At 40.8% G+C, this 144,179-nt stretch overlaps 7 protein-coding genes, 1 non-coding gene and 1 pseudogene across 11 annotated transcripts in view; 2 read left to right on the top strand and 7 right to left on the bottom strand.

Annotated features, from left to right (window-relative positions):
* The window catches only part of LOC141586364 (serine/threonine-protein kinase CTR1), a 9,340-nt gene extending 6,539 nt beyond the window's left edge, over nucleotides 1–2,801 (bottom strand). Inside the window, exons 1-2 of the mRNA XM_074407564.1 lie at nucleotides 2,297–2,801; nucleotides 339–1,252 (exon numbers count right to left, since the gene is read on the bottom strand). Of these exons, the coding sequence (XP_074263665.1) occupies nucleotides 339–1,151 (813 nt within the window). The 5' untranslated portion in view covers nucleotides 1,152–1,252; nucleotides 2,297–2,801. The remainder of the gene's footprint in view (nucleotides 1–338; nucleotides 1,253–2,296) is intronic.
* Nucleotides 2,802–36,854: 34,053 nt separating this feature from the next.
* On the top strand, nucleotides 36,855–40,608 carry LOC141586362 (GATA transcription factor 25). The gene is made up of 7 exons (XM_074407563.1): nucleotides 36,855–37,416; nucleotides 38,123–38,227; nucleotides 38,328–38,461; nucleotides 38,779–38,880; nucleotides 39,089–39,194; nucleotides 40,012–40,068; nucleotides 40,169–40,608. Exons 1-7 carry the CDS (start codon nucleotides 37,096–37,098, stop codon nucleotides 40,265–40,267), a joined length of 924 nt encoding a protein of 307 aa, XP_074263664.1. The 5' UTR covers nucleotides 36,855–37,095; the 3' UTR covers nucleotides 40,268–40,608.
* Nucleotides 40,609–42,143: 1,535 nt separating this feature from the next.
* LOC141586360 (E3 ubiquitin-protein ligase UPL2-like) lies at nucleotides 42,144–57,488 on the bottom strand (annotated as a pseudogene).
* Nucleotides 57,489–76,343: 18,855 nt separating this feature from the next.
* LOC141586361 (E3 ubiquitin-protein ligase UPL1-like) lies at nucleotides 76,344–91,261 on the bottom strand. Its single transcript, XM_074407562.1, has 17 exons — nucleotides 91,063–91,261; nucleotides 90,756–90,892; nucleotides 89,406–89,501; nucleotides 89,113–89,319; nucleotides 82,472–89,015; nucleotides 81,322–82,376; nucleotides 80,945–81,247; nucleotides 80,646–80,850; nucleotides 79,980–80,251; nucleotides 79,588–79,883; nucleotides 78,112–79,213; nucleotides 77,886–78,032; nucleotides 77,639–77,719; nucleotides 77,311–77,536; nucleotides 77,055–77,194; nucleotides 76,836–76,942; nucleotides 76,344–76,735 (listed from the first exon to the last, which is right to left on the bottom strand). The coding sequence occupies exons 2-17, from the start codon at nucleotides 90,852–90,854 to the stop codon at nucleotides 76,633–76,635; spliced, it is 10,983 nt and encodes a 3,660-aa protein (XP_074263663.1). The 5' UTR covers nucleotides 90,855–90,892; nucleotides 91,063–91,261; the 3' UTR covers nucleotides 76,344–76,632.
* Nucleotides 91,262–100,757: 9,496 nt separating this feature from the next.
* On the top strand, nucleotides 100,758–100,831 carry TRNAV-CAC (transfer RNA valine (anticodon CAC)). Its single transcript has one exon. It is a non-coding gene; the product is annotated as a tRNA-Val (tRNA).
* Nucleotides 100,832–102,340: 1,509 nt separating this feature from the next.
* LOC141586358 (uncharacterized) lies at nucleotides 102,341–108,426 on the bottom strand. Its single transcript, XM_074407559.1, has 15 exons — nucleotides 107,722–108,426; nucleotides 107,472–107,625; nucleotides 107,167–107,288; nucleotides 106,464–106,523; nucleotides 106,259–106,381; nucleotides 105,819–105,935; nucleotides 105,435–105,747; nucleotides 105,034–105,189; nucleotides 104,652–104,758; nucleotides 104,449–104,539; nucleotides 104,207–104,348; nucleotides 103,958–104,114; nucleotides 103,714–103,830; nucleotides 103,496–103,619; nucleotides 102,341–102,779 (listed from the first exon to the last, which is right to left on the bottom strand). The coding sequence occupies exons 1-15, from the start codon at nucleotides 108,384–108,386 to the stop codon at nucleotides 102,534–102,536; spliced, it is 2,694 nt and encodes an 897-aa protein (XP_074263660.1). The 5' UTR covers nucleotides 108,387–108,426; the 3' UTR covers nucleotides 102,341–102,533.
* Nucleotides 108,427–109,479: 1,053 nt separating this feature from the next.
* On the bottom strand, nucleotides 109,480–113,095 carry LOC141586356 (actin-7). Of its 2 annotated transcripts, none has more exons than XM_074407555.1 (5): nucleotides 112,961–113,095; nucleotides 111,114–111,184; nucleotides 110,623–111,016; nucleotides 109,918–110,531; nucleotides 109,480–109,829 (listed from the first exon to the last, which is right to left on the bottom strand). In XM_074407555.1, exons 2-5 carry the CDS (start codon nucleotides 111,171–111,173, stop codon nucleotides 109,764–109,766), a joined length of 1,134 nt encoding a protein of 377 aa, XP_074263656.1. In that variant the 5' UTR covers nucleotides 111,174–111,184; nucleotides 112,961–113,095; the 3' UTR covers nucleotides 109,480–109,763. The 2 variants fall into 2 exon arrangements, with proteins under 2 accessions (XP_074263656.1, XP_074263658.1); XM_074407557.1 differs by having other exon boundaries at nucleotides 111,114–112,395; nucleotides 112,516–113,059.
* A 3,949-nt stretch (nucleotides 113,096–117,044) lies between these two features.
* Nucleotides 117,045–120,533, bottom strand: LOC141586355 (actin-7-like). 3 transcript variants are annotated; one of them, XM_074407552.1, is made up of 5 exons: nucleotides 120,245–120,533; nucleotides 119,067–119,148; nucleotides 118,582–118,975; nucleotides 117,457–118,070; nucleotides 117,045–117,367 (listed from the first exon to the last, which is right to left on the bottom strand). In XM_074407552.1, exons 2-5 carry the CDS (start codon nucleotides 119,124–119,126, stop codon nucleotides 117,302–117,304), a joined length of 1,134 nt encoding a protein of 377 aa, XP_074263653.1. In that variant the 5' UTR covers nucleotides 119,127–119,148; nucleotides 120,245–120,533; the 3' UTR covers nucleotides 117,045–117,301. The 3 variants fall into 3 exon arrangements, with proteins under 3 accessions (XP_074263653.1, XP_074263655.1, XP_074263654.1); XM_074407554.1 differs by having other exon boundaries at nucleotides 119,067–119,137; nucleotides 120,245–120,270; XM_074407553.1 differs by lacking the exon at nucleotides 120,245–120,533 and adding an exon at nucleotides 120,094–120,235.
* Nucleotides 120,534–121,038: 505 nt separating this feature from the next.
* LOC141586353 (uncharacterized) lies at nucleotides 121,039–125,574 on the bottom strand. The gene is made up of 15 exons (XM_074407551.1): nucleotides 125,211–125,574; nucleotides 124,525–124,646; nucleotides 124,290–124,340; nucleotides 124,040–124,159; nucleotides 123,827–123,946; nucleotides 123,553–123,694; nucleotides 123,282–123,452; nucleotides 123,028–123,183; nucleotides 122,829–122,935; nucleotides 122,633–122,726; nucleotides 122,249–122,390; nucleotides 122,008–122,164; nucleotides 121,803–121,919; nucleotides 121,558–121,681; nucleotides 121,039–121,472 (listed from the first exon to the last, which is right to left on the bottom strand). The coding sequence occupies exons 1-15, from the start codon at nucleotides 125,364–125,366 to the stop codon at nucleotides 121,218–121,220; spliced, it is 2,034 nt and encodes a 677-aa protein (XP_074263652.1). The 5' UTR covers nucleotides 125,367–125,574; the 3' UTR covers nucleotides 121,039–121,217.
* Nucleotides 125,575–144,179: the final 18,605 nt, after the last annotated feature.

Genomic DNA, 144,179 nt, shown 5'->3' with positions numbered 1-144,179 from the left:
GGGAGAAAATAAACAATTAATTGATACGGAGGGAGTGGTACCCATCTTACTAAAATGGGGTACATTTAGCAGTGTAGAAAATGTACAAGTTCCTAGACATTCAAGTCCACAACACTACAACGGAATATATTCTCCCCGTCTCAGTCATTTGCTAACATATTATGGAGATGGAGAAAGGAGGGACCCAAAAGCGAATATACAGATTCCTAGACATTCAAGTTCATAACAGCCTACTACAACAGAATAAAGACGGAATATATTCCGTCTTCTCAATCATTTGTTTACCTTTAATTAAAACGTAAAAGAATGAACATATTTAGATGGAGAAAAGGAGGTACCCAAAAGCGATAGGAGACAGTGAGAGCATCAGAAGAGAAGGCATGGCCCTCAAGTCCACTCTCAAACAAAAGCATAGCAGGTTCATTCCTTAAATTAGCAAACCCACCAAGCCTCTTAGTCAATGTCAGCTGCAAATAATAACTCTCCCTCGCTTTCTGCGCTAACCCAGTCGACTCTTTCTCCGCCTTCTCCTCCTCCTCCTCCATAATAATCGAACTAGGAAATGTCGACCTGGATTCATGTACCTCACTCGAAAAGAAGCTCCCAGCTCCATAGCTACTCCCGCCGCAGCTAAGCTGTGAAGACACCTGCCTCCTCAACCCACTATTACTCTCTGGCAACAGTGGCAGTATCTCCTGCTCCTCCTCATAATTCAACTTTTCCGCCTTGTTGTCATCATCATCACTATCCTTACATTTGGTTTTGTTTTTATTTTTGTCAGCAGCTAGCCAGCCGTAAAAAGCAGCCAACTTCTTGTTATTAAATTTGATATTACTGCTGTTGCTGTTGTTGTGGTTATGGTTACGGTTATGGTTGCGACCTGTTATATCATCAAAGATATTGTTATTATTGTTGTTGTTGTTGTTACGGGTAGAAATACTCGTGAAATTGTCCAACAACAAATCCGTGCCCTCGTCGCAGTCCCTTTCAAAATAACAACTGCTAGCAACACTTTTGACATTGTTTCTCTTCTTCTCGTGATCATTTATAGTTGATAATGTGGGTGATGATGCAGTTGATGTCGCTGTCGATGGCGGTCCCCTATTATCAGGAAATTGCCGTGGGAAAAAGTACGTCCCCCTGTGAGGCATTTTTCTTTTCCTTCAAAAAGTAGATATATTCACGGAACAACACGGACGGAAAAAAATCGTTTCCTTCCGCTAGTTTTATCAAACACTTGCGTCCTTCGCACCTGCAAGAAGTCTCATTTCAGTTTTACGACAAAATTTGAACATTTCCTCGTAAAAAAGGTTACCACCAATTTGCCTTTCACAAATTCTCATTTGTGACGTATATATCCATCACAAGCTTGCGACGGGCCAAAAACAACCCACGTGGAGAGATAAGACAAAAGCAAATTGTCTAGTAAGTAGCATTCTCTTTTGTCTTATCTAGCCATCTAGTATTTGACCCGTCATAAACTTGTGACGTATATCCGTCACAAAGGAGACTTACTCTTTATCTTTAGAAACTGACAATTTTAGTCATATCTTTTCATTTTCCTATTTTCACCCCATTTGCTACTTGTTCCATTTTCCAATTTTCAACCCATTTGCTTTTTAAAGGTAACTTTGACTAGGTTAAAACTATTTATTTATAAAAGTAAAACATTTACAATTAATATCAAGACATCTTTCACGGAAAAAATGAAAAAAAAAAAATAGCATACAGACATCGAAAAATACGGTTAAAGTGGCGTCTTAAAGACCACAATAAAGCACATGGGTGAAAATAGGAAAATGGACGGAGTAATTTTTCACCATCAAATGATCATTTTTATTACTTAAAATGGTTATATTTTTCTCGTCTTAAGTTTTGACCGTCTAAAATGGAAATTTGCATTTGCAATTGCTCGTTACACAAATTAAAATGTCAAAAAATAATTAATTAATTAATGAAGCTAATAATAGAAAGCTATTGAAATGGCTATCAATTTGACTAGTACAGTAATCAAGTAAAGATTGAAATTATTATTCCGTATATAAATTGGGCGGGCATTCATTCTAGAAATTTAGCGTATACCAGTTAAGAGTAGATTTCTAACAAGTCCTCGGTTTCATTTGATTATATATTTAGAAAAACGTATACAATAAAAATATAAAATCGAAATTGGACGGGTACTCATTTTAGCAATTTAGCATATCTAATAAATACTACCTCCGTTTCATTTAATTATATATTTTAAAAAAATGTATACGAATACAATAAAATTGAGATGGAGAAAGTATTTACATACGGAAGCGGGGATCACGTCTTAGAAAGGATGGCACGAATCATGATGAAAAATCAACCAGGATCGAAAATAGACGGGTCATGAACGAGCAGAAGAGGAGACGTCGAGACGACTTTAGAGATCTAATTGGTTGGTATAACACCTTTTTTAGATATATATAAAAAGTAGTAAAGGTATGTTCACGTCTTTGATAAAATCGCCCGGATCATCTTGATTAACGAGAGTCTAATTTTGATTGTATTACGAGGACAAAGACGAGAACGAGGACGGGAACGACTCTTGGGGGAGAATAAGGGACGGGGGGTGTGACATGAAGATGCATAAACCACGGAAGAAAAAAAGGGAGGAAGGAAGGAAGGAGTAGGAGAGTAGAGAGAGTAGGGAGATGTGTATTGGTATGGTTGGATTGATGGAGAGAAATAAAGGTAGGAAGAGAGAGTGGGAGGATGAATGAATATATTTTAGAAATAATAATGGCGGTATTTCGTTATATAGATGACCCAGTCTCTATATTTGTTTATGTCCCTTGTTTTAGTATGGGGTACATCAATAACTCAATAAGACTTGTTCTTTTGGACTGAAACGAATTTGATCTGAATTGAACTGAACTTATAGGATCTGAACTGAACTGAACTGAATTTATAGGATCTAAATTGATCTGAATTTATAGGATCTGAATTGAACTGAACTTATAGGATCTGAACTGAACATATAAGATCTGAAGTGAACTGAAATTAAGTGACTTTAAGTCCAAAAGAACATGGCCTAAATCTATTTAAGTGGGTATTATTTGTTTTAAGTTTGAGCAGGTTAACTATTTTATGAGTTTAGATCTTTGGTCCTATTTTCGTGTTCCATTACCTTTTTATTTGACACATAACCCTTAACCGTAGAAAATTATTGTATAAATAGTACTTCCTCTCATCCAAACTAAAGGTAACACTTCTGCAATATATTGAAGTGTTACCTTTGATTTGGATGGGAGAGAGTATAAGATGACTATGTATCAAAAGATAAAGTTAGTGGGACACAAGATAAAACACAAATTGGGATAGAGGATCCGGATTGCTACTACAGTATATGGTAGTTATAAAGACAAAAAAAATTGCATTTTTTAGACAATTTATCATGTAATTTAATACAGTAAGTCTCATGAGATACCGTCTCTCACTATATTAGTGAGAGACAGGTAGGACAACTAATAAATAAACAAAAAACTAACTAAAAAATAAAAATAATAATTAAATATTATTTACTAACGTTAATAATATACCGTTTCTATTAAAAATTTGTAAATTTGATAGATATTTAACCTGTCTTAAATATAAGACGGATAATGTCGGTCTGATTGAGGATTGGTGGACGTCATGTGTTAAAGAGGGAGACAGCTTTCTCTTTAAACACTTAGGTGTAGTTCAAACGCAATATGCAGTTATATGATACAATCACAAACCCATACTACAATCTTTCCACAGATCCTTGTCAAATGTCAATGTTGTCATTGTCGATTAAAAGTATAAACCTACCATCAACTTCTTTCCGTGATAAATTTGTGATTTATGTTTACTCTCTTGTGATTTTTAACTTTTCCAACTTTAAACATGAGTTCTATTTTTTTATTCACAAAAACATCAAGCATGATTAATAAATGCTCCGTATTTTGACAATCAGTTTTAATTATATTAGCCATGAAATACTTCTACCCTTCTACCTAGATTCAATGCATGCGCAATTTGACTCAAGTTTCTAACTATAAAAGATCACGAGATACTACTAAAATTAGAACAAAAAACCTGAATTTTTCCAAGATTAAATGAAAATCGCAACAACCCTTTTTCATTCCGTGTAACACTTATATCATTGACTTGCAATCACTCCCCACTAAGAGTTCATCATGGCCGATTCGCTTAGCTTCACGTAACCCTTCAAACACCATTTCCGCTTTGGCATATCATGGTTTTTACTCTCTCCATTGTCTTCTTCCCATCCCTCACCGTACCATAACACTCGTGTTGTCCTAACAAACGGCTCCTACCTTAACCCACTCATCGTACCATAACACTCGTGATATTCCGACAAACGGTTCCTACCCCTTCCCCTCCCCCCCCCCCCCTCTCTTCTCTCTCTACCACCGTTCATTTACACTTGCATCCACATTAAGCTTCAATGAGCCTCATGTCGGTTTCTTCCACCCCGCTGCCTATATATGGCCTCTCCTTACTCCAGTTCAGTTTTGACACCTATCTTACTCCCTCATAAGTTCTTGTGCCTTCATGTGAAGATATCACATTTTGATCTCTCACATAAAAAAAAAAAAAAAAGAAAAAAGAAAAAAAAAAGGAGAGAGAAGTGTAATCTACTGTTAGAATATAAAACTGATCATTAAACTCCAATCATCACCTTAATCTTTTGGCTTATATGGTTTTGACATGGCATCAGAGCCAGTGTGACCAAATGGTCACGAGTTCAAATCTCATTACACCTCATTTCTAAAGTGAAATATTTAACACTAGGTATGAGGAGACGTGTGTTGCATCCACACTTCAAGCTCAATTCACATTCGCGTGTAAGAGCGTGTTAGAATATAAATCGCTCTTGAAACTCCAACCACGAGTTTAGGCTTTTGGTTTGATGGTTTCTTGACATCTAAGTTATAAGTCAATGAGCTATTACATTCATTGTCAATCGGTTTTGGACTGAAGCCTCCTAATATTTATGAAACAGACACTCTCTCTTTGATGGACGCGCACGCCCTTCTGCGAATCTAACACTTCATAATCACCTTCACGACCTGCACATTTTATCCTTCAAAAATACCTTATTTATCCCCCCGGTTAAACATCCCACAATAAACAATTCTCAATCATCTACCTTTATCTCCCTCTACACATCTTCCACCCACGCTCTTGTAATACTCCGTATTTATAAGTCTTGGGGTACTCTATCGAGTAGGCCTTACTCTGTCGAGTAAGGGTAAGTTGCGAAATAAAATAGTTTCTGACCTGTTGGGTACTCGATCGAGTAGTCAGGTACTCGATCGAGTAAGGGGGTACTCGATCGAGTACCTTGGGTACTCGATCGAGTGTCCTATTTTACGGGAGTTTTCTCGGGTTTTGTTAATTATGCGATTAAGGTATTTAAGTTTCGTCGTCATTGTTTTAAATCACTTTTACAAAACCTAAATCCCTGTTTAAGAGAGAAAGCAACTAGTTCATCTTCCTAATCGCATTCTTAGCAATTCCCTGAGTTCGACGGTCGATTCTTGTCGTTATTCGTATCGTTGAGTTCCTTGCGTCGAGGGTAAGATCTATGTACCCTTTTTATTGTTTTTCCCTTGATTTGGTTAAACCCTAATTTAGAGATTGGGGGTTTTTTGTGTAGTATGTGATGTGTAGCCTCTATGTGTTATATGATAGGAGGAGGGTTCGTAGAAGAGGCTTTTTGATACAAATTGTTGATACCGTCCGATCATTGTGCTTTCCGGGTAGGATTTCTACTCGCATTAGTCCCATAATGGGATATTGGTGATGTGTTGTATTTGGTTGTTTGATATAATGATTGTACTGTGTTTGTGGTTGTGATTGCTGTTGATGGTTCTCGAGATGCGTTCTCGGCTGAGTGGGGTCACTTGCGGGAGTGACTTCACGCCCTAGTTTCGCCCTTCGTGGAACCCGCCACGGAAGGGGATGTGCACATTAATGGACAGGGTTATCGCTCACTATGTGGAGCGGGGATTTGGTGGGTACGGCCGGTCCCCATCGCGGGGCTGGTCCAAAGGACGGTCGAGATTGAGATGATGGGAATTGGTTGGGCGTGTGTGCGTGTGTGTGACAGATTAAGTCATTGTCTGTTTGTCTTATTATTGTTATACATATTGATTGTGTGATTAGTACTGACCCCGGTGTTGTTTTGTAAACCTGCGGTGATCCATTCGGGGATGGTGAGCAGATATTGAGCGGTATTGAGATGAGTCTTGGGATAGCCGGGATGCCACGACATGATGATAGGAGTCTTCCGCTGTAGCCTTTAGTTTATTTACATTTCATTAGACATCATTTTGAAATCATGTATCGTACTTTTGGTTTGGTTTTGAGGATTGTATCTATTCACTAAATTATTTATATTAAACATTGTTTCTTTATTGTTGTTTGATTATCATTGCCTCGGGTAACCGAGATGGTAATGTCTTCATACCTGAGTGGTCCTGGTAAGGCACTTGGAGTATGGGGGTGTTACAAATGGTATCAGAGCGACGATCCTGAAACCTGTAACCAATGAACTTAATGAACATAGGGAGTCAATTAAAATGAACCCGGGGTAAAAGTTGTAGGAGCTAGTGCAAAGGCTTGGGAGACGTCCTAAAGTCGCAGGGGTCGCCCTACAACTTTGAACCGGTCACATGGGGGAAATGTTTGTCGAGTCGTATGTGTGTTTGGTTAACTCGTTTACGAATGTGATGGAATGTGTTAATTGTTGGATGTTGAAGTAGAAAGTTGAGCATGAGAAAGAAAATAGTGATATGAGGAAACTTGTTGATGAGATGATAACATGTTGGATGATTTACAATGTGGCATTTAATAACATGATGAAATGGTTTCGTAGATAGTAGAAAAGATGCGTAGAATGCTTATTATGATATAATGTGGTTTATAAAGTTTAGCATGTTAGCATATGACGTAACATGCGGGTAGCTTCTATGAATTAGTGTTACTCGATCGAGTGGGACCGACTCGATCGGGTGGGTTTTTGCGATTTTGAGTCCGAATCGAGTTTTGGGGCACTCGATCGAGTAACTAGGGGTACTCGATCGAGTAGGGGGTCACTCGATCGAGTAGCCTAGATACTCGATCGAGTAGGTAAGAGATCAGAAGGTCTGTTTGGGGTCTGAAGTTTGGGTACTCGATCGAGTACGTGGGGCACTCGATCGAGTAGCCCGTTACTCGATCGAGTGTGTTTGGGAACTCGATCGAGTGGGTTCTGGGCAGCGTGTTTTCGTGTTTTGAGGTTTAGTACGTGTGTTTATGTTTACCCTTTCTTGTATAGTTTCAAGATGCCGCCCAAGAGAACTGCTTTGTATGCAAGAGCTGAGCTTATGACCGTGGATGACATCGTTAAGATGTTAGAGCACCAGGATGCTCTTACTGAGACCCTAAAGAAAGTGAATGAGGACAAGAATAAGGATAAGGAGAAGGAGGTTGATCATTCTAAAATCAGCCTCTATATTGCGAGGTTTAACCCGAAAGAGTACAAGGGAGTTGGGGAGCCTAATCTGCTTGATAGTTGGCTGAGAGAGATGGAGAACATCTTAGACTTGGTTCATTGTCCTGATGAGATGAGAGTGGAACAGTGCGTTCTATTTGAGGGAAGCAAAGGGCAAGTGGTGGGATTCAGTGAAGGTGAGTGCTAAGGAAATATATACCAACCAAGGCTTACCTGTTATACCTTGGGAGGAGTTTCGTAGGGCTGTGAGAAAGGAGTTTGTACCGGAACATGTGAGGAGTAAGTTGAGAGAAGAGTTTGATGGTTTTAAGATGACTCGAGATGTCTCGTGGGCTGAGTACTACAGTCGTTCAATGAGAAGTCTAAGTATCTTGAGGACATGGGTTTGAGTGAGGAGAATTTGGCATTGAGGTTTAAGAGGGGGTTGACCACCAAGATTATGGATAAGTTACCCGTGGGGATCCTTACTGATGTTAAGGAAGCTTATAAGAGGGCTGGGAGAGCGGAGAGGTTGGTGGAGATGGCTCAGGAGAGGTCAGGTGGTGAGAAGAGGAAGTCCGAGAGCGAGGGTGGTGGCCAATCGAATCACAAGAAAGGCAACCACAATCGCCTAAAGGATTTTCTTCTGGTCCGGTTTAGTGTTGGGGCTTCCTTTGGGCGTGGCCGTGGAAGTGTGAGTAATAGTTGGGGAGTGACCTGCTATGGTTGTGGTGGTGTAGGCCACAAGAGACATGAGTGCACAAGTGCACCGGGATCCTTTCAGAGACCTGCACAGAGCTTCGCGAGCAACAGACCGGCTGGATCGTGGCCAAACCGGGGAAGTCGAGTTACAGTGGAGGCAACCGCAACGGCGGTAATTCTTATCAAAAAACACCGACGAACAACAACAACAATCAAGGGTCGGGTGCTAAGCCGACCGCATCACCAAGATCTTGTCCAGGGAGGTGGACAAGACCGATGGCAAGTTATTCATGATGGAGAAGAAGGCGGTGAGGAAGATGCGCACGTTATCACCTGTACATTCCTTGTTAATGGTATTCCTACCTTTATTTTGTTCGATTCGGGGGCTTCTCGACGTTTGTGTCTTCGAGTCACGTTAAACAGTTGGGTTTGAGAGTATATGAGTCTGTTAGTGAGCAAGTTTGCATACCTTCGGGTGAGTCCGTATCGTGTGGGAGATTGTTTAGAGATGTATCTTTGATAGTTGGGCAAGTTGATTTCCTTGTAGACTTGCTAGAGTTTCCTTTTAACGGTTTTGAGATGATAGTTGGGATGGATTGGTTAGGAAAGTATAAAGCTAAGATAGACTGTCATCAAAAGAAAGTGTCCTTGAGAGGTCCAAAGGGTGTTAGTGTGTCTTATCGTGGGTTTCTAGTCAAACCCAAAGTTAAGTTGATTGCAAATTGTTACCTTGAAGTCTTATCTGAGGAAGGGATGTCCTTTGATCCTGTGCCATGTGAGAGATGACCGGATAGAGATTCCGACAGTTGATGAGATACCAGTGGTGGGAGAGTTTGCAGATGTTTTTCCAGAGGAGATTCCGGGGTTGCCACCGAAGAGGGAGATAGATTTCACCGTTGAGTTGAAGCCAGGGACGGGGCCAATCTCTAAGGCACCGTACCGTATGGGTCCTAAGGAGATGGAGGAGCTTAGGAAGCAGTTGGATGATTTGATAGAGAAGGGATACATTAGACCAAGTGTATCGCCTTGGGGAGCACCAGTTCTTTTCGTGAAGAAGAAAGATGGGAGCTTGAGGCTGTGCATAGATTACAGGGAGCTGAACCGTGTGACTATAAAGAACAAGTATCCTTTGCCAAGGATAGATGACCTGTTTGATCAGTTGAGTGGTGCAACAGTCTTTTCTAAGATTGATTTGAGGTCGGGGTACCATCAGGTGAAGATTAGAGAGGTGGACATACCAAAGACAACTTTCACGTCGAGGTATGGCCATTACGAGTATGTGGTGATGCCGTTTGGGTTGTCTAACGCGCCGGCAGTGTTTATGGATTTGATGAATAGAATCTTCAGACAGTTCTTGGACCAGTTTGTAGTGGTGTTTATCGATGATATCTTAGTCTACTCTAAGACTAAGGAGGAGCATGAGGAGCATTTGAGGATCGTGTTGCAGACTTTGAGGGATCATGAGTTGTATGCTAAGCTGTCCAAGTGTGAGTTCTGGTTAGAGAAAGTTGCTTTTCTGGGGCATGTGATCTCTAAAGATGGGGTAGCTGTGGATCCGGCGAAGATTGAGGCAAAGACAAAGTGGGAAGCACCAAAGAATGTTCTTTGAGGTTAGGAGTTTCTTGGGTTTAGCCGGATACTACAGACGGTTCGTGAAAGATTTCTCCAAGATAGCTAGACCGATGACGGCGTTGATGAGGAAAGAGAACAGGTTTCGTTGGGATGAGAGTTGTGAGACGGCGTTCCAAACATTAAAGGAACGTTTGACCACGCTCTGTCCTAGCATTGCCTGAAGGGAGCGAGAATTTTGAGGTTTATACAGATGCCTCGAAGAATGGGCTGGGATGTGTGTTAATGCAGAATGGTAAAGTGATTGCCTATGCTTCTAGGCAATTGAAGCCTTATGAGGAGAATTACCCTACTCATGATCTGGAGTTGGGTGCAGTGGTGTTTGCTCTCAAGATTTGGAGACATTACCTTTATGGAGCAATCTTTAAGGTATTTTCTGATCACAAGAGTCTTAAGTACATCTTCACGCAGAAGGAGTTGAACATGAGACAGAGGAGGTGGATGGAGTTGATTGGCGATTACGACATGGAAATCATCTACCATGAAGGGAAGGCCAATGTTGTTGCTGATGCTTTGAGTAGGAAGAGTGTACATTCCTTGTGTACAGCTCTATCTTTGATGAGGCTGAGGGATGAGGTAGCGAGTTTTGGGATACATATGATGCAGAAAGGAGATGCCATGGGTGATATGACAGTACAACTTGAGTTTTATGATGATATTCGAGGTAAACAGGCTTTGGATCCTAAGATAGTTGAGTGGAGAGCTGGAGTAGAGAAAGGGACAGTGTCCCGCTTTTTTATTCATATAGATGGTAGTTTGAGGTTTGACGGTAGGTGGTGTGTTCCTAATGATGAGGAGTTGAAAAAGACGATCATGACAGAGGCGCATTGCACACCATATTCAGTTCATCCAGGTGGAGATAAGCTATACAAGGATTTGAAGAAAACGTTTTGGTGGCCTGGGATGAAGAAAGAGACAGCTGAGTTTGTGTCCCATTGTTTGACATGCCAGAGAGTTAAAGGGGAACAGAGACGACCACAAGGTAAGATTCAGTCTTTAGAGGTGCCTGAGTGGAAGTGGGAATCCATTTCCATGGATTTCATTGTGGGTTTGCCTAAGAGTCAACAAGGTAACAACATGATTTGGGTGATAGTGGATCGTCTGACCAAGTCAGCTCACTTTGTTCCAATGAAAGATACATGGACTAAGGCACAATTGGCTATGGCTTATCGAAAGAACGTGCTTAAGTTACATGGAGTCCCTAAGGACATAGTGTCTGACAGAGATGCGAGGTTTATATCGAGATTTTGGAAAGAGTTGCAGGAATCGTTGGGAACAACTTTGAAGATGAGTACAAAGATTTCATCCTGCGACAGACGGGCGGATCGAGAGAACAATCAAGACTCTTGAGGATATGTTGCGAGCTTGTGTGATGGATTTTGGTGGTAGCTGGGAGCAGAGGTTGGACTTGATAGAGTTTTCTTACAACAACAAACTATCACACCAAAAGATTGGTATGGCACCGTTTGAGGCTTTGTATGGGAGGAGATGTAGGAGTCCAATCTGTTGGGACGACATCTTTGAGGCAAAGTGGTTTTAGGACCAGAGATGGTGCATGAGATGGTGGAACAGATTAAGATGATCGGGAAAGGATGAGAGCACTCGGAGACAGCAAAAGAGTTATGCAGATCTACATCGCCGGGATATAGAGTTTCAAGTTGGGGAGAAAGTTCTTTTGAAAGTTTCTCCTATGCGCGGAGTTATGAGATTTGGGAAGAAAGGCAAGCTAAGTCAGAAGTTTATAGGGCCTTATGAGATCTTAGAGCGAGTTGGGGAAGTTACTTATCGTCTGGCTTTACCAGCTGCGTTAGAGAGAGTGCATAATGTGTTTCATGTATCGCAGCTGCGGAAGTATGTGAGTGACCCGTCACATGTGTTAGAGGCAGAGAGCTTAGAGCTAGATGAGTCCTTATCATATCTTGAGGTGCCTAAACAGATTCTAGACCGAAAGGTTAGAAAGACTAGGGGTGGTGAGACAGTTTTGCTCAAAATCCTTTGGTCTAACCACGAGACCGAGGAAGCTACATGGGAGCCAGAGGAAGCTATGAAAGAGCGTTACCCTTTTCTCTTTGATCAGGTATGTATGGTTACGGGGACGTAACCTTGTTTCTTTTAGGGGGGTAGGAGATGATCGCGAGCAGTTTTAAGAGTTTTATACACTTTTTATGTGTAGTGTCGGTATGTTTGTCGGGATGAGTTGGGTTAGTATCATGTTTTATGTTAAGTTTTGTTTGGCTTTTGAGTCGGGAATGTTGTGGGAGTACCTTTGTTAGTAGTGGTTTGAACTTCGGGGACGAAGTTCCTTTTAAGGAGGGAAGACTGTAATACTCCGTATTTATAAGTCTTGGGGTACTCTATCGAGTAGGCCTTACTCTCTCGAGTAAGGGTAAGTTGCGAAATAAAATAGTTTCGACTGTTGGGTACTCGATCGAGTAGTCAGGGTACTGATCGAGTAGGGGTACTCGATCGAGTACCTTGGGTACTCGATCGAGTGTCCGGTTTTACGGAGAGTTTTCTCGAGTTTTGTTAATTATGCGATTAAGGTATTTAAGTTTCGTCGTCATTGTTTTAAATCACTTTTACAAAACCTAAAACCTGTTTAAGAGAGAAAGCAACCAGTTCATCTTCCTAATCGCATTCTTAGCAATTCCGAGTTCGACGGTCGATTCTTGTCGTTATTCGTATCGTTGAGTTCCTTGCGTCGAGGGTAAGATCTATGTACCCTTTTTATTGTTTTTCCCTTGATTTGGTTAAACCCTAATTTAGAGATTGGGGGTTTTTGTGTGTAGTATGTGATGTGTAGCCTCTATGTGTTATATGATAGGAGGAGGGTTCGTAGAAGAGGCTTTTTGATACAAATTTGATACCGTACCGTCTGATTGTTGTGCTTTCCAGGTAGGATTTCCTACTCAGTATTAGTCCCATAATGGGATATTGGTGATGTGTTGTATTTGGTTGTTTGATATAATGATTGTACTGTGTTTGTGGTTGTGATTGTTGTTGATGGTTCTCGAGATGCGTTCTCGGCTGAGTGGGGTCACTTGCGGGAGTGACTTCACGCCCTAGTTTCGCCCTTCGTGGAACCCGCCACGGAAGGGGATGTGCACATTAATGGACAGGGTTATCGCTCACTATGTGGAGCGGGGATTTGGTGGGTACGGCTGCGGTCCCCCACTGGCGGGGTCTGTCCAAAGGACGATCGGGATTGAGATGATGGGAATTGGTTGGTCATGTGTGTGCGTGTGTGATGCTTTAAGCTGTCTGTTTGTCTTATTATTGTTATACATATTGATTGTGTGATTAGTACTGACCCCGGTGTTGTTTTGTAAACCTGCGGTGATCCATTCGGGGATGGTGAGCAGATATTGAGCAGGTATTGAGATGAGTACTGGGATAGCTGGGATGCCACGACATGATGATAGGAGTCTTCCGCTGTAGCCTTTAGTTTATTTACATTTCAGTTAGACAGTCAGTTTAAAATCATGTATCGTACTTTTGGTTTGGTTTTGAGGATTGTATCTATTCACTAAATTATTTATATTAAACATTGTTTCTTTATTGTTGTTTGATTATCATTGCCTCGGGTAACCGAGATGGTAATGTCTTCATACCTGAGTGGTCCTGGTAAGGCACTTGGAGTATGGGGGTGTTACAGCTCTACTCGCGCATATCCCATTATCGACCTCACCTTCAATCCTAACTCATCCCATATAATCATTATACCCACCCACAACCCATAACAGTATGGAGACAAGTCACCATCTCATTGTAACATACAGAAAATATAGCATCGATCGTATGCGCTTGTGCCCAACTTCTATTCGTAGTTTTATAACATCACTCAAAAAATATCTTAACTCGCGACAATGCTTGTAATTTTCATATCCGATTCCATAGCTATTTATCTCTCACCATCTTTGACTTTAACTCACCCATAGCTCCATTTCTCCAACTTATAAAACCTTGTAAGCTGATTTGACCAAAGACATACATCCATCCTTCTCCAAGTCCTAATAAAACACATTTTTGTGTTTCGAAGAACTAACATGCATACTTAAAACATGCTTCTACTCGAAAAGTAGGGAAAAAAATTACCTTACTAAAAAGAATAGTCTCACATCTGTTTGTCTTTAGCAAATTAGTCACAAGTATCTCAATTTCAATCATTATTCAGCCCCCATCTTAATGAGATGATATGATATTAACATTTGCGTGCTTGGAATCTACGGATCAAGCCATGCCCTCATGCTAAGCCCAATCCCCACTCTTCTTCGAACACCCTTCTCAACACCAACCTAGCCTCCCATATCCCCGCCAAGTGTGAACTATTATTAGAACCTAACTTTGCTCTCATAAAAAGTCCCGCAAGGAAAGTGCTTGCTTCCCAAAACTCGAACCTAGACTATCCCTATCCGTGATCATTTGCCAAACTTGTTTCTCTAATTAGAGTCCTGTTAAATTTATGATAATCCTGAAGCCAAATATCTCCCAAGCTTTTTCGACCTAGATAACTATTATAACATAGGCGATAAAAGATAATAGAAACGTTAAGAAAGCAACACACTGATTTACGTGGATTACTAACAGTGTGTTAATTACGTTCACAAAATATAATGTAGGAGAGTTTTATTGATATTGAGGAGATTACAACTTTTATATTTATATTCAAATTGTTATGGACTTATGGTATACATAACTCTTAAAGAGTACTATACTGTAACACCCCCTCATACCAAGGTGCCTTACCAGGACCACCCTACCATGAAAGTGTGTTACCATCTCGGTTGCCCGAGGTTAGTACATATCAAAAGCGTCTGAACTGAGCACATTTATTAAAGTACTGTAAAGTATAAAGTTTACAACATCCAAATCCAAATACTGGTTTAACAAAATACAACTCCAAAGTCTAACAATAAAAGAAATCCAACTAAGACTCAGACGGTGATGCTATGACTGGTGATGGCAATACTCCCAAGACATTCCCCAAGCTCACACTAGCAATACCTGTCAAGCCTGCTCACCATCCCCGAATGGATCACCGCAGATTCCACAAACAACAACGGGGTCAGTATTACTCAAATATTAAGACAAACAAACGGAGAAATCAACTGATCATCGCCAATTCCCAATCCTCCATTCTCACACAGTAACCGACTACACACTGAAGTGTGTAGCCCTGCCAGATTACCCATCGCAACAGGTAATCCTCGCCGCCAGTGGGTGACCGCAGCCGGTCCCACCTAGTCCAGCTCCTCAACGAGCGACAACAATCCTTGTCCCTTAATGTGCACATCCCCTCCCGTGGCGGGTTCCACGGAGGGCGAACTAGGGTGTGAAGCCACTCCCGCAAGTGACTCCACCACAATCACAATCACATGATATCACAGCCATCTCAATACCCTCACACTAACATCGTCACAACAATCTCCATACTCCGATGATCAACAGATAACAATAACCACAACAAACATGTCTAACAAAGAACAGTAAACTGAGTAGGAAACCCTACCTTAGAAATCAACAGTGGAATGAACTTGAACACTCAGAAAGGCTCCTCTACGAAGTCTTCTCCTATACCATAATCATATCACACAATTACACATTGGACAACCCCCATATTCCCAATTCCGTAAATGTACAGTAACCCCAACGAATACGAATAACTTAGAAATAGAACTTACCAATAGTAGGATGAGGAATTATACGCAAGGACTCCGAAGATTTCACAAACAACAAGGCTATGGGATGATTAGGGAGTGATTAGGGAGAGATTAGGGTTAACGTAGAAATGATGAAGTTGAAATGATGTTTTGAAAACTGACGCGGGATATAAAATAATCTTAAACACTCCCTAATCAAACCGTCAAAATAATACTCGCCAGACCGAATACTCGGTCGAGTAAAGTTATACTCGGCCGAGTATCCGCTACTCGGTCGAGTATTCACTATACTCGCCAAGTATTCATCGGCGAGAACCAAAACAACTCACAACAACAAAGACTACTCGGCCGAGTAGGCTCTACTCGGTCGAGTAGTCACCAAAGAAAATCCGTATTATTACAGTCTTCCCCCCTTAAAAAGAACTTCGTCCCGAAGTTCACACACTACTCTCAAAACAAGGCACAACACAACGCCACAAGACTATACCAACCACATAAAACAACACCAAAGAACTACACAAGTCACCACAAAATCACTACCCCGACTCAAAGCAAAACAACAAAATAAGACAAAACACGACCGCAACCATCTCCTACCCCCCTAAAAAGACAACGGTTACGTCCCCGTAACCAAACATACCTGATTAAAAATGTTAGGAAAACGTTCTCGCATAGCTTCCTCGGGTTCCCATGTGGCTTCATCCACGTTATGATTAGACCAAAGGACCTTGAGTAAGAGCGTCTCACCATTACGGGTCTTACGAACCTTGCGATCAAGAATCTCCTTAGGAATCTCGGCGTAGGACAAGGATTCATCAAGCTCGATGTTCTCCATTTCAAGGATATGCGACGGATCGCTCACATACTTCCGAAGTTGAGATACATGAAAAACATTGTGTACTCTATCCAAAGCCGGTGGTAACGCTAACCAGTAAGCTACCTCGCCAACACGGTCCAAAATCTCATAAGGACCTATAAACTTTTGGCTTAACTTACCCTTTTTCTCAAACCTCATAACACCTCGCATAGGTGACACTTTCAAAAGAACCTTGTCATCTACCGTAAACTCAATGTCCCTGCTGTGTAAGTCGGCGTAGCTCTTCTGACGATCTTGAGCTGCTCTCATCTTTTGCCGAATTAACTGGACTTGCTCAACCATATCTTGAACCAGCTGTGGCCCTAAAACCACCGTCTCAGAACTATCATCCCAACAAACTGGACTTCGGCATTTCCGGCCATACAAAGCTTCAAAAGGTGTTATCCCGATGCTTGTATGATAACTGTTATTGTATGAAAACTCGATCAGATCAAGCCTGTCTTCCCAATCGCCCCAAACTCCATAACACATGCCCTCAACATGTCCTCTAAGGTCTTGATGGTCCGTTCCGTCGACCATCGGTTGCTTGGATGAAAGGTCAGTACTTATCTTCAAAGTTGTACCCATCAACTCTTGCAGCTCTTGCCAAAACTTGGATATAAACCTCGCATCACGATCAGAAACGATATCTTTAGGTATACCATGTAACCGAACCACATGCCTCCTGTAACCCAATGCCAGCTGCATCTTAGACCAAGTATCTTTCATGGGAACGAAATGGGCTGACTTGGTTAACCGATCAACAATCACCCAAATCATGTTGTTACCTTGTTGTGACCTAGGCAACCCCACAATGAAGTCCATGGAGATCGACTGGAGATCGACTCCCACTTCCACTCGGGTACTTCCAAAGACTGAATCTTACCTTGTGGTCTCTTTTGTTCACCCTTGACCCTTTGACAGGTCAAACATCTGGCTACAAACTCAGCTACATCTCTCTTCATGTTTGGCCACCAAAAAGTCTTCTTAAGGTCTTTATAAAGCTTGTCACCACCCGGGTGAACTGAATATGGAGTGCAATGAGCCTCCGTCAGGATCACTCTCCGCAACTCTGCATCCTCAGGAACACACCATCTCTCATCAAAACGAACACTCTCATCTGAATGGATAGAAAACCTGGAAACCGTTCCACTCTCTACCTTTGACTTCCACTCCTGAATCTTAGGATCAAACTCTTGCTTACTCTTGATGTTCTCATACAACTCTGGCTCGATCGTCAAATCCCGATGGTATCCCCTCTCGAATCATAAAGATCCCCAACCTAGACATCTCATCCCTCAACTTCAAAGAAGGACATAGCTGTACATAGCGAATGAACGCTCTTCCTACTCAGTGCATCTGCAACAACATTAGCCTTACCCTCGTGATAGATGATCTCCATATCATAATCTCCAATCAGCTCCATCCACCGTCTCTGTCGCATGTTAAGCTCCTTCTGAGTGTAGATATACTTTAGACTCTTATGATCAGAGAACACCTTAAAAGTTGCTCCATAAAGGTAGTGCCTCCAAATCTTAAGAGTGAACACAATCGCACCTGACTCCGGATCATGAGTAGGGTAGTTCTCCTCATATTGCTTCAGCTGCCTCGAAGCATAAGCTATGACTTTCCCTTCCTGCATCAAAACACAACCAAGACCATTCTTTGAAGCGTCGGTATATACCTCAAAGTTCTCACAACCCTCTGGCAAGGCTAGGATAGGAGCTGTGGTCAAACGTTCCTTTAAGGTCTGAAACGCCTTCTCACAACTCTCATCTCAAACAAATCTGACTTCCTTCCTCATCAAAGATGTCATAGGCCGCGCTATGGTAGAGAAATCTTTCACAAATCTCCTGTAGTAGCCGGCCGGCAAGGCCTAAGAAACTCCGAATCTCAGCAACATTCTTCGGCGATTCCCACTTGGTGACGGCCTCAATCTTACTAGGATCCACAGATACCCCCTTCTTAGATATCACATGGCCCCGGAAAAGCCACTTCCTCTAACTGTAACTCGCACTTAGATAGCTTGGCATAAAGCTGATTTTCTCTCAAGGTCTGCAGGACTATCCTCAAGTGCTCCTCATGCTCTTCCTTAGTCTTAGAATAGACTAAGATATCGTCGATAAAAACAACCACAAACCTATCCAAGAACGGTGTAAAGATCGATTCATCAAATCCATAAAAGTGCTTTGGCGCATTGTCAACCCAAAAGGCATCACCACGTACTCGTAATGACCATATCGAGATCGAACGCTGTCTTAGGAATATCCTCATCCGCTATCCTCACCGGTGATATCCCGACCTAAGATCAATCTTGGAAAACACACCGCTCCACTAAGCGATCAAACAGTCGTCAATCCTAGGCAACGGATACTTGTTCTTCACTGTTACACGATTGAGCTCTCTGTAATCAATGCACAGTCTCATACTCCCATCTTTCTTCTTTACAAAAAGAACTGGAGCTCCCCACGACGATACACTAGGCCTGATGTAACCCTTGCCTAGCAACTCATGTATCTGCTTTTTCAACTCTGCCAACTCTTTAGGTGCCATACGGTAAGGTGCTTTAGATATGGGACTCGTTTCCGGCTTAAGCTCCACGCTGAAATCAACATCCCTCTTGGGAGGCAAACTCGGTATCTCCTCAGGAAAAACATCTTTGAACTCTCTCACCACAGATATCTCAGAAGCTGTCGGTGGCTCTACTCGGTGGTCTCTCACATGACAGAGAATCAAGGGACACTTCTTCCTCAAACATGACTTTAAAGTCATCACAGCTATGAACCTACACTTAGGCTTTACCACAAACCCTCTATAGGACACCCTAATACCCTTGGGACCCTTTAAGGACACCCTCTTTTGCCGACAATCTATTCTGGCATCATACTTACCCAGCCAATCCATCCCAACAATCACCACGGCATAGACTACGCTGGGGGCAAATTGATGGGGCATATTCTGCACCGCTGACCAAGTCAACACATTGAGCAAGGTCAAGGGTATTCACAGCAAAGTCAACGACTTAGACAGTCTAGCCGGTGAAGCCCATCGGCTGTCACCTGGGTCTCGGCCAGACAACTAGCCAGCCGGGACACAAATCCGCGTACTCATATCCAAGACCCTCGGCGAGCCTGCCACAGGTCCATCGGCCGAGGGTATAACAGTCTTTTCACCTGATAGCCACTTGGCCACTACGTGACAAAAGGCGAAAGCCTATAAATACTCCTCAATCTTCATTGAGGAAAGGATCCATAAATTGACCTAATAACCACTATTCATCTGGTAATATCTTGCTTATCTCTCTACAATACACTCTTAGCCAAGTTACAACAACTTCTCTCTAAGTTTACTGACTTGAGCGTCGGAGTGAGTACGCTCGGCCAAAGCCGAGCCCTCAGTTTGTTCATCGTTTCAGGAGACCGCAAGGAGGATTCAAGCAAGGACATCATTCTGTTAGCTACGAGTGGTAACAAACACCTGCTCTGGAATTAAACCCGGAACAATTGGCGCCGTCTGTGGGGATGGCAAACTAGAAGCTAGTCACATTCATTCCCAAACAACAAAAACAAAAACACAAAAAAAAACCCACCCAAAAGAGCTAAGATGTCGAAACAACAAGTAGTCGTGACCGACGAAACCGAGCTACACCAAGATGATACATTTCACCATTCGGAGTAGTGCACCCTCCACCGGCAGAGTAGTCCAACCGGAATTCGGAATGCCGATAATACCGGACACACCGCCGTCCGCCAACCAGGTCACCATCATGGGACAGGTGGTTGACGTAGCAAAATCCGAAGACACTCCTGGACCTGGTGGGAGTACACCACTCACATAGGCACGCCGACACGAGCGGCGGAAGCCGTCCCAGAGGCCGGGGCCCGAACGTGACTCCAAGAAACTTGAACGGAGCACTTTGGGAAGCGGACCCTACCAAGACGCCGGAGGAGCCCAAAGTGGTCGTGGTAAACGTAAGTCCTTCTCGTACTCGGGAGAGGACATCGCCGCCGCAACACCGACGAGGCACACCCCGGGGAACCAGCGGCTTGGGACTCGGAGAGCGGAGAAGAAGCCCAAGCCGGAGAAGAAGTCCTTCCCGCTACGAGGAGAGAAGCCGGACTAGGAACGCGAGGAGTCGGTCGCCGCGTGTCATCCGACACGTGGTCAAACAGCCCCTCAGTGATTATGTCCTAGACACCGCCGTGCCAACCAAGCTGAAGTTGCCGGCGTTCACATATAAAGGAGACAGCGACCCGACCGACCACGCCGAGGCTTTCGAGTCTTACATGTCGGTATGGGAGCAGCTGATGAGGTCTGGTGCCGAGTCTTCCCAACGACTCGCATGGGATGGCTCAAAACCGGTACAAGGGGCTTCCCGACGGTTCGGTATACTGTTTTGCCGACCTAAAGGACGCCTTCTTAGCCCAGTACTCTTGCAACAAAAGGACGGTCGTAGAGACGTCGGACCTCCTAACTATCAAGCAGGAGGAGGGCGAGTCTCTACGAAGCTATATGAAGAGGTTCGACGGCAAGGTCCAGCAGATTCGGGAAATCAATCCCGAATCGGCGCTTTCGACCGATGAAGGGCCTCCCAAAGGGAAACTTAAAAGACGAGCTCATCAAGCACGGGGGCCTGGGCCTAGACGCCGCGAGGAAGATGGCCGACCAGGCCATCAAGGTGGAAGATTACCACAAGACCTGGGTGGGCCCCAGCGAGGCCGAGCCCTCGAGAGAGAAAAAAAAAGCCGGGATGATAGCCGGATGAGAGGCGTCGTGACAACAACAGTCACGATCCGATGATAAACGTCGTGACAATAACAGTCACGGTCGATAGATCTGCCAAGAAACAGGCCTCGACGGGCGCGGCGCGATGATTCGGGAATGTTTTACCAAGGCATTACCATGACAAAACCCCTCTCAGTCGCATCGGCCGCCAAGGTCTTCGCCTAAGCGAAGCGAGGGGCCGGCTGGGAACGGCCTCCCAAGCCAAAAGGAGACGGTGACTCAAACCAAGATCTGCGAGTACCACGGTTGCGCCGGCCACCTCATCGACAATCGCTAGGCATCGAAGAATGCCATTGAAGAGCTAATCCGGAAGGGGAGCCTCGACAAGTATGTGGCCAAAGGCCGAAGACCGACGCCAATGCGGATAAGACATCCGTTTTTCAACGGATAGGAGTTATCAATGTAGTAATCGGAGGTAACGAGAACGGTGGGTCCGCTCATGGGCACAAACGGCACCCAACGAGCCGTATCGGCTATCAACTTTGTGCCCAACGCAGCGACCGCCGCCTCCAGCGTTCCCAATATGACTATTGGAGGGAAGGACTACGAGGGAGTCATCGCCCCTCACAAATGACCCACTCGTAGTCAACTTGGAAATATCCAACCACCTAGTGAAGAGATGTCGATGACACGGGCGCCTACACGAACATCATGTTCGGGGAGTGCTTCCGCCCTCGGCCTGAGAATCAAGGACTTGAGCCCTGCGCCCATCCACTATACAGACTTCTCCGGCCGGCCTGGTACCCCTGGGTTCAATCAAACTACCGGTGATGTTCGGCGAAGGGAATGCGGCCAAGAATGTCCTAGCCGAGTTCGTCGTCATCAACGGCTCATCCGCCTACAACGTCCTAATAGGCCGAGTTACTCGAGCGATGCCGACGCGGTGATGTCCATCCGAGCCCGACACTAATGTATGTCTCGACCGGGGAAGCGCATAAGCTCGTCTCCAAAGACGAGAAGGACGAGGTGGTCAACGTCCGGATATCTGCGCGGGATGCAACATGCAATCCTCAAAGTGGCGAAGCGATCGAGAGAAGGGAAAAGCTCATCCTCACAACCGAAGGGCGACCCTATGGATGCAACCGACGGCCGACGGGAAGAGGCAAAGCGCCTCTAGATAAGGCATTAGGAAACCGACAGACAGACCTTGTATAGCGCGGAGGTGCCCAAAATTTGTGGGCATCCCGACGCATGTTAATATCGAATGTAAAATCGACCAAGTCCCCCATGAAGATGTCCATTTTTCCCACAAATCACTCGGGTACGAGTAAAGAAGCGACGCCGTCTCATACTTGTCGATTAAACAAGAGCGGCGATCGTTAAAAACCGACGCTGCCTCTCATACTTCGTCGATTCGACAAGAGCGCGATCGTTAAAAAGCCGACGCCGTCTCATCTGTCGATTCGACAAGAGCGTGATCGTTAAAAAGCCGACGCCGTCTCATCTGTCGATTCGACAAGAGCGGCGTCGTTAAAGAAGCGACGCTCATCATACTGTCGATTCGACAAGAGCGGCGATCGTTAAAGAAGCCGACGCCGTCTCATCTGTCGATTCGACAAGAGCGGCGATCGTTAAAAGCCGAGCCGACGCTGTCTCATCTGTCGATTCGACAAGAGCGGCGATCGTTAAAAAGCCGACGCCGTCTCATCTGTCGATTCGACAAGAGCGGCAGCGTCGTTAATGAAGCCGACGCGTCTCATCTTGTCGATTCGACAAGAGCGGCAGTCGTTATTGAAGCCGACGCCGTCTCATACTGTCGATTCGACAAGAGCGGCAGTCGTTATTGAAGCCGACGCCGTCTCATACTGTCATAGACAAGAGCGGCGGTCCCCATGAAGAAATGTAGTGCTGTGGCAGTCACCCCAAATAGTAGACGCTTGGCGATCACTTAAAGTGGTAGACGCCAGTAACACGCTATCCAGGCGCCGACTCTTCTGCATACCGACAAGAGCGGCGGCGATCTCCATCGGCGCGAACACGCGGGCCGATCGCGGCCAGCGCAGTTGATAAACAAATCAAAATGCCTTAAAAGCGTTAAAAACAGTTGAGATGCACACTCTAAACTGCCTCGGCCAAACCAAGGCTCAAACAAAAAGAAACGCTCAATTAATAAACGTAAGAGGACAACTCAGACAAGAACGGGAAAAGACCTCGGCCAAGCCAGAGGCAAAGTGGAAACACTAAATACCGTTGAAACGCTCAAAAGAAATAAGGTAAAGACCTCGGCCATGCCGAAGGCAAAAGAAACGAACTCTTATTAATAATAACGGTTTACAAAGCGAAAAATGGAGATAACAAATTGTCCCGTTGGAATAAACCAAAACACAACCTACCAAAGGATACAAAATACAAGGAGAAAAGCAAAAGCTACAATTATGTCATTTGAGGCACCAAAGGATGACGGGGAGGAAGGGCTTAATGATCGGCCCCCGAACAGCTGAAGTAAATCTGCTGTAAACTTGTTCTCATCAAGCGCGCATGATGGTGGTGTGTGAGAGTCAAGCGGTCTGTCTGAAACTTGTTCTCATCAAGCGGACATGATGGTGTGTGAGGAGTGAAGCGGATCTGCAGTAAACTTGTTCTCATCGAGCAACCTATGCCTGTGCTTTGCTTACCATCGATGGCGGTAGCCGCATCTTCTTCAATAGGCAACCCAAAGCGGCTTTCCTAGCGGCCTCAGCTTTGGCCTCGGCGTCATCAGCCGCCCTCATTCTCTCAACTTCCTCCTTGGCCGCCTTAGCCCTCTCGGCAAGAGCTGCTTTCTCCGCGGCCGCCTCCTTCTCAATCTTCGCCCTCACCGCCTCCTTGGCCTTCTCCACCATGGCGTTCTCCTTAGCCTCGAGCTTGTCATCAAGCGACTTGTCATATCTACCCCACGGAAAGGAACCATCGAGAGGGAAAAGCTCCTCGATCACTTCCCTAGCAGCTCCTTCGGCCAAGTCCCGGGTTCAGCGCACGATTGGGGAGCATGACGGTTTGGAGCATCTCAATGTCCGCCTCCTTCTGCTTGATGATGGCCTCTTTGCCCCGAACCACCTCCGCTTTGGGCCTTAAACAGGCCCTCGGATTCGTTCCTCTGCTGTAGATAGAGGTCGGCACGCCCTTGAACATGGTTACACTTCTCCAAAGACTTCGCGGCCTCGGGCCGCAGCCTCGGCCTTGGCTTTCTCGGAAAGAACCTCTTTTTCGGCGTCCTCCCCCCGAGTTTTCTCTCGGCCAAGAGCGCCTTCTCAGCATCTCCCCTAAGCTTCCGCTCATTGAGGAGACCTAGCTTTGCCGACGCACCACCGCTTAGCGGCATTACGCTCATGAACAGCTCGAGCCACGGCCTTCTCCCCGCTCCGTGAGACGAGCAGGCGGTAACCACGTTCCACCTTGCAAGCTCCCTAATTAGCTTCGTGCCTTCCTCTATAAGCTGGGAGACGAAGCCTTCAGGATGAAGGGGACGGTGGTAACAATTTGACCCCAACTGCGGGCCGGGAGGAGGAAGCCTTCGGGATGAAGGGTTAACGGTGACGCCTTGATCACCCGACTGCGCAGAGGTCCCCTCCACCTGCGCCTTTGCCGAGAACGAGAGAGAGCCGGCTGCCGGGCTGGCCTACAAAAATTTAATAAAGACGTCGGTATCAACGTATATCGACATGTCGGAAGCTTTGTCATCGGGAGCACCCAATGACTCGGCTAAATTTAAGCCACGGAATGAATAGGTACCGTGCTTCGCCTTCTTGGCCGGAGGAGGCACTTCCTTGCCAACGGTAGAGGCTGCCTCCTTCCTCTTTCGGATAAGGGGAGATTCCTCCGCATCGGAGTCCCCCTCGGAAGGAATATCAACAACCTCCACCTTTTTAGAAGAGGGGGTGGGAGTTGGAGCCAACGTCGACGCCCTCGCCGCCGAAGACACTTTTTTTCGCGTCCGACGAACAACGCCGCCGATAACCTTCGCCTGAGCCTCCTCCACGCTCAAGCCCCTCAGCCGCTGCTCCATAAGATCACCCGGCGACCTCCTACGGTCGTGGGTTTGAGCCTTGGGATGCAAGTTGGCAACGGTCCCATCTTTGTGCAGCCCCCATCTCTGGAAGATCCTCGGACAAGCCCTTTCCAAAGTGGTCTCATAAAGAAACAAAGAAAGAGTTAAGTAGAGGAAATAAACCGGAATTCGAGGAGCAAGAGCATTAAGAGCGGCGATGGGCCTCACACCGACCCCACTCACCCTGTGCTAGGGCCGGTATGAGGCCGACATGGCAGAGCGGCTCATCCTGAAGGATGATCTGCGTCGGAGGAATCCATCTTTTCGGCACCCCACTCTTGTCCACCTCAAATAGCCTCATTGCCGACCTCTCTCATCGTCCCGGAGATAGACACTCGCTAGCATCCATTTTGAGCTTCTTCCGGAAACCCATCTATCGTGCTCCGCCTTTGAGTCTCACACCGCAAGTTAACTCGGTCTTTGAAAAAGCGTGGCAGCGGATAGTCATCCCAAGACCTTAACGTACACCCACTGGCCTTGCCATCCTTGCGAGAAGAAAGTTTGTTGACAGAGACATAACCCGCTCCATCTCCACACTTTGTACCATCCGACGCGCCGAAAATGGTTTGAGATGGTGAAGCCGGCGGAATAAATTCACCGTTGGGGCCTCTCCCTTGAAGAGACAGAGCTAGACAAAGCCGATTATGGTCCTCATAGCCAACGGGTGCAGTTGTGCAACGGCAACGTTCATAGCTCTAATAATGGCCATAACGTGCTCATTCAACGGAAACCGGAGCCCATACTCCAAATGCCGCATATACACGCCGGTGTGGCCCGGTGGAGGGCAACAGACGGCCTGACCCTCCTCAGGGATAACAATTTTGTATCCCCTACCGAAGAAAAAATGGCCCTCGAAAAATTCCTCGCTTTGAACAATCAAGGCGAGCTTATGAGCCCAAGCACGGTCAGAACGGACCTTACAGGCGTCGCCGTGATCCATAACATACTGCCTCCCTTCGTTAGGACGAGACCTTTCCTCTTCATCACCGAAATCATCACCAAAATCGCCATAGGAATCGTAGTCCTCTCATTCCTCAAGAATTTGAGGATCAACTTCAGAGAAGGAGACCTAGGGCCCCCGACGCGGGTTTACTAGGTCCAAAGATCGCAGAAGACATGTTCACAACAAACTACAAACGAAATAAAAGAAAATTTGTTTGATTACCTTGAAGAAATACACTCACGGATCGAAGACCGAAGATTGGAAGAAAAGAAAGCCCTTGAAAGTTTAAAGAGGAAGATTTTGGGGGAAAATTTTGAAAATTTGAGGAAATGAAAATAATGGCCAAAATCACGGAGTAACTACCCTATTTATAGGGAAAAGCCCATGAAGAAGGACCAATCGGGGCACGACCATGAAGTGTCAACCAATCGCAAGCGGACACGTGTCGGACATGCAACCACGGAATGTCAATCGTTGCAACGATTGAATGTCAATCAATGCTACGATTACCAAGCGTATTCAACACGCCCATTCACATCTCTTCGCCTGTTCATCTCCCTCAACAAAATCCTAGGCGCCTGCTCTCCATCGGCTACATGATCGACCAAGCCATGAAGCACGGGCCGGGGCAATCAAAAATGACCGGACTCTCACCCTGGTCTCGGCCAACGTCATATTATTTCCCACATCGGATACCCTTTACGCATCCATGTGGAAGGGGGATATATGGTACGGCCTAACAAGAACCACGCCGATGCTTGAAAGAAGCCGTTACCAAAAATTTTGCAAAAATACTTACGCAGAATATACGTTCACATACATCGAAGCCCATACCACGGCATAGACTACGCTGGGGCAAATTGATGGGGCATATTCTGCACCACCATGACCAAGTCAACACATTGAGCAAGGTCAAGGGTATTCACAAAGAAAGTCAACGACTTAGACAGTCTAGCCGGTGAAGCCCATCGGCTGTCACCTGGTCTCGGCCAGACAACTAGCCAACCGGGACACAAATCCGCGTACTCATATCCAAGACCCTCGGCGAGCCTCGCCACAGTCCATCGGCCGAGGGTATAACAGTCTTTTCACCTGATAGCCACTTGGCCACTACGTGACAAAAGGCGAAAGCCTATAAATACTCCTCAATCTTCATTGAGGAAAGGATCCATAAATTGACCTAATAACCACTATTCATCTGGTAATATCTTGCTTATCTCTCTACAATACACTCTTAGCCAAGTTACAACAACTTCTCTCTAAGTTTACTGACTTGAGCGTCGGAGTGAGTACGCTCGGCCAAAGCCGAGCCCTCAGTTTGTTCATCGTTTCAGGAGACCGCAAGGAGGATTCAAGCAAGGACATCATTCTGTTAGCTACGAGTGGTAACAAACACCTGCTCTGGAATTAAACCCGGAACACAAACAAAACAAAGGACGGTACATTATGAACAAGAAAGGTACCGGTAACTACATGAGCATCATCCTGTGCTTCCTGCTTGTCCATCATGAAAAGCTTTCCACTATTTTTCTGTCCTCCACCCTGAACTGAAGCATTAGAGGTACTTGGCTTGGCTACCGAATCCTGAGTGGTACTGTTGTTCTGGCGCTGATAAGATCCACCACCACCGCGGTTGTAACCGCCCTAGTTGCCCTGTCCACCTTTGTTGCCCCATGAACCTCCCGGTCGGTTACTAGCAAAACTCTGAGTCGGCCCTTGAGAAAAATTCCCTGACCGAGCTCCTGAACCAGTGTCGGGCCTGTAGCTCGTGCATTCCCGTCTTTTGTGGCCTATCCCGCCACAGTTGAAGCATGTAAGGTTAGAGTTGTCACTCACACTCCGACCTCCATTCTTTCCCCAGCCACGAGATCCTCCCGAAAAACCAGCTCCCCGGAAAAAGCCTTAGCATGGTCAAGTTCCCTTTCTTGTTGGCACTGATCGTTGTTTCCACCATCACCTTCCTCTTTTCAAAGCAGAGAGCCTCTCTCATCGATCTCTCTTGAGAGATCTACCATTCTCTCAAACTTGACCCGCTCTCGGTACACTTCCTTGAGGTCGTAGCAACCCCACTGGCATACGACTCACGATCTTAGCGATAAACCCCTCTCAAAACGGAGAGTCAAACCTCTCTGTCCTAGCTGCATGTCCTCAACATAACGAGATAGCTCCAAAAACCGATGATAGTAGTCAGTGACCGTCATCTCCTCAGTCATGATGAAGGAATCAAAGTCAGATCTCATCTTGTGTCGGATATGCCCCGGCACGAACTGCTCCCTCATAGCACTCTTCAACCCAGACCAAGGAATAGCTCCTTCTGCCTGGTAAAAAGTTCTAGCATCTTCCTTGACGTTTTGTCACCAAACTGCAACTTCACCTCTTAGGTAGTACACTACCTGCTCAACAATCATGTCTTCGGGGCACTTAACCATTTCCATGAGAGCTTCAATCTCACGGTGCCACTTCTCGAGTAGCTTTGGTTCACCTACCCCATCATATGTGGGAGGGTTAAAGCGAGCAATGATGATGCTGAGCTGAGTTACATCCATCGACTTATCGTTCCCCTTTCCCACATTTTTGAGAGCTTCAAGGAGAGCCTCTTGTTGCTCAATCATGCGAGCAACCTCATCAAGAGTTATCTCCGAAGCTTGGATCTGCGCGGGAGTTCTTTTGGGGGGCATACTAAGCTGACAAGAAACACGGAAACGTAAACACAAAAGCCTACAACTCAAAACGTAATAACCTTCCGCCAAAAGAACACTCGGCCGAGTATACAACCATACTCGGTCGAGTATCTTAAATACTCGGTCGAGTATTCGACTCCAGAAGCGAACGTCAAAAACTCAAAAACAACACTCGGTCGAGTAAAACAACACTCGGCCGAGTAGACCCTACTCGGTCGAGTATACTTTCTTACTCGGTCGAGTTATCACATACAATAGTCACTGCTACTCACTGCCAATCAATACTCGGTCGAGTGCTTGGTTACTCGGTCGAGTACCTGCCCTGCTCGGCCGAGTCACAGAATAGACGGGTATACAGTATAAAGTTCTCTATCATGCTCACTATTCCCGCAACGAACACATAACATCAAGGACTTTAATGCCACGTTATAATCACATCAGCATACAATTCAAATATCAAAAACTTTAATGCCACGTTATAATCATATCAGCATACAATTCATGCATATGCTAAATCCAACATGACAAACATTCACACACCCGTCACATCCTCCATTTCTCCCATCACCACACTTACAACTTTCAACACACACACTTTCAACTATCAACTATAACCAACATGCATCTTCACATACATGTACATACAAAACTTAACTCTCATCACACTTCCCATGTTACCGGCTCGAGTTAGTGAGGGCCAATTTGCGACTCCGGGACGTCTCCCGAGTCTTTGCGGTAGCTCCAAACAACTCTCCCCGGGTTCATTTTATTTAGACTCCCTAGGTTCATTAAATTCATTTGTTTAGGTGCCGGAATCTTCGGCTCTGATACCACTTTGTAACACCCCCTCATACCAAAGTGCCTTGCCAGGACCACCCTACCATGAAAGTGTGTTACCATCTCGGTTGTCCGAGGTTAGTACATATCAAAAGCATCTGAACTGAGCACATTTATTAAAGTACTGTAAAGTATAAAGTTTACAACATCCAAATCCAAATACTGGTTTAACAAAATACAACTCCAAAGTCTAACAATAAAAGAAATCCAACTAAGACTCAGACGGTGATGCTATGACTGGTGATGGCAATACTCCCAAGACAGTCCCCAAGCTCACACTAGCAATACCTATCAAGCCTGCTCATCATCCCCGAATGGATCACCGCAGATTCCACAAACAACAACGGGGTCAGTATTACTCAAATATTAAGACAAACAAACGGAGAAATCAACTGATCATCGCCAATTCCCAATCCTCCATTCTCACACAAGAATCGACTACACACCAAGTGTGTAGCCCTGCCAGATTACCCATCGCAACAGGTAATCCTCGCCGCCAGTGGGTGACCGCAGCCGACCCCACCTAGTCCAGCTCCTCAACGAGCGACAACAATCCCTGTCCCTTAATGTGCACATCCCCTCCCGTGGCGGGTTCCACGGAGGGCGAACTAGGGTGTGAAGCCACTCCCGCAAGTGACTCCACCACAATCACAATCACATGATATCACAGCCATCTCAATACCCTCACACCAACATCGTCACAACAATCTCCATACTCCGATGATCAACAGATAACAATAACCACAACAAACATGTCTTACAAAGAACAGTAAACTGAGTAGGAAACCCTACCTTAGAAATCAACAGTGGAATGAACTTGAACACTCATAAAGGCTCATCTACGAAGTCTTCTCCTATACCATAATCATATCACACAATTACACATTGCACAACCTCCATATTCCCAATTCCGTAAATGTACAGTAACCCCAACGAATACGAATAACTTAGAAATAGAACTTACCAACAGTAGGATGAGGAATTATACGCAAGGACTCCGAAAATTTCACAAACAACAAGGCTATGGGATGATTAGGGAGTGATTAGGGAGAGATTAGGGTTAACGTAGAAATGATGAAGTTGAAATGATGTTTTGAAAACTGACGCGGGATATAAAATAATCTTAAACACACCCTAATCAAACCGTCAAAATAATACTCGCCAGACCGAATACTCGGTCGAGTAAAGTTATACTCGGCCGAGTATCCGCTACTCGGTCGAGTATTCACTATACTCGGCCGAGTATTCATCGGCAGAACCAAAACAACTCACAACAACAGCACTACTCGACCGAGTAGGCTCTACTCGGTCGAGTAGTCACCAAAGAAAATCCGTAGTATTACATATACAAACTTTATTCAAACTACTAACAATTTGTATAGTACTCTTTAAGACCAATATAGAGAAATCTGGAAATATTAAGAGAACTCAAATCGTTCAAAGTGCTGACTAACAGATTCAAGTCACAAATACAACAATAACCTATCTTACACTATCCACGCAGGTCTTCCATTAGTATCATTCCCACACTCACCAGTTATTAAGGAATGATATAAGATTATACCATCTTATTCATATCTTTCATACTTTAGGAAATACTTTCTTTAAATTGCCTTATAGCTATTGTACATACGATTGCTTTCTTGTTTGTATTCTTTAGCTTAGATCTTTTCCTTCATATGTATATCTTGTAAATATTCTCTTGCAAGGTTTTAGGGTTAGCTAGCTTAGTATATAAACACATGTAATTGCTCCTGTTAATATTATTCAATAACATAACCTTTTCTCTATATCTTATATGGTATCAACCGTCTTCGATCCTACGCACAACCTCCTCAATCATGGCCAATCACGCTCTCATCCTTCCCAACACCGCTGAACCAGCCACCCCCATCATCTTTGTCAACCTCTCTCAATGCAAAACCCTTACCACCACCAACTACACTCAATGGGCCTTCCAAATTCAATCCTTCCTCGAAGGGTTAGAGTTGTTTCAATTTATCGATGGCTCTCATCCATGTCCTGCCAAGACCGTCACTGTTGACAACAAACCTACCCCTAACCCTGCCTACGCGTCTTGGACGAGACAAGACCGTCTCCTCCTTGCCTCACTTGTCGGCACTCTCGACAGCTCCATTGCCCCACTTGTGACTCAAGTCAAATCGTCACAAGCTGCGTGGGCTACCCTTGCCTCCACTTATGCCAACCCCTCTCGGGGTCACATTCTTCAAATACAAACCCGACTAGAATCCATCACCAAAACCCCGGACCAAACTATAACTGACTACATGCACAAAATCAAAACCTGTACTCTCGAACTAGCCAACCTCGGTAAGCCTATGGACCCCGAAGACATCATTGCCAAGGTCCTTCGTGGTCTTGACTCGACTCGTTACCGTGCTATCAAGGAAACAGTTGAAGCACGTGACACCCCAATTTCCTTCGATGCATTGCACGAGAAATTGATCAACTATGAACTTCAAAATCCCGAACACACCTCTCCTACTCCTCTCCCCACCACTGCCTTTGCTGCCAGTTTCGACCCAACCCACAACAGCGTTTTTCCTCTCGTCCCTTCACTCCCATCGCCTCCCCAACTGAACCATCACACCCTCCCAAAGACGCCACAGTCTGCCAATACTGTGGCTACAAAGGCCATACCTTCCTCACTTGTCGTAACTTCAGGAAAACGCATCCGAACTTTACCCTCCAACCTTACACTCGTCCTAACCGACCCTCCTCCTCCCGTCCTCAGGCCAACACTGCAACTGCCTCGGACTCTGCCCTAAACTCGTGGACAGTGGTGCCACTCACCATATCACCAACGACTTGTCCACGCTCTCTCTTCATGCTCCCTACGAAGGACCGGATGATGTTGTGATTGGTGACGGCTCCTCGCTCCCAATCTCCAATATAGGTTCCTTCGATATTCCTTATCACTCTTCCTCTCTTTCGTTTCGCAATGTTCTTCACGTTCCTTTAATTTCTCTTAATATATTATCTGTTTCTCAATTTTGCCTCGATAACAATGCAATTATTGAATTCTCATCCTCTGCCTTCTTCTTTAAGGATGCCTCAACGGGCCGGATTCTGCTCCACGGCAACATTGATCGTGGCATCTACACCTGGCATCCATCCTCACCACGTGCTCTTCTTGCTTCCTCGCCTAACTCCACGGTGTTGTGGCATCACCGCTTGGGTCACCCGTCATCACATGTTTTTTCTTTTCTTAAGCGTATTTCCAATTTATCAATTTCTGATTCCAATTTCGAATATTGTAATGCGTGCAAAATTAATAAAAGCCACAAATTGTCTTTCTCTACTTCCACACTAACGTCCAATGCTCCACTTGAATTGATTTTTTCTGATGTTTGGTCCAGCCCGATACACTCTCACGATGGTTACAAATACTACGTCCTATTCGTTGATCATTTTACGAAATACTCGTGGTTATATCCTCTTAAACGGAAGTCTGACACAATCACAATTTTTAATCAATTCAAACTCCTTGTCGAAAAATTCTTCAATCGTCCAATTATTCAATTCTTCTCCGACAATGGAGGAGAATATGTCAAAATTACACCCACTCTTCTTCAACAGGGCATTTCGCACCTCACCTCGCCGCCTCACACCCCTGAACATAATGGGTACGCGGAGAGGAGACATCGTCACATCGTTGAAACGGGCCTCTCGCTCCTTACACACGCCACACTTCCCACCACCTTTTGGCCTTACGCCCTAGCCACCGCTGTGTATCTCATCAATCGCTTACCGACTTCTACACTTCAAAATGACTCTCCTTATTTCCGTCTCTTCAACAAATTACCCAACTACAACAAACTTCGAGCCTTTGGTTGTCTCTGCTACCCATGGCTCCGTCCTTATTCATCTCATAAACTTGATCCTAAATCCATTGCTTGTGTCTTCTTAGGCTACTCCACAACTCAGAGTGCATACCACTGCCTCGATCCCTCCACAAATAGAATCTATACATCCCGCCACGTCGCTTTCGTCGAAACCACGTTCCCCTACCCTCGTCTCGCCAACGCTCCCAGTCCAATCCCTGCCCCTTCTGTCACTGATTGGTGTGAGCCACCAATTGTCTTTCTTCCCTCCCATATCTCCACGCCTGTCTCTCAACCTTCGTCCACTACTCCTACTCCCACAGCCACTCCCTCACCTGACTCAACTACTTCTACTCCCACAGCCACTCCCTCACCTGACTCAACCCCTGCCACGTCCTCTGATGCTTCCTCTGTCCCAACTCCATCATCGTCCCCTACCCCTACCTCTCCTACCGCCAGCACCTCCTCTTCCATTCCAAACCCGCCACCTCCCCCACCCCGTCATGTTACACGCCTTTCGAATAATATTCGAAAGCCAAACCCCAAGTATGCCAAATTAGCAATTACTACATCCCCTCACTCGCTTCCCCATACCACCAAACAAGCCCTTGCCTCACCCCAATGGCGTGCCGCTATGATTGAGAAATATAATGCGCTGACTCGAAATAATACATGGTCACTTGTTCCTGCCCATGAAGCTCACGATGTGGTAGGTTGCAAGTGGGTGTTCCGTGTTAAATACAATCCCGACAACTCAATTAAACAATATAAAGCTCGCTTGGTTGCAAAAGGTTTTCATCAAAAACATAGAATTAACTACACTGATACTTTCAGTCCGGTCATAAAACCCGTGACAATTCGCCTACTTCTCTCCATTGCTCTAAGTCAAGGATGGTCTATCCGACAACTCGACATAAACAATGCCTTCCTCGAAGGTACGCTTCACGAAACCGTGTACATGGCTCAACCACCAGGTTTCGTCCATGATGATACATCCACTCATGTTTGTCGCCTTAACAAGGCCATTTATGGTCTTAAACAGGCCCCTCGGGCATGGTACAATGAACTCAAACAGTACCTGCTCCAATGCGACTTCAAAGCTTCGCTTGCTGACCCTTCCCTCTTCATATACACTCATAATGCCAACACTCTTTATGTTCTCGTGTATGTAGACGATATCATTGTTACAGGACCCTCAACTCAGTTTCTTGTCTCTTTCATTGCACGACTGGCCTCACGGTTCTCCCTCAAGGATTTGGGTGCCCTCTCCTATTTCCTGGGAGTAGAGGTCACTCCCAATTCCAAAGGACTGCTACTCTCCCAGACAAAGTACATCCATGATCTTCTTCAACGTCATGACATGCTCGAATGCAAACCTTCCAACACTCCCATGGTTGCTTATCCTTCACTTAAACTTGAAACCAATACGTCCGCTTGTGATGCTACTACCTATCGCTCTATGATTGGGAGCTTGCAATACCTTTCTCTCACACACCCCGATGTCTCGTTTGCCATTAACAAACTTGCCCAATTTATGCAACGTCCTCAAATTGCTCACTGGACTGCCTTACGCCGCTTGCTGCGATACCTTCATGGCACTATGCATCTTGGTCTTCAGTTGCATCGCCACAATCCCCTTCAACTCCACGCCTTCAGTGATGCCGACTGGGGTGGAGATACGGACAATTACATCTCCACCACCGGCTACATAGTTTATCTTGGTAGAAACCCGGTTGCCTGGTCCTCAAAGAAACAAAAAGCCATTGCTATGTCCTCCACTGAAGCTGAGTTTCGCGCCGTTGCTCATGTTACCTCCGAAATTCTTTGGGTCAAGTCACTTCTCACTGAGCTTGGTCTTCATTTTACATCTCCACCTGCAATATATTGTGACAATTTAAGTGCTGCTCATTACTCTGCTAATCCCGTTTTTCACTCACGCATGAAACATATATCTCTTGCCTTTCATTTTGTCCGCGAACAGGTTCAAGCTGGTACACTTCGTGTTGCTCACATCAGTGGTAACGATCAACTAGCTGATATTTTAACAAAGCCTCTTCCTCGGCCTCGGTTTGAAGCTCTATTATCCAAGATCGGCCTTTTCGATGGACAGTCCGTCTTGCGGGGGAATATTAAGGAATGATATAAGATTATACCATCTTATTCATATCTTTCATACTTTAGGAAATACTTTCTTTAAATTGCCTCATAGCTATTGTACATACGATTGCTTTCTTGTTTGTATTCTTTAGCTTAAATCTTTTCCTTCATAAGTATATCTCGTAAATATTCTCTTGCAAGGTTTTAGGGTTAGCTAGCTTAGTATATAAACACATGTAATTGCTCCTGTTAATATTATTCAATAACATAACCTTTTCTCTATATCTTATACTAGTCACCACAAACGAGATGCTAAGAGCAAGGTTCCTCACAAAAGTTAGTTGGAAATCTGACGACGCTCATAACATAAGTAGGGATTGATTGCTCATTGTCTTACTTAATATCTCCCTACCCGCCTTTGAAAGCAACTTGCCCGACAACTTTGCAATCTGCTAGTCAGTTTTATCCCGGACAAATCATGCATTTCCACAAGCCTCAAGAAACTTTACCATTTGTTGCATCCTTCTCGAGCTCGTAACACGGTTAAATGAAACAACGGTTTTATCAAAACTAACCACCTAACGATAGCCTTTCTCGTATATCTGAAGAATTTTTCTAACCCCTTCTCCATCCACCGCTTCGCTCCCACTAATCTAGAACATAAAAAGCCATCGTCCGCAAAGAAACATTAATTTGAGGGAGGTAAAATAATTAGTATTTATTTGAATACATTAATCTATATTTATTTTAAAATAATTCAAAATTATATTCCAACAATTTTAAAATTATAGCCTTACTAGACTGAACTGAACTTAATGGAGCTGAACTGAATTGAACTTAATGAGTTGAACTGAACTGAAATGAGGTAAGGGTTGATTTGTGAAAAGAAGAACTGAATTGAACTAAACTGAATAAAGCTGAAACTAAGTCCAAAAGAACATGGTCTTACGATCGTTCAATTATTCATAATAAAAACAATTTTATATTAACTTGTTTTTAAAATACAAATACTTTAGATAAGGTATTTTTATACAAATATTTATATAAAACTATTTTACATAAATTTATCATAAAATGAAATCTTTAATGACTATTTTCGGGAGTGAAATTTACTCTTTGCTGCGATGACGGCTAATCTCGTCACAAGCTTGTGATCTCTCACAAAAAGGGAGAGGAGACAAGTTGGGGCACCCCCATGTGTTTCCCACTCACCTCTCAATGAACATTTTGTAAAAGAAAACGGTATCCGTCACAAGTTTATGACGGATATCGCCCGTCTTCAATGAGATTTTGTGTTTCAGGAGTTGGATTTAGATTCATTTCGCAATTATATTAGCACAAGAGAAGTACAAAATTTTGAAAATCCATCTCTTCCGCTACAACGGGGTCACACACGGACGACACGGTCACACTCACACCCTCCCTTCCTGGGTTTCCCCTCCTAATTTCCTTCCACGATAATTTCCCCCAAAATCTAGGGTTAGGGTTTATCCGATTTCCAATTTAGAGAAAATCACAACCCTCAATCAAAATCGATCGCAATGTACAGTCAAGAAACGCATCATCCTCATCCTCATACTCATCAACAGCAGCAGAATCAATTGAACATCGCTCAATCCCCCAAACCTAATCAACAAGAAGATGACACATTTGGGGATGAAAACAACGAGGTTGAAGAACAATACGAATCGTCGCATCATCACCATCAAAGTTGTTTCGATGATGGTTTAACTATTGAAGCTGATTCTGGGTATGGCGTCGGAGTTGATTATGGTGTTACTCGATTCCCGGCGGATGATAATCAGCTTACTTTGTCGTTTCAAGGGCAGGTTTTTGTGTTCGATTCCGTTACTCCGGATAAGGTTATTGATTTTTCTCTCCCTTTTTTAGTATTGCGAGTTGTATTGTAAGACCGTCTTTTTGTATGAGACCATTAAAAGTAACTGATCCCGTTGTTCGTGCCAAGTAATACATTTGATCAAATATGAGACCAGTAAAAGGTAGTGAATCAGACCTAATGGAGGGTTTTATTGCAGAATTACTACTCCCTCCGCCCCGGTCAATTGTTGTCCTTTGGTTTTGGCACAAAAAAAGAGGGAGCCAATTAGTAAATGACAAGTGGAACAAATTGAGCGTGAATGATCAAATTGCTCATCAAATTCATTCTTAAAATATAAAGGACAACAATCCTAAAATGGAAAAGGACAAAGAATGACCGGGACAGAGGGAGTATTTTTTTTTTTCGTATGTTATGTTATACTATCACTTGTTTAATTTTTTTTAGTTGCGAGCGGTATTTTAATCAAAGGTAAACAAATTGGGACGGAGGTAGTAATTTAGTTATTTGTGAACTTAAAAATGAAGTTACTTTTCAAGTATAGCATATTTACTTTTAAGTGTATCACGAAAAGAAGGTCTTATTGTAGAATTGGTCTTTTGAGTATTGTATGTCTGGATTGACGGCAGCAAGTTAGTAGAGGACTCGTGTTGGTTTGGGAGTCTGTAAGAATTTGGAAAGGGGGTTGCTTTATGATAGATGAGATGACTTGATTAGCTTAATTGGTGTAGGTTCAAGCAGTACTATTGCTTCTGGGTGGCAACACACAGTCTCCCGGCACCACTTTTCCTCCAGCTCCACACACTCCTCAACAACTACCCCATTTGAATCAGCGGGTTTTTCTTCTTATTCTTCTTCAATCGCAGTATCTTAATTGGTTGGATATAGATTATACTCCCTTAAACTCTTGTATAATTCTTGTCTTGTTTGCTGCAGGGTATCATGGAATATGCTAAACGCTGTAGTCAACCTCAGCGAGAGGCTTCGTTAAATAGATTCCGCCAGAAGAGGAAAGAACGCTGCTTTGAAAAGAAAATTAGATATGATGTCCGACAAGAAGTAGCACTTAAGTATGATGATTATTTCCGAGCTTGTCCTTCTGTGATATAGTTGACTATAGGGCTAAACTTCTATAAATGCGTGTCAAAGTTGACGTGCTTAATATCAAATCATTTATGTCTGTACTTAGTGCCGCTTCTCTTTCTTCTATTTTTACTTTCAAATCATCCTCAAGTTTTGGCATTTGATATCTCTTTGTAGCTCAAGTAATCAGGAAGGATACAGTATCTGTAAAACCCATATTTTGACACCCCCCTCGAATCTATTTGGTGGCTGTATATTAAGTATTTTGTTTATTTATCTACGATATTTTTTTACCTACTGACAGGATGCAGCGCAAAAAAGGACAATTTACGTCAAGGAAATCGGATGAATCTACTGGTTGTAATGGTCAAGATTCAGTCCTCGATGAGTCACAATTAGAAACGTCGTATGTCTCAGGCCCCTTTTCCTTATATTACTGCTGCATATACATACATTGATTTCACGGTAGCTAGAATCTCATAGCTGCTCAGTTTGATGGCATTTGGTCTCTTTAGTTTTGTTTATGCTGTTGCATAAGCACACTACCGAGTGTGCTGTTCAATATGTCCCTATCTATACTTACAGATGCATACACGTGCTTCCGTGCTCTCCAGATGTACTCATTGCAGTATCAGCTCAAAATTGACCCCTATGATGCGGCGTGGACCACATGGGCCTAGGACTCTATGCAATGCCTGTGGACTTTTCTGGGCAAACAAGGTGAGCAGCTTGTAGTGAATCATTAGTAAGCTATGCACTTATACATTCAATCCATATATTTCATTGATGGAATGCGTACTTGCTCAAATCGAGTCAGGGCCCTCTCCATTACTTATCAATGGTTGGGATTTTAAGCAATTTCATTAATAAGTAATGGAAAGGAGAAATGAAGAGGATTATAGCCATTTCAAATTCATTCAAAAATATTTTATTGTCAATGTGGTCTTGATGTTTTTTGTAGTCATGCTTGGTCATCAGCTTACTAATTTGAACTGTCATCTATGGTTTGGTGCATTACTTGCTTCATTTCCTCATGCTAGCTATACAAATTGGAAGATACTAGAGACTTGAGATCTGAGCTATTCAGCTCACTTTTTTTTTTGCCAAGTGGTCCCGTTCTACAGATGTTGAGAAATGAGTTACTCCGTATTTCGGTGCAGCTCTCTTATCAGGGCAACTTTCATATTCCATGTTTCATTGTCAATTAATTTTTGCTTGGGACATATTTTTGTTCACATAATGGGATTTTTGGATTAGAAAACATAATGCGATTTCACACACCTTGTAAATTGGTAAAGAGATGCCTTTAAGCTTTACTAATTCATTGGTGAGGAGTGAAGACTCTGGATATTCATGGTTAGTGTTGAGGATCTTATGCATTTCCATATGCTGCTGTATAAACTAATCATATCCTCGCAGAAAAGAAATTTCGGATAAGTGGTTGTTTTACTAGTTGCTGAGCAGTCATAATAATATCTTGTCTTTAGACACATGGTTTCTATTTTCTTGTTTGATGACTGAATTTAATTCTGTGCAGGGTGTTTTGAGGGATCTTTCGAAGAAACATGATCCCTCTCAGTTATCAAGTGAACTGGTATTGTCCCTTCTGTTCTACGACGACCTCATTTTAATTTGGTCTCTCAACTCTTAACCATAACAAATTGCCATAATTCGGTTATTTTTCTCTGCTGTAGGATGGTGCTTCCTCGTATAGAGCAACTGCTTTAATCGCAGAACCAAAGTCTGTCAATTTAGGAGAAGGTGAAAATTCAAAATTAATAGCGCAACACTAGTTTCCATAACTGGGTTGGAGTTTAATGTTGCTGGTGTGATCAGAGAGTGGGCATAGTGGTTTTTATACTTTAGGCGATTGTACAGATAACAACGCTTTATTATTCCAGATTCTTCTGGGTTACTCTTGGTGCCCTTACCCTATTAAGACAAAGTTTATGGAATTACGAATCTGTAACATTAATGTTTGGAGTTCCTCGTGTCACAACTCACAATGCAGAGATCATGTACCCCAGAAAATCAGATACATGCAGCTTCTTAACTGAACCACTATGTAACCCAGAGTTTTGCCTTGTTGAGATAATAATATCTGATGCATGAGAAGTCTACGCTTCCTTGTTGCTTACCTTGCATTGATTCAAGTAACAAACTTAGTAAATGTATTAGCCAACACCCTTATCTGAAGCTTTGTAATAATTTCGTGTTCTATGGCCGCTAGCTACCTGAGTACTAGTACTTATTAGCAAGTGTGGTTTGAGCCAGTGTGTCAGTGTGTGTGTTCTGGTGAAGGTTATGGGTTGGCGCTTCTCCGGAGGGGAGGGGATTGTCTGACACTAATAGAATTTGGAGATGGTATTTAAGAGTAGGGCAGAGTACGGATCGGGTATTTGATCCAAAGTGCTAGTTCGGATCGGATATTCATATTAGAAATCCTGAAGTTAGATATCCAATATTCAAACCAAATGTCTCGGATATCCAATGTTCGGGTATCCAAAATAATCGGATCGGATGCGGATATCCATACTTTTGAACTTACTTTAAAATTAAGTTTGAAAAACGATTATATTCATTGTTTTACATGATATTTTCTTTCGTATTCTTATTCCAATGTTCTCGCTATAAAATTTAAGTACCACCTAGATATTTCTCTAATATTTTAAACATTAATTAAGTTGTATCAAATAAAATTTTATTTTCTCGAAATTATACTAGAAAACTATAGTTTCGGATCAGATCGGATATCCAAATGTTTTAATTCTAATATCCATATCCAAACCAAAACCAAAGATTTCGGATCAGATATCCAAACCAAACTTAACTTTCGGATCGGATATCCAAAAATTCGGATCGGATTCGGATCGGATATCGGATCAGTTTGGATAATCTGATTTTTTGCTCAGCCCTATTTAAGAGCACAGGCTGCACAGCCCTACAGGCCTACACTGACGATACTAAATTACGCAGAGGAAAAAAGTGTACTTATGCACAGTGATGTAGTCGTGGAAGATTAATTTAAACACAGTAATCCATGTTCGGAAGGATTTGTGAGGTACTGTATATAGTTGGAATCAGTTGAAATTTTTGTGAAGTGTCTTAAAATTGTTAGATGTGTGATTAAGCATTCTCCAATGTCATTGTTGTAGAATCAAAAGGTTGATCAGAATGTGAACTCATGCGGCGTTGTAGTAATTCTAAGGTGTTTGATGAAAACCCTTATTATTGTTTAATTCGGTCTAAGAAGATGAAATTATAAATGACGAAAGTATACATTAATGCATGCTGGGAACGGATTCAGGGGAATTTGGGATCATAAACCGCGAATCTAATTAAGGTTGGGTACATCCAAAGTCATGTTTGGTTAGGATAACAATTAATTCCAATACGGAGTACTCGTATTCAATAAGGTAACTATGAGCTCGTTCAAAAATTTCAACTCATGAACATAGTAGACTCGGAGTGTTAAAAAATGTGGGAAGACTAATTTTCAGTCAAAACAGCACCTGGGATCACCTCAACACAATCGTTTGAAAATTAATCCGCCACTGCTTGCGCCACTAAGCACCCTACACATTCGTCTTCATATCCCACCCCTCAAACTCGAAAAAGTTAAGTGCGCATGCAACTCAAGTCGATAGATAGCCTTTTGAAGAATTTGTAGAAGTCAAGAATAACAAAAGGAAAATTTAAGGCGCAATTGCGCTCCCAGGAATCCATATGGACAGTATCAAAAACTGGCAGATTCAATCATCAAAACAAATTATCAAAACTGTACAGTACAGTACCATTAACCTTTTTACCAACTCATAACATTCACTTGATTTGCGATTTCCGATTCCTCCATCCCTTTCCTACCCACCAACCAAATGGCCTATCTGTATCTAAAACACCTTGCGCATCTTGAATCCTTAACCGAAACCAAATCCCTCATTGGCTTCATGAATCGCAAGTAGCAGCCTCTCCTGCAGATGTTCTTTGGACGGATACTCGGGGAGATCCAACTGGTTGAAGCTGATATGATTAAATTAACATTCAGGTCAGGCTAGTTCATCTAACAATATTAGGTGCGAGAAAAAGTGAAAAACGTGTTAAAAAGATGAATTACCATGTGTGTGCTGACGGCAGATGATCAGCACTACCATATGCTTTATGTATTTGAAATTTCTGTGAGCCTGAAATGCCTTGGAGAGCACTAAAACCTTCGAGTGGAACCTAGATTTATTTTGGACGAAATTCGTTAGAATGCACCATAAACAAAATACCAGAATTCAAAAAAATCCAACATTAACACAAACAGAAAACATGCAAACTGCTAAAAATGATACCTTTGACGTCCCAGTGACAAACTGTAGAAGGCGTGCTTTATCTTCCTTGCTAAATGCCTGAACCACATCCCAAAACCACTGGATAACAGGAGATGCCGGACTGTAACCTGAGTATTCTGTATTTGCCTTCATATCATCCACTACAAGAAAATGAATACAAGACTCGTCAGACAACAAAGAAATTATCATTTACAACTGTCAACGGCATTTTGTTGCTCCAAAACAAAGTCTGAAAAACAAAGACGTAAATACTCACAATCGATATCTGGAAGCCCACTTATTAATAACTCAAGCTCTTTGTCGTTAAATATAGATACGAGTTCACGGGAAATCATATCACTGAATCCTTCCAAGAAAGCATTAATTTGAGGGCGGATTGCAGTTGTCAATCTATGTTCGGCAACCAAATCGACATATTGATGCTTGTTCTCCTCGGTAACTTTTATGTTACGGCCACCAGGAATTAGCTCATAATCAGTCACCTGTAATTCAAGCCAAATTAGTACTCCAAAATCCCACATCAGGATATATATTTAATTAGGACTTAAAATTAAACATGCAGCTAGAGAAAAAAATTTACCCGCGTCTTTTCGTACAGTATCAGGATATATATTTAATTAGGACTTAAAATTAAACATGCAGCTAGAGAAAAAAATTTACCTGCGTCTTTTCATACAGTATCAGCTTCTCCTCATCAGCATCAACGCTGAAAGTAAGATCTAGCACATCGCTTATATCATTCTGCAGATACACCAAAGTAATAACCAATAAGGATAGCCAACTTATAAAAAAAAAAAAAAAAAAAAAAAAAAAAAAAAAAAAAACTAAATGCTCAAAACCCTAAATCCCGGATCTGATAATAGGGGGAGAATAAAAAGAAAAGATGTTCATTTTGACAATAAAAGAAAGGACCTAACAATCAGGTAAGCATACCTCAAGCATCCACTTAATATTCTTGTAATAATCTGGATCGATGGCTTCTATATCATGATAAGTGACTTTAACACCTAGGATATGCTTGTAGAACGAGCGAGTGAAATGAACATCCAAGAGCTGTCCGTCAAATAGAGCTTTTCCAACCTGAAAATTCTCATACATATTAGAAGTCATTTGGCAAAAAAAATCATTAATTCAATAAAAATAGAGAAAATAAACTCTCACCACTCGCCCAACAAACTTGAAGTATGACAGATGCTCAGTTTGATAAACAGAATTCGGATTTGGTTGAAAAGTTGAATCATTGCCGACAGTAGTAAACAATAGTGCTCCTTTATCAAAAATAACCCTAGACAATGACTGATACCACTCCCTAGTTAGCCCACCTGCATCAATTCCTTCTTCTCCCTGAAATTGTACGGTTAACCTCCCCTTTAACTCTTGCGCTGACCTCATCCGCAGTTGGTTGTATGAATCTTCAAGAATATATGCTCTTCTCACTGAGATCCTTAAAGGACTGTGATGATGATCATGCTGATGCTTAATCTTCGATCTGAAGTGTGCACGCTTGTTATCAAAATCAATGAAACGAGGAACCTTTAGCATCAGTGAAAATGACTTCTCAAGCAGGCCAGGGTTCTGACGGATAAAAGCATTCAGCAGTTTCCGATGCTTCTCAGTAAACTTTACAAAAGCAACATGCTTATCATCCACCTTGAAAGAATGACTAGACAACAGCTGCTTGCTAGCTGAAGTGCTGGCATCATCAAGTTCTGGTACCGCAGACACAGTGAAGTCCTGACTTGTACCAGGTTGTGCAGGTTGTATTTTCTCACATGTCACAAAGAAAGACTCGATATAAGGGAGGACATTCTGAGTGCCAGCCGGAAGTGGAGTTGAACTGGAAGGCTTAGATTTGACTAGCACCAATGACGAAGGCTCAGAGTTAGAATCGGTATATCCTTCTATTCTGGCTATGCAAGAGCTGAGCTCCAGCCACAACGGTTCCAACGAAGAAACAATATCCCGAACTAGAGAAAGAACAATGTCATGCTCTTTTCCATGATCATCCTTCTCATTTAGAGAAGAAAACAGAGAGCTCAGCGCCTGTAGGACTCTCAATATGGCAGCTCCATCAGCAGAAGACGAATGTAGGAGTGCACCTTCAGAATCTCCAAATGAATGCAACTCCCTCATAGCAGATTGACTCAAGTCACGTGCTGCATTAGCCAATTCGGTGATAAATAAATGACAATGAGAAGGTGCAAAGGCCACCATCTTCTTCAGAACCTCCGAGACAAGTGTATATGCATTATCTGACAATCTGAGTGAAGAAAATTTACGTTTAAGTTAAAAGAAAATTAATCATTAAATAAACAAAAAGTTGAAAGTTGATGGATCTGCAGATAAAAATTAATAATTTATAAGTAGACACATTACATATTCAAAATTTCAAATGTAAGCAAAGACATCATTGATGGAACACAAAAGAAATAGCAGAACTCCCCAGATGCAACAGGCAGACAAAGACAGATATGCAACAAACAAATGTTCCTCAAGTTCCGCATTAAAAAAAATTAATTATGCTCATAAACTCCTTATAAATTTTGCTAAGAGTCTAAGATAAATTGGATAAAAAGCCTCACAAACGTTCCTGATAGATATTATGATGCAGAGCGCCAAGACAATCTTAGTACTTCAGATAAATTAAACAATCTATCCACCATGAACTAGTCCACAGCTAAATGAATCCACTGATGGATTCAGACTTAAAATAAGTCAAAACCGTAAATAGCCAAAAAAGTTTATGAGACTACTGTCACATTCAAAACCACCGAAAAACAAATGTGATATGAAATGAATACAGTTAAAATCAACATGACTAGCGAAGAGAAGAAAAGCCCATACCCCTCTGTTGCCAATAAACAGCATAGTAGTCTAAGATCAGCCGGTGGAAGCCCAAGAAGCACAGCTAAAGCGTCAAACGGCTCTTTAGAACCAGAGGTTGAAGGTTGTGTAGATTCATCAACCTTGGGTATTGAATCACCCTCAAATGGAACAGTTCCTAAATCAGAGTTCACCAGAGTACTTGTTTCTGGAACATCAGGGCCTGCGTGCTGCTCAGGCGTAGATAACTCAGGCTTACTTGTATCAGATCTGCTTCCAGCATTGTCAAGAATAACATCCAGTAGATTCAATAGCTGCCATACAGGACAGATACAATCAGAACGGAATCCCAGAGATATACACCAGAAAACAAAAGAGAGACAAATGCTTATTGTATTTAACCATCTTTACCTGTTCAAGGTGTGCTACACTCCTCAGATAAAGTGGTTGATTCAAAAGACCTAAAAGCAGTGCAACAGATGGCAAATCTTCCTCCTTCGTCACAGAGGACCTGTCCTCAACAACCATCATGGCTTTACCACTAACCCGATCTGCATTCTCAGACTTGTGATCAGAATGCAGAGGCAGCCTCAGTTCAAGCAAAATCTTCGCAACGTAAGGGTGATTCCGAGCAAGGTAGGTTAGCGTTTCGAGAACTCGCCAAAACCAACGGAGGAACTCCTATAAAGGACGCATGAGAAGTAGAATGTAAAGTAAATAAAAAAATAAAAGAATAACTCGTCCAACAGTATCAAGATTTATACAAGCAAACCAAGAAAGAATTAAAAAGAAAGACAAAACAAGCAGAGCTCAACACTGATTAAAACCATGAAACAGAAACCAGGTACTGATCCATTCATCTAGAAATTCATTTTTGAGAAGGATTCACCTAGTCTAAAAATTATTACACCCTTCATTCAAAATAAGACATTCATTCTCTAAAGTTATGCAAGGAAGATTTGAAAGTGCAAACAAAGTGACTGATGAAATAGAGTATATAAATAGACGGCAAACAATGACTTACCATCAACGAATTGGGGCCGAGAGTACATCACATGACTTGGACAACCATAAAGCCTATACGAAGGCTCAGAATCACTAGGCTGGTTGCCTGTCTTATGTTTGTTAAGCATCAGCATCTCCATCAGAATTTTGACTAAAGCAGTCCGAGATTCACTATGGGCAGACAAATTCAATAGGAGTCTCTGAAATGGACCTTTATAGAGTGGCTGCAAACCAGCATTCATTAGCAAACTATAAGAAAGCCACAGAAAAATAACTCCAAATGCAATCACATATAGTCACAGGCTTACTACGTTACCTACCTGAACAACACGAAGCAATCGAATCATGCCCTTAAGATCATCTGTATCCACTAATGGAGCACCATCAGCTTCAAGCACCTTAGTTCCAACCGCACGACGAGATGCAGTACTTCCAACTGCTCTGTCCAGGCTTGACCCTTCACCTCTTCTTGATGACTCGCCCCTCCGGCTTCTAGGAAACATGCCAAAAAGATTGCGGTTGCTGCTAAAGCGGTTAGCAAATCTTTCACGTAACATGTTTGCCTCAGCAACAAGAGCAGGAGTGAGATTAGCCAGAACAGCATCAGAAGAAGTTAAAAGTACCTGACAGACCGGGAAAATCAGTCAATATGCATGAAATGACGATTAATATACTTCTACAACTACCATACGGTATACCTCTTCTCTAAGATCCGAAGGGAAGGTAGCAATAATTGACACAGTATCCATTTCCACGGGTTCCCCTTCCAACTCCTGGGACTGATGAAGTCGCTGTACCTGCTGTTGGGCAAGAACTTCTGCTCGAATATCTGGGGGAAGGGCTGCAAGAAATTCAGGATCAATATCTTCAGTATTTTGTTGTTCATCGTTAGCTGGCTGATTCGATTGACCTTGCTGAGCAGACAAGACTTCAGCACGCAACTCTTCTGGAAGTGCATCAAGAAATGTAGGGTCAATTGGAGCAGATTCACTATCCCCAGTTATTTGCTGCCCATCTGCATGTACACCGCCGCTCTCTTGAATAGGATTCTCTCCAACTTCACTTACACTATGGAGTGAAGTGTCCCTCCCGGCTGGGGTAGCGGTACCAAAAGAAACTGTATTTCTCCTTGTCCGAATGCCTTGTGATTCGCCAAAAGGTACTCTATCTGTAAAGATTTGTCTGTCTCCTCCGTCATCATGACCATCTGCACTCCCAATTTCGACATCTAGGCTTCGTAGACTTTCTCCCAAAGTTGCCCCACTTCCACCACTTTCTTGGCTCACTGCTTCAACATCTCGAGTAGCCACATCATTATGCTCAGAGTGTCCAGCTGATGCATCAGTACCTTGTGGAAATGTGTTTGGACCAGATTCATTTTGAGGGATAGATCTGTCTTCTGCTTCAGAAGATGGAGCATGAGCATAATCACTTTGATCACCAACCGGAACTTCTGTTCTCATACTCGTCTCTATTTGCTGGACAGCATCACCCTTTCCCTCAGAGTCAACAGCTGTATTGATCTGATCAGAGGGCTTCTCTGCTTCTGGTTGCCTCAACTGTGAAATAAAAAATTCTTCAAGTCCTTGTGGTACAGCAGTAGAACTTGATCCACCAGCTTGTTCACGATCATCTAGCCATAAGTTAAATCTATGACCTGGTCGTCCATTTCTTGCAGATCGAAAAATAGTATCCAAGCGTGATGAAGTACCTACCAAGCTTCTGTCAGGCAGCATTAGATCATTAGGGTTCTCTGAAAAATAAAGAAACAGAGGTCAGGTTCCTATAGTACAGAGAATGATAAAACCATGAACTAGAAACAAAAGCAAATTCGAAGGACAGATATACCCGACGCTCTAGACGTGGCTGAGGTTGGGGAGCGATGTGACTCAACTAAGAGCGGATGCTGTGATGGAGCTGTGTTATCGGTTCTTCCTAGAAGATTATAAATGGAAGTAGACCGCCCTGGACGCCTAGAGCCAAACAGTTCGGCAGGCATTACTTGCAGAGTTTCACTTGCTAGACTATGATCTCTACCAAAAACTTCAATATGATCAAGGACATTAATCCCATTTATGCCTTCTTCCAGACGTAGTATGAGTCCATCTTCATCATCTTCATCCTCATCATCCTCTTCCTCCAACACATCTTCATCAAACTCATCTTCATCCATCTCATGGTCATCTTGGTCTGTGTCAGGATGAGGAAGGTCGTGTTCTTCGTCATCTTCCAGATCATTGTGCTCATCCTCATCCTCATCGTCATCGTCCTCATCATCTCCATCATCCTCAGACATATCCTCATCATCATCTTCAACAAGATTTTCTTGCCCTGATTGTATTTCAAATCGGATACCCACACTGTCTACTCCATTTTCAAGGCCGCCTCCTTCCTCTGGCGTGTCATGCATGTAATCACCTTCATTATGGGGAACAAATCCACCAACAAGATCTTGGTCATGCTCCATATCGTCTGTCACAGCCTCAGAACCGCCATAGGTGTGCCCTACACTAAATGAATCAACCCCAGCAGGAGCAGCCAAGGAATCGTTCTCTTGAGAACCAGCGTCCACAGTTTGGGCTCCATCAACACTATTATCTGCTCTCTCTTGCGAATTAACATCAGATGGCTTAATAGAAGTATCACCTTTTCCTGCCTGAGCATCAGCAGAATGAACCTGCTCCTTTGTAACCAATTCTAGTGCTTTAACAACTCCTGTCACAATCTTTGATGAGTCAGCCACGTCGAGGTCCAAAACTTGAAGAACCCGGGTCAGTGACTTAACCAAGCTAGTGTCGATAAAAGTAGCAGAAGCTTCTGAAGAGATGGAAGCGCCAGTGGGGGAACGAGAAACAAGCACGTCATTGAGTAGATCAACAAATGCCAAAATTTCAGCACCTGGTGACATATGAACCTCAGCTGAAGATACAAATTCACTTATAATAAAGTTGATACAACTGAAGATTCTCCTCCTAGCCTCCGCTGAGCGCACACATGCAGCCACTAGAAATTGAACGGCTCTCGTAGCCAAATTATGTTTCCAATCACCATCTAATTTCTGTTCTTTTTTGGAGTTTCTAGAGTAGGGAACAAACTTGTGCAGGACATGGCTAAATATCCCCCCAGAGCCATATCCAGAAAGACCGGCCTGTGATGGACCCTTGCAGCAACTAACTTCAGCATCCCTCCGTAATAATACATGAACAGAAGCAGCATATGTAACAAGAATCTCCGTGAGAAGCTTGAGGATAAATACAACTTTGGCTAGAGAGGCGTAGGAATCCTGGCTTTCAGGATCAATTTCCCCCAGCACACTTGCAACAGCCTTCCCTTTCCCCTTATTTGTAAGGACATCAATGTCCATATCAGTTGATGGCTGTGTACCAGATGACTCGGGCAAGAGATCACCCTTCACCGGGGGTTCAAAACTGGCAGCTGTCTCAATCAGAAGCTCAATCACAGTGATGAAGCTATGAGGAGGTTTCCTATGCACTTTAAAACTCTTGGACTCTTGCAACTTCCCTTGGCCAGCGCCCAATGACAAACCACCAGAAGACGGCTTTCCATCAGGCCCCAGTGACTTGTCCTTATCAGATGCCTTGTCCTTTTCCTTTTCTTTCTCTTTGTCCTTCCCTTTATCTTTTTCACGATCTTTGAGCAAGACTACATAAGGCCGATCACCCACCAGCTCAACTTGACAAACAGATCGAGCAGCACGCATGAACACCACTGGATCTCTAGAAATCATACCAACTGAACTCGCAAGAAAGTTGCGGGTAGAAAGCCTACCAGTAGAGTGTCTGCTTGTTGCAGTAACAATACTATGACGTATCTCTGACTCCATCGCCTGCTGGAGTGTTTGAGGATCCTCAAGGATGTGGCGGATAATAGTAGCAGCAATGTTGTCAAAGCCAGAAAACATACTTTTTGTCGGTAGGTTCAGGAGCAATGGAACACCCCCAGCATCAAGAAAACTAACAGCAGCGGGGTGAGACCTTGTAAGCGTCGCACAAAGCTGGAGAACAGCATGCATTGTTTCTGATGGGAGATCCTTCCTGATACAGCTACAAGCAATCTCAACAAGCCTCTTCTGCTGATCTATATCAACAGGATTGTATGATGATTCCTGGGACTTGTTCATCATTTCCTCATCAATAACAATTGACGTCTGCTGGCCGCTCTCAGTATTCTTCTTCAGCAACTCCACAACCCCAGGGTTCAGCTTTGGATCTACTTGCAACAACCGATCAAGACTTAGAAAGGCGGTGGTTACCCACTTCGGAACAAGTGCACATGTGCCATTGCGCGACCCAATATCCCATTGCCACAATAAATCAGAGACAAGTTGTATCCAACCATTTTTCAAACAAGTTTCTCGAGAAGCAGCATCCTCATGAAGTATTAAAGCCAAAACATGAAAAAGCGCAGACAGCGTGGAGAAATTTTTGTCGTCAGCAACCAAAGTAGATTGCTTAATCTGATCAACAACAAACGAAATAACATTAGGCCTGTATTGGCCATCATTCTGGGAACACATTGTCATAAGCAAGTCCCGAACTGGAAAAGCAAGAGATTCCTTTGATTGCAAAAGCTTTATACAAGTTGACAGTAGTTCATCAACAGGAGGAAGTTGTGCCATCTCCTCTTCAAACAGCCGACTATTTTCACTAGCAGCATCTTCTTTTGAGTCTGACCCTGAATTTCCAAGTGACATGGCAAGTGCACGAGCTAGTTCATCCTCTTCTTGCACTTCTTCTGGGTGTGAGAATAGCCACTCCATTGCCAATTCTACGCTATTGACTCCAACTTGCCTCAGGGCTTCTTCAGCCCTGGATCTTGTAAATCCCATTTCCACTATAGTTGAGATTGTTGCTTCATTAGGAGGGGGGCCAGCTAGACGGCTACTGCTACCACTGGTAACATTTTTCACTTCTACCCCAGAATATATATGCCGAACAATTGAGATAACTGAAGTGATGAAATCATAACTGCAATCAGCAAACAGCGGGTGGGTCCACAGAGGAAGGATAGCCTTCAGCACCATAGATTGAAGAACCTTTACAAATGTCTCAGCATCCTTAGGAAACAGAACATCCGTATCTGGTAAGGGTTGGACAAGCAAGTGTTTGGTAAAAGGAGACAGTATATACGATGAGGTAACCAAGTGATCCATAAGCTTCCCATAGCTGGCTAAAGGGCCATACAGCCAAGAATGTTCAGGCTCTTGCTTTGTTTCATGCTTCAGAACCCCATCATCAGTCTCCATAGGTGATGCAGGAACAGTAAATAATAACTGGCTTGTAGCTTCAAATGTAGTCAAAACTGACTGAATAACACCTTGCCCATATAAGCAATTTAATAACACTGGATTACAGGAATCATGCCTGTCCATTAAGATACTGTCTATAAATTCCACAACCTTACCAAAATAGCGACACTTGCTGGATACAGATACCTCCAAACCTGAAGGGCTTATATGACCCCCAAAGTTCATGTGCCCCAGAGCAATGGATGCAAAGGTAGATACTACTAATTTAGAGGACGGTGATACATTCACAGCATCATCACGTCGTCGAGAAGGTAGCAGCATTGCCTTGCCCAACTCCTGGAACAAATGTATAATGTGTAAAGCAAGCGATTTGACCATCTCACAACGTGATGTATAGTAACTCTTCTGCTTATCTTCTTCACTCTTGATAGCAGCGTCAACATCTGAACCACCTGTCTGGTGCAAACGCTGGCTGCTTCCAATATTTTGCAAATTGGAATTATCAATTGTACCTCTGTTTTGGGTACCAACGGCACGACCCAGATCTCTGTAGAGATTGATGAGATCAAAAAAATGAGACTCTGCACTCCACCCAGCTGTTCTCCTTCTGAGAAGTGGATCAAGCAGTTGCCTAAAGGATGTAACCCTTTGTTCGTCAGGGTCATTGACATTTGATACTTGTGATTCTGAAGTAGAAACACCATCTTCATTCTCTTGTACTTCAACTTTAGCATCTTCAAGAAGAGCAATCTGCCACAAAATTTCCCGATGGACTCTCCCAATATCTTCTAAAACGTCCTTGTTTTCACCACCAAATTCAGTAAGCAAAGCAGATACCCAACGGTTTTCCTTTGCAGCAGCAAGAAATAGTAGAAATTCGACAAGAAATAATGAAGAGAATACACCATGGTCAGCTTTTGTAATAGGATCCAACAAAAATGACCCTGAGACCAAAGAGAACCCAGTCAATGCCTTCTTTAAATGCTCTCTTAAGAAAGAGCAAAAGGTACGAGCCAGCAGAGAAGAATGATGTTGAGTGAAACCCTTAAAGACCATAGTACTGTGCAAAGCGATAGCCATTCCCTCAGATGACTGAGCAACAGTAGGTCGCAGCAAAAGCCTCAAAAGAGCATCAATACCAGACTTCTCTACGAACAATCTGCATGTTTCTGTGTTCTCCATTGTCCTATGAACCAAAACCATCACATGGAAAACACTCAAGTTAACAAAATGCTCATCTGTAACACTTTCTGCTGGTGAATCTGTTACACCGACTAAAGCAGAACGACTGTCACTTTCATTTCCACTCCCTCGCTCTTCAGAATCTGTGTCCATAGCAGTTTTCCCACCAACCTTCCCTGATTCCCCTGAAGAAGATCCTTCCCCAAAGGAGGCCATGTTGTTAACAATATCAATGATGATATCCACCCCAGTGCTCCTTAATGAAGATACATGGCGCAAGAGCTCTTCCACACCGTTTGCCAAAGGCACAATAGCTTCATTTAAAGCCACAACGTATTTCTTACACGTGAAAATGTCAAAAAGAAAGCGCAATGCAGAACTTTCCTTCACTGCCTCCAGGCCCTTTGTGTTAAGGCAAATAGCAGCTAGCCCACTTGGAATGCAAGTGAGAGCCTTTGAGGAAGGAAGTATGCCAGCACCAATAGAAGATAAAAAAGCATCTGGAAGACCCATTTCATGTAAAATAGGGAAACAAGTGGGGTCCTTATGAAGAATTTCACTCATAAGAGTCACAGCAGCACAATATATATCTCCACCAAATTTTCGAACATTGCCAAATATCACAGCCAACGTGGATGGCAGGGTACTATCTTGAGAACCCTGCGACCTGGACGTATTTGCAGGAGCATAGGTAGCGGACCCAAGGGCCTTCAACAAAGCCCTGATGAGCCTCCTCTGAGAAGATAAACAGTCCTCGCTAGAGCTTGAACATTCACCAATAACCATCAAATTATCATCTGGGCTAGCAGGGTCTATAACTCTTTGAACTTCAACCTGCAATCTTTGGGCTAAAAGTTCAACTCCTCCCAAATCTTTGAAGAGTGTTACAGCAGCATTGCTGTAGTCCATAAGTTTCTGCAATGTTTTCACAGAATAACAGACGAGGTGTGTATGTGCCGGATCAAAATCCTCCAAAAGGGGTAAGAAAGTTGGAACCATCCCTGAACCTCTAACAATGCTACCTGGGCTTGAAGTAGATATAACATGAAGCAGATAAAACTGTAGAAGTGCCTCGACAAAAGCAAGTGAGGATGGGTCATTAGAGGTCTTAAGGGTTAGAATTGCCTTCTGAAGTACATTCAGAAGAATCGTTCGATTTCCTCCGGCAAAATTAATGCTTGAACCACTCAACATTCGAGCCCGGTCATGAGATGATGAATATGCAGCCAACTGAGCAGCTAATGCAAGCATAGCAAGTGTTCTAACAGTTCCAGGAATAATTTCTTCCGATCGGACAATCTTGATCAACTCATTCGTATATTCAGGCTCATTGGCGAAAAAGGACACCAGCTCATCATTAGCATCGTTAGACTGCATAAGCACAATGAAAGAAAGAAGGCAAATCCTACTATACAATCTGCATGATCTGGGAGCACAAAATGCATGTGCATATCTAATTCTTGTGAGGAGTGAAAATCTTTGCTCAGAAGGTACTTTGTATTGCTCAATGCATTGCTTAAGAAGAAGATGATCCTCCTCTCTCCGTTCATGCAGATTTGGTATATGTATAATGCTTGAAGAAGGAGAAGACTCATTACTTGTCTCCCCACTTCTCTGAGTGCTAACCCCATGCACTTCAAAGTACAAAGTTGAGCCTAGACGTGACTGAGACTTCTCATCTCTATCTTCTAAATCTGAGGGAAATAAAGAAAGCCCTTCTTCTTGACTCTTCTCATTTTCCACTACACACGAATATAATCCCAAGCCCTCTTCCTTGCTTCCCCATCCTTGGGCTAGAGATAAAAGACGCCCATTAATAGAGCCCAGTCCAACCATCTTCCCACTCACATGCAGCTTTGAGGGAGCTATTTTCACTAGAGAAGAAAGAGTCTCTAACGTTGCCAAGAGCACTTCAGGATCTGATGACGCAAGGAGAAACTTGAAATGCTGTTCAAGTAAACAAAAAAAGGGGGTAAATATAGTTACTAGTTGGCAATTAACCTAATGGGTCCGACAAAAGTAGATCTAGTTTACAATTTCTAACATACCTCTAGGCCATCAAATGAACTCTTATTGTGACAGTTATCCAAAATAATTTGTACCACCCGTAAAATCTGCAAAACTGCATGTTTTGGAAAGGGAGTGTCATCTTCCATGATAGAATCAGAGAGGAGGAGGTCATTCCTGTTAGATACATATGTCTTGAAGTATGTATCAAAGTGATGAAACAGTGGTCTCCAATGATGAAAATTCCCCTGAAAGAATATAAGGTAGGATTAAAATTGTGTAATGCATGCAATCAGAAACATCATATGGAAAACACCTATATAGCCGACCTTGTTGTATTCCCAACGAAAACTCGACAGTGGAATGGCAATATCTTGCAAGGGGCTCTGAATGACTTTGTCAATGAATGATTTAATTTTAGAAGGCTGCAAGAGAAAGAAAACCAAAGATTTTCATAAGACAATCCAGGAGTACATCAACTAACAAACACATCTTACATACGACACAATGAATTAGCTAAATGTGAAAACGCAAGCCCGCCCAATAAGGTATATCTCAGATTAGATCCCTCGCATCCCACCCTCCACCCCTCAAACCCTGCTTTATGTTGACTGTGGCCATCATAAATAATACTCATACTGATTAGTCACACACTCACCCTCTATTTGCTGAGAATGCCTAAGGTAAATCAAGCATTCGACTTTACAAGAGAACAACACAACATCTGCAAATGAGCAAAGTGAAAGAATAGCAACAAGGAGTCCACTTAGCAGATTTCTCTTACTGATAACTCTTACGTTCAGGACACTAAGCCACAAATGTAACTGGCAGGAGCATGTCCAGTCCAGATATACACAATAACGATATAACAAACCTAACTAGTAGCCCCAAAAGTATTTTTCCTCCACCATTATCTTTTGCAATAACCATTCATCCTAGTTCAGTCAATACAGCTGAAAAGAAAAAAATAAGTCGTTCTAATAACACCACCTAATTTTTTTATATATAATAAGAACGTTCGTTTATTGCAATTTAGATCCTCTTCATTTCCTTTCATAATAAATTAGCGTTTAACTAATAAAATTACCGCCTCCCGCCTCACCCTGTAAGACAATGTTATCGCGCCACCCAATAATTCCACTCAAATCCAACTAACCCAACGCAAACCGAAATGATGATTCAAGTTTCATCCTTCGGCTGCATTCTATCCATTTCAGCCAACTCTCGTCGACGAGGTAACCTAAAACAGTCCGGAACACTAACAACACCAATCTAAACATCATAAAACCCCTTAATTCATCACTCGTGCACCATAACACCCTACTATAAGCTGAAAAAATAAAGTAAATCAGTTATCAACAGCGAAAAACCCTAAAAATCAAGTCAAATAAAAAATAATGAATCATCAAAAAAAAAAGCCGTATGGGAGTCGTGTTGAATAGAAAGACCCTTTTTATATATAAGAAGGTTCGTTTATTGCAATTTAGATCATCTCCATTTCTTGTTCTCTCCATTTCCTTTCAAAATAAGTGAGTGTTTAACCAATAAAAGGACCGCCTCTTACTGAAAAACGGTCTTATTCTAATCTCCATTTCCTTTCAAAATAAATGAGGGTTTAACCAATAAAAAGGACCACCTCGTACTGTAAAACGGTCTTATTCTAAAATTGATTGACAAGACAAACAACGAGCCCCCCAATAATTATACCAAAAAAACGATGATTCACGTTTCAGTGTTTGGCTACATTCATCCATTAAAACCAACTCTCGTCGACGAGGAAACCTAATACAGTCAGGCAAACAATTAAAAAGCCCCCAAATTTCATCAGTCGTGCAGCATAAAACCCTACAATACCTATAATTAGCAGTAAATCAGTCATCAACATCGAAAAACCCTAAAAATCAAAGAACAAAAAGACAGACCGTGACCGTATGGGAGTCGAGTTGAACAGAAGGACCAGAAGATCCTTCACCGTAGAAAAGCTGTCGTAACCGCGACGGCAACGTCGATCTTAGCGTCGCCATTTAATCAATCAAATCAATTAAAAACTAAGACAACAGCCTGCCTTGGTTTGTTTATATTGTTTCTGCATCATATAATAATAATTAATTCAATTCAAATCAATTCAAAATCAATTGAAAATAATAATAATTAGATAAACTAATAACATGTTTAATTTAAGAGAGAATCTAGAGTTTACCAAGAGTATGATGTATAGAAAGAGGCATCAGAAGAAAGTATTGTGAATTGTAATTTTTAATTTAGTGTTGTTTTGTGAACTAGAGATGGAGAAGTAGAAAGAAACTAGAGAGAGGAGAAGAGAGAAGGGTAGAAACTAGAACTAGAAAGGGATGTAGGAGGAGTCTTCTTCTTTGGCCTTTGTTTTGTTTTTGTACTTGATGATTTTTGGTTTAGGCTTTTTTTATTCACTAATCACAATTCATATTTCATAATGGGGTTTTTGTGTATTGAGAGGGGTTCATTAGATTGATTCATCTTTATTATGACAAAGATGACCCGAGTCCCGAAAGTGATCCGAACTTGCTTGACCTGAAAGTGACCCGAAATGCGAATTGACCCGACCTAGCCTAGATCCGACCCGAACCTTGATAGATCCAATGTTGGCCCGACCCGAGATGACCCAACCCGAAAAGACCCGACCCATAATTTACCCGGTCCAAAATGACTCGAACTGACCTAAAACGACAACTACGAAGTCATATTAAAGTTATACGCATCAAAATAAAGTTTCATTGTAACAACCGTCTCTAATAAAAAGTTAAATTTGCAAAATAGTATTTCTTAGGCCTCGTTTGGTTCATACGAGAATCAAATGCATGTGTTAATTTGCAATGCACAGGAGTTTAATTCCAACATCAAAATTCACATGAATTACAAGAATCCGTTTGGTTGACATGTTGGAGTTATATTCTCCTAGGAGTTTCCAATGACCATGAGGGGGGTAGGTAGTCAAATTCCCCCATCATGCAGGAGTTGGAAATTCCTTCGAGTTTGAAACTCCTCCATTTTACAAAAAATGGGGTAACCAAACAACCTCCAAAAACCATAATTCATGGGATTTTAGAATTCCCATGAATTTGGTGGGCAACCAAACGAGGCCTTAGTCAAAATAGTATTTCCTCCATTCAACTTCACTCTACCACTTTACTTTTTCACGTTTGTCAACACGTATTTTACGCGGTAAATATCGTTAGCTACGTTTGTAAAAGTTAGATATTTTTAGGGTGTTGATTTTCGCAGTACACTTTTTACTCAATACAGTACGCTTTTGACCATTTTACCCTTCTCATTTATCTCCCTTATTGTACTGCGTTGAAGAAAAAGAGAGAAAAAAAACTCAAAACGTAATACCACCATGGCACCACTTCCTCTCCTTCCAACTCTAGCTACCACAACCTCCCCGAACACCCACGGTCGGCCTCTACTGTGTCCCTTCCACCGGTCCACCATCATGAATTCATGCCCCTTTCCTAAATACCATTGACGAAAGCCCGAAACCATTGCCCTTTGAAAATGAATTGTTGGAAGCAATATTATATGTCCAGTCAAGTCGATGACGGTGAATTCCAAAAAGTTTGTCTGCGCATGAACGCTCCTAGCTCTTTTCCTTATTCTAATGATTTTTGTTTATGTTTTTAGAATCCAGATTAGTGTTATAGAATTGATTTAGTTAATTTAAACATTTAATTAGAGTAATTGAAGAAATTTTGTGAGTGTAAATTCAATTATCTGCCTTAATTATTGAAGAAATTGGGGTTTACAATTGATTTAGTTGATTTTTTACATCAAATTAGGGTACAGTTGAAGAAATCATGTTAATTTTACATTCAATTACAGTATATAATTAAAGAAAAATAACTAAATTAAGATTCTTAATTGTTAGGAATTGGGAGAATTGCTTGGTGAGTTCTTTTAACAAAGGGTATGCAAATGGAAAATTTTGTGTAAAATGTACTGAATTGGGTAAGAAACGTACTGCAAAAATAAATTACGTATTTTTATTGTATTCATAAAGACGAATCAAACACGATCCCACATGAATATATTTTCACTTTATGTAGAGTGAAGTTGAATGGAGGAGGTACTAACTAAAGTATTTTAGTCATTAACCCGAAAGTGGCCCGAAAAAAGGTCACCCAAAATTGACCTGATACCCAAAATGACCCGACCCAATCCGGAATGTATGACATGCCCAAATGACCCGACCCGATTGACCCATTTGTCATAAGTTGATTCTATAATCACAATATTTTTACTAATGTAAGTGTGAAAATTATAAAACCTTGATATTCTTAATGTACTCATTAAGACGAAATAAACGAGATCCCTCATGATAATATTTTATGTTATCTATTGGAATTATTTTAAGGATTCTCTTTCTTTATAAATAGTGTCCCAAAAACAAATGATATTGATCTGTTTTACCTGTTCCTTATTCTCCCTACTCTATCTACCGTTCTAGTTGTTGTTTTTTTTTTTTTTTTGACAATTCAGGTCTACATTCTACACCCATTCCCCCAACTCCCGAAGGTTTTTTTTTATTCCTTTTCCCTTCATCGATCTTCACCCGCACGACCACACCTAACTTCCGCCACATCACCCAACACCCAAGATCCACCCGTTAACCCCAAACTCCTACCATCATTAACTACTCATGGGTCTGAGTATGAGTCCACCACGCGACTCTTTTGAGAACTACTCCTAAGGGGCGGACCCAGGATTTAAAATATGGGGAAGTAAAAAAAATTTAGCCCACGTACATTAATAAATTTTAGGATCGAGAAAAATAAACCGTACATAACTTGTTATATCTAATTCACAAATGTATAACGAGTACAATGACCGGTTACATAAAAACTATAAATTTTGTTATTCCTAATTTATGATTTTTAATTTTTTTTTTTGTTTCATTGATTAAATTTTTTATCTTGCAATTTAGCAAATTTTGATTGCTTTTGTTTTATATTTGTATAATTTTTTCTACTTACTTTGTAAAACAGCACAAAAAATAAACTCTATACAAAAAGATTACGGAACATAAAAATGTGGTGCCCAAAGCATCGTCAATGAGTTAACTTTAGGTATGGAGAAAAAAAGATGTTTCTAATGAGAATCGAACTTAGGACCAATAGGCGAAAACCTAAAACTCTTTACCACTGAACCACAAGATATTTGTTATAAATTTAATGTGCTAATATATAATAATTTACTATTCAGCAATATTTGGGGTAGTACAGCTCCATCCATTTAACCGATTCTTTTAAGTTTAGGGCAGGGGACGCCACCTCTTGCTACCAGGTGAGTCCGCCCCTTCCCCTAACCCAACACAATTTGTATGCAGTGTAAATCATTCTCACCATCGCCCACCACCACAAATTTTGAACTTAGTACCACCACTTGCCATCACACCTACGACACTACTATTGTTCACCCCTAGCTAGCCGTCGACGCACCCAATATCGTCGACACCACATATCAGGTGCTTCGGGTGTGAGGAACAAGTTTTCTTGTATAGGGATGATGGTTGTAATAGGTTTGGAGAGAGCTTAACATCATTGAAGCTAGGGTGGGTGTAGGGTTACCCGCGACTAAGCGAGTTCTCATCGAATGTCGAGCTAAAGTTTTCTCTTACTTTTAAGATTTTAACCATTTTAGTTAGTCAAATGATTATGGTTATATGTCAATTAAAATTAATTAAATTCATTTTGTCGCCTTAACTATGAGGTGTTATAAAAGCAATTCCAATGGCAAGCTACATGACCTTGTAACTTGCCTTGCCCCATATTTTTTCTAAGCAATAAAACTTTCAAGCTACAATACTCTTCAATGGTAAGCTACAATAGTTGTAGCTTAAAATGTCCCACTAACAATTAAATATTAGAATATAAATTATTTTATTGTTTTTAATTATTTATTTTATTTTATTAAAGGTCAAGCTACGTAGCTTAACAAAGCTACACTCGTCGTAAGCATGACTTATTTTTTGTACTCCAATGGTAAGCATACTGCTTGACAATTTATAATATTTGCAAGCAGGTCTTTAAATGCAACCATTGGAGTTGCTCTAAATATGGTTGGTCAAAATATCAAAATATGAATCAGTTATTGTAGGATCACGGTTGGTTAGATGACACCCGAGCTTATTTTCATATTATTGTGTCGTCTGGTCCAAGAAGGTGAGATATTATAAATATCATAGTACATTAATGTACACTTGTATGGATTCGTAGAATTTCAGATCATAGAGTAAGAATCTAATGAAGAACGAGATGCATCCTTAATTAGTGACAATATCATGTTGGCACATGAGGCTATCCATAATATTAAGGGTCATAAATGTGGTCAGCATGATAGGTTTGCTTTTAAAGCAGATATGAGTAAGGCGTATGACAGGTTCGGTGGAATTTCCCCGAGATGGTTATGTACAAGTTTGGATTTCCGGAAAATATAATTCACCTGATTATGAATTGTGTTACTTCGGTATCGTATGAAGTCCTGTTTAACGGGTCACCTCTTTTTCCTTTGTGTTCCGGGTGTAATTCCAGAGCAGTTATTTGTTACCACCCGTGCTTGTAGAATGACGTCTTTGGTTGAATCCTCCTTGCGGTCTCCTGAAACAATGAGCAAACTGAGGGCTCGGCTTTGGGCCGAGCGAACTCACTCCGACGCTCAAGTCAGTAACTTAGAGAGATAAGTTGTTGTTACTTGGTGAAGTATATATTATAGAGAGATAAGGAAGATATTACCAGATGAATAGTGATTCTTAGGTTAAATTGTGGATCCTTTCCTCAATGAGGGTTGAGGAGTATTTATAGACTTTCACCTTTTGTCACGTAGTGGCCAAGTGGCTGGCAGGTGGAAAGACTGATCTACCCCTCGGCCGAGGGACCCATGGCAGGCCGGCGGGCCCTGTTGACTCACCGCCGAGGGGTCTTGGATATGAGTTCGCGGATGTGTGCCTCGGGCGCTTGTTGCCCCCGGACCCAAGAGACAGCCGACAGTCCGCGCTGGTTAGGGTTGTCTAAGCCGTTGACTTGCTTTGGGTATCTTTGACCTTGCTTAATATGTTGATCGGTCGTGCGGGTGCGAGAATATGCCCCATCAATTTGCCCCAGCGTAGTCTATGCCGTGGTATGGGCTCCGATGTATGTTGAGCGTATATTCTCGCGCAAGTGAAAATTTCTCGCCCGGCTTCTTCTTCCCCGGCATGGCTCTGCTTAGGCCGTACCATATCCCCCCTCCACATGGATGTATAATGGACATCCGATGTGGAAAAGGCAATGACGCCGGCCGAGACCAGGGTGGAGAGTGCTTAGGTTGTTTCCGTGCCCCCAGCGGTGCTTTCGGCTTGGTTGATCATGTGGCCGGCGGAGAAACGGATACTTAGGAATTTGTTGAGGAAGATGAACAGACAGAGAGATATGAAGGGGCGTGTTGAAGACGCTTGGTCACCGTTGCATTGATTGACGTTCAATCGTTACAACGATTGACATTCCGTGGTTGCATGTCCGACACGTGTCCGTTCGCCGATTGGGCCGACGTTTCATGGGTCAAAACCCCGATTGGTCCTTCTTCATGGGCCTTCCCCTATAAATAGGGCGTTAATCCCCCGAAATTGGGCACCAATTTCATTTTCTCAAAAATTTTTTTCTTTCTAGCCTCTTTTGACGAAACATCTCTCTAGCTTTCAGAATCATTACTCCGGCGTAGCATTTTTCTTCAAGGTAAACAAACAAATTTTCTCTTTTTAACTTGTAAGTTTTGTTGTAAACATGTCTTCTGCTGGTGCCGGGCCTAGTAAGCCTGCGTCGGGGGGTTCTCCGTCGCGTCTTGATGAGGAGGAGATGCTAGACACCATCTCGATAAGGTCTGGGGGCCCTAGGTCTCCGTCTCCCGAAGTCGATCCAAAAGCTTTGGAGGGTTGGGAGGATGATGATGTTGATGATGACTGTGAGGAAAGGATTCCTTCGGTGAAGAGAGGCCGCATATCCCGGATCACGGCGAGGCTGCATGACGATCGGTCCCCCGACCGTGCCGACCAATAAATTCGCCAACATTGTTCGGTGGAACTCTTTTCGAGGGTCATTTCTACTTCGGTGAGGGGTACAAAATTGTTATCCCCGGGGAGGGTCAGGCGGTCTGTTGCCCTCCTCCGGTCATATCGGCGTATATATCGTGCACCGGAGTATGGGCTCCGGTTTCCTTTGAATAAATACGTCACGGCCATCATCAAAGCTATGAACGTCGCCGTGGCTCAACTGCATCCGTTGGCCATTAGGACGATAGTTGGCTTCGTGTGGCTCGTCTTTTTAAAGGGGAGGTACCCACGCTTAACTTGTTCCGCCGGCTTCATCATCTTCGGGCATCGACCCCGGTAAGGTGGGGTGGTACGGCGTGCGAGATGGAGCGGACGTCCTCTCTCGTTGACAAGCTTTCCTCCCGCAAGGACCGGAAGGGGCGGTGGGTGTATGTCGAAGTCTTGGATGACTATCCGCGCCCGATCCTTCCAAAGACCAAGTCAACTTACGGTGCGAGAATAAGAGGGAGCGTGAAAATGGGTCTCCCGTGAGTAAGCTCAAGATGGATGCCGGTAGGGTTCCTCTTGGTGCGGACGAGGAGCGGCGATCTGTTTGTTTGATGCTTTGAAAGGATGGGTGCCCCGACTCGATTATTCTTCGGGATGAGCCGCTTTTGCCGCGTCGGCCTCATACCACCCTCAACCAGGGTGAGTAGGGTCGGTGTGAGGCCCATTTTTGCCTGTTACGCTCCTGTTTTTAGAGCTTTGTTTTTCTTTTATGTAACTCTTGTCTGGTTTCTTGCAGACCGGTTTGGCCAGGATCTGTCTGAGAGGACCTTGAAGAGGTTAGGGCTTGATAAGGACGGGAACGTCGTTGAGCGGCACCCTCGGTGGCGACGCGTGATCGTAGACTGGCTCCCAACGAACTTATGGACAAGCAGCTGAAGGCACTGGATCCGGCGGCGGCTCAAGCACGGGTTCTCGGAGGCATGCCGAAGAGAAAACCAAAGCAACGTCCAGGTTGGCGACGGCGTCAACGGCCCAGAGGGAGCATGTGGAGGTCATCGATGTCTCCGAGGAGGTGGTGACCGTTGCGAAGGGCCCTCCTCCTCCGAAGAAGAGAAAAGAGCCACTGTCGGCTTCTACCGTTGCCGGGGAAAAGAAAGATTCACCCGGTCCTCCGTCTAAGAGGGTCCAGACTGGTACGGACCTAACCTGTGGTTCAGACTTAGCTGGTTCGTTATGCATTCCCGATGACAGACTCTCTGATGTGTCAATGAATGTTGACATGGATGCGCTGTGTGAATTTTTTGTAGATCCGCCGTCGGCATCCGCCGTTCTTACTGAGCGGCAATTAGAGAAGCAGCCTGAGAAGGCGGGTGATAGGAATGTTACCGTTGAATCCGTACTCCAAAAGGTTCCCTCCGCCGAGCTTGTGGCAGAGGGTACAAGAATATACAAGAGGCTGGCGAAGTGGACTCAACTGGCCGGCTCCTACATTATGGAGCAAGAACAGGCCCATGGCCCAGCCGAGCCACCGATCCAACGGCTTAAGCTTGATCTTTCCGCCGCAAAGGAGAAGCCGGAAGGCTAAGCTTGACCTCCTTGCTTTCGGAAGCGTGCGGAGGAAGGCGAGAAGCGCCATCGGCCGAGAGGGCCAAAGTTGAGGCTGCGATGCCACCTCCGCCCGATTCTTTGGAGGAGCGGGACAGGTATAAGGGCGGTTATGACGCCGTTGTTGCCAAGAGGGACGAATGGAAAGATCTGTATTTGTCCCAGTCGGAGGCACATAGGGATACAAGGGATATCCTTGCCCAAAGGGAGAAAGATATTGAGGTGCTTCAAACCGAGATCATGCCTAACATGTGTGCTCAATTCCGGATCGGCCGAGGAAGCGACTAGGGAGGCAATCAAGAAGCTCATTCCTGAAGGCTCCTTCCCGTGGGCAAAATTTGAACGAACTTATGGATGAGATGGCCAAGCGCGGAAAAAGCGGCTGCGGAAAAGGCGGAGGCGGCGAAGGCGGCTCAGATAGCCGAGGCCAAGGCGGCCTACGATGCAAAGGTGAAGGAGGCCCATGAGGAGGCTGAGAGGTTAAAGGCACGTGAACATGACGAGCCTTCCTCCTGCGGGCCGCCACCGAAGACGATGCTGCTGGCGATGATGCTGCTGCTGATGGAGGGCAAAGAATTAGCATAGGGAGACGGGCGGTCGTCACCGGACTCACCCAAAGATCTCGGATAGTCAGAGCTGTTCGGGGCTAACTATTGAGCCTTTCCTCCCTGCCATCTTTTGGCGCTTCAAATTATCATGTCTGTAACCTTTTGCTTTTCTTTTCCCTGTTTTTGTAAAACTTTGGTAGGTTGCGTTTTGGCTTATCCCTATGGGGACGGCCGTCGTCTGCATTCTTCTCGTTTGTAATCTGTTATCATTAATGAAAGTTTGCGTTATTAATTGAGCGCTTTTTCATTTTTACCTTCGGCTTAGCCGAGGCAGCTAGAATGCGTATCTCAACTGCGTTTAACATCTTTTTCTCGAACATGTTAGCGTGTTGGTCGCTTCATCTTTCACTCTCGGTCTAGCCGAGGCGTCGAATTTGCGCTTCCCAACCGCTGTTGTGAACATGTTAGCGTGTCGACCGTTGTGTCCCCTGTCAGGCCTTCGGTTGACCGAGGCGACTAGGAGTTACGTCGCGACAGCGTATATTGGCGTATCGACCGTTGTGTCCCCTGCCAGGCCTTCGGTTGACCGAGGCGACTAGGGGTTACGGCGCGACAGCGTTCTTTGGCGTATCGACCGTTGTGTCCCCTGCCAGGCCTTCGGCGGGCCGAGGCGACTAGGGGTTACTGGCGCGACAAAGATTCTTTGGCGTATCGACCGTTGTGTCCCCTCCCGCCAGCCTTCGGCGGGCGAGGCGATTAGGGTTACTGGCGCGACAAAGATTCTTGGGGTGACTGCCCGGCTTGGGCCGTGGCGTCTACCTCGATATGACCGCGGAGGGGATAAACACTTTGATGGAAAAATTGGGTGTTTCTTCATTAGATGTAAACATGCGTTGGGGTGCCAACAATTGTTTTGGACACCTCCGCCGCTACACAAAGTATTTCCTGAGATTGTCAGTGTTCCAATGGCTCATCAGAGGCACACCATCTATGTCGGTCAGCCGGTATGTACCCGGCCTTATTTCTTCAACCACTTTGTAGGGACCCTCCCAGTTGGCCGTTAGTTTAACATGAATGTTTCCTTTGTTAGTGGCGGCCGACTTTCTTAGGACTAGATCCCCTACTTTCAAGTCCCTTCTGTGGACTCTTCGGTTGTAAGCTCTTCTCATTCGGTTTTGGTATACCGCCAAGTTGAGGCGTCTTTGTATCTCGCTTTCTTCAACCAGGTCTAGGGAGGTTCTTAAGCCTTTCTCATTTTCAACCGGGTTAAAGGTGGCCGTTCAATGTCGGCACCGTTGCTTCAATTGGCGGGATCGCCGGACCAGTAGACTAAGTGGAACGGATCCGTACCCGTTGCTTCTTTCTCCGTGGTTCGCAGGGGACCACAGACGCCGGGTAGTTCATCGGCCCATCTTCCCTTTAGGTCTTCAACTGTCTTCTTCAAACCGTTGAGGATTGTTTTATTGGCCGCCTCACTTTGTCCATTGCTCGCGGGTGACAGACGGAGGAGTATGCAAATTTGATACCGAGTTCTTCCAAACAGCTCATTATTGTGTCACTCCAAAACTCTCGGCCGTGGTCGAATACCATGACTTGGGGTAACCCAAAACGAGTTATGACATTTTCCCAGATTACCTTTCTTACTTACGCCGCTCGTCTTTGCGCAGTCTTTGCTACGACTTCAACCCATTTGGTGAAGTAGTCAACGGCGACAATCAAGAGCTTTCTTCCACGGATGCCGTTGGAAATGGCCCTAGTAGATCCATCCCCCACTGTGCGAAAGGAAGGGGATTAAGTACCTGGGCCGAGTCTCGGGATGGCGCATGTATCACCGGAGCATGCATTTGACAGTTGTTGCACTTTTTGGTCTTGGCTCTTGAATCCGCAAGCATGGTGGGCCGTATAGCCGGCTCGGAGAGCTTTGTGGGCTAGTGTTCTTGCCCCCATGTGATGGCCGCATGCCTTCGTGAATCTCTGTCAAGATTAGCTCCGTGTCGGTACTGGACCGACGCACTTTAAGAGTGGCCTCGTCACGGACCTCCTGTACAATTCCCCTTCAAACACCAAGTACCTTGCTGCGATCCTCTTTATTTTCTCATGAGAGACTGCGGTCCTCCGGTAGTTCACTTGTCAATTTGTATTTCATTATCGGAGTCATCCACGTTGTCTCGGTCTCTATGTTACCCACCATGCCGACGGCCTCGCAATGCTCTTTGGCATTCCCGATGTCCACCAAAGACGGTTCGTGGCATTCTTGATGGTTGAACTCGGCGAGTTTTGAGAGAGCGTCGGCTCGGTTGTTCTCGCACTGGAATGCATTGTATCTGAAAAGATTTCAACTTTGAGGTGTCGGCTTTTACCCTTTCCCGGTATCTTACCATTCCGTCGTCTCGAGTCTCGTACTCTCCTCTGATTTGATTAGCCACCAAAAGTGAATCTGTTTTCAAAATGATGTGCTCCGCCCCTGCGGCCTAGCTAGCTCGACTTAGGTTATCACCGCCTCGTATTCGGATTCGTTGTTTGAGGCCGAGAAGGTAAATTTCAAGGCGTACTCGAACTCGTCCCCGTTTGGGCTGATGATAAGTATGCCGCTTCGAGCTGTTCGTCGTGGAGGACCCGTCGGTGTATACCTCCCATACTCCGGGGTTTTGCTCTTCTTGGTATGTGCATTCGGCCAGAAATCTTCCAAAGTGCTGTCCCTTTATCGAGGGCCTCGGCTTGTGCCGAATGCCGAAGCGGGATAACTCTGCGCCCATTTGATGAGCTCCGGGATTGCTCAAATTTTTCCAATACTTTCTCCAACGGCCGGTCGGTTAGGGACCGTCACGGGATGTGCGTCGAAGTAGGGTTTCGCTTTCCTTGCGGCAGCGACGACGACAAAGAAAGGTCGCTTTTTCAATCGGCCGAGTAATTTCTCTCGGCGGGCAACAATGTATGGGTGACAAAGTAGATTGGGTCTTCTTGCTTGTCCTCTTCTCTCGACGATCACGGCACGACCGTGGGGCGAGGTAATCATGCTATGTCTGATATAGTGTTTCCCCGGATCGGCCCAGGACAGGGTTGGGAGAGTCGAAGATGAGCTTTCGATTGTTTGAAAGTCGTGCTCGCTCCTCCCCCCACCAAGTCTTTATTCCCCTTCAACACCTTGAAGAATGGGGTGCTCTTGTCGGCTGACCGAGAGATGAAACGGGCTAGAGCCGCCATCCTCCCGGTCAGCATCATGACCTCCTTTCGATTCCTCGGCTCCGGCAGGTCTAGGATCGCCTGGACTTTGTCTGGATTGGCGTCAATTCCCTGCGCCGACAAGTACGCCGAGGAACTTACCCGCCCGGACACCGAAGTTGCATTTCATTGGGTTGAGCTTCATCTTGTACTTCCTTAGTGAACAAAATGTCTCGTGTAAATCGGCTAAGTGCTCGCTGTCGGACTTGCTTTTTACAATAGCATCGTCGACGTAAGCCTCAATGTTTCGCCCTTTTTGATTTTGGAACACTTTGTCCACCAGTCTTGTGTAAGTTGCACCGGCGTTCTTTAAACCAAACGACATCATTTTGTACATGTATGTGCCGTTAGCAGTGATGAATGCGCATTTAGGCATGTCTTCCTCGGCCATGAACACCGATGATACCCGAGAAGGCGTCCAAGCGCTCAAGATAGTGTAGCCTGCCGTCGCGTCGATTAAACTATCTATTCGAGGCAAGGGATAACAATCTTTGGGGCATGCTTTATTAAGACTGGTAAAATCCACGCACATCCTCCATGCCCCCGATGATTTCCTCAACATTACAACATTAGCTAACCACTCAGGATAGGTACAAGGCATGATAAAGCCCGCCGCCAGTAATTTATCTACCTCGGCTTTTATGGCCTCATCCTTCTCGGCTGAGGAGTTCCTCATCCTTTGCTTGACAGGGCGAGCGGTGGGGAGTACGTTTAGCTTGTGAACAATTACCTCCCGGCTCACGCCTGACATCTCGGCCGCTGAGTAGGCGAAGACGTCTTTGTTCTTCCTCGCGGATCTAGGAGTGCGGCTCAATTTTGGCTCCGGTTAACACCGATAGTTACGGTGCGGCCTGGGTCAATCTCTACCTCTTCGGTCTCCGCTCCTTCGACCATGCCGACGGTTGTATCCATGCGCTCGCCCTCCTGTTGCAAGGATGGGCTCTTCCCCTTCTCTGACTTCTTCGCCACTTTGAAGGATTGCATGTTGCACCCTACGCGGACACTTGACACCGACCACTTCGTCCTTTTCGTTCTTTGAGACGAGCTTATGCGCTTCCCCGTCCGAGACATACATCAATGTCGAGCCGGATGGACATTACTGCATCGGCCTCGCTCGGGGTGACTCGGCCTATGAGAACGTTGTAGGCGGACGAGCCGTCAATGACCACGAACTCGGACATAACGTTCTTGGCCGCACTTCCCTCGCCGAACCTCACCGGCTGATTGACCCAAGGGGTACCAGTGGCCTACGGCCCAAAAGTCGCCAACGGGTTGGTGCGGCGGCTCAAGTCTTCAACCTTCGACCGAGGTTGAGAAAGCATTCGCCGTACATAATGTTTGTGTAGGCGCCGTGTCAATCGGCATCTCTTCACCAGGTGGTTGGCTATGTCCAAGTGGACTACGAGTGGGTCGTTGTGAGGGGCGATGACTCCCTCGTAGTCCTTCTTCCCAATAGTTATATCGGGGATGTTGGAAGCGGGAGTCGCTGTGTTGGGCACAAAGTTGATGGCCTGATACAGCTCGTTCAAGTGCCGTTTGTGCCCATGAGCGGACCCACCGTTCTCGTTGCCCCCGATGACAACATGGATTACTCATATCCGTTCGAAGACGGATTTCTTATCTGAACCGCCGGCATCGGTCTTTTGGCCTTTGGCAACATACTTGCCGAGGCTCCCTTCCGGATCGCTTCCTCAATGGCATTCTTCGGATGCTGGCAGTTGTCGATAAGGTGACCGGTGTGGCCGTGGTACTCATAGATCGGCTCGTGTCACCGTCACTCCTCGGCCCGGGAGGCCTCTCCCACTTCGACCCTCGTTCTTGCTCGGGGCGAAAACCTCGGCGCGACACGGCCGGGGGTGTGATCATTGTACCGCTTCGGCGGTTCGTTCCCGAACTCCCGCGTCCGCCGAGTTCTCATTTCCGGTGGACTGTCGACCGTGACCCATTATTGTCACGGCGTCTTTCATCCGGTTGTCCTCCCGTGGCTTTTTTCTTTTGAGTGCTCGGCCTCGCTGGGCCTACCCGTTTTGTGGTAGTCCTCCACCTTAATGGCTTGATCGGCCATTTTCCCCGGAGTCTAGTCTCTGGCCGCCGCACTTGATGAGCTCATTCTTTAGGTCCCCTCTTGGGAGGCCTTTCATCGCGCTGAAGGCCGCGGTTCGCTATTCACTCACGAATCTGCCGAACCTTGGCGTCGAACCTCTTCACATAACTCGGAGAGACTCGCCTCCCTCCTCGTCCGATAGTCGAGGTCCGAGGTATCAACGACCCTCCTCTTGTTGCAAGAATACTTGGGCTAGGAATGTGTCCTTTAGGTCGGCGTAATAAAGACACCGACCGTCGGGTAGCCCCTCAGTACCAACTTTGTGCCATCCCATGAAGTGTCGTTGGGAAGACTCGGCACCAAACCTCATCGGGTTGCTCCCATACCGACATGTGAGACTCGTAAGCCTCAACGTGGTCGGTTGGGTCGCCCTCTCCTTTGTATGCTATGGGTGGCAACTTTAGTTTAGTCGACACGGGGTATCTAGGACGTGGCGCTAAGGGGTCTGTCGACCACGTGTCGAACGACACGCGGCGATCGGCTCCTCTCATCCCTAGTCCGGCTCCTCTCCCCGTGGCGGGAAGGGCTTCTTCTCCGACTGCGGTTAGTCGGGCTTCTTCTCCGACTCGGTGAGTCGACTTCTTTCACTCCTCCGGGGGTGCCTCGTCGGCCTGGGGCGACGCCGTCCTCCCGCGAGTGCGGGAAGGACTAAGGTCTACCACTAGCGCTCTGGGCTCCCCCGGCGTCTTGACAGGGTCGGCTTCTTCCAGTGCTCCATTCAAGTCTCTTGGAGTCACATTCTGGGCCCTGGTCTCCTGGACGGGTTCCGCCGCTCTTGTCGGTGTGACAGTGTGAGCCGACGTACTACCAATGAGGTCCAGGAGTAGCTTCGGTTTTGCTACATCAACCACATGTCCCATGATGGTGACCTGGTCGTGACGGCAATGGCGTATCCGTATTATTGGCATCCCGTACTCGGTTGAATTACCCGGCGGTGGAGGGTCGCGAACTCCGTAATTGTGGACGGTATCATCTTGGCGAGAATCGGTTTCGTCGATTCAAATACCTCTTGTTGTTTTGACATCTTCTTAGCTTTTTGGGTGGGTTTTTGTTTTGTTTTTTTTTTTTTTTTTTTTTGGGAATGAATGTGACTAGCTTCTAGTATCTTTCCCCACGATTTGGCGCCAATTGTTCCTGGATGTAATTCCGAGCGATTATTTGTTACCACCCGTGCTTGTAGAATGACGTCTTTGGTTGAATCCTCCTTGCGGTCTCCGAAACAATGAGCAACCGAGGGCTCGGCTTTGGGCCGAGCGAACTCACTCCGACGCTCAAGTCAGTAACTTAGAGAGATAAGTTGTTGTTACTTGGTGAAGTATATATTATAGAGAGATAAGGAAGATATTACCAGATGAATAGTGATTCTTAGGTTAAATTGTGGATCCTTTCCTCAATGAGGGTTGAGGAGTATTTATAGACTTTCACCTTTTGTCACGTAGTGGCCAAGTGGCTGGCAGGTGGAAAGACTGATCTACCCCTCGGCCGAGGGACCCATGGCAGGCCGGCGGGCCCTGTTGACTCACCGCCGAGGGGTCTTGGATATGAGTTCGCGGATGTGTGCCTCGGCTGGCTTGTTGCCCCAGCCGGGACCCAAGAGACAGACCGACAGGCTGCGTCGGTTAGGCTGTCTAAGCCGTTGACTTGCTGTGGGTATCTTTGACCTTGCTTAATATGTTGACTGGTCAGCGGGTGCAGAATATGCCCCATCACTTTGAAACCCAAGTGTGGGCTTCGCGAGGGAGACCCATTGTTGCCTTATCTTTTTATTCTTTCCATGGAGGTCCTATCTGGGAAGGTGATGCAGGCACAAGGTTTGTTGTGAGGTATTAGATTATGTAAGGAGGCCGGTCCCCTCTTTAACACATCTTTTCTTTGTGGATGATGCGGTTTTCTTTCTACATGATATTGAAAATTCTGTGCAATGTCTGAAGGCTAATTTGGACTCTTATTGTAAGGCTTCGGGACAACGGATAAATGACTCAAAATCGGGAATCTTGTTTAGTGCTAGCACAACTTTCAGACAGGCTACAATATGTTTACAGGTTCTGAACATTCGGAATAATAAAGGAATTGGGAAATACCTTGGCCTCCCAACGGAGTTTCAAGGCTCAAAGCGTGATTTATCTAAGGGGCTTATTGATAATGTCATGAAACGTATTTCGTCCTGGAATGGGATTTTTCTCTCACCGGCTGGAAGGCTTACTTTGATTTCATCCGTTCTGTCAAATATCTCTATCTACTTTCTATCGGTTTTTAAAATAACGGTAAGTGTGACAAACAAGATTAATTCTTTGTTGTCACATTTTTGTGGTGGATGGATGTAAGTATGGAAAAAAAAAATCAATTGGTATAGTAGAAACTTCTTACGCCCGCCTAAGAGCGTCGGTGGGCTTGGAATGCGAAATCTTTGAATGTTTGAATCAAGCTCTGCTGGCCAAACATGCTTGGCGGATTGTTACGGACCACGAGTCCGTCTTTCGAGATTTTTCGAGCTAAACTGTTCGCGCGATGCATGATGGGTTGGTGTGTAATAGGAAGAGTAATATGTCTTGGGGAGATAGGAGTCTCCGGCATGGGTTAGAACTTATTTCCCAAAACATTGCATGAAAACCCGGGATTGAGTCGAACCTCAATATTTGGACTTCACGTTGGGTCAATGGTGAGATTCTTGAACCAAGTGATGAAGCGCTTTTGCTAGAGGTAATGATGTTCTCAAGGATGAAGCGCTTTAAAGGTGAAGGATCTCCGGTTGGTTGATGGTCGTTGGAATGAGGGGTTAATTAGGCATTTATTTGATAAGGAGCCTGTGGACAATATTCTAGCGATCCCTATCTGCGTTTTGAAAAGACGAGACAACATTTATTGGAAGCATACTGCAAGCAGAAAGTACTCGGTTAAAAGTGGTTATGGGATTGCGATTAGTAGATTTATGACTTTGCATGGGAGCATGAAGGATAAGACACGGATTAGCAGTATATCGATTAACTTCTGTAGGGTGAAGCTTTGCAAATTACCGGGTCCACAGTCGTGAAAAGTGCTTCTATGGCGAATTTTAACTGACTCTTTATCCATGGGATGTGGTTTCGCAAAGAGGAAAATCCTTGTGGATCCTACTTGTAGGCTATGTTCCACGGATGAGACCATTGAAACTAGGACGCACCTTTTCCGAGATTGTAGTATCACAAGGCGTATCTGGGCTTCCTCGAACCTAGGTATTAGCAGCAATTTCTGCTCGTCTATTGAGATCGGGGAATGGATCATTAATTGGTTGAACTATCTTGGGAAAATGGAGGATGCAGATGCGAAAATTGTTAGGTTCATGGATACTTTGTGGTGTTTGTGGGCTGTTCGTAATATGATTTCATTTCGAGGGGAACGGTTCCATTCTCAGATGATTTATTCCATGTGGACGAGCCCGGTGGATACGACATTGAGGGCGACGGCTATGGGTAACGTGGAACGAGGGGTTGGTGTGAGATCCCGGATTCGCAAGGACTTCGCGAGGGGCGACCTTTTCACATGGTTGGAGGGGCAACATCATGTTTTTCGTTTAAGGTTATGGTGGATGCAGGGTGGAAATCAATAGGAAATGCGGCTATTGGGTGGGTGGCATATCATCATGAAGGTGAAGTGGTTTTTTCGAGAGGTGTAAAGGTAAATGCGGAGTCCGCATTACAAGCTGAAACTTTAGGCCTTCGTGATGTCTTGGGATGGACTCGTGAACGAGATTCTTCATCTGGAGGTTTCTTCAAACTGTCTACAATTGTTGCATCAATTGACGGGAGTAGAGATGGAACATCATCTCACTAAATGGCTCCTGGATGATATGAATCTTTTATTTCTTTTTTTTTTTTCATTGTTTATGTTTTAGTTTCATTCCTAGGCGTTTTAATAAGGTTGTTCATGATGTCGCGAAGAGCGTTATGAGTGCTTAGTGTCGATTTTACCCCTTTTTTTACAGCTGCTAAAAAAAATATATTCAACAAGTGGTGTAATACTCACCCGAAATGACTAAAATAATTTTTAGTACCAACGAATTTGTTAGAGGAAGGCTAGATTAGAGTAGCTAATACACGACGAACCTGGAATATCCAAGTATGTTTCCCCGATTCAAGCTTATGTGACCTAAAAAGAAATATTTTGGGTTTTTCTGCCTCGTAACCTTGTGTTTTTTTCTTATTCTACATGGTAACCTTCCATTTCCATTACACAAGTGGTAATCCTGAACTCTATTAATAAGTATTAGCATGACCCTAAACTTGTATTCCGTTAATTTTTCCGTTAAGTACGTAGCGGGAAGTGAGGTGGCTAATTTAATTTTGAGTTTTTTCTACATGGTAACCTTGTGTTTTAAAAAATCATACAAGATAACCCTATTTTTGTACAAAACACGCATGCTTACAAAAATACTCATTCGATTAATTGTTTCTCTCATTTTTACTCGATTACTCTATCTGTTTTTTATACGCTCATGTTTCGGGAGTTGGGGCCCTTGGGGGCATGTTAACGAATTGTTTCCACCTCCACATCCTTGATGTTATTAATTTCATTATTCAGATTGTTTTCAATTCCCGAACAATTAATCATTTGCCTCTTTTTTGTCGGAGGCTTATTCATTCGGTCAAAGACTCGTCTCGTCCCAGCTAACAAATGGACAAGCGCAGGGAGGGAGACTAAATTATTCACCTTGTAGACCAAAAGAGATATAGAAAGTGTGCCGCCCGAAGAAAAATAATTCAATCAAACACATTCCTCCAATATCCTTCGTATAAACGAGTACTGAAATATCTTTTTTCGGTATTGTAAAAGCCTTAACTACATCTTTTAAATTCCAAAGTAAAATCCCCCCATAGGAGCGAAAGAAAAGAGATGTACAAGATTAGTCATTATTTAGTGTAATAATTGGAGAAAAATGATTAATTGAATGAATATTTTTTAAGAGTGTGTGTGTTTTGTACAAAAAAAAATAGGGTTATCGTGTATAATTTTTTAAAACACAAGGTTACCATGTAAAAAAAACTCAAAATTATATTAACCACGACACTTTCCGTTAGCTACTTAATGCTAAAACTGACGGAATACAAGTTCAAGGTCATGTTAATACGTATTAAGAGAGTTCAAGGTTACCAGTTACCACGTGTGTGTTTTGAAGAGGGAAGGTTACCATGTAGAATATTTTTCACCAAAAAAAGGTAGCGAAGTTAATTACAAACTTGATTCAGATGGCGACCACAAAGGCTATCATAATAGAGCCAAAATCACAATGAGAGTCTGCTAGATAAACCATTGGCAAATATGGAAATTGATTCTCTCCATTTCTTTTTTGTCTATTTCCTATGACAAACATTATTATATTATATATTTCAATCTCATTTATTACCTTTTCATTGACAAGTAAATCTACAACCACCCGATCGGACCCTAATACCATTGAGAAGCAATAGACCTCCAATTCCTTTTAAAAACTGGAGAGGATACTTACTCGGTAAATATGAAGACGACAATAAGCCCCACTATTCTGGCCGGCACAACCCGAACTAAGAACGATTAGAGACATTTCCATAGATTTAAGTTGCCATTCGTGACATTACCAAAGGAAAAAAAGTCACTATCAAAGAATTCAAACGAATTTCGAACAAAAGGTGCGCGCGCACTGCCCAATAGCCAAAAAATAGGCTTGCGTACCCCCTCAAACTAAAGTCAGGCGTTGGGGATGCTCTAAGTTTGCATTTAACTAGCCTTTCGTAACTTGATTGCCTTCTGAAGAATTTGAAAAAAGTTGGAAATAACAAAAAGAACATTAAGATGCAATGGAGCTCCCAGGAAACCAACCATATGGACAATATTAAACCCGGCAGTCTCAATTATCAAAACAAATTATCAAAACTGTACAGTAATGCACCATTAACCTTTACCAACTAATATAATTCACTTGATTTGCGCTTCCTCCATCGCTTTCCTAATCACCCAATGGCCTATTTGTATCTAAAACACCTTGCGCATCTTGGATGCTTAACCGAAACCAAATCCCTCATTTGCTTCATGAATCGCAAGTAGCAGCCTTTCCTGCAGATGCTCTTTGGACGGGTATTCTGGGAGATCCAACTGGTTGAAGCTGATATGATTTAAACAATGTTCAGGTCAGGCTAGTTCATCCTTAGAATATTAGGTGCGTGAAAAAGTAAAAAAAAAAAAATTATTAAGAGAGGAATTACCATGTGTGTGCTGACGGCAAATGATCTACACTACCATATGCTTTATGTATTTGAAATTTCTGTGAGCCTGAGATGCCTTGGAGAGCACTAAAACCTTCGAGTGGAACCTAGGTTTCATTTTGGACGAAACTCGTTAGAATGCACCATAAATAAAATACCAGAATTCAAAAATCCAACATTAACACAAACAGAAAACATGCAAACTGCTAAAATTGATACCTTTGACGTCCCAGTGACAAACTGTAGAAGGCGTGCTTTATCTTCCTCGCTAAAAGCCTGAACCACATCCCAAAACCACTGGATAACAGGAGATGCCGGACTGTAACCTGAGTATTCTGTATTTGCCTTCATATCATCCACTACAAGAAAATATGAATACAAGACTAGTCAGACACCAAAGAAATTACCATTTAAAACTGTCAATGGCATTTTGTTTCTCCAGAACAAAGTGAAAAACAAAGACATAAGTACTCACAATCGATATCTGGAAGCCCACTTATTAATAACTCAAGCTCTTTGTCGTTAAATATAGATACGAGTTCACGGGAAATCATATCACTGAATCCTTCCAAGAAAGCATTAATTTGAGGGCGGATTGCAGTTGTCAATCTATGTTCGACAACTAAATCAACATATTGATGTTTGTTCTCTTCAGTAACTTTTATGTTACGGCCACCGGGAATTAGCTCATAATCAGTCACCTGTAATTCCAAGCCAAATTAGTATTCCAAAACCCCACTTCTGGATAGATTTATAAAGACCTTAATATAATTAAACACGCAGCTAGAGAGAAAAAATTTAACCTGCGTCTTTTCGTACAGGATCAGCTTCTCCTCATCAGCATCAACGCTGAAAGTAAGATCTAGCACATCGCTTATATCATTCTGCAGATACACCAAAGTAATAACTAATAAGGACAACTTAAAAACAACTAAAAACTCAAAAACCGAAATCCCAGTTCTGATAGGGGAGAATAAAAAGGAAAGGTGTTCATTTTGACGATAAATGATGAACAACAAAAGAAAGGACATAACAATCCGGTAAGCATACCTCAAGCATCCACTTGATATTCTTGTAATAATCTGGATCAATGGCTTCTATATCATGATAAGTAACTTTCACACCTAGGATGTGCTTGTAGAATGAGCGAGTGAAGTGAACATCCAAGAGCTGTCCGTCAAATAAAGCTTTTCCAACCTGAAAATTCTCATACAGATTAGAAGTCATTTGTCAAAAAAATCATTAATTCAATAAAATAGAGAAAATAAACTCTCACCACTCGCCCAACAAACTTGAAGTATGACAGATGCTCAGTTTGATAAACAGAATTCGGATTTGGTTGAAAAGTTGAATCATTGCCCACAGTAGTAAACAATAGTGCTCCTTTATCAAAAATAACCCTAGACAATGACTGATACCACTCCCTAGTTAGCCCTCCTGCATCAATTCCTTCTTCTCCCTGAAATTGTACAGTTAACCTCCCCTTTAACTCTTGAGCTGACCTCATGCGCAGTTGGTTGTATGAATCTTCAAGAATATATGCTCTTCTCACTGAGATCCTTAAAGGACTATGATGATGATCATGCTGATGCTTAATCTTTGATCTGAAGTGTGCACGTTTGTTGTCAAAATCAATGAAACGGGGAACCTTTAGCATCAGTGAAAAGGACTTCTCAAGCAGCCCAGGGTTTTGGCGGATAAAAGCATTCAGCAATTTCCGATGCTTCTCAGTAAACTTTACAAAAGCAACATGCTTATCGTCCACCTTCGAAGCATGACCAGACAATTGCTTCTTGCTAGCTGAGGTGCTGGCATCATCAAGTTCTGGTACCGCAGACACAGTGAAATCCTGACTTGTACCAGGCTGTGCAGGTTGGATTTTCTCACATGTCACAAAGAAAGACTCGATATAAGGCAGCACATTCTGAGTGCCAGCTGGAAGTGGAGTTGCACTGGAAGGCTTAGATTTGACTAGCAGCGATGAAGAAGGCAGTTCAGAGGTAGAATCGGTATAACCTTCTATTCTGGTTATGCAAGAGCTAAGCTCCAGCCACAACGGTTCCAACGAAGAAACGATATTTCGAACTAGAGTATGAACAATGTTATGCTCCTTTACATGATCCTCTTTCTCATTTAAAGAAGAGACCAGTGAGCTCAACGCCAGTAGCACTCTCAATATTGCTGCGCCATCAGCAGAAGATGAATGTAGGAGTGCACCTTCAGAATCTCCAAATGAATGCAATTCCCTCATAGCAGATTGACTCAAGTTACGTGCTGCATTAGCCAACTCGGTGATAAATAAATGACAATGAGAAGGTGCAAAGGTCACCATCTTCTTCAGAACTTCCGAGACAAGAGTATATGCATTATCTGACAATCTGAGTGAAGAAAACTTACATTAACTTTGAAGTCAAGAATGTGTCAAAAAAAAAAAAAAAAAAAAACTTTGAAGAAAGATGATTAAACTAAATCATTTATTGAACATAAAGTAGAAAGTTGATGGTTCTGCAGATTAAAATTAATACGGAGTAATTTATAAACAGACACACACATTCGAAGTTAAGCAAAGACATCATTGATGAAGTTGGAGAGCATTAGCAAAACTCATCAGATGCACCACCATAGAAAGACAGAGAGAAGCGCAACAAACAAATGTGCCTCAAGTTTCGCATTAAAAAGAATACGAATTTATGACATGAAGGCATTTAAAATTTAAAGTCATCATGAATCATGGGAGAAGAAAAGCTTATACCCCTCTGTCGCCAATAAACAGCATAGTAGTCTAAGATCAGTTGGTGGAAGCCCAAGAAGCACAGCTAAAGCGTCAAACGGCTCTTTAGAACCAGAGGTTGAAGGTTGTGAAGATTCATCAGCCCTGGGTATTGAATCACCCCCAGATGAAACAGTCTCTAAATCAGAGTTCACCAGTGTACTTGTTGCTGGAACATCAGGGCCTGAAGAAAGCTGCTCAGGGGTAGATAATTCAGGCTTATTTGTATTAGAACTGCTTCCAGCATTTTCCAGAATAACATCCAGTAAACTCAATAGCTGCATACAGTACAGATAAAATTTGAACTCAGTCCCAGAGAAAAACACCAGAAAACTAAGGAGAGACAAATTCCTATACTACTTAACCATCTTTACCTGTTCAAGGTGTGCTATACTCCTCAGATAAAGTGGTTGATTCAAGAGACCTAAAAGCAGAGCAACAGATGGCGAATCTTCCTCCCTTATCACAGACGTACTATTCTCAACAATCATCACGGCTTTACCACAATCCTGATCTGCATTCTCAGACTTGCGATAGGAATGCAAGGGCAGCCTAAGCTCGAGCAACATCGTCGCAACATAAGGGTGATTCCGAGCTAGGTTAGTTAGAGTCTCTAGAACTCGCCGCGAAAGCAAAGGAGGAACTCCTAAAAACGCCACAAGTGAATTAGAAAATCCAATTACAAATAAAAAGGAGAGGGGGGGGGGGGGGCACGTAGATTCAGATGTCAGTAGCTACACACACAATCCAAAATATAAACAAGCAAACCAAGAAACAGTGAAAAAGAAACGTAAAAAAAAAAAATCGAGCTCCACACTGATCCACACCATGAACCAGAAACCAGGTATTGACCGATCAATCTAGAAAATAATTTTCGACAAGGGTTCACCTAACCGAGAAATTATTATTATTATTATACCCTTCATTCCAAATAAAGTGTGTACATTTTTCTAAAATTATGTGGGAAATATTAGAAAGGGTAAACAGACTTACTGGTGGAATAGAGGAAGTATATAAATAGACGGCAAACAATGACTTACCATCAACGAATTGGGGCCGAGAATACATAACATGACTTGGACAACCATAAAGCCTATACGACGGCTCAGAATCACTAGGCTGCTTGCCTGTCTTATGTTTGTTAACCATCAGCATCTCCATCAGAATTTTAACTAAAGCAGTCCGAGATTCGCTATGGGCAGACAAATTCAATAGGAGCCTCTGAAATGGACCTTTATAGAGGGGCTGCAAACCAGCATTCATTAGCGAACCAGAAAGCTACAGGAAAACAACTCCAAATTCAATCCCATATAATCACAGGATTACAGCAGTAACCTACCTGAACAACACGAAGCAACCGAATCATGCCCTTAAGATCATCTGTATCCACTAATGGATCGCCACCAGCTACAAGCACCTTAGTTCCAACCGCACGACGAGATGCTGTACTTCCAACTGCTCTGTCCAGGCTTGACCCTTCACCTCTTCTTGATGACTCGCCCCTTCGGCTTCTAGAAAACATGCCAAAAAGATTGCGGTTGCTGCTAAAGCGGTTGGCAAATCTTTCACGTAGCATGTTTGCCTCAGCAACAAGAGCAGGAGTGAGATTAGCCAGAACAGCATCAGAAGAAGTTAAAAGTACCTGACATATCGGGAAATCAGTCAATATGCATGACATGACGATTAATATACTTCTACTACCAACACACAGACTACCTCTTCTCTAAGATCCGAAGGGAAGGTAGCAATAATTGACACAGTATCCATTTCCACAGGTTGCCCTTCCAATTCCTGAGACTGATGAAGTCTCTGTACCTGCTGTTGGGCAAGAACTTCTGCTCGAATATCTGGAGGAAGGGCTGCAAGAAATTCGGGATCAATATCTTCTGTATTTTGTTGTTCATCGTTAGCTGGCTGGTTCGATTGACCTTGCTGAGCAGACAAGACTTCAGCACGCAATTCTTCTGGAAGTGCATCAAGAAATGTAGGGTCAATTGGACCAGATTCACTATCACCAGTTATTTGCTGCCCCTCTGCATGTACACCGTCACTCTCTTGGCTAGGATTTTCCCCAACTTCGCTTACACTATGGAGTGAAGTCTCCCTACCAACTGAGGTAGAGGTACCAAATGAAACATTGTTTCTCCTTGTCCGAATTCCTTGTGATTCGCCAAAAGGTACTCTATCAGCAAAGATTTGTCTGTCTCCTCCGTCATCATGACCATCAGCACTCCCAATTTCAACATCTAGGCTTCGTAGACTTTCTCCCAAAGTTGCTCCACTTCCACCACTTTCTTGGCTCACTGCCTCAACATCTCGAGCAGCCACATCACTATGTTCAGACTGTACGGTTGGTGCATCAGCACCTTGAGAAAATGTGTTTGGACCAGATCCATTTTCAGGGACAGATCCGTCCCCTGCTTCCGAAGATAGAGCATGAGCATAATCACTTTGATCACCAACCGGAACTTCTGTTCTCATACTTGTCTCAACTTGGTGGACAGCCTCGCCCTTTCCCTCAGAGTCAACAGCTGAATTGTTTTGATCAGAAGCCTTCTCTGTCTCTGGTTGCCTCAACTCTGAAATAATAAATTCTTCAAGGCCCTGGGGTATGGCAGTAGAACTTGATCCACCAGCTTGCTCCCCATCATCTAGCCCAAAGTTAAATATATGACCTGTTCGTCCATCTCTTGCAGAACGAAATATAGTATCAAGGCGTGATGAAGTACCTACCAAGCTTCTGTCAGGCAACAGTAGATCACTAGTACTCTCTGAAAAATAAGGAAACGGAGGTCAGATTCCTAACATACAGAGAAAGATAACGCAGCGAAGTACAAACAAAAGCATATTCATAGGGTTGATATACCTGAAGCTCTAGAAGTGGGCGAGGTTGAGGAGCGATGAGACTCCACTAAGAGTGGATGCTGTGCTGAAACTGTGTTATCGCTTCTCCCAAGAAGATTATAAATGGAAGTAGACCGCCCTTGACGCCTAGAGCCAAAAAGTTCAACAGGCATTACTTGCAGAGTTTCACTTGCTAGACTATGATCTCTACCAAAAACTTCAATATGATCAAGGACATTAATCCCATTTATGCCTTCTTCTAGTCGGAGTATGAGCCCATCTTCATCATCTTCATCCTCATCCTCCTCTTCCTCCAACACATCTTCATCAAACTCATCTTCATCCATCTCATGGTCATCCTGGTCTGTGTCAGGATGAGGAAGGTCGTGATCTTCATCTTCATCCAGTTCATTGCGCTCATCCTCATCATCGTCGTCCTCATCATCTTCATCATCCTCAGACATATCCTCATCATCATCGTCAACAAGATTTTCTTGTCCTGCTTGAATCTCAAATCGGATACCCACACTGTCAACTCCATTTTCAAGGCCTTGTCCATCCTCTGGCGTGTCATGCATGTAATCACCTTCATTATGAGCAGCAAAGCCTCCATCGAGATCCTGGTCATGCTCCATATCGTCTATCACAGCCTCAGAACCACCATATGTATGCCCTACACTAAATGAATCAGCCCCAGCAGGAGCAGCCAAGGAATTATTTTCTTGAGAACCAGAGTCCACTGTTTGGGCACCGTCAACAGCATTGTCCGTCCCCTCTTGCAAATTAACATCAGATGGCTGAATAGATGTATCACCTTTTCCTGGCTGAGCATTAGCAGAATGGACTTGCTCCTTTGTAACCAATTCTAGTGCTTTGACAACTCCTGTCACAATCTTTGATGAGTCAGCCAGGTCAAGGTCCAAAACTTGAAGAACTCGAGTCAGTGACCTGACCAATCCCGTGTCAATAAAAGTAGCAGAGGCTTCCGAAGAGATGGAAGAGCCAGTGGGGGAACGAGAAACAAGCACCTCATTGAGTAGATCAATAAATGCCAGAATATCAGCACCTGGTGACGTATATACCTCAGCTGACCCTACAAATTCACTTAAAATAAAATTGATACAGCTGAAGATTCTCCTCCTAGCCTCAGCTGACCGTACACATGCAGCCACCAGAAATTGACCGGCTCGTGCTGCTAAATTATTTTTCCAATCACCATCTAATTTCTGTTCTTTTTTCGAATTTCTAGAGTAAGGAAAAAAGTTGTGCAGGACATGGTGAAATATCCCTCCAGAGCCGTATCCAGAAAGACAGGGTTGTGACGGAGCCTTGTAGCCACTAACTTCTGCATCCCTTCGTAACACTACATGAACAGAAGCAGCATATGTGACAAGAATATGCGTGAGAAGCTTGAGGATAAATACAAGTTTAGCTAAAGAGGCACAGGCATCCTGGCTTTCAGGATCACTTTCTCCCGACACACTTACAACAGCCTTCCCTTTCCCCTTATTTGTAAGGACATCAACGTCCATATCAGCTGATGATTGCGCACCAGATTCGTCGGGTAAGAGATCACCCTTCACCGGGGGATCAAAACTTGCAGCTGTCTCGACCAGAAGCTCAATCACAGTGATGAAGCTCTGAGGCGGTTTCCTATGCACTTTAAAACTCTTGGACTCTTGAAACTTTCCTTTATCACCACCCAATGGCAAACCTAGAGAAGAAGGCTTCCCATCAGGCCCTAGCGACTTGTCCTTGTCAGATACCTTGTCCTTTTCCTTTTCTTTCTCTTTGTCCTTACCTTTATCTTTTTCACGATCTTTGAGCAAGACTACATAAGGCCGATCACCCACCAACTCAACTTGACAAACAGACCGAGCAGCACGCATGAACACCACTGGATCTCTAGAAAGCATACCAACTGAACTCGTAAGAAAACTGCGGGTAGTAAGCCTACTAGTAGAGTGTCTGCTTGTCGCACTAATAACACCGTGACGTATCTCCGACTCCATCGCCTGCTGGAGTGTTTGAGGATCCTCAAGGATGTGACGGATAATAGTTGCAGCAATGTTGTCGAAGCCAGAAAACATACTTTTGGTTGGTAGGTTAAGGAGCAAAGGAACACCCCCACCATCAAGAAAATTAACAGCAGCTGAATGAGACTTTGTAAGCGTCGCACAGAGCTGGAGAACAGCATGCATTGTTTCAGATGGGAGATGCTTCCTGATACAGCTACAAGCAATCTCAACGAGCCTCTTCTGCTGATCTACATCAACAGGATGGTATGATGATTCCTGCGGCTTGTTCTGCATTTCGTCGTCAATAACAATTGATGTCTGCTGGCTGCTCTCAGTATTCTTCTTCAGCAACTCCACAACCCCAGGGTTCAGTTTTGGATCCACTTGCAACAACTGATCAAGACTAAGAAAGGCAGTGGTAACCCACTTTGGAACAAGCGCATTTTCACCATTGCGTGACCCAATATCCCATTGCCACAATAAATCAGAGACAAGCTGTATCCAGCCATTTTTCAAACAAGTTTCTCGAGAAGCGGCATCCTCATGAAGCATTAAAGCCAAAACATGAAAAAGTGCAGACAGAGTGGCGCAATTTCTGTCATCAGGAGACAAATTTGATTTCTTTATGTGATCAATAATAAAGGAAATTACATTAGGCCTGTATTGACCATCATTCTGGGAACACATTGTCATAAGCAAGTCCCGAACTGGAAAAGCAAGAGATTCCTTTGATTGCAAAAGCTTTATGCAAGTTGACAGTAGCTCATCAACAGGAGGAAGTTGTGCCATCTCCACTTCAAACTGTCGACTATTTTCACTAGCAGTATCTTCTTTTGAATCAGGCCCAGAATTTCCAAGCGACATGGCAAGTGCACGAGCTAGTTCATCATGTTCTTCCACTTCTTCTGGGTGAGAGAACAGCCACTCCATTGCCAACTCTACACTATTAACCCCAACTTGCCTCAGGGCTTCTTCAGCCCTGGGTCTTGTAAATCCCATTTCAACTATTGTTGAGATGGTTGCTTCATTAGGAGGGGGGCCTGCTAAACGGCTACTGCTACCACTGGTATCATTTTTGACTTCTACCCCAGAATATATATGCCGAACAATTGAAATAACTGATGTGATAAAATCATAACTGCAATCAGCAAACAGGGGGTGGGTCCACAAAGGAAGGATAGCCTTCAGCACCATAGAATGAAGAACCTTTACAAATGTCTCAGCATCCTGAGGAAACGGAACATCCGTGTCTGATAAGGGTTGGACAAGCAAGTGTTTGGTAAAGGGAGACAGTATATTTGATGAGGTAACCAGGTGATCCATAAGCTTCCCATAGACAGCCAAGGGGCCATAAAGCCATGAATGCTCAGATTCTTGCTTTGTTTCGTGCTTCAGAACCCCATCATCAGTCTCCATAGGTGATGCAGGAACAGTAAATAATAACTGGCTTGTAGCTTCAAATGTAGTCAAAACTGACTGAATAACACCTTGCCCATATAAGCAATTTAATAACACCGGATTACAGGAATCATGCCTGTCCATCAAGATACTGTCGATAAATTCCACAACCTTACCAAAATAACGACACTTGCTGGATACAGATACCTCAGAACCTGAAGGGCTTATATGGCCCCCAAAGTTCATGTGTCCCAAGGCGATAGATGCAAAGGTAGCTACTACTATTTTAGAAGATGGTGATACATTCACAACATCGTCGCGTCGCCGAGAAGGTAGCAGCATTGCCTTGCCCAACTCCTGGAACAAATGCGTAATGTGGGAAGCAAGTGATTTGACCATGTCACGGCATGATGAATAATAACTCTTCTGCTTATCTTCTTCACTCTTGATAGCAGCATCAACATCTGAACCACCAGTCTGTCGCAATTGCTGGCTGCTTCCACCATTTTGCAAATTGGAATTATCGATTGCACCTCTACTTTGGGTACCAACGGCGCGACCCAGATCTCTGTACAGATTAATGAGATCAAAAAATTGAGACTCTGCACTCCATCCAGATGTTCTCCGTCTGAGAAGTGGATCAAGCAGTTGCCTAAAGGATGTAACCCTTTGTTCGTCAGGGTCATTGGCACTTGATACTTGTGATTCTGAAGTGGAAACACCATCATCATTCTCTTGTATTTCAATTTTGGCATCTTCAAGAAGAGCAACCTGCCACAATATTTCACGATGGACTCTCCCAATATCTTCTAGAACATCCTTGCTTTCACCACCAAATTCAGTAAGCAGAGCAGATACCCATCGGTTTTCCTTTGCAGCAGCAAGAAATAGTAGAAATTCGACAAGAAATAATGAAGAGAATACACTACTGTCAGCCTTTGTCTTGGGATCCAACAAAAACGACCCTGAGACCAGAGAGAAACCTGTCAATGCCTTCTTTAAATGATCTCTTAAGAAAGAACAAAAGGTGTGAGCCAGCGGAGAAGAATGATGTTGAGTGAACCCCTTAAAAACCATAGTACTGTGCAAAGCAATAGCCATTCCCTCCGATGACTGAGCAATAGTAGGTCGCAGCAAAAGCCTCAGAAGAGCATCGATACCAGACTTCTCTACAAACAATCTGCATGTTTCCGTGTTCTCCATTGTCCTATGAACCAAAACCATGATATGGAATACACTCAGGTTAATAAAATGCTCATCTGTAACAGTTGCTGCTGTTGTGCCTGTTACACTAACTACAGCAGAACGACTTTCAATTTCATTTCCACTTCCTTTCCCTTCAGAATCCATGTCCATAGCAGTGTCCCCATCAACCTTCCCTGATTCCCCTGAGGAACATCCTTCCTCGAAGGAGGCCATGTTGTTAACAATCTCAATAATGATATCCACCCCAGTGCTCCTTAATGAAGATACATGGCGCAAGAGCTCTTCCACACCGTTTGCCAAAGGCACAATAGCTTCATTTAAAGCCACAACGTATTTCTTACACGTAAAAATGTCAACAAGAAAGCGCAATACAGAACTTTCTTTCACTGCCTCCAGGCCCTTTGCGTTAAGGCAAATAGCAGCGAGACCACTTGGTATGCATGTGAGGGCCTTTGGGGAAGGAAGTATGCCAGCACCAATTGAAGATAAAAAGGCATCTGGAAGACCCATTTCATGTAAAATAGGGAAACAAGTAGGGTCCTTGTGAAGAATTTCACTCATAAGAGTCACAGCAGCACAATATATATCTCCGCCAAATTTCTGAACATTGCCAAATATCACAGCCAACGTGGATGGCAGGGTACTATCCTGAGAACCCTGAGACCTGGACGTATTTGCAGGAGAATAGGTAGCGGACCCAAGGGCCTTCAACAAAGCCCTGATGAGTCTCCTCCGAGAAGATAAACAGTCCACGCCAGAGCTTGAACATTCACCAATAACCATCAAATTATCATCTGAACTAGCAGGGTCTTTAACTCTTTGAACTTCTACCTGCAATCTTTGGGCTAAAAGTTCAACCCCTCCCAAATCTTTGAAGAGTGTTACAGCAGCATTGCTGTAGTCCATAAGTTTCTGCAATGTTTTCACAGAATAACAGACGAGGTGTGTATGTGCCGGATCAAAATCCTCCAAAAGAGGTAAGAAAGTTGGAACCATCCCTGAACCTCTAACAATGCTACCTGAGCTTGAAGTAGATATAACATGAAGCAGATAGAACTGTAGAAGTGCCTCAACAAAAGCATGAGAAGATGGGTCATTAGAGGTCTTAAGGGTTAGAATTGCCTTCTGAAGTACATTCAGAAGAATCATTCGATTTCCTCCGGCAAAATTAATGCTTGAACCACTTAACATTCGAGCCCGGTCATTAGACGATGAATATGCAGCCAACTGAGCCGCTAATGCAAGCATAGCAAGTGTTCTAACAGTTCCAGAAATAATTTCTTCCGATCGGACAATCTTGATCAACTCATTCGTATATTCAGGCTCATTGGCGAAAAAGGACACCAGCTCGTCATTAGCATCGTTAGACTGCACAAGCACAATGAATGCAAGAAGGCAAATTCTACTATACAATCTGCATGATCTGGGAGCACGAAAAGCATGTGCGTATCTAATTCTGGTAAGTAGTGAAAACCTCTGCTCAGAAGGTACTTTGTATTGCTCAATGCATTGCTTAAGAAGAAGAAGATCCTCCTCTCTTCGTTCATGCAGATCTGGTATATGTATAATGCTTGAAGAAGGTGAAGACTCATTACTTGTCTCTGCACTTCTCTGGGTGCTAACCCCATGGACTTCAAAGTACAAAGTTGAGCCAAGACGTGACTGAGGCTGCTCATCTCTATCCTCCACATCTGAGGGAAATAAAGAAAGCCCTTCATCTTGACTCTTCTCATTTTCCACTACACACGAATATAATCCCAAGCCCTCTTCCTTGCTTCCCCATCCTTGGGCTAGAGATAAAAGACGACCATTAATAGAGCCCAGTCCAACCATCTTCCCACTCACATGCAGCTTTGAGGGAGGTATATTCACTAGAGAAGAAAGAGTCTCTAACGTTGCCAAGAGCACTTCAGGATCTGCTGACGCAAGGAGAAACTTGTAATGCTGTTCAAGGAAAAAAGGGTAAATACAGATTTTACTTCTTGTCAAATAACCTTATGGCTCCAACATAAGCAGATTCAGTTTTAAAGTTCTAGCATACCTCTAGGCCATCAAATGAGCTCTTATTGTGACAGTTATCCAAAATAATTTGTACCACCCGTAAAATCTGCAAAACTGCATGTTTTGGAAAGGGAGTGTCATCTTCCATGATAGAATCAGAGAGGAGGAGGTCATTCCTGTTGGACACATATGTCTTGAAGTATGTATCGAAGTGATGAAACAGTGGTCTCCAATGATGAAAATTCCCCTGCAAGAATGGAAGGTGGCGTTAAATTAAATCAGCATAATGCATGCAATCAGAAACATCATGTAAAAATCATCAATAAAACAGACCTTGTTGTATTCCCAACGGAAACTTGATAGTGGAATTGCAATATCTTGCAAAGGGCTCTCAATAACTTTATCGATGAATGATTTAATTTTGGAGGGCTGCAAGGCGAAGAAAACCAAACACTTTCACAAGTCAACCGAGGAGTACACCAACTAACTCAGATTTTACATACGACACAATGAATTAACTAAACGTGGAATATAAGCCCGCACAATAAGGTATATCTCAGTCTAGATCCCTCACATTCCACCCTCCACCCCTCAATCCTTGCTTTACAATGACTGCAGCCATCATAAATAATATTCATTTTGATCAATCATACACTCAGGGTGTGTTTGGATTGAGAGATTTGGAGGGAAAGTGAGGAGAGGGAATTGGAAGGATGGGAAATCCATTGTTTGGTTAGCAAAATGAAGGTAGAGGGATTTGGAGGGGAGGGAAAATGGATCCCTCCATTTCCCTCCTACAAGGCAAATTATTTCCCCACCAACATAGGCAAGATTTGGAGGGAAAATCATCTCCTCCATTCTCCCTCCCCTCCCCTTCCCTTCCTTTCTCTTCCCTCCTCCTCCCTCCCCTTCTTTTCCCTCCTTTTTTTCTATCCAAACAAGGCCTCAGTGTCTCATTGTCTCGAAAGCCTAGGGTAGATCAAAGCATTCGGTTTCACAAGAGACCAACACAAACAACTGCAGATAGGCAAAGTGAAAGAATAGCAACTAGGAGTTCACTTAACAGGTTTTTCTTAGTAGGTATCCTTTCCCTTCCACAACAATTCAATTACTCTATCCCCCCAAACCCGTATCATAATATTAAAATCAAACAACCAAATACACACAATCATGAAACAAATATTCTAAGTCGAAACCCCATAAGTATGATTCGTCAACCATTTTCTCTTGCAATAACCATCATCCTGCCACAGTCTACAACAGCCTGAGAGACTAATTTGAGTCGTTATAATAACGCTTTCCATTCAACGAACATAACCAAGCAACCAGCCACTAATAACAATTCCAATTGACAAAACAAACAACGCGCCACCCAATAATTCTAAACATTATAAAACCCAATTCGGAAAACAAAAAAACACAAAAAGACGATTCAAGTTTCAGTCTTTGGGTACATTCTATCCGTTTCTTGTCGACGAGGCAACCTAAAACATTCAGGCACACTAAAAATACAAATTAAAACATTATAAAACCCCTAAATTCATCACTCATGCACCGTAAAACCCTATAATACCTCTAATTACCAAGTCTAACACGAATAATTCACACTAAACTAAATCAGTCATCAACAGCGAAAAACCCTAACAATCAAGTCAAAATTTTTAAAAAAAAAAAAAAACAGACCGTATGAGAGTCAAGTTGAACAGAAGGACCAAAGGAACCTTCACCGGCGAAAAGTTCTCGTAACCGCGAAGGCAACGCCGATCTTAGCAACGATGTCATAATGAATCAATTGAACACAGTAGCGTTCGTTTATGTTTCTGCATCGTATGATAAGAAATTAAATACAAAATTAATAATCATCATATGGTATACTCTCCGTCTCAACTCAATTATTTGAATTGTATTGATACGGAGAATAACAAAGGTAAACAAATAATCGAGATGGAGAGTGTGAAAATAATTAGGGAAAAGAGTTAAGTAGTTGTACCTGTAGAGAGTAAAAGAGGATGCATAGGCGGCATCACCAGGAAGTATATTCAGTACGAGAAGAGAAATAAATAAATAAAAAGTGGTACAGTGCGAGAAGTAGAAGAGAGGTGGAGTCTTCTTCGTTCGTCTCGTCTCGTCGCCTTTTGTGTCGTTTCTAACTTTAATTTTACGCTTACTATTCCGTAATCCCTATTTTCAAAGTGGGGTTTTCATAGGGGTGTTTATTGTTTAGTGCTCTAGGGTTGGGTCGTATCGGATTGGACTTGATTGGGTGGATCATGGATTGAATAATAATAAAATATTGGATAATTGGTTTAGGTCATGTTCTTTTGAAGTTAATTACAATTCATTAGTTCAGTTTAGTTTTAAACTCGGAGAAGTGGTAAATGACCCCCTTAAGTTTGCTATGATGTGAGATTAACCCCCTTAACTTTGCTTTGGAGTAAACAAACCCCACAACTTTGCTATAAAGTGAAATCAAACCCCCTTCTATTTTTTGGGTCAAAATCTCACCGGATTTTTCAATTTCTCACCAATTTCACCGGATTTTTTCAATTTCTCACCAAATTTTTCGGTTAAAATCTCTCGTCATCTGATTCACGAAAGTACACTATCTCCCCTCCTCGGACTTTTCGATGTAGATGCTTTCTCTTCACTTCCTATTTCATTCTTCCCCTCCACCCCCTGCACACCAGATCGTCGTCCATCGTATATTTGTTTAGCTCTCTCTTTCTCTGAACAAAATTAATACAGTAGATATGCAAAGAGTTGTTAAAATATGTAGTTGGTCTCATAACACCTTGGAATTAACAAATGATAAACTTATAGGCAAAGAGGCACATTCAACAACGGATGAATACCTTATGTTTAAAAGGAAGCACAACCTTTGAACGATCCAATTGCTCTTTTTCTGTCGACAGATGATTGAAAGTGTGCAAAATGTGTGATGTTGGTATGAGCAAACAAAACTGAGAAATTGGTGAGAAATTGAAAAATCCGGTGAAATTTTGACCGGAAAAATAGAAAGGGTTTGATTTCACATTATAGCAAAGTTGAGGGGCTTGTTTACTCCAAAGCAAAGTTAAGGGGGTTAATCTCACATCATAGCAAACTTAAGGGGGTCATTTACCACTTCCCCGGTTTTAAACTAGTTTGAATGCCCGTGCGTTGCAACGGGGTAATAAACTTATTTATAATGCAAAAAAAAAATGTTATAAGGGTTTAATGTTTACATTTTATGTCTAATGATTGGTTTACATATTATTAAAATATCTCTTTCAAAAAAAATAAAAGATTAATATATACGTGGGTTAACTCTTATTTATAATCATATAATCACCCTACCTTATACTAATCTTTCGATGTGGGACAATTCTATTATTTATATATATGTAATATATTCACCAAACTTGGATTATTTTTCTGATGTGGGACAATTCTACTATTTATACGTAATATATATTCATCAAACCTGCATTATTTTTCAATGTGGGACAAATAACATACTCAGAATTACACTATCTTTTTTCCACTTAGTTCGACATCCAACCAGATCCCGAATACCGAATACGGACAATTGCTACTCATTATATCTAATAGTTATATTTAAATTTAATAATATGATCAAGTACTCTCCATTAATATTTGTACGTTGTTTTTCTTCAAGAAAAAAATTTCATAATTGAGATACGGAAATTTTCCGTGGTACACCTTATTGTCAGATTTTCCATGTTACCCCTACTTTTAAGAATCTGCCTACGGTACCCTTGAGGTTCCATTTTTTTGCCCATGGTACGCCCTAATGTAAAGGTTATTAAATGGACATTAAGTTTGATGGCGTGACAATAAAATAACAATTAAAAAATAATTTCCCCTTTATTGTTTTATTGGTACGAATATCTCTCTCTTTAAAATGAAAATTTAATTAATTATATCATTATAATATTAGAAATTTCTCATGGTAACTTTGAACTTTGATAGATTACACATGGTACCCCTAATTTTAAGTTTCTACAAATGGTACCCTTGTGTTCACCTTTTTCTTTCTCAGAATACCATTTGACAACTTCCGTCATAAGCCCATTACTCTTATGACTTGGGGACGCCTTTTTCTTTTGTTATCTATTACACAAACACTTCATTATCTAATTCCTAAATCCATATTTTATTTAATAAACTAACATTTAATACCTAAATAACAAAACACAAATAACATGGTATGCTCAATTACTCATCTAGTTACTCATACGAGTAATAGCGTTATGAAAATAAAGTAAACACAAGGGCATTATGTAGAAACTTAAAATTAGGGGTATTATGTGTAACCTACCAAAATTCGAGGGTATCATGAAAAATTTCCGTTATAATACTGACCATTTTATCGCTCTTTCTCCCACCTAAAAAAAATGTTACAACTTTAAAAATTTAACATTTAATTCAAGATTATGTTTAAAGTCTCTTATATAATAAGTATACTTTGAGAGATTAATATATTTGGGGTGATACCTAAGTTCCAAGGATAAATCTTATTTATAATCATTGGATCACCTCAGCTTATGATAATCTTCTGATGTGGGACAATTCAACTATTTATACGTAGTATATATTTATCACACCTACATTCTTTTTCAATGTGAGACGAATAACATATTTAAAAGTACACCATATTTTTTGAACCTAATTCGACATCCAACCCGATTTAATACTAAGTAAATACTATATTATCTATTAATATTCATACATTTGTTTTCTATTTTTTTTATCATAATAAAAATGTCCAAATGATATGAACCTATACTCTAGTGATAGAATTTTTTTTAACACAATTCTAATTATATTATTTAAACGTAGTATATTTACCACACCTACATTATTTTTTAAATGTGGGACATATAAAATCAATAGGTAGAAAATATAATGATATAAACTTTTAAGAGCACTCCAAGACAGTACTTAAGATACTCAAATGATTTTTGGTTGATGCCTAAGTTCCAAAGATGCCTCTTATTTATAATCATGGAATCACCCACCTTATGTTATATTTGGGAAAATTCTATTTTTTATATGTAGTATATTTGTCACACTTATATTATTTTTCAATGTGGGACATATAACATACTATGAAATACACCATCTTTAATATGTGCAAATTATATGAAATCTATACATACTCTAATGATAGCATTTCTTACCATGAATCTAATAATATTATTTTCATAATTTTTTTACCAACATTATTTCTTTAGTTTTGTACTCTATGAGGAGACTACCATTAGTAAAACCTTTAGTTTTGTATTTTTTGATTTTCTTGCTCATGTTCTTAACTCTTTCCCGGGTAGTTCCCAACGATTTCCACTTTATTTTTTTATATCATATCGTAGATAATGATTGAAAATCTTAAGAACTCCTTAAAACAATATTTATGAGACTCAAATTTTTTTGGGTGGATCATAAGTTCTAAATATGCCTCCTATTTATAATCATAGGATCACATCACCTTGTACTAATCTTTCGATGTGGGACAATTCTACTATTATATGTAGCATATTCACCGCACCTACGTTATTTTCCAATGTGGGACAAAACATACTAAAAAGTACACAATTTTACATATTACGAAGTACACCATCTTTAATATGTGCAAAGAATATGAAATCTATACTCTAATGATAGCATTTTTTACCACAAAGCTAATTATATTATTTTCATCATTTTTTTAACGATATTTTTTTGCCAAATGAAATGTAAAAGGTTGATATAAAAATTGGAAATATCACTTGAATATAATTTAGGAAATATACATATTATAATAATTAAAAGATTCTCCACTTTATTTTTTACATTAAAAATTATACTTTCCTAAATTGATTTTTGATGATGTGGACGCTCTCATATCGCTCGAAAAAACTATCTTTTATATATATTGTTCCGGGTGTAATTTCGGAGCAGTGTTATGACCACGTAAGCTTTGTTGAATGATGACTTTGCTTGACTCTTCCTTTCGGCCTCTCCTGAAACAATGAACAAACTGAGGGCTCGGCTTGGTACCGAGCGTACTCACTCCGACGCTCAAGTCAGTAAACTTAAAGGGATTAAGTTGTGTGTTACTTGACAAAGTATATTGTAGAGAGATAAGGGAGTTTATACCAGATTAATAGTGAGTTTATGGGTTATTCGATTATTTTCGGATCATTTTCTCAATGAGAGAAGTGGAGTATTTATAGACTTTCACCTTTTGTCACGTAGTAGCCAAGTGGCGAAGCGGTGGAAAAGATCGTTTCTACCCTCGGCCGAGGGACCCATGGCAGCCCGGTGGCCTGGTTGACTCCATGCCGAGGGTCTTGGATATGAGTACGCGGATATGTCTCCGGTGGTGGTTGCCTAGCCGAGACCCAAGTGACAGGCCGACAGGCTGCGTCGGTTAGGTTGTCTAATATGTTGACTTGCTGTCTTTTGGCTTTGACCTTGCTCAATATGTTGACTCGGTCAGCGGGTGCCGAATATGCCCCATCAATTTGCCCCAAGCGTAGTCTATGCCGTGGTATGGACCTTCGATGAGTGTTGAGGGTATTCTGCGCATGGAAAAATTCTTCCCCGGCCTCTTCTTACTCGGCTTGGTTCTGCTCAGGCCGTACCATATCCCCCCTCCACATGGATGTGTAATGGACATCCTATGTGGAAAAGAAAATGGCGCTGGCCGAGGTTGAGAGTGCCGTGTGCTTTTGATTGCCCCCGGCGATCTTTGCCAAGCTTGGTTGAACAGCGGGCCGTTTGGCAAGTAGATACCAAGGAGCGTGTTGAAGAAGATACGTCGATTGGCATTCTGTGGCTGCATGCTTGACACGTGGCTCGGTGTTGATTGGTTGACGCTTCATGGGCTTTGCCCTGATTGGTCCGTTTCATGGGCTTTGCTCTATAAATAGAGCAGTTACCCCCTGATTTTGGCCACCAAAAATTCATTTTCTCAAAAAAAAAAATTATTCTCTCTAGCTTTCTTCGACGAAACTTCTCTCTAGTCTTCAAAGCGTTACTCGGCGTAACACTTTTCCAAGGTAAACAAACAAATTTTTTCAACTTTTATTTGTTAAGTATTTGTTGTCATGTCTTCTGCTGATGCTGGACCTAGTACTTCTGCGCCGGGGGGCGAACCGTCGCGTCCTGATGAAGAGGAGGCACTGGTTGTCACCCCGTTAAGGTTTGGGGGTCCCAAGCCGCTTTCTCCTAAGATTGATCCAAATTTTTTGGAGGGTTTCGAGGATGATGATGATGATGATGATGATGAGGAAAGGACTGATTCTGATGAGAGGAGGCCGCATCTCTTGGATCACGGCGACGCCTGTTCGATCAATCCTGATCGTGCCTGGACGAATAAGTTCGCTAGTTGTTCCGGTCCTGATCTTTTCGAGGACCATAACTCCTTCGGCAGGGGATATAAAATTGTTATCCCTGAGGAGGGTCAGGCGGTCTGTTGCCCTCCCAAGGGCTGTATCGGCGTGTACATCAGACACCTGGAGTATGGGCTCCGGTTTCCTCCGAATGCATACGTTGCGGCCATCATTAAAGCCATGAATGTTGCCGTGGCTCAACTGCACCCGTTGGCCATTAGGACTATAACTGGCTTTGTGTGGCTCTGTCTCTTCAAGGGGGAGGCCCCAACGGTTAACTTGTTCCGCCGGCTTCATCATCTTCGGTCGTCAACCCCCGGTGGCACGGGGTGGTATAGCGTGCAGACAGAGCCGGGTTACGTTACCGTGTCCAAAATTACATCTTGTAAGGACTGGAAGGGGCGGTGGGTATACGTCGAGGTGCCGGAGGACTATCCGCTGCCCCGGTCCTTCCAAAGTCGCGTCAATTTGCGGTGCGAGAGTAAGGGGGAGCATGACAAATACGTCTCTCGGAGTAAGCTAAAGATGGATGCCAGCAGGGTCTATCTTAATGAGGATGAGAAGCGGGCACTGCAGGTGTTTGAGGCTGAGAAGGATGGCACGCCGAAGGGATGGATGCCCCAGACGCGGATCATTCTTCGAGGATGAGTGCTCTGGCACGTCGGCCTCATACCGGCCCTCAGCCAGGGTGAGTGGGGTCGGTGTGAGGCCCATCTTTGCTTTTTATGTTTCTGTATCTTGGCCTTGGTTTATCTTCTTTTGTTTAACTCTTGCTTTGTTTCTTTTACAGACCGTTTTGGCCCGGATCAGTCTGCGGATATCCTCAAGAGATTGGGACTTGGCGAGGACGGGAAAATTGTTGATTTGCATCCTAAGGCCTTGCCGCGTGATCGCAGACCGGCCCCAAACGAACTTATGGAGCAGCAGCTGAAGGTACTGGATGTGACGGCGGCTTAAGCGCGGATAGCTGGTAACGTTCCGCGCCGGAAACAAAAGTTAACGTCTACGGCGGCAACGGCGTCAACTCCAGCTCAGTCTTCAATCCCTGTGGTCCAGAAGCAGCAGGTGGTCATCGATGTTGAGGAGGAGGTCACTGTTGCGGAGGCTTCTCCTTCTTTGAATAAGAGAAAAGAGAACGAGTTTGCGCAGCTGCTGTTACCGAGGCCGGTAAAGAAAAGGGTCCTCCAACTCCAGCTCAGTCTTCAATCCCCACAGACGGCGCCAATTGTTCCGGGTGTAATTTCGGAGCAGTACTGTTATGACCACGTAAGCTTTGTTGAATGATGACTTTGCTTGACTCTTCCTTTCGGCCTCTCCTGAAACAATGAACAAACTGAGGGCTCGGCTTGGTACCGAGCGTACTCACTCCGACGCTCAAGTCAGTAAACTTAAAGGGATTAAGTTGTGTGTTACTTGACAAAGTATATTGTAGAGAGATAAGGGAGTTTATACCAGATTAATAGTGAGTTTATGGGTTATTCGATTATTTTCGGATCCTTTTCTCAATGAGAGAAGTGGAGTATTTATAGACTTTCACCTTTTGTCACGTAGTAGCCAAGTGGCGAGCGGTGGAAAAGATCGTTCTACCCTCGGCCGAGGGACCCATGGCAGGTCGGCTGGCCTGGTTGACTCCATGCCGAGGGGTCTTGGATATGAGTACGCGGATATGTCTCCCGGTGGTCTGGTTGCCTGCTTAGCCGAGACCCAAGTGACAGGCCGACAGGCTGCGTCGGTTAGGCTGTCTAATATGTTGACTTGCTGTCTTTTGGCTTTGACCTTGCTCAATATGTTGACTCGGTCAGCGGGTGAAGAATATGCCCCATCATATATATATATATATAGATTTAGCTCCATTTAGTTCAGTTAAACCCTTCTCTTTACAATTAACTCTTACTTCAGTTCAGTTCAACTCCAATAAGTAGTTCAGACAGTTTTAGTTCAAAAGAACAGAGCTTTAGTGAGTGGACTATATACGTGGATTTGGTGGGTCGGAGATTTGAGAAGATCAAATTGTTCTATGATATATGTTTCCTTAGAATTAAAATTGAATTTTGTAATTGAGATATTTCAAGGGGTTTGGAATCCTCGAAATTTGGAATTGGAGTTTGACTCAATTATTCATCAATTTTAATCTACTTAAAATTTGGAACTTTCAATCCCTAAAAAAAAAAAACATTGGAACTTTCAAAATTTTACCATATACTCGCAGTTATTTCATTACTTTTAAAATGGGGCAAAGCGAATCATCTAACATATCCATGTAAATATTCGTACACTAATAATTTCCAAATTAGTTTCCAACTCACGGAGAACACATAACATTATAGTGATATTGCGTTAGCTTGTCATCAAAGGTCAAACAATTGAAACTCTAGGGTGTTTGATGAACCTTTTTAGTAAACTTACCTGGATAAGTACACCCTGTGTAACACTCCAAGAGATTAAAAGGAAGTTATTCCACATCGGAAAAATATGAGGCTTGAGATATGTTTATAAAGGATTCCATCCATCATCCCCCTTAAACTAAAAGAGTAAGAAAAACTGAAAATTTTTCCGCCTAAATGCTTTTAACTAGAAATTGGGCCTAATTTTATCTAGATATGTATTGGACCTAATATGTGGGCTTTATGTGTCAAAGTATCTTATCAAACACCGAAACTTTTATAGTTGGCCAAAATTATTTTATTCATTATTATCTTTTTAGTCAAGTATATGTATTTTAAATGTCGTAAATTTTCTATTTAAAACATATGCAGATTTTACTCATATTATTAAAATCAGTGTGTGCTTTTCATTTTTTTATTCTTTAAATTTTTACTCCGTTTAAATTGTTACTCCGTATATTGTAACAAAAATTACAAAAATAGTTATATGCTTCAAATGCGTAAAAATAAACATAAATTTTTGTAATTAAACTAACAATCTTCTTTTTTTAATCATAAACTTATTCCGAGTGAAAATGTAAAATTCGTTTTATTATAATTCTTAGTATTTTTACACATTAACAATTGTAGATAATTACAAATAAAATTCAAAGTTAATTTATATATTATTATTAGCTCTAATTGTTAAGTTCTCTTAACATGACATTCTAAAATACCGTGCATTCGCACGAGCTCTATACTAGTTTAGTAACAAGACCTTGTACTTTTAGGCTTAAGTGAAGACAAGTAATGACCCAAAAATACATATCCCATCGTATTGGGGATCGTGTTACAATAGTGGCGGGTGAGGTTGTTATAACCTGTTACTCAGATGATGAAAATGGTATCCTCGAATATGAAACATCTCAACCAAAATCTTAAGGTGATGGTTGAGGCCCAACTATTATAAATATTTCTATTACGCTCTCTCACTCAAATGTCCGTTGGGCTTGAAGAGTGGTTAGTTGTGCATCGGCTCCCCCGTACCGTGTGCTGGGTTTCCACTTCGAGTTTTTGAAGAGTTTTAAGGTTGCCAGGATTTGAACCCGTGACCTTCGGTCACACTGGCTCTGATACGATCCCAACCATTATAAATAGTCCTATTATGGACTACCTTCGTATTGTGGTGCCATGACAATTATTGTGGTATACAAATCCGTGAGGCAGAGACATACTATCATAGCTAACAATGGCCGTTGACTATCATGAATAATGGAGATTTTTTTCCTTCAACAATACCCTAAAAAAAAATGACAACGATGTAGTAATGTTTAATTGACATGAACTTGGATCATGCCAAATTGGTATCTTTACGTAAAAAAAAGATTTCATAAAATGTCTCGAATTTTATGAAATCTCTTACTTTAGGCTTTAAATCAAAAAATTCTTCTAGAGTTATACTCAATTATTCGAAATAAGCCTCGACCAATGGCTAAGAAAGTTTCCTTTTGTTTTGTCCTCGACTCGCATTCAAAGCCTCGACTAGTGGCAAAATAAAGTGAATATATTCTTATCAATCCCAACGTAATTTTATAGTTCGTTTACATAAACGTGTCCAAAACCTCCAGCCCATTATAATGACCAAAAAACAATTCGATTTTGAATAGAACAAATTATTTAACAACTTACAAATTACAACCCAAGTATATGTCATGTATCGTTAAGTCTTTGTTGTTGCTATTAATATCAACAATTCTTTATTCCAATTTGAAAATACATTTACATACTATTTCCTTTAAAATTTTAAATTCCAAGAAAATTATAAGCGTGGCCGTATCTCATTGAACATCGTGTGTTTGTGCAGGAAGGTGCTAAGGTGCTTTAGGTACATGAAATTAAAGAATTACAATTAGTTTAAATATGTAATTAGTAAACAAATCAACCAAGTCTGGGTGGTGTAGTCGGTTATCACGCTAGTCTCACACACTAGAGGTCCCCGGTTCGAACCCGGGCTCAGACATTTTGTTTTCTAATTTTTGGACCAGTAAAAGAAATGTACTCCGCAACTAATAAACAACATGGACCAACTGAAATATTTAGTCTTTACCAGTAGTATTTTATACCTTGCTTGTTCATCAATCCTATGACACATTGGTAATGTATAGGTTTTAGCTTAACTTCATGTAATTCGTTCATCGGTTTTTGTAACATGTTCTTAGAGCCTACATTAAGAAGTTAATTAGAGAGAGATTTACAAGATTTACTTGTGATAAATATCAGTTTATACATCCACTTCCGATGATACATTATGAAGAATCTCCCGGCTTAGAGCACACATTAGAAACTGTATAACGTAAAATTATGCAATGAATTTTCTAATTTGTTCTAATGGAACATATTAAAAATCCAAATGCGGAAATATCTTCATGATTATCTTACAAGGTATTGAAAATTAATCATCAATACCATTTTTACTGAAATATTTACTAAATATTTCTATATTAGTAATTTGTTTAATAAGTTAGGAGAGGGATGTAGAGTATGTGATGTGGTTAAGTAATGTGTCATAGGTAGGCTTTAATTATATTTGTGTAGATTAATTAATATTAACCAATAGAAAAATGACATGTGAATTAAAATTAAATGTGTTAAGCAGCCTTTTAATTAAATTGTATAGATTTATGAGAGGAAACAAAAAAGTTTTTATTAATTTAGTATTAGAGATTTAGTTTTTTTTTTTAAAAAAAATTTGTATTTGCAACTAATATTTTTGAAATTTTTTGTACTTATTTGTATCACTTTTAAATAAATGAATGAAAATGTAGAATCCTTGTCAATTAGGTCATCAACATGCCTTTAAATACTATTTATTGATAGATTAAAGAAATATTATAAAATCTCTATTTTGAGATCAACAATCACCTAATAATGGTTAAAAACCATTCAACACATGAATATAAATGATAAAAAAAAAAAGGATTATTGTCTTGATGGTTGAAAAAAGTAAATTGTGAAATTTTAATGGTTTTTCATAATTATCTACATTTATTTTGTTACCATTAATTACGAGAGTAACTTTTAAATGTGGAATTGATAATTTTTTTTTCATGTATACTACTATACTAGTATTTCCACATGGACTATATTTCGCCACGTAATAAGTAATTGTTGCCATGTCATAATTATTTTGCCAATGTGGCATTTAGCCTATGTCTACGTGGCTTTTAATGTCTAGCCTTTTAATAATATTTATAGATATGTGATTTTAGGACATACTTTAGAAACCTAATTATGCAATAATGCAATTAATTATCACAAACACTAGAAGGAAAAAAAACAGATAGAATAATTGCATATGTAACCAAAATACTTATATATACGGAGTATTTACATAATCACATAGAGGCTATTAGGCTAAGACAGTGTCGATCTAAAAAAGAAAAGCTAAGACAATGTTCATAATATGCGCCTAAACAAACGTAAACATTTTTATGTTAAAAAAAAGTCGAGTGAGAGAGAAAAATTGTCATTTTATCGCACAAGAATTGATCGTCTACAAATATTGGACAACATAAATTTTCTTTGTGATGCGTGCGTCATAAAGCTCGTGACGTTTTACAACCAGTTAAAATAAAATCACCTTAGTTGTTGATGATTGTCACAAGATGTTGTTCGTCACAAGCAAGAATAACGGGTTTGACAATGTATTTTACATATTACAATCATTTGGGTGGTGTTGATGGACCTTCAAGTCTAATATAATCATACATAATGCCTTGAAAAGGGCTAACTCCCTTAGTTTGAGTAAGAAACATTGTGTTGTTACCCTTTCTTAGACTACTTCCTTTGACATCTATGTTGAATAGCCAATATAGTCCATGAATTCCATGTCTTGCTATTGAGTTATCATTCCCTATTCTTCCTGATGTAAATATTGCTGGACTTGGTTTCGGCTCGTTGAATCGTACCTATTCACATATCGACTCAATATATAATTACGTTTCGTAACAAAAATCATGTGTAATTTGTATAATTTATTCAAGAAACAAAACGTGCAAACATGGATTATCGGATAAGATTGTCTTATGAGACACTTTTTATTGATCAAACACTCATTTATTACTATCAATGAATAGAGATGGAGGTGGGACATGCTTCGCGCCGGCCCATCGTGCCTGAAGGAGAAAATGACACAGGCATGACATGGTGGGTTTCGTGACGTGCTGGTGAAATGGAAATGGTAGCCCATGCACGATCCATGACGTGTTGTGCCGCGTCGAATCGTATTTGGGCGTGCTCAAGTAATTCCTCCACCTCATCAGCCTGTGTATTTTGGGTGTGCATAGGTGGATCGTGCCGTGTTGTACATGGGCTAGGCACAATCTTTTTTTTTCTCAAACTTCGGCAAATTTCGGCCTAGGCACGGCCCAACGGGCACGACCCATGGAGCGTCGTAACGTGCTGGGCCATGCCAATCACTCGTCGTACTAAAATGAGCCATGAGCCATACTGGGGTGTGTGAGCAACGTAACAGCCAACATGCCCACTTCCATCTCTATCAATGAATGAGTGATTTACATATAATAAAATGATCGTCTCACCGTAAGACAGTCTTACACAATAATTATTGGTTCGTTTTGATTATTAAAAGATGCAAATTCGTGAAAAACAAAGCATGTTGTACCTCTAAATCTGAATTAGTAGCGGATGCAAGTGCTAGTCTTAACTTATAGACTCCATCTGGTACCACATCGTTCAAATTAAACTTAACTTGCCATGTAGTTCCGTTATATCTTGCACCAATTTTCCTGTAATTTTTGATAATTAAATTAAGCGTAAATTTCTTATAAAACGATTTTACATAAAATTTACTTTAAATTAAAGCGCGAAAACAAAACTAACCTTGTAACTTGAGCATAGAACCAATCTTTCTTGTAATCGCTTGCGTTAACGTCATAAACCAAGTCATCCTTTGGATATAATTCTGCATATCTTTCCCACAATCCGTATTGTCGAAATCTGTTGAACCGAATCCAATTAACAAAGATAAGAATTTTTCGGTTATGATCCCAAAATATACGGTAAATAATGTAAAGAGTATTATAAGCCAAATTGATTTGAATTTAATTACTTAAAGTCGAGTTACCTGTCGGGATGATCAACATATAACTTATTGACATACTTCGGATCAGGATCAGGGACGAAAAATTCCTTTGCAAGACGATCTGGAACACCTATTTCCCATAGAGTTGGTCCATCCCTTATTGGCTCGAACACAAGATCTCCCAAATCAACATTGCGACCTATTTAGCATGAATAATAACGTTTAACATTAGCAGACGAATTAAATGGAAAAGTGCATCTATTAAGATAATAAAACTTCGAATAGACTTACCTACGGTAATTTTTATGGATTCTTTGTGTTTAAAATCTCCGACATACCCATTAACCCAACCATGGAGATCATACTCGCCAACCCGTACAAAAGTAATGTTGAAGTATCCTTGGTCGTCCGTCCGTGTCCAAAATTGATATGTCTATGAAAATACAAAGTTTATGACAAGGAAAATTAGAGAGCGTCATCAGGTGATAGTAATACTAATAGACTTACCTACGGTAATTTTTCAGAATATTTACCTTGGCATCTCTTTGCCAAGATCCAGCTTCTCCCACTGGGCCTAGCCCAATGAATGAACCATTAGCAGGTACTTTTTCATTGGTTACATACCTAAATCATCCAAGTTAAAAACATGGACGGTCATATAAGATAAACACAAATCCTCATTTAAGACGGACATATCCGTCTTAGACATGATAATGCATATAGAAGAGGAACTTACTTATCATGAACAAAAAATCTACCACTAACATTAACGCGCTCGTTTGCTTTCGGAAAATTTTCTGAAGCCGGAAAGCTGTAAGGCCAACTTTTAACTTCAGCTAACATCTGAAAAACTCCACATGGAAAAAAGTAAGTCACGTGAGAGATGATTTCTAAATAAGTTTATTGTGAAACTATTTTACAGTTTAAAGTAAGAATGAATGACATATAATGATTTATTTATAAAAATGGTCACAATCAACGATCAAATGGGTCTACTCATCCTAAAAATGTGTGATAAACTAAAGAGTCACTTTGTGCACTATCAATATAAAAAGTTAACAAAAATTCATAAATGGTACGGAAAAATGGTTTCTCAATAACTGCCTCATTAGGCATACCCTTTGTTTAGCATCATCCCATAGCATATGAAAATCATCTCCTTTGGTGAGATTGTTCATGTACATGAAAATAGGGCCATATATATGATTCCATGGCTCTCCTTCTTGAAATCTTGGTATTAGCTCCTCTCCTGAATAATGTGCACTCACAAACATCTGCACAATAACATTCAATAAGCAGTGGCGGAGCCATAATTTTAACTTAGCAGGGACGAAGACTTTCAGTGGGACAAATGATTAATAGTATAAGGTAAACTTGATAAAAAAAAATTCAAAAATTTAACTTAAAACCTTTTAAATTTCTATTGTCCAGGGGAGAGCTAGCAGGACGAGCGCCCCTGCTAGCTCTCCCTTGGATGCAATGGTTTGTATGAATGTATGATTATCAAGCGGCGACATACAGCGAGGGTGGATGGACCGACATGGGAAGTAAGGAATTGCTTGTTAGGACCGCCAGAGCGAAACTCAAAGCTAGGAGTGATTTGCCAAAAACCCGAAGGAGGGTCTTTACAAATCCAACCATGTACCCTTATATCTTGACTCTCCATCGAGTATTGGTACTTGTCATCCACCTCTCCCTTCAGTTTCGGATCAATGGGATCAACTAAAAGTACTGCTTCCGGGTATTCTAGCTCCTGTCCTCGAGGTTTCATACGGTCCTCAGGTACTGGCATTTCCCTTTGTCTGTTATCTGCTATCACCATGTACTTAAACCTGCCAATAATCGACATTTCATCATCTGTACGCTCGCTTCTTTACGGTTTTGTGTGAGTAACAGAACTTACTGTTGTCTTTGAAGCTTGAAAGCAAGTCTTGCATTTGGCATACCAAATTGAGCCCAAGCCGCTCTTTCAAAGATACCATACGCGTATATTCCTGATACTCCTTGCAGCATCACATACCTTTAAATTTACGCTTCTTATGTTAATATCGATTCATGTAATAATTCGTGTCAAACCCCCGAATCCCCCTTATACTAAAAGAATAAGAAATATCCAATTTTTCCCGCCTAAATGAATTTGGCTATAATTGGGCTTTCTTTATATCATATCTGTAATTGGGCTTTCATTATATTATATCTACAACTGGATTATACTGAACTTTCCCTTTTCCACCGATTAATACAATTATGTCGCAAACTTCGTATTTTCTTTAATATCCCTATCTAAAAAACCGCGCAGCATTCACGCGGGATCTATACTAGCTGTACACAACAAGTTAATACCTTTGATCAATTTCCATGGGGGCAGCTTTGTTAGCATCAGTAGTAGGATTATATGCCAACTTAAATGACAATTCAATTTGCTCTGGTTTTTCCATGATTACTCGAAAATCTTTTGCCACAATCCTGTCCATCACAAAATGTACATTATATGTATGCAGCATTTGAAGCAAAAAATGGTTCCTTTCGTAGACTATAGAGATGGTACCTTTGAAAGTTTCCTTTGGTTCCTTTCGTACCGGGAGGAGCCCAAACAACATCCCAATACCTACAAGCGCGATTAACAAGAACCAAACATGGATTAGTACAAGTTTTAAAAAAAAGGATATTCTATGGTATACCATTAAAGTTTTTCGGTTTTCTATGTTGTACCTTACATTTTTTATATTCTATTATACCCCTAAAGTTCTACCTTATTTCTCTGTCATGACCCTCCGTTAACTTTATCACTATCAATAATCCGTATTTTTACATTTATTTTGACTTATTAACGTCGTATTACCATTCTATGTGAAAAACATTAGAAATTACTTTTAATAAGCACAAGTTTCTATTAAAAACCACAGTTATGATTCAGGAAATAATAATGGACATTTGATGAATTTTTAGTTAGATTCGTATACTATTTGGTGTGTTAATGGGTAATTCGACGAATTAATAAGTAAATGAGTGGGCCATCGAGTAATTGGAATGTTAAATAAACAATTTAGACCAAGTAAGAAACTAACACATCACAGACAATAAATAGGGTCATGGTATAGACTAATATATAGAGTTGAGGGATACACCATAAAATTTCAAAAATGTAGGGGTACACCATAGTAAACCGAAAAACTTGAGGATACATCGTAGAATATCCCTAAAAAAAAACATTGCAAGAAAAAATTGGATGTTTTGAAGAAATAATTTACCCTCTATCATCCTCAGGATTTACTGTATCAAGAATGTTATCGATTCCATTATATTTGATTCCGGTGACATATCCTGCCGGTTTGGCTATTGTCGCCTCTAGAAACCCGTTACTCAAAATTACCTGCAAATAGGCAAACCCGTTTCTCAAAATAACCAGAAATTAACATCCATCCATTTTAAGCATAAGACAATCAACAAGTTACGTGGTGGGGCCCAAAAATGTCACCACTTTAAACATATTTGACCTGTCTTTCACTTTAAATAACTATAGCGTGTAGAGTAATTCAATTAGCAATCAACTCACAGATTTATCTAGGATGGTAACTTTAACAGGTGGAAACGAGTCTTTTGGAGGCGAAGGTGGTGTCTTATCTTCTACAACGGGCGTCCCAGGGGCCGACTTTTCTCCTTGTGGCGCTGGTGGTGGCTTACCTTTTCGTGTTGACTCTGGAGGTTTACTGCCAAAAAATTATCATGCGAAATTACTAGTTTTAAACCCGTGCAAAATTACTTAACAGAAATAAACAGAACTGCATGCCGTCTTAGTGTCTTACCCAGTGGTGTATAATTTGGAATCGCAACCAACATTAGACGAAGCACTAGAAATATCATTACAAGTAACCATGAACGGATATTTCTGCGTCTTAAACGCGCCATTGAAAAACTTAAGGGTTCCACTAAGCACAACCTCAAGCTTCATATCCTCCTTATTAACAACTTTTTTCGACAATTCAACCTCGCCATGTGTAGAAACCTGTAACTTAGACACACCCTTAGTCTTTTGGACAACATTTACGACATGGGTTTCGCCTAGATGTGCATTCATCTCATTCCAATTCGTTTCCATCACCATATTTCCTAATTCTACTCCGACCATAGAGTTTTTGTTATCCGACTCAATATTAAACACAATATCGGTAGATAATACGTTCTGTTGACTGATAAAAATGTTGGCTACGTCAAATTTCGATACTTGTACGGATTTCACTTGAAAATGTGGCATTTCCGCCTTCTTGAACGAAACTAATAGGACTACGCCATAAATTCCAAAGGCTAGAAACAGGACAAGGATGATGGAAATACACCCTAGTTTTATAATATTCCCTCTACGTTGCATCGCCTTTTTTTTAGCTAAGTCGTATTTGCCATGCGCTGGTGGCGGCCGTAGCTCTTGGGAGGCCGTATTTGGTCTAAGACGAGCCGTTTCTGCAGTTTCCATTTAAGCGAGTAGATCATAAAACAAAACAAAAACAAAAAAAAAAATCGAATTAAGTTATATGAAATCTACTCCCTTGTTTTTAATTTTTCTAATTTTTTTTTTTTTTTTTTTAGGATTTTAATTTTAATTTTCGAAAGAGGAAGAAAGAAACAGAGGAAAATCTAAGGTAGTTTGATGTTTGTGAAATGTAAGTTATGGTAGTTTGTCTAAAATTAGGGTGATTGTAATGTAATGAAAGCTTAAAAGGTGGATTTTTGTTATTGAGGTGTGCCAAAGTTTTAGGGAAAGTTGACAAAATTGGAAAATATACAAAATATATTCTAACTAACTTTTTTGATTTCAACCATTGGAATTTATTTAATACCATATATACTTTATATCTTTCTTAATTGTTGCATGTTCTAACTTGTAGTAAGGCGACGGGTTGTTCGAAAGCTAATCTACTAAAAAAACAAGGCAACGCCGAACACCCACCCGGAATTTAACGGGTTTGTTATTTGTACATGAAGTGTCAACTGTCGACACTATTAATAGGCCTCATAACTTACATAATAAGTGAAATTAAACCCATTTATCAAAATCTCACGAGAAATTCAATTTATCATATCACAAAAAGTAAAAATGGTCATGTTCTTGTGAAAAATTCTAAATAGAAAAATAGTAAAATCCGGTGTGATTTTTTAGAAAAATAACAATTTCAGGTATAAACTTTTTTTAATGGTTGAAAAATAGAAAAATTTGAATATTTTATATTTTTTGTCATGAAAATCTTTTAGTTCGTCTTCTGATTTTAACACAACTATTTAACAAAATATTTTGCAATTGAAATTTTTTTACAAAAATTTGATAAATCTGTACTTTATTTATATAGCAAAAATTTGAAAAATCTGTACTTTAAATAAAAATAATAAATTGGGTTTGATTTTTGTAAAATATTTTTTATTTTTATTTTATCTAATTTATGCTCTTTTTTTATTGATTTTTTAAAACTTTTATTTCATATTTTTGTGATAATTGCATGCCATTGACAAACATGGAATACAGAAAACATGGACGTGACGAGGCAAAGGGAGGCAACACTTGAAATCTTAAGTTGTGAGCCAGAAAATAGTAGTGTATATAACAACTAAACATTCTGCAATCCGCAAAGTACATGACACCATACGCAACAAATAGATACAACAAACAAACAATATAATTTTGCAAAGCGTTCCGAGTCTCAAAAAAACAAGCTCCTAAACCCTCTCCATCTTTCCCGACCAAATGAAATCAAATCATACAGCAGTGACCAAGTGATAACACACTAAAAGTTCGACCCAACTGAAAGAGAAACGAGACAATAGGCGTCTATGTAGGACTACAATCTCAAAACATCGCTTAGAAACACTTCCTGTGAACGATTGATGGGCCAGATTCATCGTACTCACCCTTGGAGATCCACATCTGTGACAGACAATAATACACATGATCAACAACACCGTAATCAACTCGACAAAGCAAACATGGGATTCACATGGACAAAGGATTTTACCTGCTGGAAGGTACTAAGTGATGCAAGGATAGACCCTCCGATCCAGACACTGTATTTCCTCTCGGGTGGTGCTACGACCTTGATCTTCATGCTGCTGGGAGCAAGAGCTGTGATCTCTTTGCTCATACGGTCTGCAATACCAGGGAACATGGTGGTTCCACCACTGAGAACAATGTTACCGTAAAGGTCCTTCCTGATATCCACGTCACACTTCATGATGGAGTTGTAGGTTGTCTCGTGGATACCCGCAGCTTCCATTCCGACCAATGATGGCTGGAATAGCACCTCTGGGCATCTGAATCTCTCGGCTCCAATGGTAATGACCTGTCCATCAGGAAGCTCATAGTTCTTCTCAATTGCAGAGCTGCTCTTAGACGTATCTGACTCCTGCTCGAAATCAAGAGCCACATAAGCCAGCTTTTCCTTGATATCACGGACAATTTCCCGTTCGGCAGATGTGGTGAACATGTACCCTCTCTCAGTTAGGATCTTCATGAGATAGTCGGTAAGATCACGACCAGCAAGATCCAAACGGAGAATAGCATGGGGTAGGGCGTAACCCTCGTAAATTGGGACGGTGTGACTCACACCATCACCAGAGTCCAGCACAATACCTGTTCAAAGACGCAAGATTAGCGTAACAAGTCAACACAGCCCTCGTATAGTTACGTAAACATTGATAAAGCACATTTCAACAATACCAACCTGTTGTACGACCACTGGCATACAAGGAGAGAACGGCCTGGATGGCAACATACATAGCAGGCACGTTGAATGTCTCAAACATGATTTGGGTCATTTTCTCTCTGTTAGCCTTGGGGTTCAATGGTGCTTCAGTAAGCAGCACTGGGTGCTCTTCAGGAGCAACACGGAGCTCATTGTAGAAGGTGTGATGCCAGATCTTCTCCATATCATCCCAGTTGCTAACAATACCATGCTCAATTGGGTACTTCAAGGTCAAGATACCTCTCTTTGACTGAGCTTCGTCTCCTACATATGCATCCTTCTGACCCATACCAACCATGACACCGGTGTGTCTGGGACGACCAACAATACTTGGAAAAACGGCCCTTGGAGCATCATCTCCAGCAAAACCAGCCTTCACAGATAAAATAGAATTTGATCAGCTTTGATTTTTTTTAAGTCCTCAAGACATACGACAAAATAACAAAAACAAAAGAAGGATATTATCTTACCTTCACCATACCAGTTCCATTGTCACAAACAAGGGGTTGAATCTCCTCTGCGTCAGCCATCTTAGTTTAAACTACAAATATAAATGCAAAAGACACAATTACACAACAGCAAAGCTCGTTTTAAGAACCTTAAGATAATTAACAGCAACGTGAACCACATTTCTGTAAGAAACCAGGTCAACACCAAATGACCAATTCATAAACACAATTTACCTATCATGTTTAATAAACAAGTGACAACATTAACTCACATTACTTTCCTTCATTTTCAGATAGGATCCAATTGCACAGAGCAGTTCTAATCATGACTTTCGACAACTATCCAAAACATCAACTAACTATGACAAAAGAAATCTGAAATTGTGTCTTAAGAATCAAGATTAAGACATGTCTTCCCTTAAACTTTTCACTATAAATTGACCTCCACTATGTCAAATACATCTTCTCTCAATTTCATTGCCCCCTTTTCCTTTTAAGTTTATTACAAAACTAATTTGCCCCCTTTCTAAATAAAAAAGGGTAAAGATCCTTATTACCTCTAGCATCCCAAGTATATGCTTTTAACTATGTTATTTCATTACATTTTCTAAAATCCGATCTTTTAGTCAAAGGAGACAAAAGAAAAGGAATGGAGGGAATACTTAATTAAGCAGAAATTTCATGGGAAACCCCAAGACAACCAAAAACAGGAACATTGGATTTTGCCACTAAATTCAAAAGTGCATGAAACTTTGCATCACAAAAAACGCTTATTTAGAAGAGCATAGCATCCTTAGCGAAATCAATAAAACAAACAATGATCATGTTTTGATCTCTAGGACATATAGATCATAGTAGTCACTAGTCAGCCACTATAACATTCAAACCGGTTACATATCCTAGTGTCGTACTCCACTTGACTCATACATCAAGACAGTCACAGTCAGTGGTTTGGACCGAAACTGGAGTGGAAGTAGCAATGGTCACCCATTCAAAAATTCAATTCATCAGCACTAAACCTTGAATCAGAAACAGCACAATCAAATGAGCAGCTAACTAATCTTAAAAACTCGATCACAAAATTTGAAATTCTAGGCCATTACAAACCTGACAATGTAGATTAACTTGAGATACTTAACCAATCAAAATTAAGGCTAGCCAGCTAATCTGAGACGAGACCGCTTGGATATCGTGACGATCAATCACAAATACAAAGCAACTTGCCAAATCACATGATTCTAGAGCTCTAATTATGAATAAATCAATCAAAAACCACAAAATTAGCCTAGTAACTAATTATACTCTCTCCGTCCCAATCATTTCTTTTCCTTTCCATTTTCGCTGCCAAATCACATGATATTAGAGCTCAAATTATGAATAAATCAATCAAAAACCACAAAATTAGCCCGATAACTATTTACACTCTCTCCGTCCCAATCATTTGTTTACCTTTCCATTTTCGGGAACTGTATTTTAATCAACGGTAAACAAATGACTCGAACCAGGACGGTGCTAAGTAAAATCTAAACAAAAACTCGAAAAACAACAGCAGCAAACAGCAGATCAAGCAAGTCAAATCTAAATCAAACACAAGTCAACTCAAAAAAACCACAGATCGGACCTTATAAAACATTCAACAATCCACAAAAGCAAAGCGAAGCACAAATTACAAAAACGAAGCGTAAATCGAATAAAAAAAGAACATAGAGCAAAAGTCTAGATAGATCTACAAACAACAATAACGTTACACCAGCAACCAGTATCTCAATAGCTCCCGCAAATTATGAGGTACGAAAAGTCGGAAGTACGCAGTCTTACACTGAATTAGTAACGCAAAAAGATGGGAAAATGAATAGAGAAATGAATACCTAGAAGAGGGAGAGAATAGAGCGGAATGAGGAGTTGAAAGAGAGAGTGATAATATTGTGAGAATGAGAGAGGCGTATGGTATGGTATGTCCAAACTATGAAACAAGGTTTTATTATGTGGACGACTTAAATGGGGGCTTGCCAAATGAAACGTAAATGGCATTTAAATGCGGTTGTAATTCATTTTCAAATATTTGAATCCTTTTCAAATAACAAAAAATCTCTCGTGATCAGTAGTATCCATTTTAAGACGAAAACGAGTTAAATATTTTCTAAATATAATCCCATTTGCATATATATGACAAATATTTTACCAGATTCTATACATTATTTTTTGTCTCACTGGCAAAATTGACCCGATCCGAATAACTCGACCAACACCAAAATTGAGGACCTAAATCTTACCCGAGATCCGAATTGACCCGACCAGGATGTTTATTATCTCATACTAATCGTTGTTGCATACCCACCCGAAAATGATCTGACCCGACCCTGGTCAAATTCTTGCAAATCTGGGTAACTCGAACTTGAATTGACCCGACCTGAACCCGATCCGATTGACCTATTTATCAGATCTACTTTCAAGCTCTCAGCTATCATATTTGACTCGTTTTAAGTTTAAGGCCGCTATTACCGTCTTCTTTAAGACTTTTGGATGAAAATTGGTTTTCGGATATTCTGAATCCTTTTCTCAAACCGTACGTCTTTCTTAAGAAGGTATGAGTATTATGAAAACTGGTATTTATCTATTTTCGAAATTTTTTCGAGTGTATCTTATGAAATTAGTCGTTTGCCCACTTTTAATATTTTCCGTCCCTAAATTCAAATCCGGACTTCACCACTGTTTCTAGATATCATATTTTTGTCTCGGTTACCATATTTACGTAATGAATCATTACCGTCTTAAATAAATATTTTTGTTTTTGAAAACTGAAATAAAAATTTGAATTTAAATACAATTATTTAAAATAAATGATGATTGAGACAGAGTGGAGAAAGAGAGGGAGAGGGGCAAGAAGCAGGGCGGGCGGTGACATCATTTGAGCTGGAAGCACGTACGATTCCACGTCGTCTCCTTTATTTCTTTTTTCTTTTTCACAAAATCTCATTGAAAACGGTACATATTCGTCACTTTGGAGTGACGGATACCATTTTCTCTCACAAATGACCCAAATAGAGGAAATAGAAAAGCACATGGGGGTGCCCCCACCTTGTCCCCCCTATCCGTTTTGTGAGTGACATTACTCGTCACTTGCTCCGACCCGTCTTCAACAAGACTAATTGTTTCTTTTTTCAAGACTTTATAGTTGTTCATTGATTTTTATTTTGCTTTTTAATCAAAGGATTGACTCATTGACAGAATGTTTATGGTTGTGTTTGTGCACAATGTGGTTTCACGTTCTCATGCTCTTTTTTAAGATTCATTTTATTCCCTTTTGATTTCATTTGCTATTTGTCCTCCCAAATAAGTTTACACTAATTCATAATAGTCCGTCTTATTATAGACCGTCATAAATGGATAGTGGCTCTCTCACAAAATAAAAGTGGGAGGGCAAGTGAGGTACCTATTTCCCACCCACTTGCACTATTCACTTTCATTCGTGAGAGAGACACTATCCGTCTATAGCTATAGACGGATAATGTCCATCTATAATGAGAATTTGTGAATTCATAAACGTTATTGTAAAATCAATTACTTTACTTAAATTACTCTCTACTAATCTCTACTGTACTAAGGCCTTGTGTTTTTAAGCTAAATGAAATTCAACTTAACTGAATTGGGCTGAAGCGAGTTGAACCGAACTGAAATGAGCTGAAACGAGCTGAATGGAGCTAAACTGAATTAAAATTTACTGAAATGGAATATAGTTGAAATAAGGTGAGTTGAATGAAAGCTGAAATTAACCAGATAAGGACATGGCGACTGGCGTAACTACCATGATTGATTAATAAGGACATTAAGGTACTCTGTTAATAATCTTACAAAGTTCTATCGTAAATCTGTTTTACAAGAGACTTAATTACTCATAAGTTTTTGGATTCATTCATATGTTAATAGTGTATTAGTGTGTACCATATTATTGTACACTGTACATCATAATCAGTAAGAAAATTTAAATCAATAATATCGATTATAAATAACTAAACATATTCTAAATGCAATAAAAAAAGGGGTTCTTCATTGAATATAATGTATGGTGACATGATATACCATGCGAACCTTAGAATGTTTCGATCCATTCAATAATTCAGGCAGTCATCTTTCAATCTTTTTATTCAAGAGAAAAACTAACTACTCCCTCCTATTCAGCTCAATGCCCATTTCATTATGATACTACTCACATATATTAGAGAAATGGGAATATTAGGCTGAATAGGAGGGAGTATTAATATCAAACATGATAAAATACAGGTCTAGTAAGGGCATATTCTTTTGGACTTTAACTTTGCTTAATTTTTCTAAACTGAATTTATAAGTGCGTAACTTTTTTAAATTTTGAATTTATAAGAGTAACTTTTTTGAACTGAACTTTTCTTAACTAAATTTAAAGGTCCTGATCAATTAAACTTATAGGAACTTAATTTTTCAAAACTGAACTTATAAGAGTTAAACAGAACTTGAAGGGAGTGAATTAAGTCTTTAAGTAGAATAAGATTTAGGTTAACAAATTAAACCAGTAAATTAGCAGACTTTAAACGTACGTATTAGTAAACCCTATTTTCTTTTGGTGGCAAATAGGCGAAATTGTTGAATGGAAAAAATGGTTAGAAAACAACTTTGCTAAATACCAACACATAACAGTAAAACTTTAATGTCATGTACAGGAAGTATCGAGAGTTGCTGTAAAAGATTTCATGCTTTAGGCTGAATATAAGTATGACACACTACACGTAAAATCGAAGTATAGTAGTGTCAGATTTACTTTCATGCATTTTTTATCTTTTATTTACCATAGTGAAGCTAATGACATCCCTATATTTTCTCCACATTGTATAACTCCGAAGATGAGTTTAGAGCAAGTGTTGTTATAAATTGTCACGATATCTCAGTTTTCACCAAGCCACTAGGCTAAGACTCTTTCGATTATAGAAAAGCTATGTTGTATGTCGTTAATTACTTGCTCTTAATACAACTTTTTATTTAAGACCGCTGTAAGCATAAAACGGTTCACAATGTTAAATAGAGCCAGAGATATGTTTTTGAATCCATTTCACATTAATCGGTCTTTAAAAAAACTTGTTATGTGAATTTTGTGCAAGTCCGTCATCACTTTTACTGTTTTACGGTGAACGTACTCTGCGGTAGTAGCAGGGGTAGAGCCGTAGAGGGTAGAGCAAGAGTAGTAGAGTTAGTTGTAGTGGTCGGCATTATATATTTACAAGGGAAGCCAAAATGGTGAACAATGTCCATAAAAATTTATTTGGACGGCAAGCAACGTCCAAAAGTGTCTAAACAATGACAACAATCTTAGACTTGTCTCAAAAGCCAAGCACCACTCAACCCAAATTAACCCCATCATCTTTCACCCATTATTATTATTATTCACATCATATCATATATCATATACTCCGTAGTCTGTATCATAATACTCGAGCCACGATAATTTTTTTAATTTCACCTATTATTATTCGTATCATAAAATCGTATCATAATATTCGAGGTTGTTACCTAGTTACTACAAGTTACAAGCATACAAGAAGGAAAATAATTCAATTTCTTACCTTTCGAATTGACACAAAATTCATAAGCCTGAGATTCATTATTTTATTTTATTTATTTATTTATTAATTTATTATTGTAATATAATACGGAAATTATTACTTTCGTTGTAAGATAATGAAAGTTGATCTTTGCTATGAGCCTATGATACAGAAATTACTTTTGTTGTAAGACATTAGACATATATTTTGAATTGAATGGAGTATGTAACAAGATTACTTTGGTATTCAAAATTTTAAAATTACTTTGGTAACAATAGTTAATTAAAGTTGTATGTTATAGGGAGTAATTATTAATCGACTTATTCATATCATATATACGGATCTGGAGTACTCCGTATCATAATATCGAGCATGGATCAGCTTTCACCCATTAGGCCATTAATATTCATATCATTTCCTCGGTATCATAATATTCGAGGTAATTACATAGTTACAACTTACAAGCATTCGACAAGGAAAATAATCCAATTCCGGACTTCCAAATTAACAAAATCCATAACACCTTAGATTCATTAAATTTTCCGAGAGCTTTCGAAAGGCGAAAGAGAAAGTAGACAACCCGAAATAGACAGCGACAGCATAATCGAGTTTTTTGAACTGCCATCTGAATAACATAACTCAGAAACATTTTCGATGAACAATTGGCGGACCAGACTCCTCATACTCGCTTTTAGAGATCCACATCTGCGCGAGTAAATTACGCAAAAATCATTACATATTCTTAGAAACTAGGGAGTATTATTTTAAAAAACCGAAGAAATCTTTACTGTTACCTGTTGAAATGTGCTCAAAGAGGCAAGAATAGAACCGCCGATCCAGACACTGTATTTACGCTCAGGTGGAGCGACGACCTTGATTTTCATGCTGCTAGGAGCAAGGGCTGTAATCTCTTTGCTTATACGATCAGCAATCCCGGGAAACATAGTTGAACCGCCACTGAGCACTACATTACCATAAAGGTCCTTCCTGATATCCACGTCGCATTTCATAATGGAATTGTAAATAGTCTCGTGGATACCGGGGCACTCCATACCAAGAAACGAAGGCTGGAAGAGGACCTCTGGACAGCGGAATCTCTCTGCTCCGATGGTGATCACCTGTCCATCAGGTAGCTCATAGTTTTTGTCGACTACTGAGCTGCTTTTGGCTGTCTCCGACTCCTGTTCAAAATCAAGAGCTACGTAGGCCAGCTTTTCCTTTATATCACGTACGATTTCACGCTCTGCTGAAGTAGTGAACATATAGCCTCTTTCTGTGAGGATCTTCATGAGATGGTCAGTGAGATCCCGGCCAGCCAGGTCTAAACGGAGGATTGCATGGGGTAAGGCATAACCCTCGTAGATTGGAACCGTGTGACTCACACCATCACCAGAATCAAGCACAATACCTGTAATGACGACGTAAGAGGTTCAGAAAATAAGAATTTTGGGATATTCTCTCGTGTACCCTCAACTTTTTCATTTTCTAAGATGTACCTCTCTTTTCTTGCAAAAAAAACTTTGACCGTCAATAACTCTTGGCTACAAGTACAGAAAATGATTAACTTTTTTTTTCAAATTGACCGTGTTGGAGAGGTTTTCAGTTTGAAAAAAAATTCACCGACGTCTCAACTCGTAATCGGGAATTATGGTCGGTCAAAGTTTATTCGTTAAAAAAGCTTTGACCAACCATAAGTAATGGTTACGAGTTCAAAAAGCGGTGATTTTTTTTTCAAATTCAAGGCCTTGACGAGATAATTGGTTTGGAAAAAAAAATTACCGTTTTCTGAACTCGTAAGAGAGAATTATCGTCAGTCAATTTTTTTTTTTTTGTGAAAAACGAGGGGTACACGAGAGAATATCCCAAGAATTTTTGTTAATTTGTCAGGACAAGAGTTAATGTTTGTTTTCAACGCTAACCTGTTGTACGGCCACTGGCATAAAGAGAAAGAACAGCCTGGATGGCGACATACATAGCAGGAACATCAAATGTCTCGAACATGATCTGAGTCATCTTCTCCCGGTTAGCCTTAGGGTTCAGTGGGGCCTCAGTCAGTAGTACAGGATGCTCTTCTGGTGCAACACGGAGTTCATTGTAGAAGGTGTGGTGCCAGATTTTCTCCATGTCATCCCAATTACTTACGATACCATGCTCAATTGGGTACTTCAATGTCAAAATACCTCTTTTAGACTGAGCTTCATCTCCTACATATGCATCTTTTTGCCCCATACCAACCATGACACCAGTGTGTCGGGGACGACCAACAATACTTGGGAAGACTGCTCTTGGAGCATCATCTCCAGCAAAACCAGCCTGCCATGCAAATAATGATCAAGTTGCAGATTTATTCTCCGTCTATGCAATGCAGCAAGAAAAAAATAGAATATGTTGAACTGGAACTAACCTTGACCATTCCAGTTCCGTTATCACAGACAAGGGGTTGAATTTCCTCGGCATCAGCCATCTTTGTTTACACTATGCAAAAACTAGACAGATAGTTAAACCAAGTATCCAGCAAGCTGGTAAATGAATCCCGAATGCTCCACAGACGAGCAATTAATAGTTAATTATATACAATTATCGTATACAAAAGTTATATTCCATATTTCCAATGGAGCCAAAGATTCATTACTCTTTGGGTCTGGATTATGATGGAATAAAACAAAATGGCTCACTAAAGTGGCTATGCTTCTTTCTCTTGTGAAGTAGTGGTCCTTCGATGCAGTTCTCGACGCAATTTTCATCTTGGGTCATTCGGAAACAGCCTCTTTGTGTTGCTAACACAAGGGTAAGGCTACGTACATCCGACCCCCCCTTACCCCGCAATTTGCGGGAGCCATTGAGGCACTGGGGTAATGTTGTTGTTGTTGTATCGTATACAAAAGTTGTCACTGTCAGAGTGTCAGTACTCAGTACTCAGTCCCATATCAGTAGTTATCTGAAGTCTGAACCTATTTAACAACGATGACAGTACAGTGGCGGAACTAAGGGGAGCTAGCAGGGCCAAAAACTATACATATGGTGTTTTGGACCTCCCTAGTCCCTACACCCTGGCAGGGCTTAAGGGTACAGTGGCGGAACTAAGGGGAGCTAGCAGGGCCAACCATATGACTGAAAATTTCCGATTTTCCATTTTTCCCAGTTTACCCTTCCGAATTAATAGTTTATTTCCCCAAAAATTATCCCCCTAAATACAAATCCTGATTCCGCTACTGTAAGACTCAAGATCAGTTACATGCAAGGCAGTATACAAGATTATGGACAATTTTGCCATAACAATCTAACAGTTTTATCTGATCAAACAGTCAAACTAATTGATTCACAAACAGTAAACAGATTAGTTAGGCAGTAGTCATTTTCATCAATATAAGGACCAACCAACAAAAAAAAACTGATGAAAAAAAGCAGTAAGCATTAACATAGTATTAAACCTCAGTTTCAGTTATCACGGCCTAATCTCCTTAAAATACGGTCGTGGTAAACTCCAAAACCTTTATAACTCGGACATGTATCGACCGATATTTAAAAAAATAGCAGTAAGCAGGAAAAAATCAAAGAGAATAAAAGAGGAGATGAGCAAACCTTGAAAAGTATAGAAGGTGTGTACCGTGAACAAGGTTGAAAAGAGAGAAGGAGAAGAACAGAATAAAAAACAAAGTGGGGTGATTATATTCTATAGTAAAATGTGTTGTCCCCTTATTTGTTTGATGAGAATATAAGCAACAGTAAAAGGTGACACCTTTTTAAGAGTCTGCGTACAAATGTAACACTTGCTTGTGTTATGTGGGGAATGAAATAAAAGCACATTTATTTGGAAATATATAGAGAGGGTAGGCAGACATGCAGCAGATTCCTTTCATTTGGTTTTGAGAATTTAGGAAAATATTGTTGACAGTCATGTAATCTACTCACCTGCTGTCTCTATCACTGCATTACTTTCGGTGTGAAGGTATTCATGTAAGGGTGGACTCCAACTTCATCTCTGATGGGACTTGAACCTAAACCTCGCAAATGAGTTATTCGGGTCGGTTCGGGTTGAGTCACTTCGGTTCGGGACATTTTTGGGGTTGGATCGTTCAGATCGAGTCATTCTGGGTTATTTCGGGTCAGGATTTTGCCTTAACTAAGTCAATTAGGGTCACTTACGCTTCGGGTCTATCGGGCCATACTTTTTGTGTCATTTTCGGGTCTTGAGTCAGCCTTATCGGGTCAGGTCATTTGGGTTGGGTCAACTTTGCCAGGTCTACTTGAACTCATTTTATTCCGTAAATGTAGAAACCGTTGCATGGCATACAACAACCTTACAATACCTTATAAGGTCGTTGGACACGATAAAACAGTCTCACAGGGTCACAGACTCACAGGAAACTTATGCATTTTATTTTATTAAATAAATGAATTACCATTAATAACTTCTTTCCAGTGTGTATACAAATTACATATATAATCACTTTGTGTCCTTTTGAAACAAATTAGAATACGGAGTATATCATAAAAAGTTGAGAAGAATAAGAATTAGATGAGATGAATATTAGTGGAATATTGTCTAGTATAGTCACTGGTTTGTACTGGCAGTAGGAGGAGGTCCTTCGAGACGCAAGTAGTCATACATTATTCCTTGGAAAGGGCTCTGGTTCCTTGGCTGAGTCAAGTAAAGAGTATTATCCCCTTTAATAAGTTTCGAACCTGGTATGTCCACGCTGTACAGCCAGTATAGCCCATGAATCCCGTGTCTTGCGATTGAGTTGTCCCGTCCTATCAGCCCTGTTGTAAATATAGGCCGGTTTGCATTCGGATCGTTCATTCTTACCTGCATTACATGCAATTTGGTGTTTAAGTATTTCCATGTTTGAATTTGCAATTAATCAGCTGAAGAAAGAACAACGAGACATTACTTGAACTTCAGCAAGGCTAGCTGAAGCGATTGCCAACCGCAACTTGTAATTCCCCTTTTGATCCACATCGTCGACTTTGAACTTGACTTGCCATGTTGTCCCCACATATCCATTGTCTTTCCTCCTGTAATAACATGACAAATGTGTAAGCCTTTCGTGCACAATCTTACTCATTTGTTTATGATGCTGTTTCTGTGTCTCATGCTGATGCTTTTAGCAGCAGGACGATGAGACGATCTATATACCTTGTAACTTGGGCAAAGAACCAATCCTTTCGGTAATCACTAAGGCCAATAGTGTAAACTAGATCTTCATTAGGATACAACTCGGCATACCGCTCCCATAAGCCGTATTGTCTGAACCTGTCCAAATAATGAAGGTAATCAGAATGCTTGAGCAAAATAGGTTAATCTTCACTCGAGATTTCCTGCAAGTTTTAACAAAGCTAACCTGTCTGGATGATCAACATAAAGTTTATTGACATATGTAGGATTAGGATCAGGAGCGTAAAATTCAGCTGCAGTACGATCTGGAATTCCAATTTCCCACAAGGTTGGACCGTCTCTTGGAGGCTCAAAAAGCAGGTCACCCAATTCAACGTCACATCCTGAGAATCAACTCTACATTTTTAGAGAGTGAAAGAAATCGAGCATAAGACAACACACAGAAGACGAAAAAAATAAAACTAAACCTGCTGTTATGGTAATGGCAGCATCACATTTATAGTCTCCAATGAAGCCAGGCACCCAAGCATAGAGACTGTAGTCCCCTTCCCTTACGCCAGAGATTGAGAAAAAGCCGTTTTCATCAGCTTTCGTCCAGAACTGATAACCCTGAAAAAGCAAAGTCCCATACATACATATTGCTTAAAATTTTGGATAACACTATTTAGGATGCTCCTTCTGTTTTTCACTTTTCCTTTTTTATATTTTCGCATTTTGAGGTGTGCGTTCACTCATGGACGGTTCTAAAGGATGATTCATGTCAGCCGAGCCCAAATCACTTTGGGATTAAGGCTCTGATGTTGATGTTGATGTTGACTATTTAGGATGCTAAAAGTACACATGTACATTACCTTGCATTCAGTTTGCCATGAACCAGCATTTCCTGGCAAGGCTAATCCCACATATGCTCCGTTTGCTTCTATATAGTCATCGCTATTAGTATACCTGAGTGAGAATGAGTGATAGCAAATCCAGCATTAATTTTAATTCATGCAGAAGAATATTAAGTAGGATACATCAACCATTTATCTATGCCCTTATAACAACCTGTCATGGACTAGTAATCTGCCGTTGACATTACCCCGTTGATCAGACTTGGGAAAATCATCTGATGCAGGAAAGCTATAAGGCCACATCTGAGTTTGTATCGTCATCTATTCACGATTGAAATGTATAGTTTTTTTCCAGTCAGTCACTACTCGAATAATTTCCATAAAAGTAATTTTTCAGCATAATGTAGGCCAACCTGTTGTTTAGCATCTTCCCAGAGCCAATGCCAATCAGTATCCGCTGGTACAGAATTGCAGTAAATAAAAACGGGGCCGAAAACTTTCTTCCATGGCTCACCATCATTGAATTTGGGTACCAGAGGATCCCCTGCATAATGCGCACTCAGAAACACCTGATACCAGTTTACCATTGCATCAGTTTCATTTCACACAGAAGAAATACATTTTGTTTGGAGACTTCAGTACTACTAGCTGTATGACTCAGACTTACCGATAAGGATGTAGGTCCCACATGGGAGGTAAGATTTTGTTTGACTGGACCGCCAGAGCGGTACTCATAGCTAGGTGTGATTTGCCAGAATCCTGTAGGTTGGGCAGTGCTAAGCCAGCCATGAACTTTGATGTCTTTGTTATCACATGAATACTGGTACTTATCATCCACCTACAAAAGTTTCCGTTTATTTTATTGAAAAAGATTAGAAGATACGCCGTACTTAAACTTGAATGAGTTTAGGGCTCTTCAATATTAGGGCAAGCAATACCTCTCCCTTCAGATTTGGGTCTACAGGGTTTGTAAGCAAAACAGCTTCAGGATACGCTAGAGGCTGACATCTTCCCGGCATCCTATCATCAGGCAAAGGCATTTGTCTTTGCCTGTCATCTGCAATAGCCATGTACTGAAACCTAGTACATCAAACAAAAGTAAATAAATACGAAGTATTAGTCGCAAATCTTCCCTCCCTATGAAACAGATGTTATAGTATATGACTGACTATATGTTAAGTAACCTGCAGACTGTACGGAAGTTATTTTTACCATTGTTTGTTGAGCTTAAATGTGATCCTAGTTTCCCCCATACTAAACCCAGGCCAATCAGGCAAGTGCTCGTAAATAGCGTAAGTGTAGAATCCAGATGAGCCTCGCAGCATAATAAACCTGATTTCCGTCATTATTAAGATTGCCAATTAACGATTAGTACTTCTGTTATCAAATGAAGAAATGTCAAGGTTAAAGGAAATACGCAATGACCTCTTATCGATGTTCAAGGGGACAGCCTTGCCCTTGAGGGAAGGATCCCATTGTCTGCTAAAGGAAACTTCTACCTGATCATCATTAGATACTATCACCTGAAAATTTGATCCTTTTATCCTGCACGCAATTACAGATGCAAATTCTTCGTCATAAAATGAAAGAGCATTTAGCATACCCTTAAAAAGTGGCAAAAATGGAAACATCAACAGAATAAACATGGAAATGTAAAGCTGGCAGAGGTACAAACACATCAAATGTTCCGGGTGTATTAGCATCATTCCAAACAAGATCCCAGTACCTGTATGCACACAATTACCGTGTTATCAAATGCGCAGTTAAATTATCAGGAAAACAACAAAAACAGCAAAAAACAGCAAAACTGAAGTTTACTACAGTGAGGATTAAAGACTAAAGAGTGTATATCAATGACAATTCAGAACATTTAAAACAGGATGTTCTGAAGCAAACTGAAGAATGATCACCCCCTATTGTCCTCGCCATTTCGAACTTCAAGCAAATTGTCAATGCCATTGTATGATATTCCAGTGACGATTCCTCCTGGTTTCGACAGCGTCACTTGAAGCAGGCCATTGTCCAATACTACCTGCAAAGACAACCAGTTTCAAACTTGAAACAGGATGCACAAAACCCTGGTATAGTCCAAAGATTGTGCTTAACACAGCAGAATCATAATTTGTACTTAGGGGCGAAAATTTTCAAGGGCGACCTTTAAATTAATTTAATGAAATAAATTAGGAAAAAAAAAACTACGACTCTAACTTAAAGTTTCAAATTTATTTTCCTTTAATTTTGACACAAAAACAAAGAAAATAGGAGGTGACACCCTATGGCTGTTGTTAGTGATGACAAGTGAACTATAATGAATGTGTATTATCAAATTATTCGTAAAAAACTTCATAATATAGGAAGGTAAACAAATTGCGGAATAGATAAACAAATGAATGGGACTGGGGAGTAACTACTAACCAAATTAACTAACATACGGAGTATATTTCTGATAAACAGCCCAGAAACCTAGAAAAGTAGAAAGTAGAAACCAACAAAAAAAAAAAAACATTTCCTATTACTTTAAAATTACACAAACAAACAAAAAAATTCGTTAATCCAAAAAAGAAACAAATATTTAAACAAAAAAAGAGCGACATACATAACGATCAAGAATCTGAACACGAACAGGCTGATCAGTGGGCGGGGTCGGGGCCGGGGCCGGTGCTGGACCCGGGTTCGGACCAGGGTCCACACCACCTCCGCCACAACAACAAATCCATGGTTTTCCTCCTTTTGATGATGACATTCCTGCCATATAGAATTATACTACAATTGATTGTATATTGTGATCTTATTACAAGTATTATGATTTATGAAATGAAATGAAATGATGTTAGTTACTTTATTTTTGTTCGTAAATGTATGTATATATATAGTAGTTGTAGTGGCCTAAGAATAGTGTGTAAATTAAGGTGGTTATTTGGCTTATAAGTACCGATTTGTTTTGTTTTGAACTAGAATCTAAGCATTATCTATTTACAAGTATGTATGTTTGTTCACCTTTACATTTCTTCTTTTTCTTTTCTATTTATGTCCCAACTACTCTTGCCTTTGTCCAACTCTCTACGTAGTGCTCCATGTTTAGTGGCGTATCGAGAAACGATAGAGTGTGGGTCAATTTTTGTGTAATTACTATGTTTTTTTTAGTATGAGTTTAAAAGACATAAAATTTATTTTCAAGTCATATAGTACACCTTCGAGAGATTTCTTGGTCATAGAACAAAAATCGGTATGAACCGGATCTAGGTTCTGTGTTCTTCTAGATGGCGTATTGGATATTTAGATCTTTGAAATGATACTTTATGTTACTTTCCTGCCAAACAATGCGTGCAATATCAAGAGATTTACCATTCACCTTGGTTAATATAAGTCTCTTTGTGAGAAAATTTGTAGTCGTTTCTTACTTATATGTCCTAACCTCTTATGCAATAGCTCAAAAGAAGAATTATCATGAGCTATATTAGCCTCCCCTTTAAATACGCGTCCATAGGTAAAATATAAAATAACTTCTTTCTTGACTCGAGCGACAATCATGTTACCATTGGTGAGCTTCTTTTCCAGCACAAAAATAATTCATAGATCCATTGGTGAGCTTCTCTCTAGAAAATAACCTCCCACCTCTCTCTAAAAAAAAAAAGAAAACCCTAATTTCTCAACTGATCCGCCGCCTCTCCTTACCAACCACCTCCCCTCCTTTTCCCCCTACCATCGCCGGAGATGGGGTTCTCTCTTGACCCATCTCCGGTGATCGAACACGTTCCCTCTCCTTTGCGGTCCCCGATGGCCTGATTTCACTCCCTTCTGTTGTCGGATCTTGTGTTCCGTCCCGATCGTCCGGTGGCCTTGGCTGGTGTTTTGTGTGGTCGCTTTGAGGTCGGTCTATTCCGCCGTTCCCCTGTCCTGTCATCGACAGCGTTGGCATGCAACCCAGGGGTGTCTCCCCTCTCCATTGCCCCTTTCCCCACCCCTGGTAAGGTCCCGTGTCTTTGAAAGGTTGTTGGTCTGGGCGATGAGCATAACTCATCTTGGTGGCATTTTTCTGTTTGTGGTGGTGGTCTTGGACGATCTGGTGTTCTTCGATAGGAGTCTTAGTCGTCTCTTTTGTGGTAAGTCAAGTCCCATTAGCGGTGTTGGTGATGTGGTGCTTGTGTCTCAGGGGTTTCGTGTTACTCATTGCAGGTTCGAGCTTTCGGTCTGTTTGTCCTATGTTTGTCCTATGATCACTGGGTGCGATGTTTGAGGTGTAGGAGATTTATCTCCGTTGATGGTAGACTTCATCTTGCTTTTCACCTTTTCTTTCTACGCTCTTTTCGCAAGAGCGTAAGTACACCTTTTTATCGTCACTCCGTTGATTGTATGTATCGACGGTACTTGGAGGTCCCCTGTGGAAATGAAGATGATATCAACGTTCGTGGCCAAGTTGCCGTCTTTAGCCATTCTACCACCGTTAATCTTACTTATCTTAATGTTGTAGTTCTGATACTTTTAAATAAAGGTTATGTAATCTCTATGTATGGCTTTGTAGGGCTAGATCTAGTTGATGAGTGTCTGGTGCTACCTAGTCGAATAGCTTACTTTGTATTGGTTACAATAATGTAAGTTATTCACCTTCTGTCAAAAAAAAAAAAAAAAAAATTACCAACTGACATTACATTACGATGTAAGAAGTATATTGGATAAATATCTCCCATCCTCCAAGAAAAGCTCAAAATCCATACTACTCACTGATTGAATATCTCCTGAAACAATAATTTTGCTTGTGACATGATTTTTCATTTTCACCGTGACATACTCACCTTTCTTGTATAATGAAAATAACCATTCATGTGCAGTGATGAGAAACGACACACATGTATCGGCAAACCATAGGGTTTTCAACATAACTGAGATAATTATCCTCGTCCATTATAAATATATATGACCAAAGTTGGTTGATGTGTAAGGGCTTTCATCTCTTAAACAAGTGGTCAGGGTTCGATTCCTGACTCTTGCGAATAAAAAAAACAAACTTGAGAGGATCAACCCATTAAATTGCCTTAATAAATTATGGTAAATATCAGTTTGTACATTAATTTCTGATGATATATTCTTAAGAATCTTTCTCGTTATTAGTTTCTTATCGTGTGCTCTTAGGGCACACATTAGCCAAATATCATAACAAAAAATACGTCTTTTAGGCCCTGATCTTTTGAACTTAAAGTCACTTAATTTAAGTTCAGTTCAGATCCTATAAGTTCGATTCGATTCGATTCGATTCGAATCCTATAAGTTGATTCGAGATCTAATAAGTTCGATTCGATTCGAATCCTATAAGTTCGATTCGATTCGAGATCCTATAAGTTCGATTCGAGATCCTATAAGTTCGATTCGATTCGATTCGATTCGGATCCTATAAGTTCGATTCGATTCGAGATCCTATAAGTTCGATTCGAGATCATATAAGTTCGAGATCCTATAAATTCAGTTCATCAAAATTATATACGGAGTATTATTTTTAAAAACCGATGCAAAAACATTTGACATTAGTTATTCGATACATATATACATTATTATTTTTAAAACAACATTATCACTTCTCTCATTATTTTTTATCGTAATGTAATCGTAGTATAATGTATGAACAAATCAGTATATATAAAGCGGAAAAATGTTATTATCTTACATTGTGCTTTAAAATATATTTTCTTATCAATGTTCTCTCTTGGCTACCAACTAATTTCTTTTAAAAAATTTATTTCATCTCAATAAAAATTTGCATTTTTTTATAATACAATAAGTCTCTCTTGTGACGGGTATATCCGTCACAAGCTTGTGACGAGTCAAATATCACCCACTTGGGTAGATAAGACAAAGGTAATATAATGCATAGAGAATCACAAAAACCTTGTCTTCATTTACCTAAGTGAATTTTATTTGACTCGTCACAAGCTTGTGACGGATATTGTCTGTCATAAATGAGAATTTGTGTTTACAACAACAACAACAACAACAACAACAACAACAACAACAACAACAACAACAACAACAACAACAACAACAACAACAACAACAACAACAACAACAACAACAACAACAACAACAACAACAACAACAACAACAACAACAACAACAACAACAACAACAACAACAACAACAACAACAACAACAACAACAACAACAACAACAACAACAACAACAACAACAACAACAACAACAACAACAACAACAACAACAACAACAACAACAACAACAACAACAACAACAACAACAACAACAACAACAACAACAACAACAACAACAACAACAACAACAACAACAACAACAACAACAACAACAACAACAACAACTACTACAACAACAACAACAACTACAACAACAACAACAACAACAACAACAACAACAACTACAACAACAACAACAACTACTACTACTACTAAGTTAAATTAAGTTAATTTAAATTCGGATCCTATAAGTTCAGTTCATATCTTATAAGTTCAGTTCAGTTCAGTTCAGATCCTATAAGTTTAGTTCAGTTCAAATCTTATAAGTTCAGTTCAGTTCAGATCCTATAAGTTTAGTTCAGATCCTATAAGTTCAGTTCAGTTCAGTTCAGATCCTATAAGTTCAGTTCAGTTCAGATCAGATCCGTTTCAGTCCAAAAGAACAGAGCCAAATTCTCACTAATGACGGACACTACCCGTCACAAGTGAGTGACGGGTACCGTTTCCTTTTACAAAATGTCCATAGAGAGATGAGTGAGAAGCACATGGAGGGTGCCCCACCTTGTCTCTTCTCCCTTTTTGTGAGAGGTCACAAGCTTGTGACGGAATTAGTTCGTCACAAACAAGACTAGCTATACCGACAAAGTGAAATTAATTAGGACAACCATTCCTTTTTCATAATAATCCACCAACTAAGTTATTTTTAGGGGTCGTTTGGTTGCCCACTAAATTACACAGGAACTTTAATTCATGTGAATTGCAAAATGGGTAGGTTGTTTGGTTACCCCAATTCACATGAATTGGAACTTCCCATGAATTCCAATTCCTCCATAATGGAGGAAGTTGCTTACCTAGATCCCTCTAGATAAGTGGAAATGCCTACATGAATTACAATGCCTACATGTAACCAAACAACATTTTCTAATTCACATGAATTCTAAATTCATGTGATATGACACTTCCTAGGCATTGTAACGTTACTCCTTGATCTTTGAGCTCACAAGTCACAACTATAGTAGATAATGCCGTCTTTTGTTTATTTATAATACGGCCCTGTTCTTTTTGATCAAACGAATCGATCCGAATCGAATCGAATTTATAGGATCTGAATCGAATCGAATCAACTTATAGGATCTCGAATCAACTTATAGGAACCGATCGAACTTATAGGATCTCGAATCGAATCGACCTTATAGGATCTCGAATCGAACTTATAGGATCTCGAATCGAATCGAACTTATAGGATCTCGAATCGAAATGAATCGAACTTATAAAATCGAATCGAATCGAACTAAACTTATAGGAGCCGAATTTAACTTAATTTTATTTTATTTTATTTAACTTAACTATTATTATTATTATTATTATTATTATTGTTATTATTATTATTGTTATTATTGTTATTATTATTATTGTTATTATTATTGTTATTATTATTATTATTGTTATTATTATTATTGTTATTATTATTATTATTATTATTATTATTATTATTATTATTATTATTATTATTATTATTATTATTATTATTATTATTATTATTACTTGCCAAGAGAGAACATTGATAAAAAAAATTATAGTCTAAAACACAAGGTAAAATAATAACATTTTTCCGCTTTATATACATTGGTTTGTTCATACATTATACTACGATTACATTACGATAACAAATAAATCATATTTTATATCTTTTTTTCTAATCATTTATTTCCATATTATCATAATCCTCATCACTTTCATCTTCACTATCACTCTCAACAACGGATTCATTGCCTCGCCAAATGTTTTTGACTATGTTGTTTCGTACCTAATACATGACCTTATTCCGCTTTTTATCAAACATGCCCAAATCTATTGTGACGCTGAAATTATTAATGAGAGGAGTGATTTTTTTTTAAAATAATAATGTATGTATCGAATAATTAATGTCAAATGTTTTTGTATCGGTCTTTAAAAATAATACTCTGTATATAGCTTTTCTGAACTAAATTTATAAGATCCGAATTTTTCTCGAATCAACTTATAGGATCTCGAATCGAACTTATAGGATCTCGAATCGAACCGAACTTATAGGATTTGAACCGAATCGAACTTATAGGATCTAAATCGAACTTATTGGATCTCGAATCAATCGAACTTATAGGATCTCGAATCAAATCGAACTTATAGGATCTGAACTGAACTTATAGGATCTGAACTGAACTGAACTGAACTTATAGGATCTGAAGTAAACTGAAATTATGTGACTTTAAGTCCAAAAGAACAGGGCCTACGTAGTTAATTTCTATACTTTCATCCACACCTGACATGCAAGGGTTGGATCTTCATTTTATTTTATTGAATTAAATGAATTTGTTATTGATTGATTTTTCTGGATATAGAACATGATAAATGATTGAGCGTTACTTATTTCAATAAATCTCATTGAAGACGGTACGTATCCGTCATTTTGGAGTGACGGATACCATTTTCTCTCACAAATGACCCAAATAGAGGAGAGAGGGAAACATATGGGGGTGCCACCACCTTATCCCCCCTATCCGTTTTGTAAGTGGCATTACCCGTCATTTGCTCCGACCCGTCTTCAACAAGACTAACTGTACTTATTTAGCTAGTTGGAATTCGTAATTAAATTTAACGACACCAAATTATGAATAGTTAGGGCAATGATGATAATAACATGGGTCTACAGCTCCAAGTGATACAAATGGCTACGCCAAACTCAGTAAACAAGCAGGGAACACAAATTCGTTAGTGTAAATAATTAAATTTCAGGGGTATACAAATTTCTACGTCAAGTTTAGGTAAGATTATTGGTAGTCTTAAAACAAGACTCACTCAAGACTACCAATAATCTATTATAGTCTTAATAAAGTCTTGACAAAGTCTTAAGTTGAGTCTTGGAAATCCAAGACTCGACTTAAGGGGTCATTTGGTTGCTAAAGGAACTTTAACTTCCTAAGAACTTGCAATTCATGGGAATTAAATTCCAACATCCAATTTGGGTGAATTTGGCAAAATTGTTTGGTTACCCATGTAGGAATTGAATTTCACAGGAACTTCCAATGACCAGGGGGATTAGGTAAGTCACTTCCCACATTATGTAGGCACTGAAAATTTCTGGGAAGTTCTAGTTCCTACATTCTTTCAAAAATATGGTAACCAAACAACCTTGTTTTTTTAAAATCATGGGATTTTCCATTTCCTGTGTTTTTCAAATGGTAACCAAATGACTCCTAAGACTCTACATGAGTCTTGACCCCACTATTAAAATAAGACATCCAATGAAACAAAGGCAAGTGTTATATTATTTTTGTTCTTTTTTTTTCTTAAACCCCACATTTTCTAAGTAAAGTGAAAAAGTAGAGTCTGGGATAAGTCTGAAGTGAGTATGAACAATAAATAAATAATAAAAGTTAGTAAAAAATTGATGTGACAAAGTTTTAAGACTTTTGGGAATCTTACCAATAATCATACCCTTAGTAAAATAACTAACTAAACCAATCCAGGTAAGTTAACTTACCATTACAAATTCTATGACACCTGGAACCGATTCTTATCTATTATTCTCTTACGTGAATTATAATTAGGAAATAACCTACCCCTATAATAAAACTAGGAAACTAGGAAATGTAAGATATACTTTATGATTTCGATAATGAAATCAGTCCCAAGATACAATATAGATTTGAATTAATTCAACCCTTTATACAATTAAAAGACGGAATAAAGGACTAACCTTGGTCCATGTCTTACTGACGCAATCAATTCAATAATAAGAAGTATAAACCAATTGATTCTCCTCCTTAACCCTTTCCTTTATGTTCTTTGTTGATGATGGAGGAAAAAACTGTCTCACCCTTTCACTTTCTTAATCGTACGATGTTTTGTTCTTTTTTCAGGATGAATTATAATTATTATCCTTTTCTTACTGTATCCCATCATATATATATGATGGGTTACATACCTTTTCACAAAACAAAATCGTTCGTACCTTTTCGTGAAATACGACTTATTAGGGTAAGATAGGAGGGAATAATAATTCCCGTACTTTAATTACATTTAATCGAGACCGATCCATCACGGTATCGTCTTTTATATTAAAGTCTCGTAATATTTAATCTGAACTTAACTTATATTTAAACCGAAGCACTTAGGCCACTCGAATATAATTAGATATTCCAACAGGAAAAACAAATACTTAGGCTTATACCTTTTCCTAGTAGTACAATAGGATTATGGATTAATGTCGGAATAACGTAACAACTAAAAAGTTGTCTATATAAATATATTACTCCCCCTCCTAACAACTAAAAAGTTGTCTATATAAATACATTACACATTACTCCCCCTCCTAACAACTAAAAAGTTCTCTATATAAATACATTACTCCCCCTCCTCTTGGTTACACATAACAAGACAACAATAACTTTTCACATAATCATTACACATATCAACAAGACAACAATAGCTTTTCACATAATCATTACACATATCAACAAGACAACAATAGCTTTTCACATAATCAGAAACTATGATTTATTTTCATCATATTGCCGTCATTATTATTGCGGTTTTCTCTAGTTTTCTTATTATAAACACTCAATCTAGAGAATATCATCACCTCCCGTTAGGTCCGAACATGATCGGACCCGAGTCTATAACTTTCGACTGTAAAGGCGAGGGTCCTTATGCCGGTATCTCTGATGGCCGTGTTATGAAGTGGCAAGGTGCCATACAAGAATGGGCGGAATTCGCTGTAACTAGCCCATATAGGTATATCGTTTCTTCTAATGAATCACGTATTAATGCTTCATATTCATATATATGCATGAGTTGTGTATGCGTTACGTGGATCACTTATAGTTATAGATTCACTATATCTTATGACACTCGTCTTATATATTACTGAAAATTTGAACGTTCGAAAAACGTATACAATCTAATTTATAAGTTCCTAACAGTCTGCCTATGTGATCGACTAGTCATCTCACATGACTCTATGACACTTGAACTTGCCATCAATCGCATCACATTCTAGTCACTTCGAGACTCACCTCATACAAGTGACTATGGGTTAATACTATGTTAATCCGTGTTCACTTTAACGGGGTTCAATTGTCACTACAACCCGTTTGGATGTAACAATGTATAAATTAAAGATAAAAGACAAATGTGATTATGAACATGAACAAAAACAACACTTTTATTTCATTTCAAAATCTAACAAAAACTTGGTACACGTTTAAGTCCCATGGACGCAACATGTCCATCATGTTTAGCCTGCGGCAAAGGCTTGGTAAGCGGATCGGCAATGTTGCCATCCGTCCCAACCTTACATATCGCAATTTCTTTTCTATCTATGAAATCTCTAATTACATGATATTTTCTAAGTACATGTCTAGATCTATTACTAGACTTTGGCTCTTTAGCTTGGAAGATCGTCCCACTATTATCACAATAGAGAGTGATTGGATCATTGGCGGTAGGTACTACTCTTATACCTTTCGTGAATTGCCTAATCCACACAGCTTCCTTGGCAGCTTCTGATGCTGCAATGTACTCAGCCTCCGTTGTTGAATCCGCGGTCACAGCTTCCTTAAAGCTTCTCCAGCTTACGGCACCACCATTGAGTATGAAAACGAAACCAGCTTGTGATTTCATGTCATCTCTATCTGTTTGAAAACTTGAGTCCGTGTATCCATTAACACGGAGTTCGGTGTCTCCTCCAAGCACTAAGATAGAATCCTTAGTCCTTCTCAAGTACTTAAGGATGTTCTTGACAGCAATCCAATGACTCTCACCTGGATTTCCTTGATATCTACTCGTCATGCTCAAGGCATACGAGACATCAGGACGTGTGCATATCATGGCGTACATGATTGATCCGACAGCGGAAGCGTAAGGGATCATCTTCATGCGTTCAACATCATGGGGTTCGGAGGGAGATTGAGTCTTGCTCAATATAGTCCCAGTTACCATAGGTACCAAACACCTTTTAGATTTGTCCATACTGAACCGTCGAAGAATCTTATCAACATAAGATTCTTGACTTAGTGCCAATATCCTCTTGGATCTATCTCTATGGATCCGGATACCTAATATGCGTTGTGCTTCTCCTAAATCCTTCATTTGGAAGTGGTTACCTAACCACTTCTTAATAGAAGACAACATTGGAATATCATTTCCAATGAGTAGTATGTCATCGACATACAAGATTAGGAACACAACATTTCTCCCACTAAATTTCATGTATAAACATGGTTCCTCAACACTTCGAGTGAAACCATTTTCCTTTATAACATGATTGAATCGATGATTCCAACTTCTAGATGCTTGCTTAAGACCATAAATGGATCTCTTAAACTTGCACACTTTGTTAGGATTTTTAGAATCAACAAAACCTTCGGGTTGTATCATGTACACCTCCTCTTCTAAATGCCCGTTTAGAAAAGCGGTTTTGACATCCATTTGCCATATTTCATAATCATGAAATGCGGCAATCGCTAACAAAATCCGTATGGATCTTAGCATGGCTACGGGGGCGAATGTCTTATCATAATGGAGACCTTGGACTTGGGTAAATCCTTTTGCCACTAGCCTAGCTTTGTAGACATCGTCATGTCCTTCTATGCCATTCTTGACTTTGAATATCCATTTGCATTGAAGGGGTCTTGCCCCTTTAGGCAAATCTACCAAGTCCCAAACTTGGTTTTCATGCATAGAATCCATTTCGGACTTCATGGCTTCAAGCCATAAGGAGGAATTTGGACTAGAGATTGCAGTCTTGTAGGTGGCGGGCTCGTCACTTTCTATAAGCAATACATCGAGTGTTCCATCTTCTTCGATAAGTCCCACATATCGATCGGGATGGCGTATAACTCGGCCCGTTCTTCTAAGTGGAGGAGGGACAACCGCATTAGACGACGAAAGAACATCTTCTTGCGTCTCTACCTCGGTTTGTGGCTCTTGAACTTCATCAAGTTCAAAATTTCTCCCACTCTGTCTCTTAGAAATAAATTCTCTTTCTAAGAAGACAGCCTCGCAAGACACAAACACTTTGTTATCTTGAGGTTTGTAGAAGTAGTAACCTCGTGAGGTTAAGGGGTAACCTACAAAGATGCACTTTTCGGATCTTGGGGCAAGTTTGTTGTCGCTCTTAGACTTGACGTAAGCATCACATCCCCAAATCTTTATATAAGATATATTGGGAACCCTTCCCGTCCACATCTCACATAGAGTCTTTTCAGTGGATTTTGTGGGACTATTGTTTAAAGATCTAATTGTGGTTTGAATCGCAAATCCCAAAAACGAGTTTGGTAACTCGGTTTGACTCATCATGGATCGAACCATATCAAGTAGGGTTCGATTTCTCCTTTCGGCAACACCATTAAGTTGTGGTGTTCCGGGTGGAGTAAGTTGTGATATAATACCACGACCTTTCAAGTGTGAATCAAATTCAAGGCTAAGGTATTCTCCACCACGATCGGATCGTAGTGCCTTAATCCTTTTGTTCAATTGGTTCTCTACTTCGTTTTGAAATTCCTTGAATTTCTCAAACGCTTCACTCTTATGCTTCATTAAATAGATATACCCATATCTACTCAAGTCATCGGTGAAGGTTATAAAGTAGTCATAATTACCACGAGCGGTGATACTCATTGGTCCACATACATCGGTGTGTATGAGTCCCAATAGTTCACTAGCTCGTGTCCCTTTACCACTAAAAGGATTACGAGTCATTTTGCCAAGTAGGCAATATTCGGATGTACCATATGATTGATAATCAAATGGTATAATCACATTAGTCGAAATTAATCTTTTGATGTGATTCTCATTTATGTGACCTAATCGACAATGCCAAATGAACGCTTCACTTGGGTCACTTGATTTGAGTTTCTTTGATTGAATGTTATAAATATCATTAGTCGGATTTGAGGTCTCTAAAATGTAAATGCCATTGATGGAAGAAGCTTGGCCTATAACCAAATCATTCCTTGAAATAGTAGAACGATTGTTCTTAATGACAAAACAAAAACCGTCCATATCTAGCATGGCGATTGAAATAATGTTTTTAGAGAGTGTAGGCACATAAAAACAATTATGTAAATACAACTCAAATCCATTAGGCAAAGCTAGAACATAAGTTCCTTTGGATTCGGCCGCTACTCGAGCTCCATTTCCAAGGCGTAGATCCACATCTCCCTTGCTAAGCCTCTCCACATCTCTTAAACCCTGTAAATGATTACAAAGGTGAGAACCACAACCGGTATCTAGTACCCATGTCGTAGTGGAAGTATAATTTATATCAATAACATAAATTTCTTTAGGAATTTTACCTTTTGGAACGATGATTCCTTCCCTTATATTTCGCAAATATACGGGACAATTCCTAAGCCAATGTCCCATGCCATAGCAATAATGGCACTCATCATTAACTTGCTTGAAGTTTTTGATTTTCTTTCCCTCCTTCTTGAACTTTTTGCCCTTTGAAGCAAGAACTTGATTGCTTGAGCTCCCACTAGTTTTGACACCTTTATCTTCCAGAGACAAAGACCCTATAGATTGTATGAGGTAGTCTTCCTGAGACGGGCTCACACGAGATCTAGTAGTAGTAGGTGGTTTAGAAGAGGTGATGAAGTTAAGGTTTCCATCCGAACCTATCCCAAAATGAAGTTCTCTAGTAGTGTCGAAATCATTGTTGGAGCAAACGTCGTCAAAAACATTGTGGTAAGACTCAATAGTTATCGGTGCGGTAGCATTTGATGGATTCATTGTAATGAACTACAAATATGGAGGAAAAGGAAATATTAACATTTGTCTTTTAATATCATACTTGTAAATAACTAACAAGATATGAGCATTTATATAGTGACCTCTACCCAACTATTATAAATGATTCCAAGACCCAAATTCATATCGACTTAGGCACGGTGGGGCCGATTCATCCTTTATCAATATAACTCGGTGGATTAACGTTTAATCGATTCTACTTTTAGAACTCTTGGTCGATAATATTACATTAACATTTATCTTTAGCCCAAAACACATTCAACAAGGGGACGGTGTGGCCGATAAAACCCTTATCGAAAAACTTTTGTTGAGTTCAATCCAAATTTCGAATAAATGTGTCCATGATCCAAACCCACATTAACTTGGGCACGGTGTGGCCGATTCATCCCTTATCAACATGAATTCGGTGGATAGACATTTATCACCCACTTCCCCTACGTAACAAGGTTTGTACCCTGGTGTGGCCGAGTGCACTCCCTCATGAAATAGGTTTTCATGGTTTCTACTCTTTGGTAAGGCTATGTCTCAATTGATTGTTTTAGCGAGAGGTCATGTCAATTTATTATCTATCACGTTTTAAGTGAACTAAAGCGGTGAACTACGATAATTGTAATTGACACGGTCGATAAACTCGATGAAAGATGATGCATGTTTTAGTTATGGCGATTTAGCGATGCATGTGACATATAAATAAAATGCAAAGCATAAAAATAAATCCTAGTATGGCCTTCCTAAAATAGAAAAACTATTTAACTATTACATATTCGGAAACCAACTCCATTGGTCCCTTGAACTTCGGTTGTGGCACGCATCTCGAGGTAACACCGTCTTTATGTATCGCCATCTTGAAGAAATCCGTCTTTGGGAACTCCGAGATAATTAAAATTACATAACAAATTACATAATTTCCTATTATACATTTGTAACTAAAATAAAATAAATCTATTAAATTACAAAACGGTGATACGAGATCACAATAAATTACAACCGAATCGATATTCCCATACATTTCGGATAATACCAATTAAAAAACTAAGGCCATACTAAGTAAAAATTACATAATTTAAAAATTACATAAATAAAATTATGACAATCATAAAGAAAATGCAGCATTATAATATATATGAACATGCCCAATTTTATGCTAAATCGCCTTTAAATAGCCAATATCGTATATTACTCGGTTTTTACGGATTTGCGTGATTTCAACATTTTATAATCACAAAAATTACATAAATTCATATTTATGCATAAGTTAATTACCCTAACCTCTTAGGACTGAAAATTTAGTCTTCACTAATTATTTGACCATAATTAACTCATATTACTAAAATTTGTTCATTAATGGACTTAAAATTTATAAAAATAAGCTATAAACTTCAATTAAATCACAAAATTTCAAATAAATTCAAAATTTGAAATTTAAACTCATGAACATTCTGGAAAAATACCATGACACTCATAATGTTCAAAAACTTAGGTTAAAATTTCGAATTTTATCCGGAAAAACAATGTTGCGGTTCATCGGTTTTAACAAAATAATTATAAAAACATGAGAAAAATTATATTCATCAACTTTTCAATTTTAGATCTGAAAAAGATAATAAAATTCAACATATGATGTTTTTCCTTAGTCATAGAGTATGTTTTATTAATATTTCACTAATTAAGTCACTATTTATGCTATTTTTCTTCAAAAATCCATAAATCATGCAAAAAGACTTCAATATAGCCTATTATTTTACACACATCTTTTAAAATTGCATGTGACAATATACTAAATTTCTATGACCAGATTCGAAATTTATCTCATATTAACCTATTTTTCACCTAAAATCGATTTTAATAATAAAAAATCCATTTTTCGAGCATAAGAAGTCCAAAAATTATCAAAAATTTACAGATCATCTCAAAATAATATATGTGATAACATATCCAAAAATCACTGGAAAATTCGAAGTTTAGCTAATTTTAGTCCGAAAATGACATTTTATTCATAAAATCATATTTTTAATGCCATTATTATATAATATGAACAATAAAAATCCATAAATTAACCAAAATATCCTAAAAACATTTTAGGACCAGAAATTTTAACATGCATAATAATTTTCGTGATATATCATAATAACACAAATTTAAACAAGTTTTGTATGTTAATCATATAACTCGGAAAAACTTTTAACCGATTTGCATGCAAACAACCAAGGCTCCTGATACCTATTGAAGGAAAAGTAGATCTATATACTCAACATATTCATATATGTTTGTTAATTTACTCATAAAATTAAATAGTGATCTTATGCATGCAAACTATAAACTATTTAAAAGAAGAAATCTTCATCTTACATTGTGATTTTCGGTTTATAAGGGCACAAGAGAGATCTCCTTCTCTCTTGTTCTTGTGCTTTCCTCAATGGATGAACAAAGACCCAAGTGTAGGATCTCTCCCAAAGCTTAATACCCAAAGCACACTCTTAATAAAATTAATATTATAAATACTAGTACAATATTAATTTTGTAGAAAAATTGACCCAAAATTATTTGGTTTCACTCCCAAAACCGGTTGAGAGAGAGGAAGAATAGAGGAAATTTTATCTTTCTAAAACTTCTTAATTTTAGATGAATGAATAATGAATATGTCACAAGTAAGTATACTAGTGAACATAAGGCAAAAATAAGAAGAAAACCAACATGGTTTTCTTCCCCAAAACCGGGTGGGAGAGGAGGAACAAAAGGAGCCAATGCATGCTCTTGGTTGCCTTCACAAGAATATGTAGGCATGCAAGTCTAGTATTAGATAAACATGATTATGTTTACCACTAATACAATTATCCTAATAATTTCCTAATTCTCTCCAATATTTCGGTCAATAGGATAAAATGGACTCCATTTTATCTTTGTCAAAATGTCAATTTGTCATATGTCACATATCACATGTCACATAAATTTGTTATGTATTTTTAACATATTAAAAATCAACGTATTAATAAAAATACGTCATGTACAAAAATCGACCTAGTAATTCATAATTACTTGTACCAAAATATTTTACCAATTATAAATCACAATAATTTGTATTTATAATAATTCATTCAATTTCAATTGTTTCTTTAAACAATAATTTCATCTGAATAATGAAACAATTCGATTACTCAGACCGTATCTCATTTAATCATACTATAATGAAATACGTAAATTTTACTTCCAAAATCGTCCGTCAATTTTAAATATTTTAATTGACCCGTATCTTCATACGATCAATTAAATGATCAATTAAGAGTGTTGTCCTATAGGTATGACCTAGGGGATCAACTGATCACCACCGCCGCACGACGACGATAATGTCAAACTCTAGTCAGCCAATCATTACCGATATGTGTGGACCAGTTGACAGTATAAATACTTCCCAATCGTATTCTTTTAGAATGAGATTTAAACATGTGATCATCATGATCAACAGTTGTGATCGCATTATTGTCGGAGGACACATATTCCAACAACTGCCCCTTCAGCTAAAAGGAACAAGTAGCCAAATGTTGATTTTCTACTATCAACACATCCGGCATAATCTGAATCTGAATAACCAATCACCTCAAGATGATCGGATCTCCTATAAGTAAGCATGAGCTCCTTAGTGCCTTGCAAGTACCTAAGGACCTTCTTCGCAGCTTTCCAGTGGTCCATCCCGGGATTACTTTGGTACCGACCCAAAATTCCAACAGCAAAGCTGATATCTGGTCGAGTACATGTTTGAACATAGTTCAAACTCCCAACCACAGATGAATAGGGGATTCTCTCCATTTCTTTTCGTTCCAACTCATTACGGGGACATTGCATTTTACTAAATTTGTCCCCTTTCTGTATAGGAACTATCCCTGCGGAGCATTCATTCATTCTATATCTCTCTAAAACTTTGTCAATGTAAGCTTTCTGAGACAACCCTAACAGTCCTTGTGATCTATCACGGAAAATTTCAATTCCGATCACATAGGATGCCTCCCCCATATCTTTCATTTCAAAGTTTTTAGATAGATATTTCTTTACATCATGCAACATGCCTAGATCATTCGCAGCAAGTAAAATATCATCAACATATAAGACTAAAATAACAAATATGCTCCCACTGATTTTAATGTAGATACACCGATCGACGGTAATTTCTACAAACCCATATGACGTGATGGTATCATTAAACTTTAAATACCATTGTCTAGAAGTTTGTTTTAGTCCATATATCGACTTCCTCAGCCTACACACCTTATCTTCATTACCCGGGGATGCAAATCCCTCAGGTTGGTCCATATATACTTCTTCCTCAAGCTCACCGTTTAGAAAAGCGGTCTTTACATCCATTTGGTGAAGCTCTAGATCATAATGAGCTACCAAAGCCAAGACAATTCTTAAAGAATCTTTCTTTGACACCGGAGAGAAAGTTTATTTATAGTCAATGCCATCTTTCTGAGTGAAACCTTTGGCAACAAGTCGAGCCTTATATCTTTCAATGTTACCTTTAGAGTCCCTTTTCGTCTTATAGACCCATTTCGACCCAACGGTCTTAGAACCCTCAGGTAACACTACTAAGTCCCATACTTTGTTGTCATCCATAGATTTTATCTCCTCTTTCATGGCAATTAACCACTTTTCAGAATTATCACTTTCCATGGCCTTACGGAATGAGACGGGATCCTCACTAATGCTCAAGTCACATTCAACGTTATATGTCTCGTAGTCATCTGGGATGGCTGATCTTCTTTCTCTTATAGATCGCCTTAATTGTTCCTCTGGAACATTGACTACCCTCCTTCGCCTTACAGGTTGTCTTGACTGTTCACGTGACATATTATTCTCCCCTTGAATTGTGACTTGATCATCATTGTTATTGTCATTTTGTGGGTCTTGCACTTCATTTCGTTGTTGTCCCATTATGTCATTTGACTGTGACGACACGATTGGTACAACAATTTCACGTGCAACTTCAGGAGAAGAAACTTCAACCTGACTTTCTTTAATGTCCACTTTTCGTGGTTCAATGCTCCCACTAGTTTGACCGTTCTCAATGAATCTAGCATTTCCAGTCTCTACTATTCTCGTACTGTGATTAGGACAGTAAAATCTATACCCCTTTGATTTTTCAGGATAGCCAATGAAATAACCACTGAATGTCCTAGGATATGGCTTATTTTCATTTGGGTTATACAACCTTACTTCAGCTGGGCAACCCCAAACTCGAAGATGTCTTAAACTCGGTTTCCTTCCCGTCCACAGTTCATAAGAAGTCTTAGGAACTGCTTTACTAGGAACCCGATTTAAAACATAGGTTGCTGTCTTTAATGCATAAATCCATAGTGAAAGAGGTAAATAAAGAATAGTTACTTAGCATGCTCCTAACCATTTCCATTAAAGTACGGTTCCGCCTTTCAGCAACACCGTTCTGCTGAGGTGTACTGGGCATTGTATATTGTGCACAAATACCCCTACTTTCAAGTAACTTTGCAAATGGACCAGGACATTGTCCATTTTCAGTAAACCTTCCATAAAACTCACCACCCCTATCCGATCTCACAATTTTCACTTTCTTTTCCAGCTGCCTTTCCACCTCATTTATGAATATCTCAAGGACATCCACATAATGAGCCTTTTCATGCAACAAATAAGTGAAACCATATCGGGAGAAATCATCTATAAAAGTGATAAAGTACTTTTCACCACTCCAGGATGGAGTGTCAAAAGGTCCACAAATATCGGTGTGTATAATTTCTAAAAGCTGAGAGCTTCTTGTAGCTGATTTCTTTACTGTATGTTTAGTCTTCTTACCTTTAATGCAGTCTACACACACATCTAAGTCACTAAAATCCAATTGAGGTAGAATTTCATCTTTTACCAACCTCGTTAACCTTTCTTTGGATATGTGACCTAGTCTTTGATGCCACAAGTAAGCTGATTTTTCATTCAATGCACTACGTTTAATACCTTGACTCTCAACAATAAATAGGGAATCAGAAAATTTAACATCAAGATTGAACCTATAAAGTGAATCAATCAAAGTACCACTACCATAAAAGTATTCATTACGGTACATAGAAAATACACCATGTCCAAACTTAAAGTTAAAACCTAAATTATCCAATTTACTTAATGATACAAGATTTCTAGCACAATCAGGTACATAGAGACAATCTGTAAGATCTATATGACAACCAGTGTCTAAGATTAATCTGTAAGTCCCAATACTCTCAATGCGTGCTTTCATCCTATTTCCCATGGATACAAACTGTTCAGCTCCTCTTATGAGCTGGATCATACGATATCCCTGTTTAATGTGAGAAATATGAATAGTTACACCAGAATCTAACCACCAAGTATTACTAGGTATTTCTATAAGATTTGATTCAAAGCAAACAAAACTATAATGTTTACCTTTCTTTTCGAACCATGCCTTCCTTTTAGGACAATCCTTCTTGAAGTGTCCCGTTTTCTTGCAAAAGTGACACTTCTTCTCTTTATGGATCGCACTTTCAGGTCCCTTAAAGAAAGACTTTCCCTTCTTACCATTCTTATCCTTATTACTCGGT

Source organism: Silene latifolia, chromosome 6, assembly GCF_048544455.1.
Source record: "Silene latifolia isolate original U9 population chromosome 6, ASM4854445v1, whole genome shotgun sequence".
Classification (NCBI taxonomy): domain Eukaryota; kingdom Viridiplantae; phylum Streptophyta; class Magnoliopsida; order Caryophyllales; family Caryophyllaceae; genus Silene; species Silene latifolia.
The sequence above is the reverse complement of the archived record's forward strand: the minus strand, read 5'-3'. Positions and strand labels throughout refer to the sequence as shown.

What these genes read in the sequence shown, in the direction of transcription:
- LOC141586362 (XM_074407563.1), top strand. Translation starts at nt 37,096, where the DNA reads ATGTACAGTCAAGAAACGCATCATCCTCATCCTCATACTCATCAACAG. An exon ending in CGACAAGAAGTAGCACTTAA is followed by an intron (nt 38,462 to 38,778) that starts GTATGATGATTA and finishes ACCTACTGACAG; the next exon opens with GATGCAGCGCAAAAAAGGAC. An exon ending in GAGTCACAATTAGAAACGTC is followed by an intron (nt 38,881 to 39,088) that starts GTATGTCTCAGG and finishes CGTGCTCTCCAG; the next exon opens with ATGTACTCATTGCAGTATCA.
- LOC141586361 (XM_074407562.1), bottom strand. Translation starts at nt 90,854, where the DNA reads ATGACATCGTTGCTAAGATCGGCGTTGCCTTCGCGGTTACGAGAACTT. An exon ending in TCGGCCCCAATTCGTTGATG is followed by an intron (nt 80,252 to 80,645) that starts GTAAGTCATTGT and finishes TGGCGTTTTTAG; the next exon opens with GAGTTCCTCCTTTGCTTTCG. An exon ending in ATATCAAGTGGATGCTTGAG is followed by an intron (nt 77,720 to 77,885) that starts GTATGCTTACCG and finishes GTGTATCTGCAG; the next exon opens with AATGATATAAGCGATGTGCT.
- LOC141586358 (XM_074407559.1), bottom strand. Translation starts at nt 108,386, where the DNA reads ATGGAAACTGCAGAAACGGCTCGTCTTAGACCAAATACGGCCTCCCAA. An exon ending in ACCAAAGGAAACTTTCAAAG is followed by an intron (nt 106,382 to 106,463) that starts GTACCATCTCTA and finishes TGTGATGGACAG; the next exon opens with GATTGTGGCAAAAGATTTTC. An exon ending in TCGGTCCATCCACCCTCGCT is followed by an intron (nt 105,190 to 105,434) that starts GTATGTCGCCGC and finishes GTTATTGTGCAG; the next exon opens with ATGTTTGTGAGTGCACATTA.
- LOC141586356 (XM_074407555.1), bottom strand. Translation starts at nt 111,173, where the DNA reads ATGGCTGACGCAGAGGAGATTCAACCCCTTGTTTGTGACAATGGAACT. An exon ending in ATGGAACTGGTATGGTGAAG is followed by an intron (nt 111,017 to 111,113) that starts GTAAGATAATAT and finishes TTATCTGTGAAG; the next exon opens with GCTGGTTTTGCTGGAGATGA. An exon ending in CACTTAGTACCTTCCAGCAG is followed by an intron (nt 109,830 to 109,917) that starts GTAAAATCCTTT and finishes TGTCTGTCACAG; the next exon opens with ATGTGGATCTCCAAGGGTGA.
- LOC141586355 (XM_074407552.1), bottom strand. Translation starts at nt 119,126, where the DNA reads ATGGCTGATGCCGAGGAAATTCAACCCCTTGTCTGTGATAACGGAACT. An exon ending in ACGGAACTGGAATGGTCAAG is followed by an intron (nt 118,976 to 119,066) that starts GTTAGTTCCAGT and finishes TTTGCATGGCAG; the next exon opens with GCTGGTTTTGCTGGAGATGA. An exon ending in CTTTGAGCACATTTCAACAG is followed by an intron (nt 117,368 to 117,456) that starts GTAACAGTAAAG and finishes TTACTCGCGCAG; the next exon opens with ATGTGGATCTCTAAAAGCGA.
- LOC141586353 (XM_074407551.1), bottom strand. Translation starts at nt 125,366, where the DNA reads ATGGCAGGAATGTCATCATCAAAAGGAGGAAAACCATGGATTTGTTGT. An exon ending in ACACCCGGAACATTTGATGT is followed by an intron (nt 124,160 to 124,289) that starts GTTTGTACCTCT and finishes AATTGCGTGCAG; the next exon opens with GATAAAAGGATCAAATTTTC. An exon ending in TGCCATTACCATAACAGCAG is followed by an intron (nt 122,165 to 122,248) that starts GTTTAGTTTTAT and finishes GTTGATTCTCAG; the next exon opens with GATGTGACGTTGAATTGGGT.